General features: G+C 39.2%; 1 protein-coding gene across 2 annotated transcripts; it reads left to right on the forward strand.

The window, feature by feature from the left end:
* The first annotated feature begins 64,550 nt into the window (after positions 1–64,550).
* On the forward strand, positions 64,551–121,415 carry KIAA0319 (KIAA0319 ortholog). 2 transcript variants are annotated; one of them, XM_030943836.1, is made up of 21 exons: positions 64,551–64,673; positions 76,469–76,633; positions 85,321–86,090; positions 93,750–93,933; positions 96,090–96,188; positions 96,861–96,958; positions 97,339–97,426; positions 97,986–98,078; positions 98,693–98,825; positions 100,498–100,726; positions 103,059–103,182; positions 104,559–104,691; positions 105,618–105,766; positions 107,627–107,778; positions 108,831–108,969; positions 110,145–110,304; positions 111,589–111,731; positions 112,722–112,844; positions 113,815–113,905; positions 115,437–115,528; positions 116,383–121,415. In XM_030943836.1, the coding sequence occupies exons 2-21, from the start codon at positions 76,585–76,587 to the stop codon at positions 116,559–116,561; spliced, it is 3,228 nt and encodes a 1,075-aa protein (XP_030799696.1). In that variant the 5' UTR covers positions 64,551–64,673; positions 76,469–76,584; the 3' UTR covers positions 116,562–121,415. The 2 variants fall into 2 exon arrangements, with proteins under 2 accessions (XP_030799696.1, XP_030799697.1); XM_030943837.1 differs by lacking the exon at positions 64,551–64,673 and adding an exon at positions 64,863–64,941.
* The last annotated feature ends 481 nt before the right edge of the window (positions 121,416–121,896 follow it).

A 121,896-nucleotide genomic window follows, 5' to 3' on the forward strand; every position in this document is an offset into this window, starting at 1 on the left:
ATTCTGAGCCCGAGTTCTCTCTCTTCTCACCCCTATCCATCTCATTCAGTCCCTGCTGTTTTTAAGAGTCAGAATTGTTGCCGTAACACATGGAAGAATGACACCAAATTTTGTGTAGAATTATGAGCCAGCCAAAGACAAAAGACATTACACTATTGTCATGAAAAACAGGTGGAAGCACAGGCGTCTGGCAGAGCCCATATCTGAACTGGTGTTTCAATTTTAATGTGATTGTTAGTGAACTGTCCATATTAGTGGTGTCTGTAGCTGACTGCAGTACCTTTAAGGCTCTTTATGCCTTCTTAAGTCAGCTTTTGGATGATAGATATGAAACACTAATAGGAAAAGCAAAAGCAGCTTAACATGCCCTATGACCATAACAACACACATTTGAACCATCGCGCAGTGGAAGATTATAGTAACCTTAAAAGACACCAAAACTCAAATCCAAAGAAAATTCTGGAATTTAATTTTTTTTAAATTTACATCACAAAAATTCTAGAAATGTTAAAAACAATACAAGAAACTCCAACGTGCCAACCTCTAACTTGATTTAAAACTGAAGTACCTGGAACCTCATTGTAAGAATAAAGGAAGATCCAGACAGTGAATGGCACTTCCTACAGAGTAAATCCTGCTGTGTATTATCTTCAGGTGATTATCAATGACAATTCAAGGAATATTTTTCTTAACCACAATGCAGATCTCCTTAGAGGTATTTCCCACGTGACTTAATATCTACCACCCAAAACTTTCAATCACTTAATCAACAGTAATTAATACTAGAATAGCTATTAAAGAGGTATTTTAGAGTTCTGATGCTCAATTACCTTCTGACCTGTTTTAAAATTGAAATTATTTTCTGGAAAAGTATGGTAAATGATCAGTTCTGAATACTATTCATACATGGTATTTTTCTCTCATGTCAAAGAGGTCTTTCCAAGCATTTCAAATATTAGGAATTAATTTTAAGTCCTATGGGTAAACAGTAAGAAAGCTCATACACAGTGAGCTTGTTCTAATTTAGGCACAGAGCCACAGCAAATTTAAACTCAGGCACTTCTTGCTCTTGTTGCCATGTTCTAGACAATAATCTAATTTCCCATCTGTTTAGCATGAGGAATGCCAATGAAACTGATAAGTCATTTAGGACTAGAATGATTTTAAATTGCATATTTAGTGGGAATCTCCTAGGATTAATCCAAAAACAGATATCTAAAAAGTAGTGTCTCTTTACCTTGTTAAAACACCAAATCTCTACCCCCTTTCCTACAGTTGCTGCTTATACATGAGTCTGGTATTTATTTATTTATTTATTTACCAACATTATCCAGCTTAGACTGACCACATGAAAGTGAAAAGCAATTCTGCGACTGAATCATCAAGAAGGAACCTCTGGCTAATTCACACTTCAGTGCATGACTTATACAAGAGAGATGTAAGTTGATATAATTCAAGAATTAGTTGCTCTGGTATTATCTTCTCCTCTCCTGATTTATTATTTCTCTTTACAAAATACAGCATGAAGTGCAATGGGACAGGACACAATTCATTGGTTTTTTAAAAAATCCTAATCCCAAAGAAGTACCTTGGTGCTACTATATTTTTTGGTTAAAAACTTAGTAATTTGACACGATTGTTAAGGTTAACATTTGGTTTATGGCATTGGTTAAATGCATGAAAAATGCATAAAAGCTTAAATGCAGCACGACCTACTGGTTTCAAGGAACACTTTTTTCAAAATTATATGTGTGTGGCATGCTTTCGTTGGCCCTTATTAAAAAAATTTAAAGTTATTTTTATACATAATTTAACTACTCATGGGCTTCCCAGAATATAAAAACATTTGTCGGTAAACATGAGAGTCCCCTCCCTGTGTCTCCAACCCAAAATTTCTTTAAATCTGAAAAACAATGAAACACTTCCAATGCAAGTCCTGTAGCATGCGCTTCTTTCCCCTTTTCCCAAACAAATCCCATACAATTTCTCAGAAAGTACATTCCTCTGTAATTCCAATAAATTTTAATTTGCATATACTTCCACAGATTAATTGTAAAATTCATGAGAAGTCACTTTATGTGCTGTATAATTTCAGATTATTCCCTGTAGAGCCCTGTTCAGTGCAGCCCTACAAAGCTTTCTGTGCATTTAAGACACAAGTAGGGGAGAGCATGAGCTGCAGAGCTGATACCAAGGAATCCTCCTCCTGCTTCCACTTCCTCAGCTCCAGAGTCCCCCTCATCGAGTGGCAGGGATGTCACATATGTGCATATTGCTGAAACTAAGGGATAGAAGAATTCAAATAACAAATTCATTGTTTCAATCCTTCATTTTTCCTAGCAAGCTCAGGGTTGCTTTTACACTGCCCTCTCTCCAAAGAAAGGCAGTGCATGTAGAAGTCATTGCTGAGTGGATTTGAAAAATACTTTCACGCTCTCTTCAGTGAACTGAGATTTAATCCAGTTTGAGAGGGAAGGAGGAATTTTTACAGCATTTACCAGCTTATGAATTTTAAGAATAGTGTAAGTGAATAAACTGGAATATTCAATATTAATTTTATGGTATTTTACCCCTTACAAGAAAACAGCATTAAAACCTGAATTTTTAAAGAAGCTATTGCTTGCCACACTAACAGGTGCCAAAGGTTAACAGTACTGTCTGCTCCTTAAAACACCTTGGAGATGTCAGAAAAACTGAAGCCCTTGAACATTTCAGACGCTTCCATTTGAAAGTCTATCCAAATAGTGATTAATTACTCGTTATTTCAACAGCGGAAAAAATCTGTCTGTCACTTTATAAATGCCTGTTATTGAAATACATGTATTAGCAGTAATATTCTGAGCTCGTAATTCCTTTATACCATGTTCACTTTATCATTATAATTACTAGGCAAAATATTTTTCATTAAATTATCAACTTTGTCTCAGTAGTAAACCCCCACTGTATTCATAGCATGTCAAATATTTTCATTTCTTTCTATTATTCTCCATTGCATGGAAGAATTCAGTGTTAAATCTGTTTGCACTATTTGCAGATTGTAGGAACTCTTTCTCGGCTGTTGAGCTTCGTGAGGTTTTTTTTTAATTTTATGATAAGAAAAAATTGAGAGAATTCCCTTTTGAGCAGCTCTGCTCCTCTAGGTCGATACAATGCTGCCATCACATGGCACACGTTTGGCACAGCACGTGGGAGAGGGGGAGGTTTCCATCCTAGCGCAGCTCTACATTCCAATTCCAACCAAGCGCTCGTACAGACCCTGACTACGCACACAGACACTTGGCAGCTGGTGACTATTATAAATCTAATAAGACCCAGTGTTTTTTCAGTCAGTTTCTGATAGGTGAGAATGCTGGATTTCATATTTTGTAAATTTAGAATGATTTCTCTCTAACAGCTGCTAAAGGGAACTAGCTAATGTTATGAAATTCACATCCCAGCTACTGAAACTGGAACACGGAGGAAAAAGAAATTAAATAAAAACAAACAAAGAAAATCAGAACAAAAAGGGGTATTTTAAACTTATATTCTGTAACTTCATGCTGACAGAGACACAGGGTTAATAAAGTCAGAGAGTCACAGACATGATAACAGGAACACTCCCAATACTAAACACTTATATGATTATACTTGGCATGAATATTTTCAAATATATCCTATTTTAAATGAACACCTCAGTTAATTTTCCTCAGCATGACCACTTATGTCTTACTTTAAGTTGCATGTCAGATTTTCTTTATTCACCCCAAAAAAAGGGAGAGATGGAATCAAACTAACCACAACTTTGTAAACCAATACTAAGTGCTGTAAATATTAATAACCTTGAACTGACAGGAAGATTCCAGCCATATGAAACTAACAGTGTACCTGTTTGAAGCAATGATCCCAAATCCCTCTAAAACCATTCACAAGACCACACTCAACTACCTGAGGATGCATGCTAAAGAACATTTATCCAAAAAGAAAAATGAAGAGTAAAGAAACTGTAGACAGTCCACTCAAGTACCAGAAATGAGTATTGAATCAAATGTATCCCATCCCCTATCTTTACACTAAATTAATTACAAGCACATAAGGAGATACCGAAACCTTCCCAGCTGGTGCTTCATCTCTGATACTTTCCTTGCTAACACACCTACCACAAAAGAATTTGTGCTCTTATAACAATTCAAGTGAGGAAACACTGATGCAAGTAGGAAAAGTTGGTGTTTGATAATGGATAAGTAAATTTGATACATTAATTGCTAAGTGTGATTTACAGAGTGGTATTTTCTCAGTTACTCAGGGAAAATTGTCTGATGTAAGCCAGCTCAGAAACAGAAGCTTAAAGTATTTTTAATGTTAAAACAAAATATCATTGCTTCTATGAGCAAGGTTCTCAAAATATTTTTTCTTCTTTTGTGAATGGTTTTGTGATTTCTTCCAAAAGGACTGTAGTATTACCACAATAATGTCGCTTTTCAAGTTTTCCAGCAAGATATACGACTGTGTGTTCCAAAATAGTTTTATCCTTCCAGGACATACAGCACCTATTTGAAATTAGACAACAGTTAAGGGCTTGGTTAAAAGACACATTTTTCCCTGTGACCATTGTTGCAGCAAAGCATAGAAATGCGAAGATGTTTCAAACAGTTGTTTTTTATTTTGAAGTTGAAAGAAATATAGCCATTTGGCTATTCAGTTATTTTGGAGGTACCAATTAAGCTGCAATAGGAATATCTGAAGAGGGAAAAGGGAGTTCTGTACCAAAATCAAATGGTTTGTACTTTAGCAGTGCACTATCATTTGCTCTCGGTATCAACAATGTTAACTTTCACACACATCAGTCTGTCTAGGAGTTAATGGAAAATGAAAATTGCCCTGCAGACCTATTGGAAACTGCAGCCACAAACTCTGTAATTGAAGGTCAAGCCACAAAGCTAACTAAAATTTCACTCCCTTTTTCTAATCTGTCCCAAGACTTGCATCACTTTCTGAAACATCTGAGTGATCCTATGCCACAAGCAGCAGTGACCTGATCAAGAAGACATTTTCTGATATTGGGAGCTGCTTTGTGTAATTTTGCACCTGTGCAGTTTTCAAGTTTTTCACAGGTGATTGTGAAAACAGGAGAGATATGCTACTGAATGACCACTGTTTCTACTTTCTTCAGATTTTTCTAATTTCTCCTTAAAATGTTCTGAGTTTTCACAGTCTTAATTGTTTATAATCTGCGCTTACAAAGCACTGTAATGCAATTGTAAAGCTTGCATTACAATAAAGTATTTTTTTTCTTTACTGTAAATGCAAGCTATAAAAAGATACCACAAATAAGCAGAAAAAAAATCATCATGGATTTCATTACTGTTAAACACATAACTGAGTAGAAAGCAGATACTGAGACTATGTGAGAACTTGTTCCAGGGCTCATGAATAAGGAAGAGACATGTTATTCCCAGTTCATTCCCTCCATTTTTTAAAAATTGGATAACTTATTATGTCTATTCCCACCTCAAACAGAAGAGTGAAAATAACATTTTCTTATGTAAACAGACTGTCTGATTACAGGAATCTTGCTAAATATTGATTTTGTGAAGGCAGAAGTTCAAGGCAGTTCTTTGAATTGTATTATATAGTGACTTACATATTGATTTCAAAAAGTGCAAGTGTAATGGTATGCATCACAATATGCTTCATATCATAATTATTATGACTGGAGCTGGATTACATTTCTGAGGGCAGGTGAAACATATCTTTGAGAGGAAAAATGGGTGATATTCTTCCCTAAAACACTCCTTAAACAAGCATTACCCTGTATTTCCTTTTCTAGAGTTAGCGTTACCTATACCAATCATATCAGTAAATCCAAAGATCATCACATACAGCATATTTTAGGTAATTAGGTGGCCCCCAGAATCCAGACACATTCAGGTTTTCCCCATAGTTTGGTGCTTCATCTTTGGGTCATATGGACCTGTATACCAAACATCCTATACTGGGGCCTTGGCCTTGTGTGGGGAGAAAGAGAATAAATAGTCTGCTTTAGTCTTTCAGTGACTGTTCTTCTTTTATCAGATAAGCTCAGCCAGCAGGTGCATTGATAAGTGGCCTGAGCCAAGCTCCATTCCTGCCTTCCTACTGTGAGGGGAGATAATAGATCCATTTTATTGTACTTATCCTGCACAGCCTGGCTTTAATTGGCCAAAAGAAGTATAGAGGATCTTATTCTTTCCTCTTCTTCCCTCTGTCTCTCTTTGATCTGATCCTGTCTTGTCTTAAAAAAGTCACCTAAGTTCTTAGCTTCCTGTAATAACAGCTTTGTCATAAATATAATGTTTTAATCCACAAAATACTAGCTCATGATCAACATGATTTTAGTACATTTAGAGTAATGTAATTTTATCGTGGGGGACAGTGAATCTGCTTGCATCTACTTGTAAATTAATTTTCCTGACTGGAAAACAGTACATGAAACCCCTCTTTTTGGAAAAAGAATTGTGAAAACATATTTAGTTTTTCTTTGGTTTTATGACAAAAGGAAAAGCATACAGAAAAATCATTAATGTAAATTTTCAGAACTATTGTAACTACCCATCTTTGTAAGTGTTGCAGTTAATGCAGTTTTCATGAAAGCTGTTCTCTCCATAACACTACTTAAAAGAGCTGGGTTTCTTGCATGTGTTCTCATCTTTATTCTGTCTGATATTGGATTTTTGTAGATTTAGATCAAGTCATAACATTAAAACTGTTAAGCAATGTTTGGATAGGAGGTTTAATACATGCCCCCATCAGGTAAATGTACTTTCTATGTTTCAATTCAGTAGGTTATAATGACTTTTAAAAAATGTATATATATAATTTGGAATATGAAGAAATCATCATCAATCTTCATGTGTCTTCACCACTTCTATTTTCCCTCAAAGAATTATTTCAGATGGGTCAGGATACTTGTAATATTTGAAGACAAAGGAGACTTCAGTATTGAAATTCTCCAGCTCCATTTAGCACTGTACATACAGGTTACACCATTTTCATTTTGGTACTCCAAGACATCCAGACTTAAATGATTGCTTTAAATAAACAAACCTCCAAGAAAAGTCTGTGAGTTCTGACTTGGACTAAACCAGATTGTAAGTCTTTGTGTGCTGTCTGTGATTTAACAAAATGCACTACAACGAGGGCAGACCACCAGCCTTTGACAAATCTTAAGATATCTCTGAAATAATAACTGATGGAAAACTGGAAAGTGGTGAGTTCTGCCTTGAATTGAAAGCTATACATAGTGCTGAAGAGCTCTGTATAAAACCACTGTTGTCTGTACAGAACCAAAGTGTGTTCTTCTTCCCCTGGAAATATTCTGAATGTTAGGCCTGTGATGAATGAAAAACTGAGAATAGGAAACTTAGCAGAAGCCTTGCCATAGGTGTAATTGAGAGGAACTCAATCCTGGAAACTTTCCATATGTCCAAGAATTTTCAGGAAGACATTACTAAGTAAATGCTGTGTTATTTTCACTCATAATAATGTAGAACAAATTCTCTTGTTCTAGGTCATAATCTTTAAGGAAGAATCTTGTGTGAATATCATGTGCTTCCATCTGTTCCAGGCATTCAACGTTTAAGGTATTGCTTTTCTGTTCTTGACTTCCAGACATTGTCCTACAGGAATCAGATGTGAGGACACTGGTAACATGCTCTTGCTGAGTTTATAAGATATTTAGAAAAACTGTTTGAATTGTAGCAGTTTGAAAGCCTTGACTGCTACTATTAAGTACCACTCTGACTTAATCTGATAACACTTTTTCAAAATAAGTATTTTGAGAAGGTTCTATAATAGAGCATGTTGTCCAAATTTATGCAACAGTGAGGCAGCCATTTTAATTGATAGTGATTAGTGAATTTTCTAAATCTGTTGAATTTAGCAGACTTAAAATTCCAGTAAATACTAGGGTCTATTTTTACACCACAGCTTTCTTCTAAAAGAAAAGCAAATACATCAGCCTGCAACTGCTGATGCTACAAACAACCCCCAAAAAAGGGCTTTTATTCCACTTACCATGCAGCAGGAGTGTCTACACACATCATTGCATGTGTATTAAAACTCAGGCTTTTTTGTCTGGCCTCTTCCAACCAGAAAGAGAAAACTAAGGCTTTGGGAGTTTTTTTGTTTGGTGGTTTTGGGGTTTTTTTAATTATTTTTTTTTAATCAGAGCATTATCTAGAGATCAAATATTTATCTCTGGCTAAAATCTTGACACCAACTGTTTTTAAAGATCAATGATCTAATCGGACAAGAAGTGAGGGAGAGTGAGAAGCAAGTTTTATCTCGCTTTTCATTTCACTGTGGGATTATGATCACTGCCTGATTTGTTTCTAACTGTGATTAAACACTGCTTGTGCAAGGTAAAACAACTTCGCCAGTTTTTTAGCACAAGTTCTGGAAAATTATGTCCAAAAATATTAGTGATGCTGTTATGCTCTCAGCTGGAGCCTACTTGCTAGGCTATGTATAAATGCACTGGAGCACACACACACACACAGAGCCCCAAGCACTGGTAGTGTGAACAAAGAAGTCAGCGGACAAACAGGTACATTGATGCAAAAGGCAGCTGGATTAGAGATTTTTGGTTCAAGTACTTCCTTATCCTGTCCATATCCTTGTCTTTTTAAACCTGTCCCATACCACAATTTGTGAGCAAATTTACGTCATCAGCCAGAGGAGCAAAGGTCCTCTTCAGAGCTGGATCAGGCTGCTCAGTCTCCAGCAGCTGTTTTAAATGGGATGGAGCTCTCAGTCCCCTTGGGCAAATAGTCCCAGTGCATAACTACTCCTAACACAGAGACATCTGAGGTTAAATACAGATTAAACTTCTCCAGCTGTAGCTTGTGTCTACTGCTTGTCCACTGAGCACCTCAGGCTCCACCTTCTCTACAACCATCCAAAAGTTTGTATAAGTATCACTAATCTCCTTTCTTGGCACCCTTGCTTCAGCCTGGAGAAATTCCATTTTCCCAGCTTCTGGTAGTATGTTCTGTGCTCCAGCTCTCTGACCAACTCAGTGTCCCAGTCCTGCAGCTTGAGATGGGGCTGGAGGGTGTCCCCAAAGCCTGTACTATACTTCAAATGCAGACCTCATAAGTGCTAAATTCATGGGTACCATCACTTTTCTCAACCTATCAACCACTTGAGTCCGCATGGTAACCCAAATTATTTTTTAAAATACTGATTTCCAGCTGGTCAGACACAGTTTCTACTGCTGCAAGAGATTATTCCACCCCAGATACAAACTTCTGCCTTTCTGAGGTTGCTGATAGCTCATTCTTCCAGGCAATAACAGATAATTTTATGCTAAAATTTTATTTGCTTCCATCCTCTGCTCCAAATTATAAATAAATAAGCACAAGTAAATAACATTTTCATATTTCAAGTAAATAACATTTTCATTTTCATCATATATTTCATTTCATTTCACATATCATCCAGACTTCTCTGTGAATTTGAATTGCTTGGCAATACCAGCCATAGTAACAATGAAGATTAGCAGAGATATCATTCATATCGGCAGCATTTACGGATTTAAATGAAACTATAGAGCATGAAGCCAAAACAAGGACCTCCTTAATACAGTTTGAGTTTTAGGATACTTTCGTATTAGTCAGAAACTTCTTTACCTTAAAAAAAATTGCTAGAACATGGATTTTATCCATGCCAGTGGCAGAAGCTGGACAGTTCTACAATATTTTCTATTTTTTCCCTATGTACCTTTTGGTTGGATATTCAGAAAAGGGCTTCTATATACAAATAATAATGCCTGTAGCCATACTGACTGATACTTATGTATTTCACATTAAAAAACTCCATAGTAAATGCAGATGAATCTCCTGTTCCACTTGTGATCTTCAGATGTTTCCACAGAAATCACAGAGATGAGTAAATAAGAGAACCTCACCAAAACACCACTGTGCAGAGTGAGCACTGAGTAGATGCAGTGGACATTCTATCTTGCCTGACTGACTCCAGGTTTCATGTCTTGAAGAGTTCATCTTTTGCAGGCACAGCTACTCTTAGCAGGAACAGCTGACTCCTCAAGAAAATTGCAAGTCCTAAAAAAGAGTATACAAAATTCTTTAAAATCTAACTCAAATTACTGAGGTAATTATTTCTTACAAAGCAGAAACTGAGACGGCAGTCTTAAAATTGGCAAAAGGATATCCTGGGAACACATTTTCACTTGAGAAGTGGAATTCTGTAAAGCAATATTCAGGACAGGACCTGTGATAAGCTGAAGGAACAGACTATGTATGTTCAGAGCTGCATTACAAGAAGTTGCCTAACAAAAGTAGAAAGCAGGTGAAAAAAATCTAGCAATGGCAAGAATAAACTCTTATCAGAGAGTGCTGCAAAAGAATTGAAAAGAATTGTTGAGTATCTCAGGTTAAGTCCAGTCAGACTGAAAAAGGAAAAATTTTCAAGAATAAAGCTGGAATCAACAAGTACAACAAAAACTTGCTTAGCTTTGCATAAATCATCAGGAACTGCTGGTGAAAACTGACAAGGGGGCAGTGAGCAAAACAGAGAAAATGTTGCAGGATGGTTGGCTTCTCCAAAGCCTAGAAAAAGCTTAAGAATGTTGAGTTAAGCATTAGGAAAGAGAAAATGTGTGTGTAAACCTTTCTTGCTTGTCTTTCCCTTTGTACACTATGCACCTTTGGGTGGAAGAATAGGTGATGGTTTGTTTTGAATAAACTGCTTTTGACTCATTCGAACCAGCCTCTGTCACAATTCCCTGAACCAAAAGGGCTTAGAAGTGAATGATGGAGCTGAGCCTATCCCTTAATGCTGCTTGGAAATCAAACCCCAGTAGGACAAGGATATCAGGCGAATGGCTCACAGGGGTGGGTCCCCAAATCAGGATTAAAGGATCCCAAAGCACTTCTCACCCCTCAGCTTACCATTGTGCCCTTGGATCCTATAGTCTTGCCTTTAGAAGTAGACACACACCTTTTTGAAGAAGTTTTCACTCATTATCTTTAGACAGAGCGTTATCTACAGAGGTTAATGAGCAAAAGCAAATGGCATTTGCCAGCCAAAATCCTGCTTCACCAGGAAAGCTGAACCACTCAGTGTCATGGGCATAGCATTGTCACTGAAAATATAAAATTCAAGCAGGACTGTAATCTGAGTTTCCACTGCTGGGTGCATTGCACAATTTCCATAAAGCCCGGTACATAAAACTGGTTGCTTAGGTAGTACTACAGAAACAACAGCCATAGGAAGCTGGTTTTGGCAAGGAATCCAGCTGTTGGGTTAAAAATAATCTCAATAAAAGATAAAGAAAAAGTAGCAGGTTCCAAAGGAAGAAATCTGATAAAATTAAAGTGTAATAGACACTTCAAACTGTGTGATCTGACCTAATAAGTTATTAATAGGGAACCATTACTCTTCATACATTTTTTATGAGGAAGGCATTGCCTTTTTGTCAAGATTAGTGGATTATAAAATATTTGTGCTACACAATATAAATGACCCTATCTATTAATAAGTCTCTGGAAAGATATGCTTAAATTGAATTACATTAAGGAGAAAAGTGCCAACAGAAAATTAGGCATAATTAATGGGAACACATAAATAAACCAGAGATAGAGGGAAAAGGACATTCTTTCCATTGATCATTTTAAGGATTAATTGCTGATATGCTCTAATGACATACCAGCTATTACTGTTTTTATAAGGACCATTTCACAGAAGATGAAATCCATGTAACTATGAATATGTATTGCAATTTATTGCCAGAAGATAATTACACTGATCACATACATCTAATTAGTCAGTACAGTATTGAAAGCTAAAAGATACAGCTTAAAATTTAATATACAATAAAGGTTCATTACACTCTTCCAATAAAGTGGATTTATTTCATTTTTTTCTTTTGCTGATATTGAAATACTTAGCCTTTTCTGCATGTTTTCAGGACAAACAGTGCTGAAAGTCAGGACATGAGCAACACTGTGGTTATCTTCCAGACCGTTTCAGAACAGCAATACCTGGGAGATGCAGGAAATTATTTTTCACATCACATTCACATAAGGGACAAAGTGAATAGAGTTACACAGTGTATGAGCACCCCAGTCTTTTCTATTTGCCAGGGTACATAAGGTTTCCTTGGATATCACAGCTCTGCTTCCAGTGTGTGCAGCCACATTCTGGCTTTCACAGACTCATAGCAACTTTTGAAAGCTTTCATTATTAATCAGGAATGTAAATATGAAGCTTTATTGCTCAATGTTTTAAAAATATTTTAGAAATTAAAAATAGGATAATTATTTTGCTGACAATGTCCTCAAAACAGAATATATTTTTCAAAAAGTTAAATAAGGTCCTTTTTCCTAGGCAGAAGAAAGAGGACCCATTCATTAGAAATAATCCACCTGAAACAAAACACCTTACACTAATCCCCTAAAAACCTTATCTACTCCTTGACACTGTTGTAACAAACACTTCCAAAGTACTGTGCCAACATTGCTCATGTGTTCAGTGGATTTTAATTAGAGCTCTGAAAGCTTGGGAAAACTGTCCGAGCCAGCAAGCTGCTCTTTTCAAACGGCAGCACAACTGTCCTTTTACCCGTGTCCCAATCAGAGCATATGTTTAATTAAAACCAGTGCAAATAATGGAGACAGAAGAGAAAAATCTCCTTCCCACAAATTAGTGAGGAGAATATCATTAAGAAGGTGCACAGCAAGACGAAGAAAGCAACCAGTGTTGTTCTTTGGTTGTACTCTGAACTGGATGTCTATGCATAGGTCTTGGGGAACAATCGTTTGTGAATGGTGTGAATGGCTTCATATACAAGATTCTTTATATGCTTTAGAGAGAACAAGAGGTATTTAAGGATGAATAGAAAGAGGAAAACTAGAGCAAATAATGGCACAGAAAGAGGTGGAGAGAGAATTCTGACTTGTTCAGCTGTTGCAGTAGTAATCACCTCAAATATTTGTCAGATAATATTTATTTTTCTAATTCACCTTGAGAGAATGCCTGTCCATCTGTCACCTTTACAACAGCAAGCCAATTCCACAGTCCACCTCACCAAGTCGGTGAGGGGATAACTCCTACTCCTCCTACAGCATCAATCTCCCTGCCTAGTGAACACTTTCACTTTGTTCTGCTCTGGAATCCACCATAGACTGTGAAAGAATGAAACCCACAACCACTAGGGGAGGACAGAAGGGGTCCAGTGGTAAGAAAATGATGCAGCTGCCAAGGAGGAAAACCTTGGGCCCGTTGTGCTGTGATCACTCCAGCCAGGAAATTCAAGCTCTTTACAGAGAGATATAAGATGAAGACCAAATGGACCACAGTACAGAAAACACATCACTGAGTAGAAAGAATACATGATAAAAATGAAGATTAAAAGGAAAGGGATGGCTGTGTGAAGTGCTTGTGTAAGAAGAAAAAGTTAAGCACAAAACCAAGAAGGACGACAGTCACAAGAGTAACCATAAATCAGTCACATATTACAGGTTACTGTGATGCCTAGTTATTGAAACAAGATTGAATATGAAAAATGTCAATAAAAGATGGGACTTCCTCTTGCAGTCTTTCATCAGAACTTGAACCTGCACAAGAAAGCTAAAAATACTGAGACTAAAGTTTTTGTAAAAGTTGCCAATGCTGAGCCTAAGCCTGTTGTTTTGCTCTTGAAAATAAAAATATAGAAAGGCTGGTATTTCAGGGATAACAACCACATTCATTTGTATATATAAGTATTCCTATAATTACAAAAATAGGCACTCTAGAGAAAAGAATTAATCAAAAATATCAAAATAAATGTAAAGAGATGTAAACAGCATGTGAAATGCTTCTAGAGGATCTTTAATTAGCATTTCCCAAGTATTTTTTCCTACTAAATCAGTATACAAACAATCTCTACCTAAGAGCTGGGGTCAGGAGGGGTAGTCCTGAGCATTTCCAAATGCTCAAAATGTTAAACAAATACTGAACATCAGTGCTAAATATGAAATAATTTTGTGATTAGCTACTTTGCAAATGAAGAGCAAATTCAAGATCAATAATGATTTTTTTTAAAATATATGGTGAAAAGTGAGGATGAGGTCTCATTGAGACACAAAGTGAAATAACAAGGATAGAGGTTCAGGAGTTCTCATAATAGTATTTTTTAAATCGATGGCAAGGTACATCTGGACTTCTCTGTTTGGGTAGTCATAATTCTTTGATCTTTCAACTACATTTACCAGATTGAAAAGACAGTAAAATGGAATTTGAGACATGATATTGATGTTTAGTAGCAGTCATTAAAAAGTACAACTCTTCAGGATGAGGAAAGAGTAGAAGTCTCTCCTGACTTTAAGGAGTAGCATATTATAATGAAGATTTTCCCCACAATTTAAAGATTTCTCTGTTCTGCAGGGTCCACTGTAACCTTTTGGGGAAAAAAAAAAGGAAAAAAAAAGAAAAAGAGGGGTTGTTTTAAATCTTGAGAAGAAAGCTGCCACCTGCAGTTTTTATACCTATGAGACTGTAACAACCAGCATAGGAAGCAAATGTTTAATCATCAAGCCATTGGTAGAATTAGCAGGTGAAAGACGTTGTTGAAGTGCCTGAAGAGTTCAAAGTCATGTTCTCAAGAGCTGTGTTTATTGAGCTGCAGAAGCTTTACATGTTATCACTGGATAAACAGGTGTCGAGGTTTTAAGCCCAGCTGGAGATGAAATACAGGCAGATGCTTGCACAGACCCCCCCTATTTTTCCCCCTCTCCAGTGGAATGTGGAGTGGAATTAAAGTAAAATTTGTATGTTGATATAGGAACAATTTAATAACTGAAAATAAAGTTCAGTATGCTGAAAATGGTAAATAATAATAATGATGATAATAAAAGGAAGCAAAACCAAAACAAGTGATGCACAACACAATTGCTCACTACCCACTGACCAATGCCAGACTCCTCTTCCCAAACCCAGATCATCCATCCTTCTGGTAATTTCCCCAGTTTATACACCAGGCATGATGTTCCATGGTGTGAGGTGTCCATTTGGTCAATTCAGGACATGTGCCCCAGCTATGCTCCTCCCAGTCTGGATTTTTTGCATTCCTCCTTACTAGCACAGCGCTGTAACTGCTACTGAGAAGTTAAATCCACCCTAGCTGAAGTCAGGACATCAGGAATTAAAAACTATTTGCTAACCATTTTCTGAAAATTAATTGCAAATTTTTTCAACTGTTTTTCAGGTTTCTCTTGAAAGCAGGATGGCTGCAGGGAGGTGGTAGTTACAACACATACACCTTAGAGGCAGGTATAAAAGAAAATTCACGTCCCTAGGAGAGATTACTCTCAAATTAGTGCCAACTGCACTTGAAGTCATAATCATCTATATATGTAATTCAGTGTGTACAAAACATATTACTGATTTCTCAGCTTGCAGTCTTATAGATACTACTTTACTTTTTTGGATTTCAATACTCATCAAATTGAAGGATTTCTTCCCCCCTAATACTGCATCCAAGGTATTTATGTGTTTTTGGCTCTCCATAGCCTAGGGCAAATTAATGAAACCTGAAGCTTTGAGATGCTTCAAGGACTGCTTATACCTAAAGCACTGCTGTTCCTAGAATGCCCACTTTAAGAGACTGTGTTGATGAATTGTGATTTGCATATGAATGCGGCTACAATTTGAAGGGGAAGCTAGTGACAGGGAAAAAACCATGAAGAAGCAGTAATCAGTAATGACACGGCCTCCATTTAACTGTCCGGAGTACAAAAAAGTTGTGAGCAGAACTCAGATTATTATGTTTCTGTAGCCTCACAGAATTTGAGTGTGGTAGAAGAGTTTCCAAAAGTTTGAGAATTTTCTACTTCAAGCCTTAAATTGTCCTGGCTTTAAGATTAAATGACTGCTGGCTATTTTGCAGATAGAAATTGGTTTAAAGTTGTATGTTTCAAACACAAATAAGAAGCTGTGTCTTTAAAAATCCTATAAAAATTGTAGAGAAAACACATTTTATAAGAAGCATGAGATATCCAGTGTGACAATACTCAATAGGCTGTTTTGGTTCTCTGATTTGTGAAAGGTACTGTTCCTTGCAGCTCTCACTCTGTATGACAAAGTTTTGGGATGCAGCTAACTAATGTTCTCTTCTATCCCTACTCCTTCAAGAATAATTACCAGTGTAATAATTACCAATGTTAGGAGATTGGGTTGTTTATCATAGAGACTTTTTTAAACCCACTTCATTATCCTCTCATGTTGTTCTACAGCTCCCAAGTCCTGAATTGCATTAGTGCTCACTGATGATAAATCATAGTGTCTGTCACAAGCAGCTCTTTTGAAGAAGAGGAGACACAAAAAGATTAGGAAAGAAAGAAGGGAACTACAGATAGAAAACTTAATTTTACTGAAAATTATCAGCAAACGATTACCTGATTTACCTGACGTGGTGCCACCATCTGCATATCTAGCAGGAAGGTGGAATATCATTAAACCAGTCATTTCCAATACCATTAACAAGCAATGCTACTGACAATTTCAAACACAGGAAGGACCCACTGGATATCAGTCCTAACTAATTCCAATTTTCTCTGGGTTAATCCTGTATATATCTGGCTTTTTCTGACTCCTTTCAGTTTATTTGATTACATATAAAAGTTCCTCACTTATGTAACAGGGTTTGGGATATTTCTTAAAATTTTAAAAGCATCTGCCAATAATTCTGCTTTTTTTTTGCACATCTCGCTCCCATCAAGGACTGCAAGCCACAGAGCTGCAAGTGCTGTCATCCAGAAGAAACAGCATAAGGAAGGAGGATTACCCTAGAATACATTGTCCTCTTAAACCACATGATGTATTCAGAGAATTAAATTTTCAAGAAGTCATTTACTGATAGCCACTCTGCCACCAGCTTAAGTTTCTTGTGGTTCCAGAGGCGTTTATAGGACATGCCTTTGTTATGGAAAAATGCTATGTGGAAGCATTTCTGTTTGTCTTTCTGTCAAAATTTGTTCTCACTAAACCAGGTCAGAGTTAAATAAAATGACACACACACACACACACACCAAATCCATTTAATAACTTTGCTTTTCAGTTTTCATAGCAATTATGAAATGGCAACAGCCCTCATCACAGGGGAGAGATGATTAACTGAAGTGCATTCACTATTGATGGGCTGCAAGTGTAAATGAAACTGCAGCAGCTCAGTGCTGCAGGATTTTAGAGCAAGTCTCTCACTGCCCAGCTTTTTTGAGATGGTTATCATTTCTCTGAAGTGAATACTCTTTGGTGGAACATTTCTTGCAAAGGAATTTATTTACCATGCATGTGTAACAAGGTGGTGTATGTTCCACCAGGAGGTAATATCATTAGCATTTTCCTTTCCGGAGATATCAGGTTTTCCTTTTTTTTTTTTTTTTTTTTTTTTTTTTTTTTTCCTTTCTTCTTCTTCTGGAGGGCAGGAGGAATTGTAAATAGTCACTAAAAGAACAGAGGTCCCAGCTAATTCCAGGCATTATATCATTGCAGTTTTAGCTCAAACTATGCACTTGCTCTGACAGAGCTAAAATACTTTTCATCTTTTCTCAGCTTTACTCTAGTACAAATCACATATTTTCATCTAGGCCCTTCTTTCAGCAGTAACTGTGTATTTAATACCTATAATGCAGCAAATACATATATATATGCATTCACACACTTTTTAAAATCTTCCTTAATCTTCAGGCTTTCTGTTTCAAAGGGGTTTAAATGGTACTTTGTGAAACTTGGTGCAGTCTCAGGGTTCTAGTAATATGAAACAAGGAAATGATCTTTTGTGTTGAAAATGAATCCCTATTTTTTTTTGTTTCTGAGACTCCCAGCAAAATAATGCAGAACCAGCAGTACAGGCTCTGTGGCAAGAAACATTTTACCTAGATCTTAAGGAGCCTTCATTTGCCTTATTAAAGATCATCTTCTCACTCTGAATTATGTTATTTTCCTTTGCACCTTCTGAGCTGGGGTCTCTTCTAGAAAATCTTTGATGTTAGTTTCAAGATTATTCAGGGAGTTGAACCAGGATCTTTTGCAGAAGCCTGCTCTAGAGCCCAGTGTTAACATTTTTCTTTTCAGTTTTTATTTCCTATCCCTTTTTATTGGTTTGGTAACCTGAATAACCTGAGGAATCAGACAAGTCAGCAGGAGTTAAGAAATTTATGGAAACTACCAAGCAGAGTGGCATTGACATGTTGTAAAAAGAGACATTAGGGGAGGGATAAAAAGGAAAACATAAGAAGACTTCATTTGGATTACAGGATGTAATTAAAAGCAAGCAGATTAAATCACCTCACACCACCAGCTGAGTGTAAGAATTTGCTAAGTGTCAGTAATTTAAGTTACATAGCACTGAGACCCATGGAATAATCTTGAGGTTCATGAAATTAAGTATATCAGGTAGAGTTTGTCAGGAAGCAATTCTTGCTGCAAGAAGTTGCTCTGTTGTGTCATTCTGGATCAGGACAGAAATTTGCGCTGTTTATTTCCATGAACTCTAAGTGGTGTGGAGGAGGTATTTAGCTTTGGGGAGAGGGGAAATGGAAAATATTTGTTTTATATTAAAAGTGGTTCATGTAACCAATCTGGTACAGCACCATTCCAGTAGTTGAGATTTGCATCAAAGGTTTCATTGATTCCCCATTCTCCCCATCTCATCCTGTGACTGAACTGATGAAGTGTTTGTGATGAATATTAGTCACATCATTTAAGATGTCATTACAAAAACATTCAGATGACAATAAAAGAAGCAGAAGAGTGGAGAATAATAGAAAGATTCTGCCCTGGATAGAGTCTGTGGGTAGTCTACAAGCCACAGGACACTATTAACCAGAAGTGTGCTAACAAGACAAGCATGGATTTGGAGTCACTGAGTTCCTTGATCCCTTTCCTATTATTTCCAATGGTCCTCCTTTATGGCTGAAAAGTCTGCCAAGTGACAATTACATTCTGAATTGCTGTCTTGTGAAGTGAGAACTGAGCAAGCTTTATGTCATCTATAAAACAGGCCATGCAGTCCTCTTGGTGAAATTTCCCTTTGCTTACACAAGGTCAGGTGCAAAAGGTGCCATTTGATAACCCTGCTCCTGCCGTGCGAGACATCCACGGTGAATGGAGAGGAAACTGCTGCAGCGCTACCAATTATTAAGCACTAATAAAGAGGTCACTTGATTAGAAGTAAAACTCTTTCATTGCACATAAACCATTCCAGTTTACAGAGGGGCTTTTTAGTTCCATCTTTCAACCTGATTTTTCTAATGGTATAAGACAAATGAGAACTCTGACTGCTCCATGACAGTTACCTTCTTTCCCAATCACCTCCCTGGCCTGACCTTGACCTATAGATAGACTTTAGCATTTAATGATAATGTGGTTTGTGGCAGCAGTAACCGCAGAACAGGATCTTCCCAGTGGCTTCAAGCCAGAGTGTTACTCAGTAGCTAATGGTTGGAATGGAATGATAACAGATATGGGTGCAAAAAAACTGAGATTTTGCATTTCTGTTAGTTTGAAATAAGAAGAAAAATCTACACTAGAAGCGTCTTTAATCTTGAGGGGTGTTTTTTATTCTGCAAGGTGTTCCTTTGAGAACTTACAATAAAATGTATTCAAATGCTTCACCCATGGATCTCATCATTAATGGTTCAGTTGAGTAAATATGGAAAAAAATCTACCTCGAAAAGACTCTGTCATAAGTTCTAACCTTTTCCTAACACCATTTTATCACAAGAAACCCTTTATGCCAAGTGAGGAGTCAAATTTTTCTTAGGAACAAAAATCTGCTACAGTAAATTGGGTCATGGAAGCAAAAAACTAAGAACAAACTTCGACTTCTCCGTAAAAGAGTCTATTTCTAGAAAGCCAATAAACAAAATAGGTACTCATTTATCATCAAAATATACCCTTTAGTCATCATATGAGATTCCACAATTTCCCAGGTAGGAGATATCATAAGGTTCACCTACACTGGATCACTTTGACCATGCAAGCATTCATTGTTGATATAGTTGTGACACCTGATACTTCTGGTGAAAGAATGTAGCAATCCTATTTCCACAGTTAAATTTATGATATGTTCACCATTCTCTGATAATATATTTTCATTATTATTATTATTATTATGTAGTACATACAGATGATCCCAGCCTAGACCTCAGTGAGGCAAATTTAGCCCATCAGTTCTTTAATACACCGAAATCATTGGTGTCAATATTAGACAAATGCTTATAACAATTGTCTCCATTCTCATGGTCCTGCAAATTTTATGGTTCTTAAACTCATATTGCCCCTTGCAACAAAACTCAAAATGCTCAGTCCAGCACATGGTGGCATCATCATTTTACAGTAGGGTTGCCCAGTGTGAAGCTTCCCATTTCATGACTGGTGTACTAGTTCCAAACAAGATTAATTCCCCTTAATGATATATAACTACACTAATTTTTAACTTTAAAATATTTTGAATTTATTTGTTAAGTACTGACATAATGGTGAAAAGTTAAATTACCTCCAGGACATGAAAAAAGACTTTGATTAAATATTTTTGAAGGATTTTAATATGCTATAAAGTTGTTCTTAGGCATTTTCTTTACCCATTATGCAAATATGTCAACTCATTAATAATTCAAAATAGGCAATACATTAATAATTAGGATCCCCCATTACAAATCTGACCTTTAATTGAATTCTATAGAAAGAGACTGTGAAAAATGAGCCTCTTGATTTATGCTACGAATAAAGGTTAAAAAGCGTTTTCCTAGTAGATCTAATTTTTATCATTATTGCCTAAGCAGAAACATTGAGATAAGTATTTTTTTCCCAGTTGAAACTGGTTTTTTGGAAAGACTACTTCTAGGAAAAAAATATTAAAAGGTATTTACTTCTGCAGAGGTTAGTAAGATGTGTCACTGGACAAGTGACATAGCAATCATAGGAACTTCGACAGCTTGAAGTCAACCTTTTCCCTTCACTTCTCTATGCCACATGACCCATGGACTTCATGATTACATAATTCTTCACACTTAACTAATTCTTCTTCATAATTCTTCTTGTTAACTTCGTCATAATGTTTAAAGGTAAAACAATTAACTGACCGTATAAAAGAGTGATTACTTCCAGTATTAGGGAAACTGACAAGTAGACATACTGTTGCAATGCTGCAAGGACACCACTGCTCTGATTATTTTGCTTTCCATTCTCAGTCCTTCCTAAAAATTCATGTCTGCAGTGTAATGGCAGCTATGCAGACACATTTTCTTGTAAATTTTGAGCAAAAACATGATTGAGAATTATTAGATTGCCATTAAGGAAATGGAAGAAGGATAAGGAAAATGCCTAGGAACACATCAGAGAATGTCCCAGTGGGACTAAAAGAACATTTTATCTATTTAAGAGAGTAATAATAAGCTTGAAAAAAATCTTTTCTACATCCCTGTTGCAGACAAAGTACATCAAGTCTAAATGCATATAGAGGGCTTTTGCCTGAAAGCTGTCATATATTGCAAGTTTGGACTCCCTATTTTATTTCATAGAGATCTGAGGTCCAATAACGACTTGAATGTCCCAGCAGAAAAGGTTTCACATTGGCTGGTAAATCAAGAGCACTCTTTGGTGCTGTAGTGCACAGCCAAATCAATTATTGTTGTACAAGGTATAATGTCCTTTTAAAAATGCTAATTTGCAGAAATTATAAATTTATCAAATGAATAGACATCATCAATTTGAACAGTTAAAGCAGCATTGTCGCAGACATGTGCTTTGAATACAATTAAAAGACCGCAGCCCCACTATTCCTAAAAGGGATAAGAAGCACCAAATACCCTGTTAACTCCCACTTATGGTACACACAGCCAGAATTGGAAACCATTTAGCTTTTAACTAACTATAAACCCTTGTCAATATCCACTCTTTATTTTTTTAAGTCCTTGATCTGGGTACACAACAAACTACCCCAGCCATGATCGTGCTGAGCAGTAGCTTCAAAGACCTTTTGTTAGTTTCACATACAAAGTGTGAGGGAGTCACACATGTCTGCGATTTCCTAGAGAGAAGTCAAAGCCAACAGGGACACCACAGTGGTCAGTCCAACCTAGAAGTAGTTACATTCAGCAATAACATTAATACCACTAGAATTTATCAGGTTCCAGAAAAGGGCTGGCACTCCTGGACTCACCTGCAGCCAAATGCTGCTGTGAGGGCTAATTCTGGGCTTGCCTGAAGGGCTGCTATGTTCATTCTTGCAGTAAAATATACATTATATGGACTTAAACTGTCCATTGCCTAAGTACCATTACAGCCAGAAGAGTTTCAATTATGGTGAAACTGAGCTACAACTAATGTTATGAAAGGGACCAGCAGCTGCTTCATTAATGAACACAGCATGAAACTTCCTACAGAGGATTTAACAACATCACACTCCCAACCACACCAGAAGAGTTGAAAAGGCTGTTGCATATGCAATGGTCAACTTGTTCTGAAGTTTTGCCACACACATTGCAGCTTAGCCTGGTTTGGGTACATCGGTCTCTCTATGGTTGTAGAATGTGATTGGACCTTGTACTTAAACCAAGGGCACGTGTGCTGTGTTCTTAACAACCACCATGTTTGTTGTGATTTTTTTTTTATTTCCCTAAGTGGAACAAATGGCAAAACAGCATCACAATGTTTTTCCCCTTCAAATTCTTCCTTTTATTGGCTAACTATCTGCTTAGCCTTAGGATAAAGTTTGTAGGTGGGGCTCCTCCATCACTCAGCCTGGAGCACTTTCACTTCCCAGTGAAACCCCAAATGAGACACCCGAGTGCCAGGATTCACATCAGGGTCTTCCCTCCTGCAGCCAAATTCTGCAACAATGAACTCAAGGAATTAGCAAAAAGCACTTCAGCACAAATTAAAAAGTTTTCTTTCCACTACCTCTTTTCTTCACCATCATTAAGAAAATTTTTATGCATATATATGTTTAAATAAATTGAGAAAAGACTCTGTTCCAGCCTAGAAACTGAAAAGTGCATGTGTACAAGTACGTTATCACTTCCTGGCAATATTCCTAAAGCTTTTGGTCTGCTACCATGGGAATATACAGTCACCAGCACACAATATTTTCAAGGGTAAATTCCTGAAATTGTAGCATGACATCGAACATTTCACTGCATTCCAAGACATCAGACCAAGACTTTTTTTGACCATAACAAAACTTATTCTTATTTTTTCAGGTCTCTGCTGCCACATAAATTGTAGCAGAACGACAATGTATCCCACTCCCCACAAGTGCAAGAAGTTCTTTGGGATGTCAGGGGAAAGACAGCATTAGAGTAATTGATTTATTTCATGGATTAGAAGAGTTTTTTCGATATATTTTGATTTTTCTCTAGCAATTCACCCTTTCTACTTGATTGTACCTGTACCAGTTACAAGTGGCAAACACCACTTAAAAAGAAAAGGAGGAGGTGTGGGGGAGGGCCGTAATTGTCATTATTCTGCTCTGTTGCCATCTGCTCCATCTATGGAAGAAAAAACCCTTTTATTTCATTATAAAAAAGGTTGCAGAAGTGCAATTGATTTTGTTAAGAAGTAAGGACTCATTAATGTTCCAAAGACTGGAATTGTGCTCATTCCCTCAGACTGCCTAGATAACAAAGAAATAAAATTTTACCCAGCAATTCCTCCACCAGCAAAATTACTTGTAACTAAAGTAGATCATCCTTTATAAAGACGTCAAACTGAGTTGAAGTGCTTACCCAATGAAGATTTTTCTATGACTCCTGGAAAACTTAACCCATTGCTTATTTACATTTTTTAAAGAAATATTTTACTACCATTAAGCAATATCTATATTTATATTTCTTCAATAGGTACAATTACCATATTAAATATTTGTTTGTATTTTCCAAATGAGAAATGGGAAATTAAGTATGTCATCAAAATTTCATAAGCAACATGAAAAAATGAAGTGTTAAAATGCTATCAATATAATTGTATTGGGTCTCTATTGAAGTACAGAATATGATTTTAGCAGGATTAGAGGTCCAGCCATTCCCACATTACTGCCTCCACTATGTAAAAGTGGGGTGGCAAGGTTTTTTGGTGGGGTTTTGGTTTGGTTTGTTTGTTTTATTTGCAGATACTTGCACTTGGACAAGATGACCCACTGTGGTCCTTTCCCAACCTTACCCACTTCGTGGTTCTGTGATTCTGTTTTAAGGTTTAAAATTTTCCCTCAAGATATTTGGCCAATAAATAAAATAAGTCTTTCTCCCACAAAACAAAAAAACACTTAAATTGTTTTAGCCTGTGAATACAGTACTTCATTGTTCTTAAGTGTATCAGTCTTTGGAACAGAACAATTTTCACTATGTACCATAACACTCACAGCCTTTCTCCACTATTTAAAATAATGCATTTGAAATTTTAGAACTGCAAACAGTTTCTGGGCTGTCTGTGGCCTGTGGAGAAGGTAAGGAGGAGAGGTGCAAGTAAGGAGGGAAGGAGAGGTGAATGGGCAGAAAGAAGATGCCTCAGGCCCTGCAGCATTTGAGCACTCACTCAGGGAGCTATAATGCTCCCTGTGTTACTGACCAGCCTGGGAATTGTAACTACAGCCAACTGGGAGCTTCTAGATCCAGATTTTAGACAGGTGATGTGACATCATACACACTGAAAGCAGGGACTGAAGTGTGAACAAATCCCGGGACATGAAGGGTCAACATAATTAACTGAAATGAGAAACACAATCAGAAAATAAAAGCTGTATTTGAAATCTTTGCACTGATACTCAGTGCAGCATTTCATTTCAAGTCTTCTACAGTCAGAATACTTTGCACCTTTCTGAGAATGTTTACCCTCACTTTGTAAAATGCTGTCATATCTCAAGATCAAACTAAGGAAATAGGTCATACAACAACACTAACAATTCTTGTGGTGCATTTTCCAGTGCTACTGTTGCTTGTTTTCAGATGGCTGTCTGTTCAGAGCTCTTGCACTGTAGAGATGACATTTTGTAAAACTGCTTCATAATCCTGTTAAATACAAGCAAGCAGACGCCCAGAAAATTAACTGGTCAATTTAGAATGGGTGATTCAAATGCATAAAACAGAGCAAAGATTAAAATGAAAACTAACTAAAGCAATTTTCAGTACTTCAACAACACTGAGACAGAGAGGAAACTTCTGTTAATGTGACTCAAATAAATCATAGAAATAGCTTTATTTTTAGCCAGCAAATGTGGCTGATCACAAAAGCATGTATTAATGGAATGTCTTCTAGACATAGGACAATCTGCTTTGAGAACCAAACTGAGAAAACTAGCACTGATGAAGCTGAAAAGGGTCTTTCAGAAAACAGTTCACAATGCTTCTGTCTCTCTGCAACCATGACACTGCAGTTCCAGGCAGAGAAAAACACAGCCTTGACAATCTTTAGTGACAGATATGACATGACATAGGTCAGATGCAGAGCCACTGTCCCTTGCACCAGAAGATCCCAGCAGATGCCTCCAGTTTCTCTTGCACATCTGGAAAAGGGGCCAGTTGTCTCTGAAGGGACAATGTGTCTGTCACTTATTTCTTCCTGTGCCTTCTTGGGATGCATGTCATTGATACTAAAATAATAGAGTAGGATGAACACAAGAGAGATATTTAATCTCCAGCATGGTGCTCTAGGCAGAAAACTGAATTTTTATGTATTGTCAACTATTTCTAATATCCTTTCACAAAATAATTTGAACCTATGACTAGTGAACACTAATGCTTCACTATATCTATTCTTCAAAAAAAAAACCCAAATAGGTTATTTTTCTCATCACTTTGTGTGGGTTATTTTTCCTATTGTGCTTTGTGTTGATTATCTGAAACACAATTGAAAGTCTTTTTAGGGGAAAAAATTTTGTTCTGGTAACAAACTTTGTTCTAAAACATGAAGAGGAGTTTGAGGGAAACCTTCAGCTAAGGAGCATTAGAACCATTACAGAAACATCTAAGAACTTTGCAGGTATAGAAAAAAGCAGAGATACTAGGGACCACACTAGGACCATGGCAGCTGTGTGATTAATCACTCATAAAGGCTGAAAAGGCAGGAGTGGCTGAAGACTACAACTGAGACAGAAGAAGCTAAAATACTCAAACCTGGTGGGGAAGCGAATAACACAATTCTGCATGAAGTTACACTTATGCCTCACTGCGCTCAGCGCTCAATTTCAGCACTGCTGGGGTTTTTATTGTTGTAGGTTTTATTCCCCACTCTAATTATAATGAATAAGGTAATGATTAATACTGCAAAGCAGAGTGATATTCAGTTCTGACACATCAGCATGTGGGTCCCTAAATCTGTCAGTGAGGGGCATAGTAAAATACAAGAGATCGAATAGACTGAAATAACAAGGATAAATTAAAACTTTAGAAATTGAATCAGAAGCAAAACCTATGATACTACACAGATTTATTACACTGTGCTTTTGAACTGCTAACTTGTAAGGCCTTCTCATGGCTGATCTCAGGTTTAGAGGAGGTTAATCAAAATGACTGGGGACATTTCCATGCATGCTGCGGGCTCTACGTTTCATTGCATGCATTTCATAGGATATTGCTAAGTAACAGTTCAGGAACTACTAGTCTGGAGTAAGAATAGAGGTTATATAAGGCCAGACTTTGCAGACCAAGACTTAATACCCAAAAGATGCGAGTCCCATCGCAAAAATACTAATTACTTTTACTAACATCTTTATGATTCTTAAATTAATTTTATCTCTCTTCCCTAAATTTACACAGACTTCTCATTTTTCCTTTTCCCATTCCTTCCAAGAACATTGGCCTGGATGCTAATGAGCAACTCTATCCCTTCATTCTTGCGTTACTAGAGTGGTCTTTGAATAAAAGACTCCTTCTGGTTGGGCAATTCTGTTTTATTTAAAAAAACATCCAAAACATCAAAAAAACCCATCTATTTCCATCTCTTCAGAGTATGTCTCAACCTAAATTAAAGAAAAATATCGTACCTGTTGCAGACAGCTATGAGCTATGAAGATGTATGTTAGGAAAACTAATGAGGCTACATGTAGTGGTCTGAAATTCACGTCTCAGCAAGCATCTGTAAAATCTTGCCCTAAAGATAGATAATTATATGGCTCTTCACTACCATAATAAAACCTCTGTGCTATGATTATTGAAAAAAAAGTTTGAAAAGCTTTGAAAATACCAGTAAATCCTCAGAAAATAGGAACAACCTCACCTATGAACCCATGCCCCAGTATTTCAGACTGGGCTTCGCACGTCTGTCTTTTGTTGAAATAGTTTTTTTCAGAGATACCATGGGGAGAGTAAAGAAGTGACTCTTGAAAATGAGGAAGCACTCTCAAAATGCTTTGCTCACTTTGTCATGTACCCCACTTATTTTAATGTCTTTAAACATGCTGTGAAATGCAGTCTCTCACATGTCATGTAAAAGTCTCAAACAAAATCCAACACCCCTGTTTGTCCAGTGACCCTGAACAACAGCCCTCAGTACCAGTGCTACAGAAATAGCAAAAGCCTTTTAAAATATCACTCTTTCTCCAGGTCCAGGGTATCCTTCAACTTCTCAAGCCATACATTTCCACAACCAGCATGTCCTGCAGCTATTACTTTGGTATTCTTTTATGTCAACAGCATTTAAAAGTATTTTTGAGTAATGCAGCAGTTTTTAAGACGTGTATGTAATTCCAATGATTTGTGGCAAGGGATTCAGGAACCATTGTAAGTCCTGGGAAAAACAATATGGATATTCCGCTCCACTGCCTTCCATCACACTCACATTCCATCCCACCCTCTAGACCCTTCAGCCACCAACCCAGGCACAAAGCAGACTGGCTGGATCTCACCAGGGAAAGTGCCTGAGCCACTGTGGCAACAGGAGACCCTGCAGATCACTCTTTCCTGCTGGCTATGGATTCTGATCCTCTTCTAGGTGGATCTTCTATGGATGACTATCCATACAACACCCTTGGGAAAAATAAACCAAAAGCCCGGCTTACAGCGCATTAAACACCAGCAAAGGCTCCCTGCATTTCCTCAGCAGCAAAGAACAGCTGGGCCACTGGCCACACAACACTTAAGCAAGAAATTTTCATGAGGGTTTATGCATCTGTGATCAAAAAGCGCCATAAAACAGGTGCATGGGGTAACCAAAATGTTACTAGTGAAATAATCAGAGTTAGACATTCAGGCAGTCTGCGATTTTATAAGTTACCAGCAAGGGGCTTGTCCTGCTTCTGCACCATGTGCAGTGATAAGAAGTTCCTCTGCAGTCCTTAATAGTCCAATACGTGGGCAATAGAACACGTTTCATAACTGCAGAGCTCTTCTGACCTGCCCTGAGGTAGTTTTTCAGGAATAGGTCATTTGTGACTTCATGAGCTGGCACTGGCCATCTGTTATCGCTGTACATGATTCTAGGTCTCCTCTTTTAAACACGGTATCATCAGCTTGTTAACTGAGGAGAAGAAATTTTGTGAGAGGAGGACATCTAGTGATGTGATATATATTTACATGCTTAGCTGTTTTCATGCACAGCTGAGCTGGAGCACCAGCGAGTTACAGAAGATTCTAAGAGTTTGAAGTGTGCAAGTGTGCAGCTGACAGTGCTAGAAAATAGTAGACCTGGGAATTTAACAGGACAGCATCCAAAACAACAAAACATCCAAAACAATAGTGGCAGAAATTCAACCACATCATTCTGAAATCAACCTATGTGAAATTAAATGTTGCAAAGACTTAGTGATATTGCCATATTTCCCACCATTAATGATCTCATCTCCAAGTCTGGATTTATACTGGCACTAATCACAACACACTCATGCAGAATGACCCTTACAATAATGATCCTCTTAGCAACAAAGGCTTCCCATTGCACTTCAAAGATGCTCAGCAACAACTCTGAAATATAATGATGGTTCTCCTTTTAACTTCTTTTCTTAAATGCTTTTTTAAATTCTCTCAAAAGCAATAACTATAACATCTCAAACTGATAAAAATCAAAACTGTTATTCTGCATTGTAGCTTGCTTCAACTAAGTTTCATCAGCGAAGCACAAGAAATTCAAACCTATAGACAGACAAATACAATAACAATCATAATAGTCATCTCTAGTATCTGCTATTAAATTTAATATTACTTGGGGAAAAATGCTGTATATCACCAATATAAAACAAGTATCCATATCAAATGCATGTAACACCATTCATATCTGCATTTATCCATTTTCCAAACACAATACCAAAACATCCCTTTTTACATTTTTCAGAAAAAAACAAAGTCATTATGGTAAAATAATAGAAAATTAAGTAAAAGAGACAGCTAATGATTTTCAAGGAAAAATATGTTATCAAATATGTTTGTTAAATAAGGACCAATATATTTTTAAAGTCATGGAAAAACTTGAGAAGGACAGACGTTTGCTTTTTGTTGTTGCTGTTGTTTGTTGTTATCTTGTTTTTTCAGACCTGAAACTAGTTGCACCAGTAAATTTAGAGATACATATTAAACAGGCTGGTTTTCCTACTGTACTGTAATGGTATGACTAGCATGTCCCATAAAATTCACTTTCATACACAAGGATACAGAAAGATTGTCTTTGAAAGATATTGCCAAAAATGAACTTGCATTTTGAAGAAAAACAGAGTTGTTTGTAGAGATTGCTCCCTTTAGTGGGATGTATAACAAATAAAACCCCCACAGATGAGATGGCTTCTGATTTCAATTCTTGTACATATATACGTGGAAAAATTCCTCCATAACTCATATTGTGAACATTCCAGAGATAAATTATGTCACAGGGTACACCCAGAAGGATTAAAACATTTGTGCAAATCATATTCATTAATCATATCCCTTTGGACTGTAATCCAACAGTTTGTACTAGTATTTGAAATTGGCTTTTTGTAAGAATAGTTTATATTGGCAAGCCCTATGCAGTACAAACACTATAAAAAAAGATATTGATGGAATTTATCAGAAGTAATAAAAAGTGGCATCAAGACAAGAATTTACCTGCTATTTACTTTGATAGTTAGCTGATTATTGCTATAGCTACAGACATCCATGAAAGATAATTCTCAGTATTTCAGTGCCAACTTAACCCTACTGAGAAGTAAGACATGCTGGGAGCACTGCTTCAGTCCTCTTCATAAGAGCCATAAGCTAGTGGAATGTTCCTCAGGTGTTTTCCACAACCTCTTAGAAAATCTAAGTGTATTAATCACAGTACTGAAATTACTGTGGTTTTTGTGCAAATAATTCTATATTGCCTGGATGGAGCTGTGGAAAGCTCTTTTATTTATCAAACTAGGAAAAACAAACCCCAAACACACAAACAAACTTTATTCATTTCACTTATATACCTTGCTTCCTCTATTTCAATTATTTACACAATTCAGATATCTTTAAGGATCTGAAGGTGCTGAGCCAGAACTGGGAACAGAGGATTTGAGGGAAGGCAAGTCCTAGCAGGGCTGAGCTGGTTGGGTCGAGCAGGGCAGGACACAGAAGAGCACAAACCTGATGCTGTACAGCATTGTCAGCATTGTCAGTAGTGCCATTGATTATGACAATATGGTAGTGCTCATGACTGAATTTCTGGATCAGCTTGTATTGCAACAGAGTGCATAAATACAAAGCTGTTCATTTTTCAACATGTTATTTATTATATTTTTGCTGGTTTTAATTACTGTCTTCATATTCAGAGTGTCTACTACTTACAATAGCAAAAAATTTAACTGGAAGATAAATGTTTGTTGTACTTTATTTCAAGTCATGCCCTGAAAGAATAAGGAAATTTATCTTCAGTAGAAATTAGGTCAGGAAAAAAAATCAAACATCACCTTCTTTCATCACATTGCAGAGCCCAAATAATGTATTTTTCTCAATTTATGCTTCTGGAATTTATAAACCTGGAGACTGTCTGAAGATATTCTTTAGGAAATCAATTTAATTCTCTACTATTGCCTATTGTTGCATTTCCTCACTAATTAACATTGGAATACAAAGTATGTAACAGTTTTATATAGAGAGAAAATTCCTCTAAATTTAATCTTAACAACTAAAATTCCTTCATTTCAGCTGCTATAGTCCACTGGAGTTGTCAGCATCCAGAATACTGAGCAACTTTTTAAGGAAAAGTAATGCTAGGTGCCTTGCAGTCTTATTATCCTAAATGACTCTTATACTCCATTGATTATTAAAATAACACCCTGTTTCCCTTACACATTGACAACTCCTTTCAGGAAGAAGGAAAGTTTCTCTGTCATGCAGAAAATTTTCATTCCAAAGTTTTCTAAACAAAATTGGCATTGACATTGCTGTGATTATTACAGTCAAGCTTCTGATTTTTTAATATTTTCAACCTGACAGATTTATTTCTTCTCAAATAAAAAAAAATCCTTCTTAGAATAAAAATATATAGCTTCCTTATATTTTCTGATTCTGAAAATTACTAGGTGCCAAGCTGTGAACATAAGGAAATTGAAGACCCTTGAGGGTGACCTTAAGAACCACAAAGGTGGGGAATTGTGATATAGTGGTTTAGGCAATTTCATTGCAGCTGCTTGGTTCTCGAAAAATGAGAAATGGGTTTTCTATTACTAAATATAATGAATTCCCTTTCTGTGCTGTCACAAATTGTCAAACATCATTAATGAGAAGAAAAATGTGGCACATACATATATAAAAAGTAATATGAATATACATATTTAAAATGAAGAAATGCTGCATATTGCTACAGGAGGATTCTAACTCTGCATCAGATATTGCATAAATCTTTGTAAATAAGATATTTCAAAATTAGCCAACATTGCAATATAATGCCACTTCAATACCTTCAGAGCAATTTGCTGTTATTTTCAAAAGAAATGCCTACATCTTTTTCAGGTGCATAGATGCATCTCAGTGGCTGTATTTCAGGATAATACTTAAATCACATTTACCTTTAAAGCTGTGAGTATCCAATGGAACAAGACACCTTCTTTTCTATTTTAGTTTAAATATTTTGCTGAATGGGGGTGTAAAATATACCATCATTTAATAAAATTATTTGCACTTTTGTCTTTTCCACTGCATTAAATTAATTGTGGCACATTTTGAATTTGAGGTCAGTAGTTCTGTCCTTTAAGGACAGTAATAGCTGACTTTTATTCTCCTATACAATATATGAATGAATGTGCTGTCAGTAGGAAATGCTCAGATTTTGCTTGATAATCACTGTAAAATACTTACCATTTAATTTGGAGTTACAGCAATAATAAAATGGAAGGAATCCACTTCTTGCAAATTTCCATTTATCCCCAGCCTTAAGCCTGGCCTTTGGTAGTTAGACTGCTCTGGGAATGAAGGGGATGACTGGAATCATGCAAGGTCCCCACATCCACATACAGCTCAATGAACCCAGTGGATACCCTCAAGGACAAAATCAGATCTCTTATTTTATAGACAAGATGAGATACCCTGTGACCCACAATCCTTTGTGGCACAGGTCCAAACTTATATTTCTCCACTCTTTTGAGACTTAATTATATCTAAACTTTCCAGAATGTAGAAGTAGTATTTTGTCAATTAGTAGTAGCAAGATTTCTACAACTACAGAAATGTGTCATACACTTCTATGATCCTTGTTGACACATAAAATACAGATTTCCTCTATACAAAACTGTACCTGAAAAGAGGAAAACAAGAAAAAGATGCCGAAAGTCATTGAGTAACTTGAACCTGTCTAATGTCATAGCAGAAAAAAAATGCTGCACAGTAATTCAAAATATCGTGCTGATAGGAAACCTGAAACTGCAAGCTGTGAACCAGAGGCAGCAGAGAAGTCTGACCATCTGTAAAAGAGTTTTCTCTTTGCTGGAGTAGACTAACACAGCTTATTTGCAATATGTGCTCCAAAACCCTGCAGTCCCAGGTCTTGTGTCACTGTATTCTGGTCACGTCCTCTACTCCGATAGACCCTGCTCGCAGAGCACCAGCTCTTGAGGCTCGCTCAAAGTATCTGAAAGTGAGGACTTGTTTCTTTCCAAGCTGTTCTGCAATCACAGACTCCACAGGAGGTTGTGTCCCTGTATCTAACCTCTTTACTCACTACCCAAATCCTCCACAACATTAATTAGATTGATGTTGTATTAGAAAGGATTTTTCTTCTTGCCTTCTCTGCAGTTGCCTCAGAAGTGTCAAATCTACATCAAACCTGATCACTGGATGTGCCCCATGGCCTCCCTCAGGGCTCCTGAGGTCCATCTGTCCTCAGCCTACACATCCAACCCTCCTTCCAGTGGAAACCAAGGCAGAACAGGCACAGCAGGGAGTTGTTCAAATGCACCCAGCTGTTAGTTGTGTGCAAAGTCAGCGCAGCAGCCTTACCATTTAAACATAGCCAAAGGGTCTTTGCAAATTACTTATCCCTGAGAAATTTTGCTCTGCTACTTCTCCCTCTGTTGTGTGCTTAGAGTATTACTCTGTCCCATTTATGCAGGGCATGCTCATTTCTGCTGCTTACTTAGCAAGCTTGAATTTGAGACAGCTTAGAAAATCTGGTAAAGTTTTCATTTCTGGAAATTAAAACTGAAACAGAATATTTGCATGTAGTAATAAACAGGAAATCCAAATTTCAGTTCTGAAGAGAAAGATTATTCCATCTTCCCAAAGTATGCAGCAGTCTACTGTTACCTGTGCCCATACTCAACCTTACAATGCTTTTTTAAACAAAGCAGGCTTTATCTAAATAAATGTGAATTTTGGTAGTGTGTTTGATGTCAGTTATTTTTCACAGATGGCTAGCCATATTGGAGACATCACACAAACAAATGCAATTACAGAGATCTGAGAAAGGGAAGAACCAATAAATCCAGTTCAAGTCACTAGTAACTCTGCTAAAATTAAAAGAATTAAAAAGTAGTGATTTCACGATGTATTAGGAGTAAAGGATTTTTTCTTTGGGTGAATATCCTTATGAAACCAAAGATTACTCACCATTAATTTTTAAGACTCTCTATTGTTTTGTCCTTCTGGTTTTCTTGTACTTATAAAACTTGAATTAGTCCTTTTAACTGAAGACATCAGCTGAGAGCCTCACATGGTGCAATATCAAAGAAGACAATCAGTCAAACATTACCATCTGTCAATATTGGGGGAATTGAATCTACTTACATTATGATTATAAAGTGTCTGTACAGCGTCTGTCTTGCAAGCAGTTATCTGCACAGAAACAGCGACATCGGCAGCCCTGTCAGTGGCAAAAAGATTTTCAGGTTTCTCAGCGTTATCTGCAGAGACCTCTAGTGGGAAAGAGCAGCAAGGTTTCCATTTCTTCCCAGACCACAAAATCCCGCACCATTTTTATAACTATCCTGCTCATCCATCTGTGGTCTGAACAAACCACTGCTTTTTGGCATAACAAATTCAAAGACGAGTGAAAAAGAAGCACCAGGCGATGAGCAGAAGCTGACAGCTTGCACTTAGCAGAAGAGAGATCACTTTCTGATACATAGGTGAATCTCCCCAGCTGAGACTCTCCTAGTAGCCCATCCCACCGTGGTCTCACCTTCAGAGGCACCCACAGATCCCAAGCCATTTTAGCTACTCCCTTTCAGGTCACACTTGACCTGTGGTAATGCACATGCATTTATTTGCACACCTGGTGCTCAGTCCAGCCACTGGCACCAAGGGCATACACCCCTGTGCCCATGGTCCTATTCCAGGGGCTGGCACTGGTTCTCAGTCACTCTGGTACCTCCAGTGGCTGGCACAAAGACACAGGGGCAATCCTGACCCATGATGTGACTCCAGTCACTGCCATCCAGACCCTCCCAAACCCCACTCCCTCATACCAAACAGAGAATCCCTGGTCCAGGAAAAGGGTTAGAAAGGCTTTTAGTAAGAAGACAGAGTGATGAGGAGCAGGTCACGGGCAGAGAAGCACACATGCAACCAGACCTCTTATTCTCTCCTGCTTTCCCCACTCTCACCCCTCCCCAAATCATCTAAATCTCTCCCTTTCCTCACCTTTGGTTTGTCCCCTAAGCATCCCATAATAAGTCCTGTGCAGTCCCAAAATGCACTGCCTTGTTTCCCATAATGTGCCCTGTTTTCCCAGGTAACAGCTCAAAAGGTGCTCCAGAAGTGACTCACCACAATGAGTGTCATCCTAGCACAGTGGGGTTGAGGCTTTCCTGGGGCTGCCCAGGGAGGGACCAGGCACGGTGTCCCCTATTCTGAATCCGCAGTTTGGATTCCTGACTGCCTTTGAGTATCCATGTGCTCCTCTGGGCTTGCGGACACTGGCCCTTGATGGGCTGATGGCTCCTGTGAGGACCTGGGAGCAACCTGACAGGGTAATTTTTGGAGTCCTCTCCACCCACCTCTTTCTGCTCCTTTGTGGGTAAGGACAAGGAGTTTCTATCAGGTAGCCTAAAGAACAATACATTTAAGATTTTATTATGTTTATAATGACTTGTAAATTGTTATGCTCTACACACCCATGAACAGCTCAAAGGTCATCTCTAAATGATTTTATATACTCTACATCTTCCACTTGGCAACCAAAGTACAGTGGGAAATAACATTACTTTTCTCTTTTTACTGTAAAGAGAAGAGAACATGTTGTGACAGCCTGAAGCAATAAATTCCCTTGCTCTACATAAAAACAATTGTGCCAGCAAAGTTATAACTGGTAAAAACATTAGCAAAAACATTAACATGAGAATGTATAGAGTAGCTTTGCATAAGATTCCAAGATAATAAGTCAATAAATAAATAAATAAATTACACTGCTGTACTTATTTAAATTGTATTTCATGTTGCCTAGGGGCATGGACATAACCTGAATAACACTGACTGACAGATGACAGATTGTCTCCATGGAATTATGAAAACAATCTTCTACAAAATACTGTTCACTACAGTAAAAGTAGCGCTTGAGCTAAAAGCAGATGGTCACTTCTTTTTGTCAAATTTCTCAGGTTTAACAATCCCAGTCAAACAGCTAAAAATGAAGCAACTAGTGTGAATGCAGAATTATAAATATGAAATAAAATTTTTATCAAGTAGTATACTAAAAGTACAGAAGACTGACCCTGTTTTCTGTGGATTTCCATGGCAATGAAAGAAAAAAAATAAGCTATTTTTGTCAAAGTATAACAAAAGCTTGGGGTTGTTGGGAAGGGTAAAATTTTGACAAGAAAGTCTCACAGATATGTATGTTTAGCAGAAGGATTTTTAAATGTAGAGTCTGATGAAGAATAGAGATAGAAGCAAGTTTTGATATAGAAGAAAAGAATTGCTGAGTCAGTCTTACTGGATAACCAAGGAGGCAAAGGATATGTTAGTTAGAAAGGTTAGAGCAAAGGATAAACCCACCTCAAACAAGGTGTTTTTACCAAGCAGAAAGATACCACAGGCAAACAAGCCAGCAAAGTTGCAAGTAGAAAAAAGGTCCCAGACTTTTCCATTGCAAGAAAACCGCATAACAACTTCTAGCTTAAGCTGTAATGTACTAACTTTTAGTGATTGGAGAATAGTAACATGAATATGGTAATTATAGTAGTTATGATAGGCTATAGATAAAAGTTAAGATATAGATTGGTTCTACTGCATTAAGATGCTCAACAAAGAAAAGTCTATAATGCATTGTAACCAAAAGGTTACAGTTGTAACCAAAAGGTTACAAAACCAAAGGGTCTCCAGGTCTGCCTGCGGCTGCAGCTGACAGCTGTAGGCACAGGCTCTGTTGCCCACGACCCTGGACTGCTGTAACCTCTTGGATGGAATAAACTGCATTTTGGAGAGTCACCTGGAGTCCCGCACCCCTCATTTTGGCTCTTACATGGGGTATCATGAATAAGAGTTCTATACAATATAAACTGCAGTGTACAACCAATAAACTACCTCAGAACTACCAAGCTGTGTTTTAGCTGTTATGATAAGGAGATGTGTAGGCACAGGGTTTGTAGTGATTAGGAATGGGGTTGAGGCTCAGCCTCAGCCCCAGTGGGCTACAGCTGTGCAGGACAGGGGACCAGCATGGAAGATAATGAGCTATAGAGTGCCCAGGTGCACTGACCAATGACAAAGGGGTACAGAGGCCACACAGGTGTAAGGCATGTAAGATGAAGAGTATTAAAGGTTGTACTGAAGAGCAATAAAATACTGATGCTTGAAGCAGTTGGGTATCAGTTGTGCCTCCACCTCTGTTATCTGGTGACCCTGATGTCATCCCAAAGTGATTTCAGTAGATGGCTGTGGAACGAAGAGCAGTAAGATGGTGGGGCCCAGCAGAACTGAGCCAGGCAAGAGCCTGAGGAACTGAGTGGGCAACTTTCAAACAAGTGCACCACACCTAGCTGAGCAGCTGGGAGCTTAGAAAAGGGGGCTCAGCTACTGGCAGAGTCCATCTTGGATGTTCTGCTGCAAATTCTACAGAGGAAAGGAAAAAAGTGCAAGGAATGGGCACTGCCCATTTTGTTTGTTTAGCGTGAATGAAATGGCAGAAGTGTGAACACACAGACTGCCTTCTTTATTGGAACATGGGCAGAAGCAGAGCATGAACTGTGGCATGCAGTTACGTTGTGGGATGAGACAGCTGCAGGGTTGCTTACATCTGGTGTGCAGTTGAGGATAACTTATTACCAAAAAGGATGATAGAGAAGCGGCAGTTGCCGCTGTTGCTCCTCCAGCTCCAGTCAGCTGCCCTTCCAGCAGCTGACTCTACTGCTGCAGCCATGTCCCCTTTGTCTCCTCCTCTCTCCATGACTGCTCCTTCTGTGCAGAGTCCTATCCTGATGATATCACCTGGGAATTACCCTCCTCCCCCAGATGCTGGTGAAAAAATTCCAAGGTCTCAGGAAGTGGCGCTGGTCCAGCCTGGTCATGGTGGAGCTGCTGTGACCCCACTACCTGCACAAGTGCAGTGGCCCACAGAGGTTTGGGGTGGTGGCCAGGAGCCCCTGCAGGCTGCCAGCTGCTGTGGCTCCCCTTGGCAAGCAGCCACCTCTGCCGCTGCACAAGTGGTGCAGAGATAACCAGGAGTTGCTGCCATGTGCTGCTGCCGCAGACAGAGGGGACTGCCAAGCCCCAAGGAGACTTAGTGGGGCTGTACCAGCCACATCAAATGGCTCCTGTCTGTGTTCTACACCCAGTGAACTGCTGTGGTAAAGGCTGTGCTGGGGCTGCAGATGGGCAAGCACACTCCCTGCTGGCAAAAGCCAATGGTGCATCCTGTTCACAACTAGAGCATGTTCTGATGGATTCATCGGAGTCAGCAGAGTTAAAGGAAGCAAGATGTCTGCCAACCGCCCCTCCGCTGCAGGAAATACCTGCGCCAGAACCAGCGACAGTTCTGGTAAGAGGGGCAGATCCAAAAAGATTTTGAGAAAAATTGTATGAACAAGCACAGGAGGTGGGGGAGCTAGACTTGGCAAATCAGATTCTAGCCCTCCTGTGATCTGAAATAATGGCAACAGCCTGGGTGAGTGGGAGTGTGATCAAAGACTTAAAGAAACATGGTGATGTAGCCTGGGTTTACTTCTCATTTCTGTCAGTCTATGCTGCAATGTATCTTTACAAATGAGTTAACCCCCTTTGATTGCTGGCAGATAGCACAGATTTGCTTCTCCCCAAATCAGATGTTGGTTTTTGAGTCATGGTGGAGGCAGTTAGCGAATGAGGTTGCCTTCAGTAATCTAAAACACTCTGAGGATGACCCTCTCTTTGGACAGCTCATGGGAGACCATCTGAATAAGACCCCACAGCTCCAAGCCAGGTTGCACTCCTTAGTGCTACAGCAAGGAAAAGAGCTCATGTTTCTTGTTATGCAGTGTGCGCCAGCTATGGGGGCTCCTTGCCAGTCATGGACAATGATTAAACAGAAGCCTAGTGAGCCATATATCACATTTAGGTGATTTTATAGATCACCTTAGAAAGGCGATTGAGAAACAAGTTCATAACACAGCAGCCCAAGAGATTTTGCTTTTATAACTGGTTAAGGACAATGCAGAGCATACGCAAGCCTTACTGCTGCTGCAGAATCCTACTCTGGTGGATATTATTGAGGCTTGCAGCAAAATCAAGACAACAAAATATCAAATGGAGCAGGTTACAAAACAGGTTACTGCAGCTGTGCAAATCTCCAGAAGTTGTTTTCAATGTGGTCAAAGAGGGCATTTCAAGAGAAATTGCCCTAATCAGCCTGGTGGTTTTTCAGTGCCAGGGAACAAGAGGGCACACCCTGTCTGGCTGTGTGTATGCTGTGGCAGATGGGGACACTATGCCAAACAGTGCTATCCTAAGTTTGATAGCAAGGGACAAGCGCTGCCCCCCCAGAGGGCTGCCAGGGTTTTGGGAATAGGTGCAGCTACCCCTTCCAAGCTTATGTGGCGTACTCAGCGCCAGAACCAAGGGAAGTGCTGGACTGGATGTCATCACACCTGCCACAGTCACCATAGGCAACAGCAAGGTACACGAAGTACTGTTGGATGCTTTTGGACCTTCGGGATATGGGTTAAGTACATTACTGGTTATTGATGTGGACTATCTTGGGCAGATTTGTGTCATGGTGTGGACGCTCATATTGTTCAGCTGCTGTGTATACGTATATGTCTATATAGACACATAATTTGACAGGTGAATAATATAAGGAAGGAAACGAGCCACAGGATATTCCTATTTTCTTTTTCATTACATTGTTCTTCTAAAATGTTTAATTACAAAAGGAGGTTTACACTTATGCACTGATCCAAAGCATCTTGAATAAAACCCTGGATCTCAGTTAAAGGCAAAAGGAATCGGGAATTTGAGTCACTACAATGCATTTGTAAAGATCTGGTGTTGGCAAGAGGTGGAATTAGATTAGCTGGTCTCTCAAAAATGGACAGAAGTAGGTCATTGGAGGAAACAGGAAAACAAGGAAAAGTATGAAGGATACTAAGAAAGCTGTGGTGTCTCAATATGAAGTCCCTCTTGCCGATACCTTTTGCAACCCAGGTACCTAGTGCAGAATCTCTTGAAAGAGAAGCTGGATGGTTCAGATCTACAGGCTCTCCCAAGGTCTTTGGACCTAAATTGTTACTGACTCTAGATCTAATAGGAAGTGTTGTTTAAAACTCTCGCAAGGTTTCACCCTTGCCCTTCCCCCCCAAGTGAATATTGCTGGTAGACTTAACACAGGAGCTGATGTCACTATTATTTCAAAGACATAGTGGCCTTTTACTTGGCCCACAGTAATTTCTGTAGCAGTGGCAGGAGTTGGGGAAACAACTGGCAGTTGCCAAGGTCCAGTGCTGTGGAAGGGGCTGACATTTCCATTGTTTTAATTAAGGCACTCATACCTAGTAGTTGAACCAGTGCCAAAATAAGAGGATCCCACTTTGCCTGTAAATCTGGGTTAGGAAAATGTCCATTGCCTAACAGGGCATCAACTCCTACAGTATGACAAGGGTCCTGTTGAATTAATTGCATGTAATTCAAAGCTATTCGTATGGTTAATTGTCTGCAGATATTTTGAAATACACTAGATTGTACTGGCTGAAACAAAATTGTGGCAAGATACATGATATCATAGGGAACAAGCACATCAGCATTAATAACATGAATTAATTGCATTACTTCTGGAGAATTAACATCACATTTAGCCACCTTTGTTTGGAGGTCTTGCACAACCTTCCATGCAAAAATTTGATGACTATAATTTTTTCCTGAATTAGGAATCACTTTGAAAACAGGAAAAGCCATAGGCTCATTACAAGCAACATTCACACTGACACTCTGCATTTCCGACATTTTTGGTGGACTTATTTTTTCTGATAAATCCCAATCCCCCACTTCAGCTACCTTCTTTTTAATGTGCTCCCAAAATTGTAAAGGGTGTCAGGCAGTTACAGTCACTTGATAGGGGAGTAAAGTCCAGGGAGCAGCAGGCTTAGATCTTTTACAGGGTTTGCAACAGACAGATTCATGCATTGGTTCAAGTTTCCTTGTCACTGGCATTTCATCATCCTCACTATCAGGTAAGGGAGGATATGGTGTTGATGGTATCATTTGTTTGTGCAGATTGGGGGAAGGCAGAGGGGCAGAAAGTTCAGTTTGCTGCTCTTTTAAAGTCATGTCAGCTAACTGCTTTGCAGGAGTAGCATATTTTGACTTAGCACTTAATTCAGCTAACTGCTGCACGGGGGAGGGATACACAGGCTTAACAATGATTTTTTTTTTCACTCCAATTCTCCTCCCACTACCTGCTCTCTCCTGTCCTGCTCCATTCTTTCAAAATCTCATAGAGCAGTCTCCAGGTGGTAGCCAGCTCAGCAGCCATCTTGTCCTCCTTTGCCAGTGCATCCCAAAGTCTCTCCCCAACTTCCTTCTGCACTCTCACACTAAAAGCTGTACTTATATCAGTTTCAAAATCTTGCAACCTGGTCGACAGTAGCATAGTATGAAGAGCCTAATCAGTAGGCCCAATATCTTTTCTCTTCAACAAAGCCTTCCAAGTAGATAAAACAGTCTATCTTCAATAGATAGGTGAAGAATATGGGAAATAGTTTATTTCCCATAATGTCCCCAGTGGCTTACCGGTATCCCAGGTGTCAAAATCAGTCTGGTCTGGACTGGCAGTGTCCCTGCTGCTGCTCTAAAGCTATGCTGGGCCCCATCTCCAGCTGTGGACCCCACAGCTCAATTGCATTTATGTCGGGATCATCAGATGTCACTGTTGAGATGGTAATGACACACAGAACACCATGCTTTTAGAAGGCTTCTCTGTTTATTTTAACAGCATGCTTTCTTTTATACCTTTCCAGAAAGTTTATACACACAGTGCTTGTTGGCGGTCTCCAGAGAGGTCTCCACCACTATTTTCAGCTAATGTCCAACTGCAGGTCCCCCTTGCTTATCTTCTCTACTTCTTGGTTTCCATGTCGATGACCTTGGTAGAACTCCTTTCAGGGATAAACACAACTCTTACCAGCTTCTTGTCCAACCAACTCTTCCTAGCTCACAGACCAGCTGTCAGCCCCTTCCACACAGTACCTCTGAGTCTTGTTAATCCTGATGGGCAGGTAGCTACGATCTGTCCTTATGTAATCTCAGTACCATTAGATTTGAGGGCATGTGGTTTTTTGACTCAAGGGTGTACAGCTACACACTCCCTGGAAGTCTTTGGGAACGGAAATCTTAGACCAAAGTGTTGAACCGCAGATGGTGACTATTCTGCAATTTATACAAACATTGACTGACTTGCAAAAATTGCAAAGTACAATTAATTGGATCAGGCCATTATTGGAATTACTGAATGTGCTGTTGGCACCACTTTTTGATGTATTTAAGGTGATCCCTCCTTATTAGCTTCCAGGAGTTTATCCCCAGTAGTGCTTGATGCATTAGAGCAGGTAGAATTAGCAATGCAAGAGAGACAGCAGAAACGTGTGGGTGATGGGACCATATAGATTCTATCTTATCCTTGCATGTTACTTTATGAAGTTGTATAGTGATTGATGTGATTAAAGTTGTATAGCTATTGATAGAACTGTATAGCTATTGATTTTGTTACTATCCCAATATATGGCCTTTAGCTTATTCTTGTGTGTTTTATAAAGTTGTACAATGATTGACTTTGTCAATAGTCTATAAGTACAGAGATTTTGATAGAGGGTGGGAGAAGGTAACAGCTTTCCTCAGCAGTCCCACCTCAGCATAGGAGACTTCTTCAAGACCTGGGTTATTTCAGCTGGCCCAACAGATAGATACTCTTGGCTGCACCAAGAGTGCAATTTCATTTTATACAAGGTAGAGGTAGTGAGAGGGCAGAAGTAGCTTCTTATAGGAACAGTCAGGTGCTGGAGAAACAAGACTGATGGCAAGTATTAACAGTAAAGATAAACCCAAGGCAAGGTGCCAAGCATTACACAATTTGCATTTTGGTAGCCCTGTCCCAAAGGCCATCCCAATTCTCATATATCCTGCTGTGCTGGGGCTAGTCACATGCAGTTTTCCTCTCACCACACACACGCAGTGGGTAGAGTTTTGACCAGGTAATATTTTATGTTTGTTTGCATGTGTTGTCAAAAAAAAAATTCCCAGGAGGCAATCAAAACTTTTGGTTGGAAAGCTTCTAAACTGAAGTAGAGATAAAAAATGCTAAAAACTGGAAAATTGATGAAAACATTCCAGGTTTATCTATGCCTCAGGCTAATACTTAAGAGAGCAGGCATAAATGTTGACACCCTTCAAGACCAGGTATGCGTATTAAACAGCTTATTCTAGTAGGTGGCTGTGCAGGATCTTTAGTTTGCTTTTAAAAGTGGGTTTTATACCTTTCGAGAAGAATGAAGGGTTCTTACTGCATTTATTTTTGAGGTCCTGAAATATTACCTGTCTCTAATAACCCTGGTGTTATGCAACTTCTTTATACTTGCCTCCTGATAATGAATCATTCTCACCTGAGGAGACAGAAAACAATTCTTTGTTGTTCATAACAAGATCAGTCATACTTTTCTTGCTGGTTGTCAAATTCATACGTTATCTCTTTGCAACTGATTTACAGGATAAACAAGCACATGGAATACACAGCAAATATAAAAGAAAATGAGCAAATGAATCATCCTGTCACTCTATTCAGAGTGGAGCCCTTCACAAAACAGAAAAAGGCTGAAGTGTGCAGTAAAGCTATTACAACATGCATCACACATACACATCTACTGAATTATATGTTTGTATTATCACAGTACTTCAGTAAGCCCTAGCCATGAACCATGAGAAGCCACTTCAATCAGAGTGATATAAATGAAAAAAAATTACTCTTCTCCGAGGCAATTACTCTGAGAAACATCTCAGATGAAGAGTGCAACAAGTGCTTACAAGCAGCTTCCCCACAGCTTAAATTACAGGAGTACAATTTTGCTGTACTTACAGAATGATGTTAACCCACTGTTTAGAAGTCAATTATGAGAATGGTGAGGAATTGGATTATGGTGTTGACAGAAAGCCATGTGTCACTGAGCCAACCTGCAATAATTTCTGATCATTCTATATCTAAAAAGCTAACTCTCTTCTGGTCTTGCAAGTCAAATTATTTAATTGCATTGAAGTAGCATGTCTTTGTTTCATATCCCAGAAGATGGCAGCAGTCCCACAGTATTTTATTTATTTAGAGATGCAGTTGCTCTCAAGACTTTCTTACAGTTTTCTCTATTTAACCACTAAAGAAGTAAATATTCCTAATCATCATTTTGCTGTTAATGTGGAGATTGTACCTTGCAATTTACCACCTATTCATGGTAGGGGGTTAAAAATTCTTTTAAATGAGACTAAAATGAAACTGAACTCGCTTGTATTAAAACACCTTATTAACAAGCTTCTACAAAGACACGTGTAAGGGCTTAAAGAGCACATTACCTGCCTCAAACACTGTTAAAGCTACAGAAAGACTTTGCCAAGAGATAAGTGACTGTAGGGCACTAACCCCAGTCCTGGAGGAGGTAGGAGATCTGGCTAATGCATCCAGGCAGAAATTCCCACTGCAAATAAGTGTGCAAAGAGGTGCTCATATGCATATAACCAGTCAGAAAAAGATCTGTGGGACGGATGGCATCTGTGACCCCTGAAGCCTCTCCCCAAATTTGCCTTTGTGGATACATGGAACTTGGTCTTCAAGTTAAGTCACCGTGATGGGATAAGAGATCTTTGAGATAAGATAAAGGTGGTCCAGATGTCATCTCTGACCTATTGGAGGAGTAGGTCAGAAAAGCTGGGGGAGATACACAAAGCTAGGGAAGCAGAATGTATCACTGAAAATGGATGCAGAGAATCCAGAATTTATGGGCCACAAGAAAAGGCAACCCAGAAACTGTGCTGGAATCAGCTCAGACTGGGTAAAGTGCAGTTCTGGCAGAGTGCAAACACTGACTCAACAACCCACCAACTCAAAAAAGCCACCAACCCAAAAGAAAAGAAAGACTTAGCATTGGACTAATCTGCATTAGAAGTGAGGGGCTCATTGAACCAATACAATAAGAGAACTGTGTAGTCAAGGAGCATTAAATCCTTTTTTTGCTAAACTGTGTAAATAGCGAAAAGCTTTTAACAACCTGTGGACCCCCACCACTGAGAAGGCAAGGAGAGGAAGGACCAATGGGATGCAGTTGGATCCATGGGTGATGACTATCTTCTGCTTGATCAATCTTTCTCTCTCTCTCTCTCTCTCCCTCTCCCCTTCCTGTCTTTTCTATTTCTTTCTATCTCTCTACCTCACACTTACTTTTAAATAAAATCTGTATTATTGGCTTGGACACATGGTCTTGTCTGAACCTTCATTCAGGCAGATACATCTCTCACTAACTGATCATAACAACATGCAACACTATTTATTTAGTGTTTATTGACACTGAGGAGATATTAAAAAATACTAAAAAATCTGTGTTTATCTTCAATATTACAGTCTGTTTCTCTAGCTCTTCCATAGAGGTTTAACAGAAGCCTTAAAGAATTTTGAACAGCTAATTTTAAAAAACAAACAAATAAACCCACAAGATATTTTCTCAGATTTGCAGTGAAAGTTTGTCAATTCATTCAACAAAGCTGGTTGTTTATTTTTGTTTAAAAAGGAGTAATTTAGACAATAGCTATACTGAAGCACTTTTCATTAATTCAATTAACACTTTTCATTCCAGAAAGAAAAAAAAAATATGTTCATACCATATATAACCTGAATTTCATCAGTGCTAAATGACACACTCTCAATGCTACAGAAGGAAAGTGAGATCTCAAGACAGTCTTGAGTCCTGAAATATCTTGCTAACAGGCCAGACTGGCAACAGAAACTGATGAAGCCCAGGACTACAAATGCATTTATTGTTAGAGACTAGAACTGCAACTGCTAACTTCATATTCTTTTCATCAAAATTAGGCCTATATTCTAGGATCTCTTTGAAAATCTTTTATAAGGAATCCTCAGAACCTCTTGGAATTTTCAAGGCACAAATACTATACTGAAAAAGACTCCTAGCCTACTCTGAAAATTATCTGTAAGAACTAAATAAAACTGAAAAAGTGAAGAAAAAGGTGGAAACTGACAACCTAAATTACTGAAAACTCAGTCCTTACTAACTACCAACTATTAAAAAGTTAGATAGTAATACTTGCCATTTTAAGTGTGCAAAAATGGTTTCTTGCAATGTTTCCCTTATAGAAACCAAATATTTTAGAGCTTAGATTTACAGGTTTCAAATATATTTCAGTTATTTAAGGAAACTCCTGGTCTAAATAAGTGTAGAGAAATGTTTCAAAAACATGTGCCAGAAATAGTTTTAGAAAACGGTCCAAGAAAATCTCTGTAATGTTCTGGCATGACCGAATTTTTAGGCAACTTGTTACATTAGGTACTCACTGGCAGTTTTGAAAAGCTTCAACTTGGAAATGAATGAAACAATCTGAATTATTTTTTAGGACTGAATCTGTAACTATGAGTTTTATGGTATTTATCTCAGTCTCCCTTGACTTTTCTTAATTTTGAGAATTTGAATTGCCTACAAAACAACCATCAGAATCTAACACACCTTAATGATTGCTTCCAGTTTCTCCCTTCATTTCATAACTTCCCAGAACACTTTCTAGCACACCTTTTGGAATCCTGGTTCCTAAAATCTTACTTTTAATTTTTTAATGCATTTCATATTAATTTTAATAATTTTCCTTTCACCCCTAATCACTGCTGAATTACTAAGGCAAATGCAAAAGATGAGTGAGAAGAAGAAAAGGAGGAGATAATCTCCTATTAATTGCTGAGATGGATACAACTATATTAATAGAAGTTATTAATGTTCATTGGGAAAATACATGACAGCTATCTTCAAGTTGTTTCATGCAAAATATATAAATATTTTGATACTTTGCAATCAAACAGAAAATTTTCTGAACCTCTCTGTGAAATCACCTAGCATTAGAGAAATATCATTCTCAAGACAAATATTTGGCAGTCAGACCATAGCAATCTTCCTCATCCCTTAGAAATGTTGACATCCTGTTACAATAAAGTTTTACTTCACTATTTGGGATGATTAAAATATCATAATAAGGAGGCTTAATATGAAATATCTCTATGAGCTAAATTAACCATGTATTATCAAACTAAAAGTCACACAAAAGGACTTATTCTGTCCTAATTACTCTAACATTAATTCCATAATAAGGGTACCTTGCAAGTGATTTATCTACAAGATAATAGGATAATGCTTCTACTTTGAATTGTAGAGAAATTATAGGGATGAAGATCAATTTTAATAGTTAAAATGTTAAATTTAACACATGAAGGTCATTATACTATAAACAATCACAGGTGTTATGAGACTAATGGGCAGAACATGTTTAAAATTGTGAAAGCACATAGAACTGTGTTTTTATAATGTTACCCTTGGTAGCAAAGCCAGCATATGCAGTTCCTTCTCCTCAGTCCTTTCAGCCCTGTCTCTTCTGACTCCTTCATAAACTCTTATCTACCAGATGTGCTGGTACAACTTTTATGGAGCACTTCATCATTGCAAAGATCTCCATTAAAATAGTCAGTCCTCACAAGCAAAAGTGTTACTTTAAGCTGGTAAATTTAATTGGTCTTCTATATTAAAAAATAGGAAAACTGGTGTAAGTGAGGGAGAACAAGAGACAGCAAACAAATAGGTAGCACAGAAAAATTAGGTGACTCTAAGAAATGGCTATGCTGCAAAGAAAAGCATACCATGTGGCTCTATCTAATACGTCATATTACCTTAGCAGTGGGAAACGAAAACAGCTTTCATCCTCTCTTTTCTCCGGGAATATCCCTTCATCTCAAATGAAGCCAACATCGTTGAACTGGTGTGAAAATGGAGCTATTTAAAAATCATGTAATAATAACTGTACAAAGGCAAAACCTGGTCCTCTGAGAGATGTACAAGCATATTCTGGCCCTGTATGCCTGTGGCTCAACAGGACAGGTTCTGCCACCCACTGATGCCACCCAGAACAGCTGCACAGCTGCAAAAAGGGGTGCAGTCGTGATCATTCTCCAAGAAGTAGGTTTCTAGATACTGTAGGCACCTCTATACCTTGCTAGGACCCCATGAAGGACTGGGTTGGCAGATACCTCTGTAGTGTCCTATTCCACTCACACTCCAGACTGAATGCATGATCCTGACTTTGCTTTCAAGTGCAAGTCAAGTTAGTACTGCATGCACCTATTCCAGCCTTTATTCCCACACGTAAATAAAAGATTTTAAACCATCCTGGATTGGCATAGAACAACCCACTGCCCCACCTTATTTCAGTTGTTAATAGGCTGCATTCTGTGGCACACGCAGAAATAGAGAACTGTTCTGAATACATGGTCTCTTCGTAACCTAAATCACCCAAAATGAAACAGTTCATATTTCAGCATAACTGCAAGGTTCATCACTTATGTTAGACTTTTTTTCCCAAACACTGATAAAATCTTTAAGCAGCAGAAGTCAGGAAACTGATCTCTGCAGGGTGTCACAAGAAACTCAGTAATTTCTTATTTATAATTACTATTGGGAATTGTCACTTAATCAACCCTAAATTCGTTAGTGCCAAGTTGATTATCCTGCTGGATAATCGATCAAGATGCCATGCAGCACTAAGTTAAATGCCTCACAAGAAAAGGTCTGCTACATCAAAAATATCACCTTTATCAACCAAACTTGCAGCCTCATCAAGAAGTGGCTCCACAAGCATCCATTCTACCACTTTGCCCAGGACCAATATCACAGCTGATGGATTAATCACTTTTTGTATTATCTTATTCACTCTTATTGACTCTGGTGCAGTGCTAGCTTCCTGCCAGCTCAGGGAGCTTCTTGGCCAGGTGCTGGATGAAGCTCTTCTGGACTGCTGGCTTAAACCCCCTGTCTTTATTCATCTCCTTATTCTGAACAGCAGCTTAGTTACAACATGTTTACTTGTCATTCTTCAAAAGAAATATATCTTCTGTTTGCTTTTTCCTAACTGCAGAACATAAACATAAACCTATGGAAAATCCAAACTTTTGAATTGTTCCTGTAAACACAATACCTACCTAAAAATGAGCCAATACTACTGGTACATCACACTCTTCTTTATCCTTAAACATTTCTTTGCATTGTCCGTAGTACTTCTTAAATGTGGGGTTTTTTTGCCTATTGGTGCATTTTGAGGCAAGGGGAACTGTTACTTAGTCTGCACTCCAATTTGCCACGAAGGTTTGTGCCACACAAATGCCAAACCTGATGGCAATGTCTGGAGATGAACCAAGGGTACATCATGGCTGTGCCAGTGTAGAAAAGCAGCTGAATGTCTGCTCTGCTCACACCAGGTACATGACACTTAATGTGTGTGCATACAATGAATACACATGTACCTAAGGGCTGAACTGTCCTGGCTTCTGTGCATTGAATTTTAGATAACTTTGTTCTGGAAACTGTACATATTTGCAGAAATTAGTTCTGAAATGCTGACCCCAGGACAGCAGCATTTCTCCAGACTGTTAATTCCTTATTTACGTCAATGGTTTTAGTGTTGATTTAATCTTTAATTTCTTAATCCATTCGCCCTCCCCAATTTTTTTAGTTTAAGCACTAAAGAAAGTCCTAAAAGGCTAAGAAGAAAATAAATACTTCCTTACTGGCAGCAGTATTCTTTATGGGAACACAGTGAATCTGCTTGCAGAATGTGTTTCAGGCAAGCAAAACCCTCTTCCATGGGGGCTCTTGAGAAAAATGGCAAGCAGTCAGTGATGACTGAGGAGCAGAGCTTGGACACAAAGTCTAGAATTGCTAGTGTATATATTCATTCATGCACATGAAGCGCCTCACCCAAATTGGGGCACCCCAAATCTGGACTGACACAGGTTTCTGATAGTTTCTTTACAGTCTTATTGAATTGTTCGGGTGCAACACAATTTTAGTCATCAATAACTCACCTATTATGAATTACTGGTGGCAGTAAACTTTGCAAAGAAACAGCATTTCTGCAGCATTCTTGCTGCCTGTTGACTCAGATGCTCCTGGAGTCAGTCTTGAGACAGACACGTCCTTATGATGCCAGATGACACCAGGAGGGTTTCAGAGATCTGCTAGAGGAGCTAGGATGCTGGTGTTTAGGTCATCCAGGTATGTCTTTTCTCACTCACAGACAGCTTTAAGCTTCTAGGAAGCCAGGTCCTTCTTTCCAGGACTGCCCATTAGCTTTACTTCAGCATAAAAAATATTAAACTCTCAAGTAAAATTCCACTACCTTTTTCCACTACAGGGTATAATGTTATCTAATGGATATGACTAGTGGCAAGGAGGTTTTCAAAAAAGCAAATTTTTTTGACTAATAATGAAAGGTTTGCCATTTCATTTCAGACAAGTGAAAACAATAATCTAATGAATACTGCCCATGAACTGTAAATAAAAAAAGTTCTGCTGTACTGCTTGCATGGCAGACACTCTTTTCAACAGTAATAAACATACAACAGGCTATAAGGCAAAATTATTGAATAATGTGTGCAGTTATCAAAAGAATTTTCCATAGCAGTAATGTTGACATATGTTTTAAAATTCAACTGACCCTCTCTTGAGCTCATTAAAACTTTTGGCCCCACTACATCCCTGACTATATTGCACAATGTAAAACTACTTCCTTAAAAATTGAATAAAGAATAATGGGTGGAAGAAGTGGGGATAAAGAATCTTTTCTTTGCCAATATTCTCAGCTGCTCACCCATTTTTCCTTGGAACTCATGGTTTTTTAGTTTATCTGCCTTAGCCTGTCCTCTTAATTTGTTCATCAGAAGTTTGTAGTTTCCCAGATTAGTAGGTAAATTTATATCTTTGATTTCATAGAGCTTTTCTTATCTTTAAATAGTCTTTAAATTATAGAAATAATTAAATATTGTAACAAATGTATTTTCTTAATTTTGGCATCTAACTATGGAAATATTATTCATCAGATATTTATCCTTTTTAAAATAAAAATTTAAATTATTGCTTAGTAAAAAATATATTAAAGTCACATCATAAAGTAGACTTATGAAACCTCTCCCTGTGATTCTTTTCCAAGCTTCCCAAATCAATCACATAGTATTGTCTTTCACTCCATCTGGTTTGCCAAGCACTCTGTGAATGATAATTCAAACTTTAGGAATTACATATTAAGAAGGGCTTTTTTCTCCACTTCTACCTGAAAGTAAAAAGATGCTTCCATACTCTTTGAGGAAGGAAACACTTTTGAAAAAAGTATTAAAAGAAAGATGCAACAAATTCATATAAATTAAGCTAATAAATGGGCATGGAGGCTTGCATGTACAATCACTTACAAGTGAATGGTGACCAAAGATAGACAAAAGGTTGGACTTGATGATCTTGGAGATTTTTGCAACCTTAATGCTTCCATGATTCTGTGATATCATGGCCAAAGCAAATATGGTCTGTAAAGTGTACAAATAAACAGGCAAGTAGTGTTCAGGTTGCTTTTAAAGAATCTGGAGTTGTAACACAGGGTCCTTCTCATCCCAGAGGCACCTTTATTGCTGGCAATAAAAAGCAGGTTTAGCTAGCATGTACTTCTGCTGCCTTTTTTTTTTCCAGTGCCTACATGTGAACTAGAAGAAAAGGAAAACATGGGGAATTTCATTTCACTAACACCACCACAGCTAAAATAAGTTTGCCATTACACTCTTAAACTAGAGCATCTACCAGAATTCATTTGCACCCCAGAAAGGAACTAAGCTTCCCATTACATTAAACATTAATTCACCGGTGCAGAAATCTCAGGGGTAGCATTTTGCTACTTTGCATGTACAAAATGCTTTTGACACAGTCATCTCAAATCTTATAAATACAGGGAACTTACCTAGGCAAAAATAGAAGAGTCATTCTTGGTTGAAAAGGGAAGCACAGCAGTTTGTCCCGGTTGACAGTGACAACTGATGGATCAGAGCATCTGGGTAGTGATTCTCACTTTGTTACAGGCTTGTTTTGTGCTGAAAGCATGAGAAATTCCTTAAGTATTACATTGAAATTCCCTCAGTATTACATTAGGTAGTCTCGAGCAGGTATTAAATTTGTCAGCATCACAACTCCTTGATCATAAAATTGAAAAAGATGAAGCAATGTTTGGGTAAATCAAATAAAAATTAGAGATGTCATTTAGAATGAGGTAATTAATTTTCAATGTTCATTTAGTTAATAAATAGTGTATTGATCCTGATTTTCAAATAAATTACTAGGTTGCACATAATGCTCTAATAATTTGGATTAGTTATTGCATTCTGTGTACTTTACAAATTATTTCTTTCAATTGTTTGCTGAAAGCAAAGGAGTCCTTTCAGATTTTTTGGAAGGGAAAGTAAAATTAAAATCTAGTTGTTGTTAGAGATTTTTGCTTTTCTGGAAGATAATATTTAGCTATTCTAGTATATCTATATGCTTTTAAGTTCTTAGTGCCACGAAGTACTAAATTAGAAAATCTCTCAAACCACTTCTAATGAAATAGTACTGTTGGATGTTTCACAAAACAACCATTGTTGCAATTTATTATCATGTCTAAATTAATGAAGGCTCCAAGGACAGATGAAACAGCTTATATTTTTTACAATTACAAGGTTACATACAAACCATTATTCCAGAGCAGCCATTGTTAATCACACTTTCCCCAGTAAAGTGTGAGTAGTCTGAGTATCTGCCATAGTCTTACTCACATTAGCTTCACTTAATATTTCCTAAATGGCTTAGAGGCTCAGTTTTCAATCTTTGCTGGAGTAATTATTTTAGATATCCATCCTAGCACTGTTTTTTTTTGTTCTTTCTGCTAACACGAATTGTTTCTTCAGCCAGGCAAAGTAATCATATTTCTCTGCTGAGGTGCATATCCCCCCACCACCCCTTGGGCTGCTTTACAATTTCAGGAATGCTTGTTAGGCCCAAGCCTTGATTAATACCTCTTATGCAGTTAATCTCCCCTTGAGATCATTGGAAACACTGTCTGCTACCAGGAATTTCTGTTGTCTAATGAGATCCTGTTTCCTAACGAAGATCATCCCTGGTCTTCATGTAAACCATTCTAGACTGATTCTAACCTGATTTTACTTTGTGTGCTTTATGCATATAGTAACAGAATGAACCTTATCACTAAGCTTTGTGCTTTTGCAAACTTATATTAAACCTGCTTTTTTTGATATTTTGGTCAGTGTTTCTCTAAGTGACCTAGACCACTCATTCACAATGCTCTCTCTTACTTTTCACTTTTCAGTCATTTCTTTCCATTTGCTATTGACCTTCATTGTTGCTTTCCCATTGTCACCTATTTAATTGAAAGTTTTTTAAGCAGTTAATTTTGCTTTAGATATCTCAGTATCTGATTTCTTGTTGTAAAAGTCCCTGACTGCAATTACCTTTCTGTCCTTTGATTAAAGGAACTTTCATACCCTAAATCAGTGCTGGTGACTTTTCCTGCAATAAGCTCAATGACATCATGTATAATTGTCATTTATTATAACAACTTCTCCTTTCCCTGTAATTACATTCCAAGGTTCTCTTGCTGAGTATCTTCTATTGGCATTCTTTCCTTTTCCCTGATTTAATACATTTGTCAGATACACTCTCTGGGCTGCTTCCTAACAGCCTGAGATGAGCCTGGAACAGTAAGTTAGGATGAATACATCTTCTACTGCTCTTATGCTTCCCTTTTGGATGCAGTAGCTGGGCACTATGAAGCAAAGGCAGTTTCATAGATATAAAGCCTCAGCTGCAAGAGTCATAATTTCACTGAACTACCCTCACTGCCCTCTACTTTGACCCTGCAACCTTCTCCCACCAGGCTCAGCAGTAAGGACTCCATACCCATACAAAAGATGCAGCATGAGAATTCCAGGGGAAAAAAGAAAAGAAAAGAAAGAAAAGAAAGAAAAGAAAGAAAAGAAAGAAAAGAAAGAAAGAAAATATCAAGCTTCCTGCACCGAGTCTTAGATCTCCTCTCCTCCATGTCAGTTTCTTCTCAAAGGATGCTGTGTTGTTCCTAGATAAAAGTACACTATAAAAACTCTTTTTTTTAGCAGGGCTTACACTGACTTGCTTCCGCAGCAGTTCCCTGAGTTCGGCTGAACCCAGTTACAGTTTTCTATTGCAACTCTAGAGAGCAGTCAAGGCCAGACAGATTGAAGTATTTTCACAGTCCTTTCAAACTGTCTTTCCCCATTTCTCAGTCTTGATCTGAACATCTTACTCACAACAGCAACATAGATAGTTTTTCATTATGGAAGTACCTCACATGATTTGACATTTTTTTCTTGAATTACTTGGGAAAATAAATATTTTATATCACAGACAAATCAAGGCTAGATCAGAATTCAGTAATTCCTTGTATGACGTCTAAAACAAATACTGACTAAACAATATCCTCACAGTGTAAGGGTATTTTACTTGACCTACGTGTGACCAGAAAGGAAAAGACTACAGAGAGGTGATCTCATTTTCTTTATCATATGTTTTGCATGTAGCTTTTTGGCTTCATGTGTTGGAAACACAGAATCATAGAATAGCTTGGATTGGAGAGACCTTAAAGAACTAGTTCCAACCCCCAATGATAATGATTACAATGATAAAATATATAACTATAAAAATTATAATTATTATCATGATTATAATGAGAAGACATAACTCATTCTAAATGATTAATTTCAGGCCAGTGTCTCCAGGTATTAAATGTCAATTATTTCCTATTTTGTGTAGGTAGGTAGGTAGGTTAGATTAGGCAATTACCCATAAACATTGTTTTGGTTTCCATGGTTACTCAGGTGATTCTGGCGCCTTTCATCCACACCATTGGTTGCCACGGATACAAGTCAAAAATACAGCAGCTACAAGTCAAGGTTGCATGGGTATAGTCCTCCTGCATGCTGCACACATATGCAATATATCTTGTTTGACACAACATTTGAATCCTGAGGGCATAATCAGTGGAGCTCTTTGAGTTAACCAAATTAATAAATTTGTTATAAAAGGAGAGGATGCTCACCAAACATAAAATGGATATGACATGGCTATGTTGCCTGAAATAAAGCATTTGAGTACCTTCTGGCAAAAGATAGGAATATCCTGATCCTAACTGTATTATAAAATTCCAACCCAGACCAACAGAAACTAAATCAGAGCAGAGTGCAGTCTACAGTTAAGGTCAATATTATCTTATCAACAGTGAAAATGTACAGTAGGTACTTGTGTAAAAAAATCCACAGTATTTTCAAATGTTTGCTGCAACATGCAAACTGACAAAATGAGACCAAACAGCCTTGAAATGTAAAAAGAGATAGAATAGGAAGTGCACCGAACTAGGTTTATGTTTTTCTGCTCACAAAATAGCAAGAAGAGGTTTATGTGGGCATTGGTATGTCTAAGTGTCTAAACTACATGGAAATACACAATAGACACAGTTAACCTGTATTCAAAAACTGAGCCTTTAATAACCTCCATCAGCTAGCATGTAAAAAATAGATGCTCTTTGTAATTTTGCAGCGCACATATATTAAAAAATAAACCCCTGCATTTTCATTAGAACACAGTTCACTAAGATCTAAGCTTTTAAGTTCCTTCAAATGGCAAAAAATAAGAAGATCTGTACTTTTCAGATATAACAAACAGCTTGCTGAAAATTAATAACTTCTGATCTTGTAAAAACTCAAAAATTGTTACAGGGTGATATAGCACAATATATCATCGTAGTTGCAATAATATTTATTTTTTGAAAGACAGTTTAAAGTATATTTTAGAAACCTTTCTGAATTTTATTGCTGTCTGAAACAACAGATCACATTTCTGAAGTAGAATGCAACTGAATAAAAAACATCTTTATCCCCATGAAAGAGAAAGTTTTAGTTTTTTAATAGATGTTCACTCTCTGCTGCAGCTTCTAGAAATCCTGAGAATTAAGTGTCTAAATAAAAGCCTGAATTGTTTTTCCTCTGTCTTGATATTTTTGGGGATCTTTCCTTGTAAATGGATATCTCTCTATTTCCTGGTCTAAGGAACTATGTTTAATTTATAAATAATTTTTTTAAATCTATACAGGAAATTTGTAGTACTTTCTTTCTAGTGTTAACTGTGTATTATTGACAGTAACTTTTTAAAATGTGGGCAAAAATTAGAAATGGCTTTCATTTCTGAAACATATACTATCCTTCTAAATTTGGATAAAGTTAATGGACAGCCTTAGAATTTGCGTAGAAACATAAGAATAAATTCTAGAAACCCAGAGTCTGCTATTTAAAATATTACATTGCAATTTTAGATAGTTGACTATTCTTATACTAAGATATTACAGAATCTATGGCAGGAGTCTGATTAGCTGCAGAGAAAGAAAGCCTGTTTGATTTTTTTTAATATAATTAGTAATTTTTTTTCCTCTGTCGAATTGCCTCCTTTCCTCTCTTTAAAACATATTTTCGCAACTTACATCAAAGTTTGAATTTTGAGTTTGCTGATTAAGAATGCTAGTAGTCAGCTGAGTAACATCTCCATGAAGAGATTTGCAAATTCATCATCATCATCATACTTAATTTAGGACCAAATGAAGTAATGTTAACTGTAGTTGAAGAATGACTTCTTAAGTTACCAGTGTTACAAACCAAAGGCATTAAAATTACATGCAGAATTCACTAGGTTGCTGCAAGTTTATGTGAAAGCTGGCCCTCAAAACACTAATTTGATAATCAAGCAGAAAACATTCTAGTAACACTGTCAAAAATGTTGATGCAAAGTACGAAGCTAAATCTTTAGGCTTGACCTGAACACAAAAATTAAATTGGGATGTTTAGCTCAAACATTAGCAAGCTTTTGAGTCCAGGATTTTCATGAGACTTTCCAGAATTGGCCAAAATCACTTTTCTAGGAAAGTTGCACTCTTAGCCATGGAACATGCTTCTCTGTGTTTGAAAATAGCTGCATGGAAACAGAAAAATATACTGCAGAATTTCAGCGATACTGAAAAAGAAAGTGTAAAGCAAGTATATGATGCACAGTGCCTGTCTGGGGTAGGTTCAGGTTATCAGACTTTTCTGATGCCTGTTCTGAGTCGCTTATTTGACAATTCAACCTCCCTATGCTTTGTTTGAGTTTGTTTGAGGATACCAAGCTGTAGGTGTTTGAAGCCTAGAGCTCTGTAACTTCTTGCCAACAGATGGTATGAAAACTAAGAGCTAACACAAGGTCAAATGGAACTTGGATGGTCATGGACTAGAAATACACAGGAATGCTACAATCAGCTCACAAAGACAAAACTAGCTGGATGCTAGGCAAATGTAAAAGCTACCATGTATATTTTTCCCTAGCTGCCTGATTTTGGCAACAATATAGGATAGGGTACTGCACTGAATGAACATTTGGGTTGACTGTGCTTATGTAAGAAACCCTTGACATGTAATTTTAACAACCAAATCTCCAACATAAAAGACAGCAAGTATGAGCATTACATGAAAGATTCTGCTCAAGATAAAACTACACTGTAAGCTACAAAAACACTGGAAGCTCAGCCTGGATAATTAGAAATAGCCTGGATTTTCTGTTCTGAGCCCTACACATCTCCCTGTAACTATAAACAGTAGAGTGATACGGTTATAAAAATGGACCACAATGACACCATTTCTTTTTTCAAAAGCCTGTATCTGCTTTTATTTCCCTGTTCCAGTCAGCTATTTCTCTTAAGAAGGCTGGTATCCCAGTATGATTTCTGTACCAGTACCTTTGTCACCATGGGCCAAAAAGGCCAGTCATTTTATTCTAATTTGATGTGTGCAACCTATGCCAGTGTGTTTAATTCTTGTGTTGTCTACAGCTTGTAGGGAGATAGAATATAAGAAAATAAAGGTAGTGTAGAAAGTAATCTTACCACTAAGGAATTGCAGCTGGACCAATTATCAAAGATTAGGAACAGGCCTGACTTTAACAGGCCACAGTTGTAACCAGTGAGAAGAAGAGCGCTATAAAAGAGTGGGGTGGCTGGCTGAGAAGGGAATGAGAGTCAGTTGCCTGCTTTGTGAAGAAGAAAGTCAGTGCTCTGAGGAGTTGCCCATGAGAAACACCAAGAAGGTGTGGAACTTTTGCAGTAAGCAGAAAACAGTATGGAATCTCTGTGATAAGATGGCAACAGCTCACTTGTTTATCAGGACTGCTTAATGCTACAGGACCCTGCTACTGCAGGCAACAGTAATAAACTTTCAAAACACAGGGGAAGACAGCTGCAGGGATCAGAGGGGTAAGAGCTCCTGTCTCACCTCCTGTTTCACCACACACCCCTTCCTACCCTCTCATCACTCTGGGACCTGAGGGCTCTCCCTGGGGGCTGCTGGCCTGGCCTTGCTGGGCATTGCCCCCTACCCTCAGCTGGGGCAGGGGGCTCATCCCTACAGGGAATGCTCATGCTCTACAGCCACAGTCATGGCTGTGCCTCTCTGCTGCAGGAGGGCATGGCATGACATGAAATCACTGAGGACATTCAAACTGAGGAGAGAGATAGACAGTGAGAAGTAGCCCTTCCTCTATGATCAGGAGCCCTGGTCTCCTTCTGGCCTCAATGAGCAGCCCAGGTGTAAAGTAAAGTCACATCTGGACACAGCTTTTCATTATTTTTGGCTACATGAAGGTAAACCATGAAGTGACAACTGAAATAAAATTTTCAAGGACCTATTCTTAACATACCCAGAAAGCTTCTCAGGAGTAACTTGACTTAGAACCATCATTGTAAAGTCTCATGACTGCTAAGGCAGAAAACTCAGTATTTGATTTATTCATTTATGTTCACCAATAACTAAAAGCTCATAAAATCCTCAGGTGCATGCTAATTTTTATGGAATAGCTCTCAAACATACCAGCAATAGAGAGTATTTTTTGGTTTTCTGGTTTTTTTTCATTTTGAAAAGCTTTTTGTTTGCTTAGACATTCAAGGAAATTATGATGATAAAGTGCGGTATAAGCTTGTTTGTGGCTTCCCACATTGCCAAACTGTCTCTTATATTTTCCTTTTATACACCTTTAACCTATGTGGGTTTTTTTACAAGGAATGAATCTGATGTTAAATTAAATCACTCCCTCCATCTTAAGTGACTGGAAGCATTTGAGTGCTAAGAACTGGTTTTGTAATTTAAGTGATAACAGTGGTATGAAATTTGGAAGTCTAATTATTAGGGCCATATGATGCAGAAAAAGGCAGTCTTGTTAAGGCTCACAACCTCAGTTCATATTTACTGGAATTTTTAAGGAATTTCTTCTGCACCAGTTGTCCCTCTATATCTGTAACTTTGACAAAGCAAGTGTTCCCTGTTCTCCTACATCTGGTTGTGAGTGACAATGCCAGCACAAGCAAACAGCACTCACAACTTTTGATTTGCTTCACGTTCTCTTCTTCCTCACTAAGAGGAAAGAAAAACCATAAGGTTTGCTCTCATTGTTTATATCTCCTATCCCTCCCTGGGAGTTGCAGCCAAAGGACTCATGGGCAAGGTGAAGACAGAGAGTAGGAATTTAACATTCCTAAGGATCTCTGAGAAAGGGAAAGCACCGTAAACTTGTGCTTTGTCAAAGAAGCACCAGTTTACACACCCTTCTACATTATGACTACTTTTGTTTCTCTGGGTACCTTCAGTACTATTTTGAAAGAAAGGAAAAATGCTATTAATGGCTGATGTTGTAGGACAGGTTTTTAATTTGGAGAAGAAAGAAAATAAAAAAGAGCTTTCAGAACTTTGAGTGACTTTGCATCACACTTAAGCTGCAGCTCCATCTCTAGAGCTAACTGCTCCCTCCTTTGATCAGTAGTGTTTCTTCACCTTTGAAAGAGTGAGTGAGTGGGGATGTAATATTTTTATTAGGTACAAGCAAAATCATAACACTTTGTAAGAGACAATTCATTTTTCTAATTGCAAAGACAGGCAAGAAGAAAATTATATTTGGTGCAATTAAGTCGTTAGTCATTCTTCCAGTATGAGAAAATCTTGCATACAGCTTTTAAAAATCTTTTTGAACTACAATAAAGTAATCATACTAAAAAAAAGGCATAAATGCTAAATGTTTTACTTACTACTGAATATTAACCAAGAACTACATCTTTAATTAAATGCATTTTAAACCACTTAATACATATCAATATCGCTGACAGTCAAGTGACAGAGCACTTATATAAATTTACCTCTTACATTGATGTAAAAGGCAAAATAACTGCTGAATATGGCAACTCAAGTTGGTAAGAAAACCACAAAATATTTAACATTATAAAAACAAAAAAATGTAAAACCTAACAAAATATTTATTAGGCTACAACTTAGAATTTGAATTCTTTTCCTGAATCAGTGATATGATGTTATGGAAACCATGCATCACAAAGGATTTACATGAGCATAGAATGTAAGAAAATGCAGTGATTATCTCCTATTGATGATGAGAAACAACAATGGACATTGATAAAATTCCTTATGATCAGAAGCATTATTTTATTAATATTTTGATTTACACATCAAGAAAAGCAACTTCTTTTCAGAATCCAGGCAAAGCTTTAAACATTTCTACATGAAAATAGACTGAAATTACTAAAACAGAAGAGGCGTAACAAAATAAAGAGATGTTAAACAACTGTGAGGTAAATAATATTTAGATGGATTTAAAAAGAAAAAAGGGGGGAAGCAAAACCACAGTAATAACAGGAAATCATTTTATTATGACTAAAAGTATACATCTAAGGAACATTTATGCTCTCAGCTATTGAAAATAATCTGATTTTAACTATAGAAGAGAATCTGAAACTGTAAATAACAAAATTGTGTTTACAAAGAGGCTGTCATTTCAGTCAGGCTGAGAAAACGGGAGGCTTGAATGGAAGATGCAGTAGGCAGGAATGTTGTTACATTACAATTGAAATGAAAGTAATATTGCATCTGCAACAACCCATGCTAAGACTGTTACTCTGTCATTATTTACAGATTCATTCATACTTGACAATAAATGGACTTTAAAACATACAGAAATATTGTAAAACTACAATTTTGATTAAGGAATGGGGAATTGCCTAAATGAAACATAACATATTTCAACAACAGGACAAAAAAGGATTATACCATGGCACTCTAACCTTTTACACTCTTATTAGATTTCCTGATACTGTCACTGGTGGGACAGAGAAGCCAATAAAAACTTACTCAGACACAATTGGTCAAGGCAGAAGCTTTACCTGGGCTGGCAGTAGAAATGACATGTAGGAACAACTGGACAAATGTGGCCAAGGGGAACTCCCCTCATTCCAGCTTTCAAAAACTTTTACAATTATTGATGAATTAAAAAAAGTCTGTCTCAGGAGCCTTGAAGGTGAATACTACCCTCTTTTTCAGTGTTGGTAGACACTTCCTTGAACCGAAACAGATTAAGTTATTTTACCTATCTAAATGGGAGGTGGGAAAAGGTTATTTTCAGAAAAGTGCAACACAATCTAATAAGAGTTAAGTAATGTGACCGAAGTGCCATATGCCCCAAACCTCTTTCTTTTGAAACAGATGTCACAGGGAAAACTTCCAAGCAGCTGATTTAGCAATCCAGTTGAAAAGGTTAGGAGAGTAGGATGCAGGGTGACTGGAAGGGCTGTGCCAGCCCTCTGTGGTGGGAGGGACCTCCTGTACATCACCATAATGTTGTGCTATGTCTCAGGTCAGGGCTTCCCTGACACAGCAAGAAGATGCTCATAAGGTCCACTTCGCTGTGATGGGAGGTGCATATCAGAGGCAGACTCCAAAATGAATCTGGATATCTGGTGCTGATATTTTTTTTTTGCTGATATAATTGTCCTGGGTGATGACAGCTTCATGAGACTTTTGTCTGATCAAATGAAAGCACTTACTGTGGGAAGGCAGCTGGAGGTAACCAGATCAACATTCACCTAGAAGGCTGTGTTTTGAAGTTGTAATGATTTTGAGATAGCATTATAGCATGCTAAGACTATTATTTTGGGAGGGTTAAGCCTATTAATTTAGCAATTATATGAAAGTCAAGAAAGGCTCAGCAAGAAAATACCTTCTTAGCCTCACCCATCTGCAGCAAGCCTGCCTTCACAAGTGTAGCCATTTCATAGCATTTCTGGAGTTTGCAGACTGGCAGCAGTACAGGCACCAGGTGCTGCTGCTGGGTTTCTCGAACAGGAGCTGTTTGCTCTGATTCCTTTGTGTTTGTGTAGGAGTAGCTGCATCTTGATCACTCAGTGGAGAAGGCAATCTGGAAAGCCAAGGGCACTGGATCAGCTACCCCTGTGCAGGGAAAGCAAATAGGGACAGTTACTGCTTTCATCCTTTTTCGACCTGTTTTAATTAAGTCAGTGGGAAGAACCTCCTGACAGGACATGCAGAAGGCTTGTGTCCCTAAGCTTGTGCTGTGCTACGGAGCCTTTTGCATACCTGCACAGACCCTTCAAAAAGTGCTAACATTGAGTGAATAATCCTTCCTGCAGAAAAAATAATTAAAAATAAAAAGTGCCACTGTATCTGGTGGCAGTCAGTAAAATTAGGATCACACAACTGTATGAAGCATTGGAGGTCAATTTCCTTCTCCCACTGGATGAGTAAATCAAGTCCCACTGCTGGCAGGAAGGCTTCAAGGCATGAGAAATGGGGCTGCCACAAAGAAAAGATATCCAGGCTTCCTCTCCCTGCACACACATCCTCTTCCAAGTCAAGTAGACTAGGTCAACAGTGGAAATAATAAGTAAGTCTTCTCTTCCTTTTGTGTTGTTATTAGGATATGTTTTAGGAATTCACATGATACATTTTTACTTCAAATGAGTAGGCTCGGTCTCCCTAAGCTGGCCAAAACAGCCAACACGCAGAAATCACAGAAACTGTGGAATCAAAATTGGCACAAGAACCTGGCAAAAAAAATTTTTTTTAAGTGCCAACAGATAGCTCCTTTAGGCTCCTTCATATATACTCAAAAGCAATCCACTATTACAGTTTTGGGATATCATTCCTTACTTTACAGAGCAAGCATATGAGTCATGACCTTCCCATACTGAGGAAGACATTAAGTAGCTTCAGGAAATATCGTAAGAGACCATTGTTGAATGCAGTTGGTAAGGTGGGAATCAGACTAGGAGGTAGGTAAAAGCTGTTGTTCACTCAAGAGATGACATTTTTACATCCTTAAAATGCTTTGATTTTTTCATCATCCTGTAGTACCTGCGAAACACTGTTTACCCTGAGTCAAGCAATTCATTAAAGACGGAGCAGAACTTGGCAATACAGTAGCATCACTAACAGATGGAACAGAGGATCTGGGACCTTGATAGGGTGGTGAAAACAGCATGAAACCTTTGCAAGTCTGAAATTCACTGCTTTTTTTGTTTTATTTCACTTAAAAATGAAATAGCTTGTTCTACAATGTTGGTGAGGTGGATATACTTAAATCACTTCTCTATGCTACATGGACTTTGGTGTTGAGTAGAAAAATGCCTCTTTTCAAATCAAACTGGTGTATTATTTTGGAGTGGAGCTGTAAAAATCAAAGAAGCAATCAAACCATTTCTGTATGCTCTGACTGCAAACAGAAAATGGCAATGTGGCAAGAATAGAGCAAAATCAAAGAGAGAGAAATGGTGAATATTTTGTTGAAAAGCTATTCTGAATAAGCTATGGGTTCTCTTGCAGAGGCTTCCAACAGAGATATTTGCCATTAGGATGTGGGACTTTGTCAGACGAGCAGCACTGGCTCCCCAGAAAGCTAAGGATCAGAAGGAAGGTAGAATGAGGTGAACTGGGGAGCATGCCCCAGTGCATCTCATGCCTGACAGGCTGGCTTTCTGCTGCAGCCACTGTGGGAAATCCCTACCAGCAGTAACAGTGTCCCCAAAACGCTGCACGTGGAAACAGAGCAGGTGGCAAAAGTAGGGAGACTCGCACTCAGGGACTGGGTGTGGGATCCACCTTCGAGGCCCTTGGCAGACCAGCAGCAGTTCCGTGGTCGCCTTTCGGACGCTGGCACCCAAAGCGGCGTGAGGCAGAGAGAGAGCTCGGCTGCCTCCCCGCCACAGCTTGGTGGCTCAACACCTTCAGACCTTTGCTGAAGGTCTTCAGACCTGGGAGACCTCTCGCTGCTCTATCTCCAGGTCGCATCCATGGAACAGTAAAAGCCCTGTGGGTGCAATGCCGTGGAAGGTGCCACCACCGTCCCGCCGGGCAGGGAGGACAGCAGCGGCAGCGGAACCCCGTGCTCAGGGGCTGCGCCGCCCGCTCGCCCACTCCTCAAGATGGAGACGCGGCACCTCCTCGCCTTGCTGCCACCAGGAACCCCCTACCCCCAACTCCTTCTTGGGATGGAACTGGACAGACCCCACCTCCCCGCCCAGGCCGCCTCCCAGCCCTCCCTGCCGCGCCCAGGGCTGCCCACAGGTGCGGCCCGCTGCCGCGGCGGCGGGCGGTGCGTGCCCGGCGGGGGCTGTGGGCAGCGATCCTGCGCGGAACGCGGCGGCCGCCCCTCGGCAGCGGGGTGGAGGGACGGCGCCTGCTCCTGAGTCAGCAGCGGCGAGGAGGAGGTGGCGGCACCTCCCGCCCTGCCCGGCCCCACGCCCGCTCCCGGCGCCCATCACCCGCGGAAGGGAGCGAGGAGGGGCGGCGGGGCGGCGCTGGCTCCTGCCCTCCGCTAGGTAGGGTCGCCAGGAGATGGGAGCGCCGCCGCGGCCTGGGCGAGGGTGGGGAAGGGGCGGGAAGCGGAGCCGGTGCTCCGGGCCAGGCGCTGCCCGAGCTGAGCGCTGGGCAGCCGCCCTCGGCTCCCGGCGGGGCGCAGCCCGGGCTCCGCGGGAAGGAGCTGGGAACGCCGGGCTGGAAGGCTGCGGGACAGCGGTAGCGATGAGCCACCCGGTCTTCCAGGGAGTTCTCCTTCACTCCTTGACTCTCTCGTCTGCGTGAAGCAAAGTGTGTATTCTGTGCGACCTGTTAGGCCGGGAGCGTGGGGAGATAGAACAGTGGGCTGCTTTGGGGAAACGTGTGTGCATGTTGCCAGGTAGATGTATTTATTTATGTACATGTAGAAAAATAAATATTTATGTATGAAGGAGCAGTTTTGATGGACGATTTCCGCGGTGTTCATGTGCATTTAGCTATGTCCAATTCGAGATCAGAAATCATAGCTTTATGTTGTTCTCTGTGTGTGTGTATATATTGATATTTATATATCCAAGGAATGTAAGAATATTGCTCTCACTAAGGTGCCCTCCAGTCTTCTGTCAAAGTGTGTTTTTGTTACAGCCCAGACATGTATTTATGTGGCTGGCTGCTGAGAATGGTGCTAATGTGTAGTATATGAAATGCTTTGTTAGGTTGCATTCTGAGCAGTAGAACAGAGCTTAAACAGGAGAAAATGCAATATGTGATTTTTATATCACTGCAGTTTGGGGTGTTATCTGCATTATGGTTGCTATACAGAAACATTTCCATCCTTCTCCTGACCCCCTTCAGGCGCCTATTGCAGAATAGTCAGATAATTGAGGGAACAAAATGAAATGCAAACTGTTTTGCCCTCTGTTCCTCCCTTATCTGTTTATACTGCAGGAACACTCTCATGTTCCTCACACTGACTGCATGACAAGATAGTGGAGTTGATATATCAACTCTTTGGGGTAGGTTCTCTATCTCTTTTTGTCTTTGCAATGTCTTGTAGTTGGAGACTGATCCTCAGCCACACAATTCTGAGAGATGTAAGTATCATGTAAGTATCATGTAAGTATCCTTGTGTTTTAAAAAATTTGACTTTAGCAGTTGATATTTCACAGTTAGACATTGTGTTGAGACAAATTTGAATCTCTAAAAACCAGAGTTAATAAGTAATATACTGTCTATACTCATTTTGGTAGCTTCGATGATGGGAGGTGAGCTGCTCAGCATGTTGTAGGTCTGAGTGGTGCAGATAAGGTGAGGGTGGTGTGTACAAGCTTCTTGGGCTGATGCACAAGGCAGTGGAGAATGCAGTTTAGCCTGGATTTTATATTATTTAAGATAAATGGAATCATGGTCATGGTGGTCTCTTGAGGATGCTTTGCACAGGGATTGCTTGCCCAGTTTAGTCTTTTCCCCACCATTTCCTTTGGAGAATACTGTGATGGAGGGCTGAAGAAGTACTTCTGAAGACTTCAGGTTCCACAGAGAACACATTCAACTATTAATCTGTTTCATCTTCACTACCTGTGTATCAGTGAGCTGTAATTCTGTCGATTTTAACAAACTGCATGGAGTGATGAAGTTTTGGTGACCTGGAGATGCTGTAGTTTGGTTGAGCTTTGCATTGTGTTGACTTCTAACCACTTTGGTTTTGGGTGCTGTCTGAGCAGGCTGCTAATTTCAGTGGCATGGAGATGGAGGAGTTATGTGGACAGGTTTCTGAACCTGCTAGTGAAATCTCCATCAGGAATGCTTTAAAAACAGTTCATTCTCTCTCCTACCCATGTGCAAAGACACAATATCTGTTTCAGGTGGAGTCTTTCTAAACCTTTCCAGATGTACTTTTCTGTAATGTTGGAAAAGGTTTTCTGTGGGCTTCGACACATACCAGTGGTACCGATTGGCTTACAGATCTTTCATTTGAAGTGTATGGTAAAGGTTTATGGTTTATGTATGCTAGTTTTGATATGTTAGTATGTTAGGTACTAAATGTATATCCTTAATGGAAAACCAGTGATTAAAGGTAGAGCTGTGAACAAGTGCTGCATATCCAGCAGTCTCCAATTTCAGGACAGTGGAGAAGGCAAAAACCATTGTAATGGATATTGTACCCATAGGGAGAAATCTTTCCTACTGTCAGGCTGTTAGCTTTCAATTTCTGTCACAAGGTATCTCTCTGTACAAAGTTACAATCTAATTTAACAGCAGATATAGTTGCTTTTCCATTTAAGCATCTAATCTCTTCCTGAATGATGCCAGGGTATGACCACTGAGTATTTTTCAGGATGATGTGATTTTTTACTGAGCAGATTGGAATTGAGTCAGTCCAGTTGGTGATAATATAAATGTTGTAAGGCTAATGCCAGTTTTCAGGCTAGTTAACCTTGATGAAGAGACAGTTCAAAGGTTATTTCCTATCCTGATGTATTTTCTTTGATAAATCTGTTCTCTGTACAGTTTGTTAATTGCTTTGCATATTGCAAGGAGTTCCACTAGTAAAATACAGATAGATTTTAGAGAAGTAAAACGTACTCAGTTATCTGAGATTGGGCTCCAGAAGTTTGCATCTGAGGGGAGTCTGTGTGTGCACATGTGCTTTAGCTGTTTATTACAAGCAAGTGATTTCCTGAACAGCAGAGTTAATTAAAATTTCTGTAGAGTTGTGTATTGAGGTCAAAACCTGATTTTTTCATTGTCTTTCCCTGTACCTCTGCATTTTTTTGCCTCATAGCTTCCTCTTTCCACAGACTGGACTGATTTCATGACACATGGGCTGCCATTTTCAGTTATGGAAACTGGATGGCACATTTTATGAGGTTTGAGCCTAAAGATGTTCAAATTGCAGTTTTGTTTTCTCTGGCCTAGCTTATTTTACAAAAGTCATGAGAATTTAATTACCTTCTGGTAATCAGTTCTTCTCTGGTTGAAATCAATGAATGGCTTAAAGGGTACATAAGTGCAAAAAATCTTTCAGACAAGATTTTTTTGTACCGGACAGCAGACTAACAATGAGCATAAAAACTTGCCTTTGTCATGTGGGTCAAAAGATTTCCCCATGTCTAGAAATGGATTTGCGGGATCCAGCTGCTCTAAAGCTATTTCCTTGAAGGTGATAAAATTGCAAGACAAATGGAGAGAATGTTTGTGTACTTCATCTGGAAGACTGGGGCTTTTCTGGCTATCTGCTGTTGTATCCGTGCCCCTTATGCAAGCTCTTTTTTCTGCAGTGTGTGTTATTTTATCACAGGCAGTCACTGGGTTCAATGCTCTAATTTCAGAAGTGCTCAATTAACTTAGTTGATGTTAATACTTATATTTCTTGATCCAGTCTCTGCTAATCAATCTGTGAAGAGCTTGGAAGGCTTTCATAAGTTAGATGCACCTCTAAGTCTGGTTTTATCACACCATAGCATGATACAAAAAACATTACCTAACATCCTAGTGCATCCATTTGACTTCAAGTGTCAGACTGTCATTTCTTCTATTGCACGGTGCTTTGTTCATTAATGAAGGTAGTATTTATCACCTGAAGGCCATAAATCAGAAAGCTTGAATCTCCTGTAAGGGAAGTAGGTTCAGAGAACTTCTACAGTAAAACTTAAATTTTATTGTAGTAGTTTTGCTTTGTCTTTCTCCATTGTCTCTCTACAGTGTTTGCCTTGTGAATGCTATTAGTGCTAGAGTGTCAAAGTAAAATGTAGTCATTAATTTAAGTGCAACAAATTGCACTGGACAATAACATAGACGTTTTTGCAACTCTTTCTGTAGCTAGTGTTGCTTTGGCTGAGGTTACAAACTTGGTTTTTTTGAGACAACCTCATGTTTTATGTGACAGCTGTCCTCTACATTTCAAAGATAGAAATGTCTGCCATTTCCTTTGAAGTGTGATCATCTCTGTTTTCAGCACTTCTGAGATCAGTGTCTGGGGTTCCTGTATAGTATGTTTGAAAATTTGGTCTCCAGTCTGCAAGTACTAGCTTTGATGCTTAGGTAGAGATCATGTTACAAGGAGAGTAATTTTAATTTTTTTTAAGTATTAGATACTAAATAGCAGTATTAACAATTCCAACAGTTCAAGTTATCATAAAAGAGATCATCTAAATCCTGGCACTGACTTAAATGTGGTCATGACTTTTGTTCCATTAAGTTTTTCTTAAAAAAAAAAAGGGCAATATTTAAAGTCTTGACCAATCTGTGAAAACTATGAATCTTGTGGGTTTAATTTGTGGGATTTTTCTCTTCAATAGAGAGAGATATTTTTTCCCTTCTGAAGGTTGAGACTTTTTCAATAATAATAATTACTGTAGTTCAGGAAATGGCACTTTAAGAAAATTTGTCAAAATCGTAAGAACTGCAATTCAATAATGACATTTTGAATCAATTAATTTTTCCTTTTAATTTGAGGATGTAGAATATAAGTGGAAAAAAATTGCTCTTAGTTGCAGCTCAATGCTATAGCAAAGCTTTTTGTAGTTTTAGTATACTCATTTTTGACCTTGAGCAAGTGCAAAATAAATACATTCTTGTGTTCTTTGCATTTATGTGATCCAGATTAAACTATCCATGTGACAATCTTTCTTGCACCTCTCCTTTTAATTTCCTCAAGTTTCTCCAGAATCATCAACCTGCGCTTGCAAACTGTCCCTGAGCTGCACAGAGATGCCTCAGTACCAAGCTGGAGCCTGCTGTGCAGTGCAGCCTGCTGTGTGTAATTGCTTCCTGCCAGAATGGCACTTGAAGGAGCCAGGGACTGAGACCACACGACTTTGTCACACAGGCCTTCAGTCAGCAGCTGGGCAGTAGCAAATTTGGATTCTGCAAATTGAAGAAGATTTCTGCCACCTTCTCTGCAGTTGTACATGTCTTTTTGCAGGCAGTTTGCTAAATCTGGTTTTGCTTTTTCCATCCAAAGCTCAAAACCAACGTTATGTACACCCATTGGATAGTTTTCTTCTGTCACCTGTTTTCCTGTGGGGAAAAAAGTATTTAAATACTAGAAGATAGATAGATAGATAGATAGATAGATAGATAGATAGATAGATAGATAGATAGATAGATAGACAGATTGATTCTGAACTACCCTGCATGGAAGGCTAATGACAGGCTAGATGAAAATCCAGAGGCTTGTTCGTTCAAGCTCTCCCTTTATGGGTCTCACTTAATTTTCATCGTGGAGTACGTATTCGGAGATTGCTTCACTTATCAGTTCTCTCTGTCCTCTATGTGCTTGTGAAAGTGGAAAGCAAATGGAAACTGAGTATAATGTTTTAAAAGAGCTGTCCAACAGTTTGACTGCCTTCTGAAGAGAGGTATTTTGATGTGTCTGGCCTGTTGTGGGGAGAGAAAGGCTCTCAGGTGTTTACTGATCTCTCTCTGTCCTATTAATTTTCCTAAGGCTTAGTTTTTGATTAGCCTTCCCTCCTTGCTGGGCTGTCTGACCTCAGGGCTATGCAAATGTCTGTATTGAAAATTAAGTAGTAATAATCTTGAAACTTGTCAATCCTGACACTAATTATAGTGTTTTTATACCTTAGCAGAGAGTAGTTCCACCATTCATTGGTGGGTTCAAAATCTTTCCTTCCTTGTCAATAGCTCTTCACCCCCATATACCCCTGCTAACTCTCTCAGCTTTTGGATTTCCACTCTTGTTTGCACTCTTCACCGCAGTTGTAATGAATGAAATCTTGTAGAAGATTTCCTGAGATCTCGTAGGATAAAATTGCTCTTTCTGTGCAGCACTGCTCTTTCCTCTTTATCTGGCTGTTTGGTGTCACTTAGCAGTTGACAGAGCTGTGGTTACCAGTGGAGCTAGTTGAGCACGTATCCAATCCAGCTGAACATGGCAGAACATATTCAGCTATTCAGTTTGTTGTTTTATCACCATTACTTTGCTGTTTGTGCCCTGGACCTGACTGAGGAAATTGATACAGAGTTGGGATGTAATACCAATCTAATGTCAGCCTTCACTAAGACCTGCGGGAGACCCTCTTAATAAAGCAGAGAGACATTTGCAATTATAGTTATATCTTGCAGCTGCAATAACATTCCATCAAAAGTCATGGTTTTATTTTCAAGTATAGGTACGTATTGTTAGCAAATTTTGTGAGAGGAAGGTGACTTTGCACAGGTTATAAGCATTGATGACTCTGCAATACCTTCCACATCTGCTGAAGGGCTTGAAAATTATCTCCTTTATTTAGATGCCTAACTTGGGGCAGTTTTGATGATGTGTGTTCAGACAACAAATGTTATTGTTAGAAGTCCTGGTGGCTGCACGTGTCCTGAGTATTTCTCTCTGTTACTAGGGACAAATGCTACTGGCATGAAGTTTAATTTTCTTTCCTTCTACAGTATTTATGCAACGTTAATGCTCAGCTTTAAGTAACTATCTCAGGTACTAATGCAGGTACCATAACTGATAAAATAACTAATTTGAGTTCTTCATGAGAGGTGCAATTCCTGAAGGATTGTTTTGGACTACACTTAATAGAAATGCTGACAAATATGTGTGTATGTGTGTGTGTTTATGTGTATAGAAACTTTCATTAAGTGTGGTTATATGTTAATTTACTCAGCCAGCTTTATAAAGGAAGTGCTGTCAGTTCAAAAATAGGGATTTGCTTTACTGTGGCATGCGTTTCACATGCTGTTTCAGTATTTCTTTTGGCATGTTCCCTAGCTGTGCTAGTGACCAAAAGCGCAAGCAGGCAAGGATCTCCTGCCTGCCTTTCTCACTGATGTCAGTGTGGTTGGGCCCAGTGTTCAGGCCCCTCATTCTCCTGGAGATTTCTGCTGCCAGGCAGTGCACTCTGACTGCCTTCATGCCACCATTTGTCCCTGTCCCTGATTTTGTTGGCATGCAGGGATTCTGCTACACCTTCTGTGGAGTGCCAGCGTACTACCTTATGCTCTATTTGCAGTTTCACAGCCGAAGGATTTGAATGTGCTCCCAGACACAGGTAATTCAGTCTGTACACGTTCTTACTGCTAATGGCCCTGGCCTAATTATGTGTAGGATGTGGCGATATAGTTCTGCTTGGCTGACCCCTTTCTCTCTCTATGGGAGAAAATTACTTGAGTCTGCATTAAAGCTAAGGTGAACTAAAATGCAGAGTGAGATTTGGTGTGGAGGAGAAGAGGAATATGGAGGTAATTCCTTTCCTTGGAAATCTGTTGTAGTTCATGTGTTATCTAATAAAAGATATTGTGGTCCTAATCAGCGACTGCATATGTTTAAAAGGTCATGGAGTTAAAATGTTTGTATAGAGGGATCAGTTCAGACTTTTTCCTTATCCTGCTGGCTAGAGCACTGCCAAAAGCTGCCAGCTGGAACAGAAAAATACAGTTTTCAGAGTAAGGCTTGTATAATACATACCTGTTGCTCAAGGCTGCCATCCCTCTTCTAGCTAAGAGTGCAGGTCAGACTTGAACTTTTAAGAGCAAAGAAATGCCAAAGTAATTACCAGCAATGCTGTCTGCTTGTGTTGTTATAAAAATAACAGGCTTTGTGTTATATATGAAGGATAGAGATTCAGCTAGCAAATTAATCTCATGGCCTTAGTTATTTTTAATTGTTGGGATCTCAGGGCTGGCCACCTTAAATTTTAATGTGTCTTGTGTTTGTGTGATAAAACTTGCACTTGTGTGGAACAGAAAAGTATCATGGGGAAGATAAGAGGAGCACTGCATGCACACACTGCAGCACTGTTTACTGTTTTAACAGTTTAAGAAGGCACACAGTGTCTGGTAGCTTTGTTCTCATCTGTGGGTCAGAAGCTGTGCACTGAATTGTGACTGGGTGTGCTTTGTGTCTGAGCTTGATCCTAATATCAGGAAGCACAAGCTAGTGTTGCAGTGAATGGGCACTCTTTTATTGTGTCGAAATTAAACATCAATAGATGTGGAGCCACAATGGAGCATGGGAGGACACAGTGCTGCTTTTGTGCATTCTCTGTATCCTCACATGGTGTGTCCCATCAGGATTCAGTGAAGATTGTACATGTGGTCCAAAGTCTAGCATTTTGCAGCTTTGTTAAGTCATGTTTTCTTAATATAAACTAAGAAACAAAAAAAAAAAGCCAAAACAAACCCCAAAAAATCCCTAAAAACACAAACAAACAACAACAACATAAATCAAACCAAACAAAAATCCAAACAAACAAAACACCCAAACCAAAACAAACAGCCAAATCCACGACCCTTTGCTTCAGGAACTTTTGTTTCTGAACCCGGGACAAGTAACATTAGAAAAGTCTGGATCATTTGCACCATCTTTCAGTGTTTTTCTTAATGTTGCTAAAATGTGGACTATCATGTCAGTGTTGCTATCATGTGGAACTGTTCTATGGCAAAAAGATACTGCTACTTGTCTCTTTTTAATGACAGTGAGATTGTAACACTGGCCTTGCAGAGGAAAAGGCCTGTAAAATAAATAAAATATTTTTCCGCCTCTGGTTGTGGTTAATTTTTACCTTGTGATGTTCTGATACCAAGCTTAATGCATTTTTCCTTAGGCTAAAGAACTAAAAGTCTCTCTTAGGCATCTGGTCCATTTGGCTGTTTCTGGGAATGAGTGAAGGTTACAGCAAATGCACAGTATCTCAGAAACCTTTATCTGCATTCTTCTGCAAATCGTGATTTTTTTGTGGCTAACAACTTTTCCAAGTCTAGAAAGATTTCCATAGAAACAAGAAAAAGGCTGTATGTGAAATTGTGATCTTACCATAGTAATCTCTTCTATCCCTCCAGGATGAAGGATTTGGGGTTTGTGCTAATAAGATGGGGATATTTAGTAGGAACATAGCATACTTTTGCTACTCTGTTTTTTTTCTCAAAATCCACAGGAACGTTTCAAAAACCATTGAAAGATGAAGCCTGTAAAAATTGTACGCTCTGTATATCTTTCTGGTTTAGTTTGAGTGTCTGAAATAAAGCACCAAATAAAAATAGTCACTTTGAGTAATTTGTTAGAATAAATGTACATGGGCTAGTGTATGCTGCTGGATTCAGCTTAAGGAAAGGCTTAAGAAGCCATCTCTTTTCAGCTAGAGATCCCTGTCTGCAAAACTGAGCTCTGGATAAATAGACTTTCTCATGGTGAGGGTGACCATATACTGGCAGATTGTCCAGGAAGTTTGTGGAGTCTCCATCTTCGGAGATACTGGATCTGTCTGGACGTGGTCCTTGGGAGCCAGCTCCAGGCTGCCCCACTTGAGCTGGGGGGTGTGGATAAGGTATCTTACAGAAGTCCCTTCTAACCCCAACCATTCTGTGGATGGATTGTGTTAATCTCCATAGTACATTTCAGTGTGAAATTAAGCAATTCCATTCACTTCACCTTTACAGTGAAATCAAAATACAAGGCTCCATGTTGTGGGACCTTCAGGACTGACACTTTCCCTCTTGTGCAGAAGTGCTCATTTCTCTTCAGTTGCCAATGATGCTGTACCCTGACCTTGCTCGGTGGCTATTTCAATGGCTGCATAAGTGGAGCATTTAGAATGACTTGGCTTAAAGAAAAGAACTTTTGATCTTTTTGTCTGCTACAAAACTAAGATTATAATATATGGAATATATTATAGTATATTAATAAGGTTATAGTTGATGGAAGGACAGAAGACCAATTAGGTAATGCAAGACAGAAAAAAATGGCCCTGTTGCTGAAAATTGTGTATCATAGAAGTAGTACCTGGAAGCATCCAGACAACCTTTTACCCTTTCTTAGGTCAAGCCTTACTAAATTTGCTACAGAGGAGCACAGCTCCTCTGCTGGGAATTGCTTTCTGAGAGAACATCTAACTACAGATATTAAAATAGCATCATCTTAGGAGCAGTATAATGTTGTGTGTTTGGTTTTTTGGGGGTTTTTGTTTGTTTGTTTGTTTGTTTGGGTTTTTGTTGTTGTTGTTGTTATTTTGGGTGGGTTTTTTTTGGTGATCAGAGATAATTTTTCTAATTGTGCACCATAGGAATAGGTTGGGGGACCAGCTTACTCTTCACTAAGGCAGCTGCCTTAGGAAGGACATTTTGTTTTATGTTGGATAGAACAAAGGTCACAGAAGTTAAGTATCAGGCTTTTGGAAAGTTAGTAATAGTCTCTCCTAGTTTTACAGGGAGCTTTCCCAAAGCCTTATCTTTTTGCACTTGGGACAGTCCTTGCTCTAGTCATGTTCTGTAGTCATTTTGTTTGTGTTTTGAGCAAAGTTCGTGCTTGTACCATGGGCTTGAGGAGAAATTGTCAGAGTCCAGTATTCTTTGACCAGGCTCATATGTGTAGAGCATGCAATGTCTAATATCAGATTTAATTATTTGGACTTATTGTGACATGGGATTTCTGATTTAGTGAAGCAATACAAAGTATGCTGAAATCACAATGCAAATATCCATTATACCTGGCAAAATGGAGCAGTAGCAATATACAGTTTTATCTGAATACCAATATGATCCCCTTCACTGATTTTAATAATCCCAGCATCACAGCATCCTCTGTCACTGGAATGGGACATGTGGGTTGAAGCTAGCTCAGGCCCATTGCTGTCTATTCAATTTTTTTGTTAGTTGTTTAGTTTTTATGCTCTGTATCAGGTTAAGCCACCTATTCACTTGGCTTGTGCTGGTCTGGCTTCCTCAGGGAGGCAGCCACACTCTTTAATGAACTAACTGGGGGAAATATTTATTCCATCAGTTGATCCACTCAGCTTTTGATAGAACTCCTAACATCTAAAACAAACATCTGGTCCCTTTTGTCATGAGATAAATACATGTCTTGCTTTGCAAAAGCTGTGGTCAGTCACAGAAGTGCAAGTTGTAGATCAGAGTCCAGTTGTTTGTGTGACTTAGAGACATGCCACCTATAAAGGATCCCTTTTCAGAGAGCAAAAGTCCAACTGCTGAGCTGCTAGGGTTTCTACTCTAGATCAGTCAGCTGTGGCTTGTCTAAGTAACTTACTTTTCCTTTTGCAAGGGAAAAAACCTAGGCAGTTTTTCATCATATAAAATTATGTGTGGCAAGGAATCTGCCAAGAGCAGCCAGTTGGCAGCATTTCTATCACATGTAGCTATAGGCAGCTGAAATATGAATGTCATGTAATGAATGTGTGATACTCTGCCTTGAGAAGGGCTGTTCACTGAAAAAAACCACTATCTGTGTTTTCATTTACAGAAGTGTTTCTTGGTCAAGCATCCTTTTAGGATCCTTTATGTGGGGAGAGTTTAGCTAAACTGGTTTTTTTGTTGCATGAGTCTTGCATGAGTAATGTTGCTTTGAACTATTCATTCCTTACATCTATTTGTTGCTCAGGATACCTTGGAGAATTTAGTGTCCTGACAAGGAATGTCTCCCTAGAAATTCTGGAGTATTGTCTGCTTGCATTGCCTTGATAGCTGGGAAAGAATAGCTTGAGCCCTGCCTCAAAAGCTGACTTAACACTGCATGGATTTTAACATGGAGAATGCTGAATGGAGATTCCTTGGTTAAAAGTACCTGCTAGTTTGAAGTCACAGCTAAACCAGGGTCTGGATAACTGCAGACAGAGTATTTGTGGGCTTTGAGGTACTGGAGGCCAAGAGTGCAAATATTTCTGGGGTGTTTCTGTATCTCTAGAGAAAGAAATTTTCAGGTGGGTAATTTGTGCTGTATCTTCAGCATGCCTGATCTACTATGTCATCCATCAAGAAATCGAGAAGTAATGATAAAGCCTGCATGTCACCTGTCTATTGTGTTTAACTGTGACATTTTAATTAATGCTCACATCTGACTTATTTTTTCCTGTGCTGTCTGTTTCAGTGCTTGATGGCCACAGCAGGGCACTAAACAATATTAGAAAAAAAACCTAGCATTAAGGCCTATAATTCCCACACAACTGGCTGGAAAAGTGGTTGTCACTGCCTTCCTGGTGCAGCATGGCATTTGGACCTGGTGTGCTCTGCCTGTTCCTATGGACAATAACAGGTAGGAGTACTTCTCCTGTGTCTGAATCATCCAGATAGTACAAGTGAATTAAATACTCCTGGAATGTGTATACAGCTGTGAAATAAATATGAGTAAGGCAAAAGTTGGGAAATCCTGTGATTCCTCAGTTCAAAAAGCTTTGGTAAGTTACAGCTTCATAAGTCACAATGGAGGAAGGCAGTTGTGAGTAGATGTTTGAAGCCAATTTCAGCCGGCTGTTTTGGGGGAGATGCATGAGGCAAGAGTCGGTGGTGGGAGAGTTCAAAGAGTTTTCCCTCTTTTTCACTTGCAGAAGAGCGATTGAAGAATAATGTGTTGCTTGCATTGTGAGCTACATTTTTATTCTGAATTTTTATATATTAGTAGCATGAGTACACTGGTTCACATCTCTCATCTCATCGTACTCTCTACAAACATATCTATCCTTTCAAAAAACACAGGAAAGTCCTCTAAGTTTCTGCTTCAACCTCAGGAATAGGTAATTTATTTCCATAAGCAGACCGATGAAGAATAATAATTGATACTGCCTCTGTCAGAGAGAGACTTAATCTGGTACAGGTAGTTTTGGTATGGCAACTGAAGAAAAAATATATTAAGTGGGGTTTATTTCCTTAAAAAATATTGTTTGAATTCTATCTGTGGTGGTACTGGTAGTATCCATATTAGCAGAAATTGAGAAAATAATGCACCACTGTCTGGCTCTTACTTCTTGTAGTATAAACAGAATGGGCTGTTTCCTGAGGGAGAGACTTGCTTAACGTGCTGAAGCTTAAAATGACTGCTGAATTTGGAAAAGTTGGATGAAAGGGGATGGATATTAGCCTACAGCTGAGGGGGATAGTCATTACCTATGTCTGAGCTTGTAGGTGGTGTTTGAGGTAGTCATCAAGATCACCATGAGGATCTCATAGTGCCAAGCTTTTTGAAGAGAGCATGGAGCTGAGTTTTTGGTTGCTGTAGTGAAGAAGTGTGCCTTTTGTAAATAAAATTCTCTCCTATGAGATACTGAGTACCTGCTGTAGGGTCTATGCTAGCATCTTAAAAAAAAAATCCACAGCAACTTCAGCAGAAGACAGTAATATGCAGTAAATACTGAAATTTGCCTGTAGAGAATGTCACAGTTTCATGCTTGTGATAATACTGTTAATTGTTAGCAGATTAGAACATCTTCCACATGCATATAGGAAGTTATCTGTTTTTAGATGCAAATTTGCTATGCTTTCTTGGCTTATCAGAGAACAAGACCGTTGCTCTCAAAATGCTGGCTGTATTTCAAGCCTCCACCTGTATCTCAACTACCAGTTCACAGTGTTTAGAGGATAATATAACCTAATAGCTCATATTATTTTAGTAAAAATGTTAGTATTTATTTCCATCTCAGTAATTTGCAGTCTTTTTAATAAAATTAATATTAAATTAATCTGGGAGGTTCCTGCTAATTTCCAGGATGTGTTTCCTACAATGTATCAGTAAATGCTTACCTCTTCTAAATCAAAAGGGCTTCTTTTCAGTGCAGGCTTTAAGGTGAACTCACTGGCACTCAGGAATTTGCTAGATGTTCATTCTGCAGGTTTTTTCTGCACATGAACTTGTGCTTTTAAAGGCTACCTTTTCTTAAAAAAAACTCAGGTTATCTCAACACTTGTTTTAATTTAAGATAAGGAGAAGACTGACTTAATATAGGAAAGAAAGTCCTGATACTCTATCACTGAGAGAAGAGAGAAACAGCCTCACTGATGAATAATGTTCGAAGGATATTGAAAAATATGCTCTGGTTCATTAAAAAAAATTGAGGTGGGCTCCTCTGTCCTGTTTAGGTGATGTTTGTTTAGTTTTATTTTGTGCATGATAGTTTTTGACTAATAGTGTTTTACTGCTTTTAATGAATGTGTGGGTTGACCTTTGCTGGCTGCCGGGTGCACAGCAAGTCACTCTATCACTTCCCTTTCTCAGCAAGATAGGAGAAAAAAATAAGATTAAAAACTCCGTGGACTGAGATTAAGACGAGTCATGTCTCGTTCATGTACCAGTTACAGTCAAGAGGTGGCAAAACTTGACTTAGTGGAATTTATTTAATTTATTGTCATTTAAGCAGAGCAGGATAATGAGAAGTAAGAACTACTATAAAACCACCTTGCCCTCACTTCTCCCATCTTTTTATATTCAACTTTATTCCCAATTATTCTTCTTTCCGTGAGCAGCTCAGTGAGTCAGGGAATGAAGGTTGGAATTACTTCATAATTGCTTCCACTCTGTTGCTTGTTTTACCTCACACCCTTTCCCTACTCCAGTATGAGGTCTTTCCCATAGGCTCGAATTCTTCAAGAACTACACTACCATGGGTTCTTTTCACATGAAAGTCCTTCAGGAACAAGCTGTTCCAGTGTGGATCCCCTGTGGGGTCACAGGTCCTGCTGGAAAATGTGTTTCTCTGCAGACTCCTCTTCATGGGCTTGTGGTTCAGGCCAGGAGCCTGCTGGGTTTTCCAAGGGTTCACAACTTCCTTCAGGGCTTACCTACCTGGTTTGAGGTGGCGTCCTCCATGGGCTTTAGGGGTAGGTGTCTGCTTCAGTGTGAATCTCCATGGACCACAGCAGGACAATGAAGCAGTGAATCACCATTGTTGTTACCACAGCTACAGGGGAATCCCTGCACTGGCACTAGAGCACCTCCTACCCCTTCTTCACTGACCTTGCTGTATACAGGATGGCTTTTCTCACATTTTCTTACTCCTCTCTCCTGCCTGCTGCACTTGTGGCAGACTTTTTGCCTCTTTGTAAAACCTTATCACAGAGGAGCTGCCACCATCCATTTGGGTCAGCCTTGGCCAGTTGTGAGTCAGTCTTGTAACAGGTTCTGTCCTGACATGGGGCATTTTCTGGTGTCTTCTCACAAAGGCATTCTGGCAGTCCATTTCCTCCCACCTCCAGCTACCAAGATGTGCCACATAAACCTAACTGATAGAGATATCCATCACTGACTAATGTGCATGCCTCTCAGGAGGCTTGAGCTGAGTGTAGCAATAGGTATGAGTGGGTACCATGCCTCTGTCGCTCAACATCTCATGCGTTTTGGGTGATTGATTTCCAAAATCTTTGGATACAGCTCCTCATTTATCCGTATACATATACATTTATCCATATCCATATATCCTTAGTGTGTTTATAATGTTGTGTCAGTTTTTTGAATCCATTCATTGATGAGAGCAGCATATATTGAAACACATTTCAATTATTCTGACCATTAATTAATGTTTTTTTTCTGATGTATCAATTTCTTTTTTCTCTATAAGAGAGAAGAGACATTGTTCTCAGCACAGAAAAGTGAGTTTACTTTGCAACTGGGAGTCCAGTATCTTGGAAGCAATTAAGTCTAGCTCTCATCTTGAGCAGGCATATTTAATTTGGCATTTGAAGCAGACCTTGCAAATACTGCTGTTAAAATGCATTTCTGCAAATATTATGAATAGCATTCTCATGGCTGACTCTTGGTTTTGTCATATTGTGTGCGTGTGTTGTGTGCTTTGTTTTGAGATTAGCCGCTCCAACAAAAATATAAACAGCAATTACCAGGTAATTGCAGTCATAGGTGTTGTGTCATCTAGTCGCCTGTTTTCAAATCCACGTAGCCCAGATGTAGATTATATGGCCTCCCATATTCCTTGATAGCCTTCGCCAATGTCCTTTTCTTTACTCTAGCAGAAGGTGTTTCTAAATATATTACAAGCCCTCAATTTTCAACACATTTCATTACTACTGGTCTGGGACTTTGAAAAAGATTAATACCTTTTTCTTCCTACATGTCCGACATGTAAAGCCCAGGCCAGGAGTGTCAAGGAACACTTTATGATGTGGGTGTGCCTTTGGAAAGACAGTGGAGCCACTGCCCTGGGGTCGTGGTGCATTCTTTGTTACTTATACTACCATGCCTAGATGTTCTAGTGTCCTGGTTCATGCAGGTCTTTCCAGAGATACAGGATGGTGTAGTGCTTGATTACAATCTCTGAGATCATAGTGAGTTACACCATATGCCAGGTTAGTTCATGTTGTCCATGCCTTCATTGGAAGTGGTCTGGTATTTCCTTGTGGAGGGATGCAATAGTTGCAGCTGTACATCTACCCTTCTTTATTCTTATTCTTTTTTTCCCCCTTCTTTTTAAATAGCACTTAGTTGGTTTATCAGTGACAAACAGGGATGATGACAATTGAGGGAATGAAAACAATAGTTGGAAAGGATCATCAGACCCACTGAACTAATTATGATGCCTTGACAGATTCTGGACAAAAGAAGCGTGAAGGCTGCTGTAATGACCATAAAGGCTTTGCAGATCATTATTTGCAGATATTTACTAGATGTTTACTGTTGATAGCCTTTGTTGTCGCATATGCATCTGTGTTTAAAGACCTGAGAGACAACCTCAGGGCAGCCTGAAGTAAAAGAATGAAAATGCTTTCATGGTATGCAGAGATGTTAGCTGCTGCTAGAGGAACCAATGCAGTGACAGTTCAGATGTTGAAATGTTCAGATGTCAGTGATACTGCTTTTCTGGTTTTAAGGACAGTACCCTCAGTAGGGCATTACCAAAGCTGATTGAGTATAAGCCTTTTTCATAATTTATGATATGAAGTGTGCTTTGCAGGGGTTTATAGCTCTGCTGTGGAAATTATCTCTAGCTTGAAAATTGGAATTTTAATTTCTCCTCTTAGATAACTGTAACTAAAATGAAAAACTTACTTTAATTTTGCTTCAAGAAACTTATCAAAATTGTTTCAGTGTGTTATAATGGTAGTAGGAAAAAAACAAAACTTAATTTTTACTGGTGCGATGTCTTTCATCTCAAAATTCACCAAATCAGGTAAAAGTTACTTGAATAGATTTAAAAAAAGATCACTAAGCCTAAAACCAGAACAGAACTAGTTTGCTGCTAAAAGAGAGTAGATGGAGCATATGGCAAGAAAAAAGGGACAATCCTACTCTTCCTGTAGCAAACTGATACAGGATCCTCCACGCTCAGGTAGTTGAGAGGCTTTTAGGCTGTGAGAATAATGTGCTATGTAGGCTCTCAATGTTGTGCTGCCAGCAAAAAGGTAGTGGGATTCTGGTCAAATGTGACATTTCTTGGTGCAACATCTGAATCTGAGCTTTTCTCTATTACTGTACATTTCCTCTTGCCACTTCTTTCTGCTTCTTCTTACAGTGCTTGCTGCTGAGGAAAGCAAACAGAGTGGATAGTTCTGCTGGGGTGATGAGCTGTGATGACCTCAGTGTTAGCACACAGTCAATTTTCTACTGACTGACTAAAAAATTCTTGCCGGCAAATCTTTCAAGTGTTCATGGCTGTATGGTTTCCATGTCCACTTGAGGAATGGTCTCCAGCCAGCTGCAACAGGGGGACAATTATATATCAGACACAGAGATGTGTTCCTGATGGGCTCCTGACATCAATGTACTCATGCTCCAAGATGTGAAGGAGCAGAAGTGTGAAGCTCAAAGAAACGTGTGGATGTTCCCTCATTAAAGGAGTGAATCTCTTTAAAATGAAACTGTATTCCACACTGTGACTCTCTTAGGATTTTGGTAGGAGATACAGGTTGGTTTTTTTTTAATGGTAACCATCTTGCCTGACTAGGTCTCTGGATATGTCAGTGTTGTCCTGCTGTAGTATGTAACAGGGTGCAGCTAAGAGGAAGGGAAACACTTTGCTTGCAGAAGTTTTAGGCTTTTGATTCATGTTCCAGAGGGTTTTGGGGGCTTTTAATAAAGGGAATCAGTCTTTCTATTGGTAACTTGAATTAGTTCTTCTGAAACAGAATTGCATGAGGCTGGGTTTTGCCATTAGTGGTTGGAGTAGAACAGAGGTTTAATACCTGAGATCAGTTTACTAAAATAAAATAGTTGTGCTATGATCTCACACAGTGGGTAGTACTGTGGCAGATAAAAATGTTACTAAGTGACCTTTCATATTGCACACTTTCAGTAAATTTTCTGTAAATAAGAGACCTCTCTATCTCTGAGTCCACTGCAGACTAGAGATGAGATGTAGGAGAATATGAAATTAGGGATCAGATCAAGTTCACTCTAAGTAGATCTTACATATTTTTCATGTTAAGTGGACACACCCAGTATAAGGCCAAAAGAGCTGGATAAATTCATCCTTTCTTGCACACCTACTGCTACAATTCAACTCAGGTGTAATGCTAGATAAAGCAAGATGAAACTTCCATTACTTTCAGATTTTTTTTGCTCCTTGTTGGGGTGAAACCAAGGCCTTTTCACATTTGCAAAAGCAGGTAGCCAAGGTTTGTGGCTAGGTTGCGTACTTGGGAAAATCTAGGTTCAAAGTCATGTATCATCTTAGGAATGTGCTGGACAAGTTTCTCTCTATGGTTAAAGAAGCACCATGAATTTTGAGGGATGTTGACTCTGCAGTGTGATAACTGATGTGTCAAACTGAACATGGTGTAGTGAGATTTGAAGTTGATTGAGGACTCCTCAGGTTAGAGCTGTGGAGTGTCCCAGTTGTGTAGGCCTGTCTCTTAAGCAAGAACTATTGGTCATTCTGTTCTGAGCAAATAAATAGCGAAACCTTCAGTTTGTTGTTTTTTAAGCATACTCTTCACTTTCTGTTTCAGGAATAAGTTAAAGATGGGGGGGGGGGGTGATGAAAACAGCCATCAAAGGAGCTTTTTGGCCCACATTAATAGTGCTGTTCCTAAAGTACTCATTGTAATGATTTGTTACTGACCTGATATTACACATTTGCACAGAGTCATGTTTCTGTTTTCCCTTTTTAAAGACCTGCTACTCATCTCTCTACTGATTTATGGGATTAACTAAATGCATTTGTGTTGCAAAAAGACAGAATGGTTGAATGGGATGCCTGACTCTTCATTTTAACTCAGAGTTTTTCTGGCTCCCCTGTTCTAAGTTGTGCAGACAACTTAAATGAAAGACTTGTGATGGCAATTCTGAGTCTCTGCCACTGTCTTATGTTCTTGGAGGTAAAAGGGAATGTAGAGAAAATGTTTATATGCAGTGTAACAGAAAAAAAATGCAGAAATCTTGAGCATCTTCTGGGTACTGATAAGGATACTTGATGTTTGGGCTGTATAAGAATAGGATAGGTTAAGTGCATGTTTCCCTGGATAGATTTTTTTCACTGAAAGTGTAAAGTGGAGCAGTTGACAGCATCCTAGCTCTGCGTGAAGGAGCAGCTGCAGTCAGAAAAACAGTACTTGAAGCTCTTTATCCTTTTTGTCAGCTTCCTACTCAGCTATACTTATTTGCATATCATCAATCTTCTTTAAAATTTGTTTCGTTTCATGTTTTTCCTTACCCCACCCAGCCAGCTCTGCAAAACCATCATACCATCTTGCCCACCCTATCCCTCAGTATATGGTGCAATTTTTTTTGTCTGATTTGTTTGTTTTTTTTTTGCATTGAACTAACCTACTTTGCAAGCTTTACGTTCTTCCCAGACAGTTTGTTTCCACACATATGTTTTGATAGCTATATTCAGACTATGTATTGTGAAGGATGTGCTGCAGTTCAGCCCAGATGAGGTGGTGGGAACTGTAACATGGTGCTGGAGAATCTCTGCATCTCATATTCTGACCTAACCCCTATTGCCAGCCTATTCCTACTCCTTGATTTCATTTTTCCTGTTGTGAATAATGAGGTACAAAGCGAGCAAAGTCAGCTTTGTCTTCCATTCCTGTGTTAGCTCCGCAATGGGGGCATCTTTATTTTTATTCATTGAGATAGCAATTCCAGTTGAAAACCAAAGAGAATAATTTTCTGCCTTTACTCAACTTTCTTGAAACATAATCAGATTTTAGGGAGAAGAATTATGAAGAGCAGTTATAAGCAGGGAAAAAACACCTAGAAAAGATGTTAAAAATGGACTGGAATATGTAATATGTTGATTAATGCTTTTTTTGACCATTTCACACTCAGTCTTTAAGGTGCTGTGAAAATAATTCTGATATCATGGTAAAAAAAATTCAGCTTTACTGGAAATGAAGAAAGGAGCTCCATACTGGGGCAAGCTCTTAGGTTTTCACATGAACTTGTGGGTAAAGCAGCAGAAGTTTGAGAAATTGATCCAGGTTTTATATTAAGACCAGTAAGTATGTTGGGGTGAGGAACTCTTCATGACATTCAGATGAGATGGCAAATCTTTCTCCTATTTAGAGTTTTGCTCCCTTCTCCCTGATTGGTGAAAAAATGACATGCTACAGCATCTTGTTTGAGTTTTGTTTTAGAACATGTTTCTAAAGATCCCAGTAGGAGCATGCTGTGGAAGTAATGGAGGTACCACATGGTTTTGAGTGTTTTTTTGTTTGGTTTCGTTTTCTTGTTGCTGTTTTTTTTTATTCTCTGCTCTTTTCTTGTTTTTAAGTGTTGGCCACTTGCTTTCATCTCTATGTATTTGAATTTGTAGCACAGGAGTAAAGCATACTTCTGCAAAATATGTCAAGGTCCTACACTGGAAAATCCTTCAAAGTACAAATATTACTGGAAAGAGACATGCTTAAAAAAGGTAGTGGTGATGTTAGTGAAAGGAAATGAGCTTTTTTATACAGGATACCACGTGTCTCTATCTTGAAAGCTATTTATGGTCACAGTAAACTATATTATGACTTGGATGTAGTGCTGTGCCTTATGTGTTGGTGGTGTTGTTGCAGGTTCCAGTTGTGAGCAGTGCAGAGAAGGAGCCACCTACTCAGGTGCAGTAATATCTCCCAACTTAGAAACCACTAAAATCATGCGAGTTCCTCACGCTTTGTCCGTGTCCGACTGCATCGCAGCGTGCTGTGACCTCTCCGGTTGTGACTTGTCCTGGATGTTTGAACGGCGCTGTTACATTGTCAATTGCCAACACAAGGACAATTGTGAACCTAAAAAAATTGAAACTGTCAAGTCCTACCTTACCTTTGTGCTGAGGCCTTCTCAGAGGCCAGCCTCACTACTGGGGCTTGGGCAAGTGATCCCAAGCATGGTCCACTCTGTGGGACTCCAGAATGAGCCATCAGAGGAAGTGAGTAGCCTGAAGAAGCTGTCTCTGCTTGGCAAAGATCCCAGCCTTGAGGAGATACCTGAATACATTGATGATTATAAAGAGTTGGAGCAGGACCCCTTTCAGGTGGGCATCAAACATGAGCAGAAGGACAGTATGGATTATGCTGACTGGGGCCTGATAGTGGCAGGTGAAAATGGCTTCAACACTTCCATGGGTGATGATGGAGATAACCAGGAAGATTTTGCTGAAAAGAAAGGGGTGGCTGGGAAGGTGGAAAGCCTTCTGAATAAAAACAGCTCTGAACTGATTTCCATCAATGAACACCCCACAGAGAGGTCGTCCCCGCTGGAGATTACACCACTCCCTGGGAAGACATTTGAAAGGGAAGCAGCTGTTCCACTCCTTGCACAACCTGAGGATGCTTTGCAAAAAGAGGTATGTTTGCCCCTAAGGAAGCAGGCTATGGTGAGGCTACTTGGCAATTATTTTAGTTTCCAAATCTTTGAAAATCTTAGGTTATTGCTTTATAATATTACAACTCTCAAATGACTTACAGTCATGTTACTGTGTAGAAGAGGCTGAAGGGAATAGGATTGTCTTCAGAGGCAGGTGAATCACTAAAGGACTTTTTCTTTTTTTTTTTTTCATCAGATGATAAGGAGTAAAGTTCCCTTTAGGGCACTATGAGGTTTCCTTGAAATTGTATAAATGAGTGAACCTGGACCTGGTGTTATAGTGTTACAGTGGTCTTCCCTTCTGACCCCTGATGACTCACTGGAAGAAGTTAGCAGAGCAGTACTAGTAGACCCTCTGGTATCCAAAGGCCAGGATCAAGAAACATAAGCTCCTCCATCAATAAAATTAGGCCTGCTTCATGGGTTTCATGCTACTAATGCACAGTGGTGTTACAGGTGTAAGTGCTGAGTTAATTTTTATAATGCTTTTAAAACATGAGAGGGGCATGGAACTTAAGGAGGGATGATAGCGGTTTTGGACCATGATATGCAGCAGGATAAAGTGGATAAGGTGTTTCTGTTCTCAGAATCCTTGAGTCTGATAATTAGAAAAATAAGTTAATTACCTAAAATCCAATACGTAAGTCAGTATAAGTAATGTGCACCTGTTCTCTGTTTACGTCAGGTTCACCTGTTCTCTATTTATGCCAACTAGTTTGATCAGTTGAGATTCAAGGGGTCTTGGTTTCTTAATAACAGGGTGGGTTCAGCTGGAAAGTTTAAACAGGCTGTAAATTCAGCATTCCCTGGGTTTGACTCCCCTTGCCAGAGGAAAGAGGAAATTGATCCGTTTTAGCTGACTTGCTCTAAATACCGCAAGGTTTTGTAACTAGCAAGTATCTCTTGCTGTAAAAATGGTAATTTATTGCTCTTACTGTAGGGAAGTAAAATGCAAGCAAATAAGAAAGTTGCATGAAATCTGTGACAACTGCAGTTCTGGGAGGGGATGACTGATGTGTGGAGAGCAGCAAGTCATAAGAAACAGATAAAGACTTCAGGTAACTGGAAGGAACCTCCTATTAACAGCCCTGGTCCTCCTGGTGGATTTAAGACACCCCAATACCTACTGGGAGGGCAAGAGAGCAGGGCAAAAGCTGTGCAGAAAGTTTCTGAAGGTCGTTGATAACTTCAAGAAGGTTATTGGTTTGAGTTGCTTCCAGGAGTTGAGAAGGAGAGACTCTGCTGGACCTCACCCTTGCAGGAAACAAAGGATTGGTTAGGGATGCAGACATGAGGTAGAAGCTTCTAAGAGGGGCAGGAATAAATAAGCGAGGAAGCAGGGTCACAACCATGGGCTGCAGTAGAGCAGTCTCTGGCCTGTTGTGGGATCTGTTTGGAAGAATTACAAGGAAGATTGCCCTGGAGTTAAGTGGGGGCCATGATAGCAGGCTGCTTTTTGAGGACCATCTCCTGTACAGTCAAGGTAGCCTGTGACTTGTATGACTGACTAAGTTGGTCTGGAGTGTATTGGCATAAGTGAGAAGAGATTAGAACTCATTTTCATGTGTATGGAAGAACACTTGACAACAGAACGAGTGCTGTGGCAAGCTGAAAATTAGGTATTGCTTCTGCAAGCAGAACTGATGATGGGAGACTTGTTTTTAAAAGTTCCTTCCATGCACACTTCAAAATGAGCATAATTAACATGGGGGTGTAGGTGAGAAGAGTAGATATTGGTTGTTTTTTTCTTAGTATGCAAAAAGTATGTATATATGTACATATGAAGAGAATTATATCAAAGTAGACTGTCACTGCTAATAAAATTTAGAGTGAAATTCTGTCGTGCACTAGTGGTGCAGTTAGTCCTAACACGGGGCAATAGCTGAGCTAAAATAAAGGACATCCAACCACTGCTATACTAAGGTCATCTCCCATATTTCCTTCCATCTGCAAGGGAAAACTTGCAAGCATCTTTTAGTTGCTGCCTGTGTAGTGTGATGGAAATCAAGCCACACCAAGAACCTGCAGTAGCTCTGTGCTCCACCATATTTGTGCACTTTGGGTGTGCAGTAAGACTTGAAAGTTGTTTCCATTGCATTTTGCTGTCTGATGGGAGACCCATTAGCATGGTGCTAATCTTTAGCCAGTTGTCAGGATCCCTGGTGACTGAACTGCTTATGCCTTGTGCCTTACAGGAGTCATAAAACTTCGAGTTCACCTAAACTATGTGCCAGAGCTGAGCAAGTTTGTTCCCTGTCTCTAAGGGATCATGTGAATACTATTTTATGAAAGCTGAGATTTCACATCCTGCAGCAGTGATAAATATATATGGCCAAACCTACTTTGTAGATCTCTACTTTGATTTTCCCACCCCAGCCAGAATATAAAGATTTTGCTTTATCTTTTTACACTGACTGTAGATGGGAGTTTATTGTAAAGAGAAATGGAGAGAAACCTACTTCTCACTGGGACACAGAGTCATTTTTGTGTGATCTTTATATTATGCTAACATTATGCTAGCACAGCCACTGAAATTCCAATAAAAAGACTGAGGAATGAGATTGCTGCTTTCTGTGCAGAAGGGATGAAATGCCAAACCTGGGTCAGTCTTTAGCCACAGCTGATAATGATGCTGAAGAACTGGTAAGACAAGTGTAGTTAGAAGGTGGTTGGGACGTGCTCTGTGAACAGAGCTGTAGGAAGCATGTTAATGGGATAACATCAAAAGCTGTTCATGACATGTATTGAGAAATGGCTCTAAAGGCTCTCTATTAATGTAAAGATAGAATCTAGGGAAGCAGAAGGCTTTCAGAAACTGCCAAAGTCTAAGTGACCTTTGTTTCCTAGGTGGGAATTCCTTTGAATTTAGACATGAGCGGAGAAATGGAGATGATGAGCAGTTTTAGCAAATAGTTTTCCCTGACCTTCCCTAGAATGAGCTTCAGTCCAGACACATCTCTTGTCCCCTTCCTTGTCTCCACTCCCCTTCCTTTCACTGCAGATTATGCTCGTTTACTTTGATGAGGAAACGGGTGGCACAGGAGGTTGGGGTCAGTGCATGGCAGTCTCCTTTCTGCCACTTGTCATTTCTTTCTCTTTCCTGCCACTGTTCCTTCCTTTTTGTTTCATCTGCACTGGTGTGGCTTCTCTGTGGGCCTCATTTCCCTTGGAGGTGGCATAGAGTGCATGTTTCCACGAGGGTGTCTCCAGCCCTGTGCACAATAATGTTTGCTTCCAGATGTTTCCTGTTGTGCATCCCCCCGCATCTTCCTGTGTTCCCTGCCCACAGTGGCTATTGCCCTTGTTTGACTAGGTTTGAGGCTGTGGTGTTGGTGCATGGTGGCTTGATTCCATCCACTGCCAAACTGACTGGAACCACCAGGGTGGCCCCTGCAGCCAGTCTTCTGCCACCTAGGCCCTGCCAGGTATGCCCAACACAAATTTTCAGCTTGGCTTCAAGTTTTTCTGGTTTGGGAACTTTACTTGTAGCCCTAGTGAAATAGAAGCTGCCTGTGCTGTATTGTGGTGATAGGATTTCCTTCTTATGTGTCTCTTTCTCCAGCAAGCAGATATTTTCATCAAATCTCGTATGGATTGTTTAGCACATATTTGTGTTTCCTTCTGAAAAAAAAAAGTTGCTTTTTGAAAACCAAACTTTGTTATGAAGGAAATAATAAATTTTTACCCTCGATTAAAAATGCTGAGAGGTTTCCAAATAGTTTTTCCATTGGTATATAATCCAAACAACCTCTCAAACTGTAGTGGTTTTGTATAGGTTATGAAAATATGAAGGTCTTAAAATCATGCTTGCTACTAAGTTTAATGAATTGCCCTCTTTATTGCACATTATGCAATGTTTTCCTATCATCCTCTCAGTTCTATATCTCTGTTCCTGGATCTGTGCTGATGCACTCCCTTCTGCAGCTTCCAGACAAAGCTGTTTTGACAAGCCAGACAGAGCAAGGTGGCAAAAATGCAATTCCCTGATTCCCTCCCTTCACAGTAGTCAGCAGGATGTGGTGTCAGGTGCTGTGTTCTTTGAGCAAGGACCTGCACAGAGATTTTAAACTGAGAAACCAACCAAACACAGACCTCTGGAGTCTGTGCCCTTGGACCATCCTTGTCATAAATGCAGTCAAATGCAGGGAATTTCTGTATCTGATTTGGGAGAGAGAATATGGGGTTTGTCACTTAACTGAGTCACCTGACTGTTGGGTTTACATCAGAGTTCAGAGGGATCTTATGGACTGTCAGTCTCTGGCAGCTCAATAACATTCAGGACACTCAGAAACCTGTACAGAGTATATGCCATCCAGCTGCCCAGATCAGAAATCTGCAGTGCTGCCCATCCTTGAAGTGAGATATCTGCAAAAAAAAAAAATCTTTTTAAAATTTCTAGTTAAAATTTCTTTTTAAAATTTCCAGTTAATTTCCAGCTGATCTGCTAAGCCAAGTAAGGTTTTTAAGGTCTTAGCCAGAGTCTAGCTGCTGCTATGTTGATGCTGGAATGTTCCAAACATTTACTCAATAGATAAGGCCTGACTTAATTCTTGTGCTTATTGTATTTGCAGGGATAATGGTGCAGTCAAAATGCATAAATATCTATCTGAGAAGCCTTAAGATGGCTGACAGACTCTATGTGATGGTGAGCCTTTTAGTGTCTGATTGGCTTGCCTTCAGAATTCATATTTAAGACTTAGAATGCAGTTGAATAACATAGATGTTCATCTCTTGTTTTGGCTTTGTTTCAGTTTTGATGCCTGCAGAATCTGAACAGTTTTGTTTGGTTAAAAATACATTGACTTAATCCATAGAGGATGTATAAAACCCCTGAAAGATATTTTGATATTTGGATTTAGCTTTCTTTCTATTTTGAAGACTGTACTTCATGGTATATGGTTGTTCTTATTTTGTGTTGAAATTCTCAAGAGATTTGCACTCAAGTCAAACCCAGGGAACTGGAGGATGTGGGCCCTCACCATTGGTGTGTTTGTATCAAGCAATAGTGGCTGTAAAAAAGGGTAAAAGCAAACAACCCAAAAAGTCCCTACCAGCAGAACTGCCTATCAGACTCACTCCCAGAAGGAATTCTTTTGTTTCCTTTAACTTTCACTTCCCAAGCTGGAATTTAGGTTAATCTTGCCCTCCACATCTGTTCCAGCAAATCTCTCAGTTTCTGTCTGAGAGCTTTATTTCTGATATTGTCCCTGCCCCAGTTGTCTGCTGTCTGCTGACATTTTTAGTTTGTCTTTTTGGCTGTGACACTGCTTCAGACGTGACAGTGCCACAGGGCACCTTTTTTGACTGCAGTGTCTTGCCTAGGCTTGCTGACTGAAGTGATGTTTGGTGCCACTGCAGAAGAGGCACCCTGGAAAGGTACGTTTGAGGTGACTTTGTCTCCATCTGTCCTACAAAGCCATGATGGCTGCTTTTCAGCTGCTGGATTGGCAAAGGATGAGGAGAGGAGAGAAACCAGAGGAAGCTCAGGAAAGTGGACTTCCCTCAAATTCAGAAGGCAAAAGAACACTGTGGTTTGCCCAAGTGTGGGAAGAAAATCTTTTATAAAGATGAAGGGTGGAGTGAGTATGTAAAGGAGACCTATCTGGAGGAAAGACCTTTTGTCAAGATACAAAGCAGGGCTTGAGGTTCTCCCTGTACATGATGCTGTCAAGGGTGAGATTCCTGGAGGCACTGCTTTAGGAGAGCTGCAGTCCCTTGTTGCAGACATCTTTTCATGAAAAATCCTTTCCTTAGGATTTTTCCTCCTGAAAAGCTGAGAGGCCTCAGGAACAAAATGTAAACAATGGTTATCTGCTGCTGTGGAATGCAACAGGTGGATCTGTGATTGGTCTCATAGAGTTGTTTCTAATTAATGGCCAATCACAGTCAGCTGGCTTGGGCTCTCTGTCCGAGACAGAAGCTTTTGTTATTCATTCCTTTCTATTCTTAGCTAGCCTTCTGATGAAATCTTTTCTTCTATTCTATTAGTATAGTTTTAATGTAATATATATCATAAAATAATAAATCAAGCCTTCTGAAACATGGAGTCAGATCCTTGGTCTCTTCCCTCATCCAAGGACCCCTGTGAACACCGTCACAGTCCCTGATCCTGCTCTCAGGGTCCAGCTGCTCAGAGAGTACTGTCTGCATATAGAGCAGAGCTGGACATGTGACCACAAAGGTGCTTGTCTGTGTTATGGACTCACCCAAAAGTGCAGCTCTTGGTGTTGTCCTCAGCATCCTTAAGGGTGGGCAGCCGTAATCCCTGACACTGCACAGGGATTTGTTCTCTGTGTCCATTGTTGAAGGTTGAGATGGAGTTGCAGATGACTTCCATGCTCTGTTTTCTTGTAGGCTGGGAAGGAACAGTTCCTGGCATTGCTTTCACTTTCCCAGCTGCACAAGGAGCTTTTTCTCCTGTCCAGAATGCAGAGCTGCTCTTATTTCCTAAGGAGGCAAACTGCAAAGGGAAAGTAGAGCACCTGAAATGCAAAGAGTAGAGAGTTGGGATTGTTCAGCCTTGAGCAGAGAGGGTTCAGGGGATTTTGCAAATGTGTATAAATAACTCCTACAGGTGTGATGAAGATGGACCCAGGCTCTTCTCAGTGCTGTTCTGTGGCAGGGTAAGATACAATGGACACAAAATGAAATACAGGTAATTTTATTTAAACACTAAACACTGTATTTTTTTCTGTGAGGATGCCCAAACATTGGAAGCTTTCCAGAGAGATGGATTCTTGGAGATACTCATAACCTGACTGAATTTGCTCCTGAGCAGTCTGCTGTACCTGACCCTGCTTTAGGGGTGGGGGCTGAACTGGGCTACCTCTAGGGATCCCTTTCCACCTCAGCTGTTTGTGATGTTAGTGTACACTTTGCCAACCTTCATAATCCTATTTTCAGTTAATAGACAGTGTATAAATAATAGTATTTTGCTGTACCTTCATATGGCAAATACAGTAGCCATAATTAGAAAAATGCTTTTCCCATATCATTAGATCTGAAATAAATCCTGAGAATATTAAGGAAAACTGCTGGCCCATTGAGGATAATGTGTCATTGAAAGGTAAGATTAACCCAGTGCTGAGTTATTTGTGTCACACTTGCCATGTCCTTTGAGGCAGTTCTGGTTTACTAACAAGGTGAGGCATTGCTGCTTGATGCCTGAAGTAGAGACATGTAGGGTGTTTTATTCCTGTTGAGGAGATAAAAAGGCACAAGCAGCTTGTGTGCTGAACAGATGTAGTAAGAAGCAAGGACTCTGTTATGTTTGTGTATGGCACAAAGACAATATACCACATAGACTTTCTGACATTGTCTTTTAAAGGTTTATGACTGTGTTTAGACCTGTTGTACTGATTTTTTTTTAATATTTTGGTAACTGGTAGCATTAGTTGTATTCCCGGTTACCACATGACTGTTCTACATCTGAAACTTGGAAAATTAGCAATTGTTACAAAGCCTGGTTGGAAAAAAACCCAGTCCTTGTTCAATGGGTATTCTGTATGTGTATAAAATCTCCTAGTAACATAAATCACTAGGGTCATCCTACATGCTGTTTAAAAAAGAGCATACCTCTAAATCTAGAAATGTGAAAAATGTCTCACAACAACTCTTTCCCTATAATTCCTTTTTTCAGGCTGCTACACCTTCCTCTTCTTCAGATAAACCAGATTTCTCCCCAGGAGTGTCAGACAAAACCCAGACTCCCATAGTGGCCCCAGAGAATGCTACTGAAGGTGGGATCATGCTACTTCCCACTAATGCTGCACCATCTGAGTCCATGCAGCTGTTCACACCACCTGCTACTGCTGCTAAAGCAGGTAATGGTTCAACAGAGCTGGTGATCTGAGGGGTACCTGCAGGCTGGACAGAGGGTGGGCATGACTTTTCTACTGTCAGGTTTCCAACCTGTTGTTAGTAAGAGCTCATTCTTTATCCGAATGTTACATAATCCCACTTTAAACCTGTAGACCTACAGTAACACTGCAAACTTCAGACCCTGTAGTCACTTAATTCTGAGGCAAAACCCTGACCAAGTCCACCATTGTGGGAAATGACAACTCAAGGAAATACAGCAAAGTAAAAAGCAGAGATTAAGACCTGTTTTAAATGTTTTAGTTTTGGTGGTTTTTTTTTTTTTACTTTGTAAGCAATACCTGAAGCTTTCTGGGGTTTCAGAATAGTCTCATGAAGCCAAATTGTTGTTTTTGGTGTGACTCTTCAGAACACTGCTCCCTCTAAGAAACTCTGCAGTAGAAGCCTATCCGTAGTTGCCAGATACCATGCAGCAACATAGGTGGGACCTATGGAAGCTCAACCCTTAACAGTGGAGAACATGGCCTCCAAATCCTGGGAAAACAAAATTTTGCTCTAATTTCAAAACTGTGGGGGAGCTTATGACACTTATAGCTGCAAAACAATCGGTTTTATTTTGAAAAGGACTTCTAATTACCATATCCTCTGTAGCTGTGTTAAATTCTGTGTGTATCTCCTTGATACATGAACATGTATCATGTTAATGTAACTCCTTTCTCCTGCTGAGTTTCCTGCCTCCCTATGCGCACTGACAAAGGGTTGGAAGGACCACAAGAAGCAGAGAAGCACAGATGTGTGTTTTTCTGCACTCCTAATGTACTGAGGGACGTGGAGAGCTAAGCCCTTTGCTTCCTGGTAGAGAAAGTCTGGTTTGGGAGATTCTTGACACCCTCTTCCAAAATGCAACCTGCCAGCCAGGATAGCAATAGAGGGTGAGAGGAAGAGATAAACCACAAGAGATTCCTCTCCAAGACAATGGATCATCATTACCACTGACTGTTGGCTAGGCAGCTCTTCCTCCTCCTCCTGTGAAGGAGGAGGTTGAAGAGGGCCCAAGAAGGAGTTTGGAAGAAGAAACTGAAGGGAAGGTTGTGATGAATCTCACAGTAGGTACTGCTTTATACAAGGATTGCCTAAAGTTTTTGTGTTCTCAGCCAGACTGTCTAGAAAGTCTCAATGACAGTCCCTACTTCTCTCTTTTGGCCATCACCCTCTTCTAGCCATTTTATTATCATCTCATGTGAAGGTCCAAGTGCAAACCTTCACTCCACAGGTGTCTAGGGCAACTTCCATGGTCAATTGTGAGGCCTTGGGTGAATTTAGGTAGCAGTGACAGAAAGTGTATTGTCAGTGTCTTCATTTCATCATTTTTAGACCCATCAGCTGCCACTGCTGAGTAGCTTCTTTGGCATCTCTTCTGAGTTTGTGAGTTGGACATTTAGACACTAGTGAATGCTGCCTTCACCTTCAGAGAACTCTTGTTCTGTGTTTCCCTAATATTAAAAGGAAGATATTTGAAATACAGGACTAAGTTGTGCTTGGGTATACTTTTTCTGGGGGCTGTTTTTATGTACTTTGGCATTTTTTGAGAGAGAAAAGTTTTCACAGACAAGGACTGGATAGCAAGTGGATTGAATGGGTAGTTCAGATAAGAAATAACCATTTGCCCTGCTATGCAAGTGAATTTTTTAAAAGGAACACAAGATGGACCTTGGAACCTGCCTTGCAAGTGCCACACGAACATAGGAATAGTACTTCTTGGTGAAGGAAAGTGTGATAATAAAGTTCTACTATGATTTTTTTGTCTTCCTGCACTTCCAATTACTGAGAAAAATATATAACTCTTTATGCAGAACATTGTTACCTCTGATATAAAGGAAGAATAAGAATGCTTTTCTCTGAAACAGAAGTAGGGAAGATGAAACATCATAGCTGGAGAAGGAAAAAAACTTTTGTTTGGTAAAAGATTAAGGAATCACAGTCATGATTAAATAGATCATTATTTTATAATGCATTAAGGATTTTTTTAAATTATCGCTGCCTGTTCTCTGTAGAGTACTTGTCAAATTTTACTTAATCCATGGCAAATGATATTTGAAGATACTATATTTATATCAGTTCCATCTGTTATAACAATGTGCTCATCCTGTCTTATATGCAGTTAAAGAACTTACTGTGTCTGCTGGAGATAACGTACAAGTGATGTTACCCAAAAATGAGGTTGAACTGAATGCCTTTGCTGTCCCACCACCATCTACAGGTGAGCTGAATGCCTTGGTATACAAGGAGATGCATACACTACCAACTTGTAAATGCAGACAAGTTCTGAGTTACGTGAACATCTACCACTTCGGATAAAACAATTTTTCTTATTTCTAATACTGCCTCTTTTGTGGCTCTAACTGCAGAGAGATTTCCTCTGTTGGATTTTAAAGGGGACTTTTTTAAAGTGGCTTTTACTTTCAGAACTTGAACTTATTAGCTAGATGGTTCAATAGAAAGCCTGTAATTTCTACCAAAAGATGATAAGGCTAGATTTTAGCATCTTGCTGAAAAGCTCAGGACAGGGGAGGTGGGAAAGTAGGTTTTGAATGCAACATTTGCCTTAAAACTGCCAGCTTCTGAATTGCAGGAGCAAGTATAAGATCTTTCATAAGTAGCTATGTAAAATATGTTGGCTTCACATGAAGCTGTTGTTTTGTGAAGAAGTTGATTATTTGTGAAGCCCATTACATCCTTGCTGCTTTACCAAGTTGGAACACACTGGGAGTTTAACATGTGGCCATACTGCTTCATTTTACAGGCTTAGGCAGTAGCTGCTGATTTCATACTGTAGTGTTTTATCTGATGAGCGGTGAACTTGATTTCTTTGTTTTCTGGGCTTATCTTGAACACAAAACTGATTGTTCTTACACTGTGTTATTGCTCTTAGAAACAGCCTACACCTATGAGTGGAGCTTAATCAGTCACCCTGCTGACTATAGTGGGGAAATGGAGCGCAGGCACAGCCAGACTTTGAAGCTCTCTCATGTAAGTGAGCTGTAAGCTCAGGCTCATTATGTTTGTGTGGTCCTTTCACAGAATTGCAACCTGTGGGGAAGGGCACCTTGATTCAAGGAGCTCAAATGGCTTCAAGCCATCCTGAGTCTCTTCACTTGTTTGTATCACCAAATTTATGCCAGTATCTTAGAGTGCTCCAATAATTTTCTAAGATAAAGTAAACACTCTTTAGTGTTTGCTTCATGTTGCTCACTTTCAGGCAGTGGCTAGTGGCCTTTTATGTATGTGTTTATAAAAGTACTTTGAGAATTCAGACATCCCTATTTACTCTTTTGTGATATGATTGTCAGATTTAAGCATACTTTTGTATAATTCAACATGTAACCCTATTTGTTCTGTATTTGTTTCAGTTATCAGTGGGACTTTATGCCTTCAAAGTGACAGTTTCTGGTGAAAATGCCTTTGGTGAAGGCTTTGTAAATGTCACAGTCAAACCAGGTAAATCAGTTGACTGATACCATAAATCTGTTCTACACAAGTACAGCATACTTATCAAGCAGTCTCTCAGTTACTGTTTGTCAAGAACATCTGTCAGTCCAGTCATGCTGATGTGATTCATATCTTGGTGTCTATAAGGAGTTTTAAGAAAGTAGAGCTAAGGGTCCTGCTCACTGTGTTTAAGTGCTCTCTAGTCTTTCCCCCACCTCAGGCAAAGCCTGAGATATCATCATGCCACCTTTACAGGTCCTTTTCTCAGCTAGGGACAGCAATCATGTGCTGATCTGGCTCTATCTGCAGGTTACAGTGCATGGCTCAGATCTGAATTACACCACGTAGGAGCACTGCAGTGGAACACTGCTGTGTCAGCACACTGCTCATCACTAACCTCTTCTTTGCCTTGTCCAAAAAGGACAGCAGATGCTGCAAAGCTGTGTGTCCTAGATTTAATCACTAGGGACTATTGATCTGTAGACTTAACATAAGTTTTGCCTGGGCTTTCAATAATATTTTTTTTCTCCCCCTTTTTTTCTTCCCCCCCCCCCCATCTTTCTCACAGCAGTCAGAATTAACCAGCCACCTGTTGCTGTTGCTTCACCCAAAGTGCAAGAAGTTTCCTTGCCCACAACTTCTACCTTCATCGATGGCAGTCGTATGTACTGGACCATCCTGTGCTTATATCCTATATTTTTAATATACAGTTACAACATTATTGTTTGTCAATTTCAAGTGAAATTTCTTATTCTCACTCTTCTTAGAAGTTCCCTGAATAATTATTTATTTTGGGAATATGTGTCCAGGTACAAATTATTTTAATAAATTAAAAAATTATAAAACACAACCTTGCACGTGGAGATTGAGATGCAGTGTGTCAGAGACTGCTGCATCCAGACAGCGGCTACTCTTACAGTTTCTTCCTGTCCTGCCCAGAGAGTCTCTGTGCCAGTACAGCTGGGGCCATAGTAGAGATCTGTCAGATAGGGTGTGATGAGCTGTTGTAACTACATTCATAATTACCGAGTGCAGACAAGTCAGAATGTGTAGAATCTAAGACTGACTTTTTTTTTAATTCATATGTGTGAAGAATTGTTTAGATAAATCATACCAAAGGTAACTTGGTACGACTCTGTGGTTAATGAAACTTGTTCAATTATATTTGTAGAGACAATTGTAGAAAACCAGTTAGGGATGAACAAATGAATTACTTAAATATTCATTCCAGCAATTGCTACAAGAAACTGATGTGTTTTTCTTCAATGAATGTAGAAAGCATAGATGACGTGAAGATAGTGAGTTACCACTGGGAGGAAATTAAAGGTCCCCTGAGAGAGCAGAAGGCATCTGCTGACACACCTGTCTTGCACTTGTCTAACCTTGTTCCTGGAAACTACACCTTCAGGTACCTGCATGATTATTTTCTTGGGGGCTTATCTGTGATATAAGCTAAATTTTCATTTTTTTCTGTGCTCACATGTATCTCCTCAAACAGAAGATTTTTTCTTCTACATGCTGTTACTCTTCATTTTGCACAGTGGAGAAACATATGGAGTGGTTTTATCAAAAAATGCTTGCAGTGATCGTTTATAACTTAAAATTACAGAAAGGAAGTTATCATAAATTAATTATGTCCCCACTTCCAGCAATAACAACTGTGACCGACTAATTTTTTTCCTAGCCTAGAAGTTGACTAGTGCCCTGAATGAAACTATGAGTCAGGCTGTGAAAGTCATCCTCTGAAGGGTGGTGGCAAACAGAATAATATTGGCAGACTGGTCCTCACAAGACATTGTTGTGTGCTGATTTTACTAAGAGTCATTCTGTTCTTTATAAAAGCATTTACCTTGCTACTGGTTTTCTCCATTTATGCATTGTTGAAGCTAGGGGCTGCCCAGATAGTGGAAGCAATGTTTGTGGTTCAAGGTGCTTTAGTAAAAGTCACTCCTTTTTCTGAACTGTTTAACTTAAAGCCCAGTCTGCACAGAGGCAGACTTCCCACTGACCTAGCTTGGGTTCTTTGGCTGTCAGTGGGTTGCCTATCAGTCAATATATTGTGTGTCATCAGCAGATTGTTGAAGCCAGCATACATATACATTTACTGTGGCACTTCACATAAGTTCCACCAAAAGTTTTACAGCTTCTATTTCTTAATTCTGTATTTTTATTGGAATTGTTCCATATCAAGCAGTAGCAGAAATTAGTGTTAATTTTTTTCTGTGTTAAAAAGGGCAGAGCCTGGCTTACAAGCAATGCTTCTAAGTGTGTTCCAAACTGTAGGGAATTAAGAAGTCAGTTGTTGCATCTCTGCAACTTTGAGGGAGGCTGACTAACCTGAACAAAAAAGTCCAGTGCCCTTGATACACATGGATGTGCACTTATTGCAAAATGTACAGGTTCCCTACTGTCTGAGGTAATGAGCACTAGTTTTGTTCCTGCTCAGGTTCCCTTCCATGTGGTCAGCTGTATGCAGTTTTCATAACAGAGGTGGATTACAAATTAATTGGTCACCTTTGGAAAGCCTGCAGTAGTCTCATTTTAAGATTATTTTGTGCTTCTGAGAGGCAGTAATGTCTGAGGTTTTTTAAAACCCTGTACATTTTTAGTTTTGTAACTTGACATTGATATTAAGCTCCATTAAAATTAGTAATGATGTGCCACAAAAAAATAAGGAGTTAGGATCTGCTGCTGTTTTATAGGCAGGAGTAGTATTTTTAGATGTTTCTCTGTACTGTTTAACTATAGGTGATGAGTAAAACCCTTGTTTTTTACTGAGTACATTTCTAAAAGATTTTGTAGTGAATGGTGAAATTGCCATTGACAGCAGGTAAAGGGATTCAGAATATCTAGTTTTGTTTTGATTTTTTTTGTGAAAGGTTGAAGGTTGCCTTGTAAAGTTTTCTGGATTTCTTTCTTGCCTTAGTTGAGGGATATGTGTGTCTGAAGCAGAAGTTCATATCATATAATCAGTGGCTTTTGTTTAGGTGGTGTTTGAAAAAGTGCCAGAAGAAGATTAATATTTCCATTTAGAAGTTGGCAGAAGTTCATCTTAACAGATACTGGTTTTCCTGTTATAGACTCACAGTGATTGATTCAGATGGAGCAGCCAACTCCACCATTGCATCTCTGACTGTCAGCAAGCCAGTGGATTACCCACCTATTGCTAATGCAGGACCGAATCAGGCAGTCACTTTGCCCCAGAACTTCATCACACTGAATGGAAACCAGAGCAGTGATGACCATGAAATTGTCAGCTATGAGTGGTCACTTAGTCCCAAAAGCAAAGGCAAGGTTGTAGCAATGCAGGTATGTGTATTTCTCCTTTCATAGGATTGAAAAGCTCTTTTATTTTTGCCTCTAACATGAGCAAACACCTAAATAACTGCTCAGAAGCACTGAAATAGCTAGAGTTATGTTTTGTTTTTTTTTTGTTTTTCTCTCAGATGTGTTCAGCTCTTATTTTATATACTACTTTTAACTCCCTTTCATATTTTTTTTAATTATTTGGGGCCAAACAAACTTACTTGTTCCCTGGTGGTTTGGAAAGACTTCAAGATCACATTGTCTGTCCTTGAACCCTAGAAGCTGTTTCACAGACTCCCATCTTTTGAGGCTCTGGGCAGGCTGAAAACTGGTTGTAGGAGAATGTGGGGATGGTCAGAGTTTTCTTGTAACACTTTCTCCTGGAGAGAGTAGAACTCAAATAGAAACTTCATTTTCTGAGTGAAAGATGACAAGACCTATTGGCGGTGTTTATGCAGCCATGCTCTGTGGTGGATTTTTATCCTCACTAAAACATGGGTTTCCAGTGAGGGCTTACAGAATTTATTATCTTATTTTCATGACTGTTTCTGTTGTTGTTGTTGTTTTGGGTTTTTTTAATCTGAGAAGTTAATAAATATTTTCATTGGACTTGCATTTGTTAAGTTGGAGATTCTTACAGTTCTGTAGGTGGTTGAGATAATTAATGCAATGAATCCAGCTGAAACTCAGGGGCCATTATTCATGAGACTTGATTTCTGCCATGTTGGCAAATGCTTTAGACCTTCAGAACTGAAAAGAGATCACTGTAGATCTATTCAGGAAAGAAGTAATATTATTAATGCAAGACTACAGTGTAGAGGAAATTAAAAATTATGGAAGGACTTACAGCATGATGACTTTTTCTGATCATTCACCAAGACAAAAGCTTTCCAAAAGCACCCAAGCAAACTGAACTTGTAGGTTTTGAGAGCTGTTCAATCTTAGAGCAACCTTTCTGAAGGAAGGAAATGACTTTTTGAGATATCCAATGGATTCACTGGGTATTTAATGTGGAAATGCAAGTGCATGTTACAGTTTCTTTTCAACAGACTAGTAATCCTTTTCATGTGCCTGAAGCTGAGGATCACAGAATCATAGAATGGTTTGGGTTGGAAGGGACATTGAAGATCACCTTGTTCCAACACCTTGCCATGGGCAGGGATGTCACTCACTAGACCAGATTGTTCAGGGCCCCATCTAGTTTGGCCTTAAACAGTTCCAGTGATGGAGTATCCACAGCTTCTCTGGGCAACCTGTGCCAGTGCTTCACCACCTTCTGAGTAAATAATTTCTTCTAATATCTAATCTAAGCCTGCCCTCTTTCACTTTGAAACTATTCCCTCTTGTCTTGTCACTATCTACCCATATGAAAAGTCCCTCTCCCTTCTTTTATAAGCCTCCTTTAGGTACTGTGAGACTGCAATGAGGTCTGTCCAGAGCCTTCTTTTCTCCAGGCTGAACAACCCCAACTTTCTCAGCCTTTTTTTGGTGTACCAGCCCTCTGACCCATCTTCATGGCCCTTCTTTTGACCACGCCAGAGGATGCTGGTCTGTGGTGTATTATATGATATCTACTGTTAGAATGCAATGTAGCAAGTACCTCTCCTGATTGGTTAATCATTTATCAAGTCTCTGTTCTTATTGTCATCTTTATCCAAAAGAAAAAAAGAAAGCCAAACTTATTTGCATTATGATTTGGTATTCCTCATATGAGAGATGCACAAATGTTCATTTTATTAGCAAAAGGACCTATAGCTGGGCCCAGTCATTTTATGACTTCTATAGGTATCAGCAAATGCTGCTGGAAGAGTAAACTCAGAACAGAGTTGTCTTGTTTAATATGGGGGGTTTTTCCATAACCCTATTTGTCTGGGTTCAAGTCAAACTTGGTTTTGCATTTAACAGTTTTTGTAAGTACTAAAGGATGTCATTATGTTTGGTTTTAAAATATCCCTAAGGAAATGGAATAAGCTGTAGGAATTTTCACCAGTGTTTAATTTCCTAATTGAGAATGGTAGTGCTCCATGTGTTTCACAATTATTGTTGTGGAGATGTGATGTATGCAGTGGTTATACCAATGGAAGAAAGTAGGATTTATTGCCTATAGATATTTCTCTGGGTTGGTAGGAAGAGTTGGAATAGTGAACACATTACCTCTGTCTGTGTGCCAAATTTTAAGCCTCCTTTTTATCTGCAAGGTGCATAACTCCTTGCTCAAACACTGTATTTATGACTTTAAGCATTTCTTTTTCCTTACATTTGCTCTGTAAGATCTTTCATTACCCACAAGCATTTCTGTTTTGTCTCGTGCCCTGTCCTTGCCGATGCTGCGAAGGGAGTGCGGACGCCGTACCTGCAGCTCTCTGCAATGCAGGAGGGAGATTACACCTTCCAGCTGACTGTGACAGACTCTGCACGGCAGCGCTCCACGGCTGAGGTGACACTGATCGTGCAGCCTGGTAAGTCAGTGCAGGCATGGCTGGCTGCCTCAGGGCTGGCCCACCCTGCTGCCTTGACTCCAACACCTCGTCTCCTCGCATTGTACCACTGATATGGCGGCCCCAGTGCCTGGTACCCCTGCAACAAGGACTTGTCCACCTCCATTTTCTGTCAAAGCAGGCAGTTAAGTGTAGAATCAAATGTAGAATCAAACAAAATCCAGGTGGTGATCCTGAGGGCTCACACCAGCCTGGTTATGGAAGGCAACAAAGGTCTGTTTGAATCTGCTTCTAAAACCCAAATTGTAACTCTTGAGTTTAATGTCCTACAGAGTCTGTTTTGGAAGCTGCTCAGAGTATCAATCAGTGCTTTGCTCAGTTTTGTTATTGTTTTGCAATTCTCCTGCAAGAGTCCTTGTGTGATTTGAATTCACTTAAACAAATTGCCTTGTGTTTCCAAGGAAGAAGTGTCAACCAAGGACTTTTCGAAAGCTATGTCTTTCACATGTTTATTTAGGTTTGGGAGCCAAATGATGAATAAGCCAAAATGATCTGGGCCTCGTGATTTTTTAATGCCTTTTTTTTCACAGTATGTTTGCCTTTTACATCCCCAGTAGCCTTTTCTGCCCCTGTGCAGGTCTCATATTCCACCATGCAGAAATGTTTTATCTTCCTGTTGCTGCTTAATATGCATCCTTTGTAGTTTATCCCTTCTGGGGCAACTTTACAGCAGTCATTCACTGCAGAAACAAGAACATGAATTGGAAGTGTGGTGTGTGGTGGTGCCTTTTAGAACCCGTTACAGTGTGGAGTTAGAAAGATGCTGTTGCTGAAGTCAGGCTCAAGGGTAAATGAATATACAGAAAAATGATAGCATTGCCAGTTTTACAATGTCACAAAAGAAGAGGCTGAAAACAGAGTAGCAGGTTATGTTTCTTTGCTAAATTCTCAAAGGCTCTCAATTGGCAGTAACTTAGTGGCCTTGAGCAGCAGAGAGAAGGAGTCAGTATCTTCTGTGAGGGCAAAGAATCATATTTGTGTGGGAGGTTTTGAAAGGGGTGGAGTGGTAGAACCAGGAGAATACCCCTCATTTTTTATGACATTTTATATAATGCATTGAGCATGCAGCAAGATTTTTGGGAGTGTGACTGTGCCTTCAGCTAGAACTATGAAAAAGGGAAGTACTTGATGTGGGATTTGTGATCCCACTTGCTGTGGGATTTGGCTTGCTGCAGAGTGGGCCTCCCACCTGCTGGCTTGTGCATGTCATACTTGTGCTTTGTACCTTTTGAGCCAATATATCAAATTTTTATTAAAATACCCAATGTAAAATCTGATTGGCAAGCCTTGCCAGTGACTACCTCAAAAATGTCATACACTAAATACTAATTTTGCAGAAAATAACAGTCCTCCAGTAGCAGTGGCTGGCCCTGACAAGGAGTTGACCTTCCCAGTAGAAAGTACTACACTGGATGGAAGCAAAAGCCAAGATGACCAAGGCATTGTCTTCTATCACTGGGAAAATATCAGGTATCGAAAGACTTTACTAATCCTTAGTAAAACAGAGAACAAAGTGAAAATGGTTGAGTCTAGAGCCTCTTATCCAATCATGTTGAATGATGAATCATGAATTATGTTTGAAACTTGTTTTCAGGACAATCCCACTTGGGTAAGTAATAGTGTAAGAAATAGCAATTTTAAGCTGAACTCGAAAAGCTCAGACACTCTCTGCCTATGTTTTGCAATGTTTCATTCTGAGGCCTACTTTTATAAAATTAAGAGAAAATGACAGGAACTTCTGTGTCTCCTGTTAAAAAGCAAGTAGCAGACTTGGGTTGCATCCTGTAATATACGAAATTTTCCATTTGTGCTCAGAACTAGGGTTTTTCAGTTACTTGTTTATTGAACAGTAAAGTGTCAGTCACTTTGCCCTGAACTTCCAGTAATGGGTGACTAAATCACTCTTGAATGATAATTGAAAATATTTTACAAAATCTTATAACTGTATGTTTATGTGCAAACCTAACTGATCCTTACTAAAAGGGCAAGGTATTTTACTCGTGCAGCTGCTGTTCTTGGTACAAGAAGAGTTATGCTGGCAGACAGTATGGGTTGTGAGTGGCTCTTAGAGCAATTTAATTTGCATGAAGTAGCTGTTAGTTATAGTTCTACTTTCATGCTGTCATGAGCTAGAACCGTGGTGAGGTTGAACTTCTGGGGGGTGTTTTCTACTCTTCTGATAGGTAAGGATATTTGCTTGGGTGCTTTGAATGTCTTGAGAAAAGGTATTAAGGAATTCTCTAAACTAAGCTCATGTCTCAAATGGTTCTTTAGCCATCAGTACTTATAGCAGTAATAGAACTGTAACACACAGAATCAAAAGGCCTGAGCAATGCTGCTGAAGTCACAGTTTGGCTGGCTGGGCACAATTATTTTTGTGAGATGTTTTGTTTCAGTGGGCCAAGCTCTGTACAGATGGAAAACGCTGACAAGGCAATAGCAACTGTGACTGGTCTCCAGGTTGGCACCTATCACTTCAGGCTGACTGTGAAAGACCAGCAGGGCTTGAGCAGTGCATCTGTGCTCTCCATTACTGTGAAGGAAGGTAAGCCTGGCTGCTGCCTCTTAGGGCAAGGCGGGCAACTGGACACTTCATTCAGTTGCTGGTGAAATGTTAAGGAAATCAGAACAGAAAGGTGTAACATATTTGGTGTTATATTTCAAATATGTTTAAGAAAACTGCTCTTTTGTAGTGTAGTAGTAATAATTAATTTCCTTTGAAGAATTAATTTCCTTTGTTGCAAGCTGTTTCAATGTTCAATATATACAAAATTAGTTATAATAAACATGCTCCAAAATAATATTTTTGACAATTGTATGTCTACATCATTAAGAAGATATTTTTTTATTTTGTCTTTGAAATTAAACTTTGAGCAGAAAAGCAGTTTTACAGTGGATTTTAAAGTAACATCCAAGAAGTGACATCTCAGTGAACCAGGTTCCACTTAAAAATTTAATTTTTTTTTTGGTGGTGTGTTCTTGTGATGGGTTTATTTTTGTTGGGGTTGTTTGGTTGGGTTTTTTTTTAATTATTCAGAGAAACAGTTGCTGTAGTGTGGGGTGTTTTACATTTTGTGGGTTTTTTTCCCAACATGCAAGCTGTAGAAGAGGCTTTAGGATAATCACAGTATCATAGAGTGGTTTGGGTTTGGAGGGACCTTGAAAATCATCTTGTTCTAAACCTCCTGCCATAGGCTGGGACACCTTCCACTAGACCAGGTAGCTCAAAGCCCCATCCAGTCTGGCCTTGGACACTTGCAGGGATGTGTTGCCTTCAGCAAGCCCAGGATCCAGTTGGCTTTCTGGACTGCAAGTGCACATTGCTGGGTCGTGCTGAGCTTCTTGTCAGTCAACACCCCAAGTCCTTCTCTTCAAGGATTAGAGGCATTATGCTGACTATTCCCAATCTAGTCTCTGCCCAATTTATACTTGGGATTGGCATTGCTGTGACCCATGTGCATCTTGGAGAAGAAGCTAGAGTTTGTTTTACTCATGTGCAACATTGCTTGACCTGTTTCAGAGTTTCAGTTAGTGTTCAGTTAGAAGTATGTGGCAACAGGTCTGCCCAAATGTGTCCATGGTCTTGTTTGTGCTGTGAAGTGTAGCCACAATAAAGTTCTGTCTACAGGCACGGGTTTAATATTAAAAATACACAGTTTTCCAATAACCTAGTTTAGTCAACTGATTTTACTTGGAAGAGGCACAACCTTGGGCTGTTAACAGACAACACCCTTGAGATCTGCCTGGGATTGATTATTTATGTCCAGCTGTTTGTGTACAGTGAGGTATTTCACTCAGCCCCACAGCTTCCTTGAGCCCTGGCTTACTGGTTGTGTTCTGAAAAAAATCAGTGATGTCTAGTTTCTGAAAAGAGAACATGTTCATCCTTCTTTGGCTTTTTTTCACCATATGCCCAATGCATGCCTTTAGTTCCACTGCTAGTGGTGAGCAAAAAACATTTGGGAATTACTCTTACTCTTGAGTTTCCTGATTGCATTTTGCCCAAATACAGGCATTTTGAAGATACAAGATCTTGCACAAGCTTCTATTGGGTAATAAGTGATTTTCCAGATGAAAAGGTCCCAGCATGGTGATCTCACACTGTGCTGTGTTTCTAAATAGGCAGAAAATCTTTTTGCTTGACAGAGAAGATTGGATGCTTAAGTTATTGTGAGACTGTAAATAGAATATCCCACAATGCTTTTTGAAAAAGATCTTTCTCCTCAACTGCAATATGCTCAGAGCCAGATTTTTTATGCCCACTCATCCTTTCCCTGTAGCTTTGATATGAGGTTCTGTTGTTATTGTCTGTAATTGTCAGGTAAAGAATTGCAGTGTGGGTGTATTGGCAATGGCATGTCACATGTTTTGAAAGCAAATCCTTCTCCACTATTTTTATGGCTAGAAAACAACAGTCCACCCCAGGCACATGCTGGTGGGAAGCATGTTCTAGTGCTTCCAAACAACTCTGTTACCTTGGATGGCTCAGGGTCTGCTGATGACCAGGGGATTGTGTCATATTTGTGGATTCGGGATGGTCAAAGCCCAGCAGCTGGGGTAAGTTTCTTGAAGGTTGTAATGTAATTTGGCTTTTGTTATGCACGTAACTGCAGGAGGGAGAGCGGGTATGGCCCATAAGATGCTGTCAGGTGTGCTGCCTGTTTCTGGTTTGTCTCTCCTGCTCTCTGTAATGCTGTAGTTCAAGAGGCTGGTGATGTTTTCAGTACAGCTAGAGAACATAGTAACTAAGGACTGCAGCAATGCAGAGTAATTGGTGATAGTATGAAACTAATGTGTTTGAGAGAAAAATAAAATCTGAAATCCAGATATTCCAAGGATTCCAAGGAGGAAGGGTCTGAGAGAGCAAGTACCAATAAAGATTAAGGAATCCTGCCTGGTAGCATATGAGGTAAAGTTTAAGGTAAAAATGGTATTACATGTGTAGGCACCTTCCCTGGCAGACGATTAGGGCAGGGAATTCTGCTCTCTGAGTGGGGCAGACAGCAGAAATACCTGAGGATAAACTTCAGTTATGTGTCAGCTAGTAAAACTGGGTTTTTTCCCTATTTGCAAAATGTTTTGTGGACAGCTCTTTGGTCTCAAGGAGATCAGCAAGATCAGTAAATTAGCAAGTACTGGGAGAGGAGAAGAAGCAAAGTCATAAAAAAAAAACTTTTAGAAGCGATTCACATGAGTCTGTAAGAATTGAAAAGGTTTAGCTTAAATATAGCTGGCAGAGTTGATAGTTGAAAATGCATGAACTCCAAGAAGAAGAAATTAGGAGTTAAGGAAGCAGAACTAAGGATACCAGAATAAAATTGAGAAATAATAATGTAACTGTCTTGGATTTTCAAGAAGATGAGTCCTTCAGATTGTCAGCTGTTCTCTCTTTGGGTATTCTTAATGAAAATATCCATAGTGTGCAGACATCCTCATTAAATGTCACTTCCAAATTTCATTACTCTGCTATAAACTGTGGGTAGGTCACATTTGTCCCAAAAGTCAAAGCAAGAGCACACAGCATCATACCAGATAGCTGACTTGATAATGAAAACTGCAAATGAAATCTTTCTCTGAGGGTGTAACTATTCTGGACCTTGTTTTTGCAGGATGTGATCCATGGCTCAGACCACGAGGCAGTACTGCAGCTAACTAACCTTGTGGAAGGAACCTATATTTTCCACTTGAAAGTGACAGATGCTAAGGGAGACTCGGATGTTGATTCAGCAACTGTTGAAGTGCGGCCTGGTATGACAATTAAAAGGTCATCGACATGTTGTGAATACCACATCTTTGTTCTCCTCTTCACTTATTTATTCAGATGTTGATGAGAATCTCTCAAGTTAAAACACAGAGCAAACAGGTCTCTCTCTTTCTGCCTTCTTACTGTTCTGTGACTAGGCCCAAGTGTGTTAAAAGGTGACATAAGGATTCTTAGCTACTACCGTTGCCACAGTTAGGACCATAAATAAATAAAAATTATACCTACTAGTTGATATTTTCATTAGGCTTTTGTTGCTTCTCATTAATCTTTGGGTTTTTTTGTTTCTTTTTCTGGTTGTTAATTAGTTTGGCCAATAGAAAGAGATGGGAGCTGACCATTAAATTTAAGTACAAATGCTGCTGTTTGATGGTTGAAAGTGTGGCTTTGTTTGTTTTTCTCCTTTCATCCTGAAAGACCAAAAAATTCCTCAAAGAATTTCAGGGGGTTGTAAATGCAGGTGAAATAGCTAAGTGATGGAAGTTGAAGTCTCAGGAAAAGAATCTGAAATTTTGGGTCTGTCAGAGATACCTTGTTTATCTGGCTTCTGGGCAATGATAATGGTAGTCATAGTAATTGGATTCTGATTCTCATGAGATATCTGTGAAGTTTGTTTTGTTTGCAAGGCCCTCAAGAAATTCAAGCACCATACAACAGAAACCTCAGTTTGTAAGGGTAGGCAGGGTAAACATACCTGATGTTTCTCAAATTTACCATCCTCATTTAGACTTGTTCACTGTCTTGCATGCTACAATACGAGTCCCTCTTTGGCTCCCTTTTCCTGAATTGTCAGCAGTAGATTACTAGCAGGGAACTTGGTAATTGGACTCATCTAGTTCTTACCTCTGACTTTAAGAAGGCAGCATTTAGGAGAGCAGAAGTTGCTCTTCTGCACAGAAATGTGTAAATGCTGGAAGTGCACCCTGAAGTACTTTATTTTTATTGATAAGATGGGTTACTATCTTAGGACCCACCAGGTGTGTTTCATAGATAATGTGACAAAATAAACTGAGTACTTCTCTAAGAACACAAAAGAGTTGGCTTATCAGTGATGGGGTCTTATGCAGAAAACTATAGTGTTAATAAATACTTTCAAGTCCTGCATGTTGCTACTGAAATACTTGCCAGGCTCTGAAGGAATAGCATGTTCTTCTTCTGTCAGATCCCAAAAGGAATGGTCTGGTGGAGCTGATCCTGCAGGTTGGAGTGGGACAGCTAAGTGAGCAGCAGAAGGACACTCTGGTGAGACAGTTGGCTGTACTGCTAAATGTTCTGGATTCAGATATCAAAGTTCAGAAGATACAAGCCTACTCGGATATAAGGTACAAAGATGTCCTGTTGTGCCAGAAAGACTTGTGATTTACTTTGCCTCTCTCACTGCTCATAATTAGTTGCAAAATAATCTTTCGTAAGATGACAAAAAATGCTATACTTCTCAACAGAATATACTGTAAAAGGTGAATTTCTTGGTAGAAGGTAGAAAATTGATGAAGTAAACTCTGTAGAGGCTCAGAACTGCTGTGTTTTGTTTTAAAAAAATCCCATTTCTTCTGTACAAGTTTTTTCTTTTTCCTTTAAAGAAAGTCTATGCATATTTCAGTGTCTTTGTTCCATACAGTGCTGCTGTTTTTTCCAAATGTTGGATGGAGTGAGATAAACAGACTTTCTCACAGTGAAGCATTTATTGTATTTCAGAATAATGTTCCAGCTCTGTTTAATCAAACCTATTTTATTTCCCCTTTTTTTTCTACTTCTTCTCCATGGTTTTGATATTCTTAATATTTTATAAACATTTTCCCAGGTAACTGGTGATGAAAATCCATTTTTTGGCACAGAAAACTCCACAGTGGATTCTCTTAAATGGGGTATTTTACCGTGAAGAAGAAATACTCCCTCCACTTGGTGTAGAATGCTAGAGATGGCTGTGTATACCCTGAGAAACTTGTCAGCATGATTGGTAGAACCTGTTTACATGAGTTAGCTTTAAATTACTTGTCAACCACTTTGTAATTTAGAACCCATTTTGATGTTTGTTTAGCTTTTGGGGAGCTTCTTAAAATTTAAAAACACAGTGTGGAAAGTCTACAATTTATAGCTATGATATTTTTAATCACAGCTTTTCAAATTAAAATGTTCCCTGAAGTGTCTGATACAGGACGACCCACCCAACTTACAAGTTGTGGATGACAGGGCAGGAGGGCTTCCACATGAAGTTCTCTGCATCCCTTGCGTCTGAGCTTTTTCTTCTATTAAATTCAGTTTCCTAAATTTAGTGAAATTGCTTCAGAGTGTTTTGTGACAGGCTTTATATGACAGTGGAGAAAGCAAATGTATACATACTTAAAGCAAAAGTCAGGAAGACCAAGGAGGAATTATATTTGCTGTTATCCTCCTCTGTCTTCTGTGAAACTGAGAATCCCAAGAACTGCTGGTGTTCCCAGCTCAGAATGAAGATCAGTTGAGTGCTCCACAGACAGAGTTCCCTAATCTTTATCAGTGGTGATGTTGGCTTTCCAGAAGCAAGAAAGACTAAACGCTATATGCCTTTATTGCTGAACAAAAGTGGTCTGTGACAGCAGTCCTGACTTTAGCTGTGCTTTCTGCAGCACCGCAGTTGTGTTCTACGTGCAGAACGGGCATCCTTCCACGGTGATCAAGGCATCAGACGTCTCACGGACTCTGCACGTGCAGCTTTTGAAACAGAAGGCTGACTTCCTGCTTTTTAAAGTCCTGCGAGTTGACACGGCTGGTATGTTCTGGGTTGTGCTTGCCCAGCTCAGAACTTTGCAGACATTTGGCTAACACAGCACCTGGAAACACTGCATGAAGTCTTTCTGTCTGCCATCTGGTGTCTGGGCTTGGTGGGTGTAGCTTTACAAAAGATGATGTTGAGGACAATACTTAAAATGCTTCATGATTTGTGGTAGGTAGACTGGTGTCAGTCACTCTTAAAAGACGTCATCTGTATCAGCAGGCAAAAGCACATCTTAATCTGGTCTGCATCAGGAAGGCCTGTGGAATGAGGATAAAGATACCTTAAAGGTATATTTAAGGATGATGAGATTATGAGGATTAAGATACCTTTTCTTACAAGATATGCAAAACTTAATATAGCCATAAAGTAGATATGTGTCATGTCTATGCTTCCTTCAGGGCTTTTAGTGTCCAGTAAATAGGCTTGTAATCTAACTTCTTGTCTGCCTGTATCAGGCAAAATGGGTGATATCAGTGTTACCACCTAGTCTTCCAAGCTTTGCAATATACACAGGCCACTGGGGTTTCCTATAATGAACTCTTTATTTTGCCCAAAAAGATACTTGAACTTCTAAGCTTATTTTAAGCTTCACTAGTAATGTCAACCCTTTATGATCCTTAGGTATTACAGACACAACTTCTCCATAATTTAAAATCAGGACACAACAATTCAAGTACAAACAAAGTAAGCAAGCTCTGGTGATAAAATAGTCACTGATTGTGCAGTAAATTCTGTCTCTATTTACTGGTTGAGAAGGTTGTTGTTCTATTATAAATATACTCTGATTACATTATTTTTCTGCAGAGCTACCAGTCTGCTAGATTGTAGATCTGTTTGAAACATAACCCCAAAGGAAAGGGAGTTTCAAAACATATCACAGTGTTATGAGCCAGATGGCTTGCCACCAATCTAGTCTAACATTAAGAGAATGGATGACAAGTTGTCCACTTACACAATGGACCCTGTGTTTGGTTCTGTTCTTAGCCTGTCTTTTGAAATGCTCTGGACATGGGCACTGTGACCCCATAACAAAGCGCTGCATTTGCTACCAGCTGTGGATGGAAAACTTGATTCATCGTTATTTCAATGATGGAGAGAGTAATTGTGGTGAGTTTGGGTGTTGTGGGATGTCTTTCAAGAGTAACTTGTTGTCATGTGAGATTGTCGATTATTTGTTCTCAGAATGGGGAATACTTAAGAGGTAGATGCTGAGGGGAGGCTAAAACAGTCTGTGTTTTCCAGCCCAACAATACTTTTCTATAGAAAGATATTTGAATAATTTCTTGAAATGATATCTTGACAGTAGTAGCCTAAATTTTGAAGAGAATCACTATTTGATTAAATAATGTGAAAACTTGGTAGTGGGAGGGAGATTTTGCAACAATTTGGGGCCACTTGGAGGGTTTGTTGAATAACATGGGCATTGCAAAGCTTTTGAGTAGCACTGTTGCAAAGCTGGAAAAGAGGCAACAATTTCAATTTCTCTGAGTGGGTGGTTGATGCTTCTGTGCCAGAATATGATCTGATCTAAGCAAAGAAGACATCAGTCTTCCAGATTGACCAATACTGACCTTTAGAACCTGATAACACTGACAACTGTGAGTATACACATGTTGTAGTTCAAATGATTGCAAATCTCTCTGTATCCTTTCCTATTTACCTGGATTTATAAATATAAATGTGGAACTAGAAGGATCTACATCTAATCAGCTCCTCTTCTGAAGTACTTCTAAAGTGCCAGACCCAGAGCACCTCTTTTTATTTCAGTTAGGGAATGATAACTGAGGTGATAACCATGACCCTTTGCAGGACTGTCAGTTCCACATAGACTTCAGATATCTTGGGATGGTAAAAGGTGTTTGAGAGTATCTAATACCTAATAGTATATCTAATGTGCACTTCTAATCTTAAAGCTTAAAGATTTTTAGGAATTCCTCTAAGAATATGTTGGTGCTGAGTTTTTCTACATTCCTGTTGCCACTCCCCTTTCCTCAGGATTGGTTATTTTAATGGAGTTGTATTAGCAGTTACTCTATTCATATGACCTTACAAAACACTGTTGTGTTTCTTTTTTCAGAGTGGAGTATACTCTATGTGACTGTATCTGTTTTTATTTTGATTGTGGTCATGGTAGGGCTTGCCTGGTTCTGCATCTGCTGCTGTAAAAGGTACATGATTTGTGTTCTTTTTGATGGGGTCTACACAAAAATTGCACACAACTGCCACGTTTTAGTCCAGTCCGTAGCACTAAACCACAGAGCTCATTTTGGACATGTGAGGAGCTTCCTGTAGCTGTCTCTGTAGACACACACTTCTTTTGAAAAAAGAAGGAGCATCCATTTGTGTGTCTGTGCTCTTCTGAATTATGAAAACCAAAAAGTTGATGTTGCAGTATCCTTCATATTAAGTGATAATTGATGTTAAAATGCTGAGAGTATACTGCAGATCTTCAGTCTCCTACTGAGTCCTGCAGGTACTCCCTGCTAAAAAATCAAAAGGCACGTGCTGAAGGTCACTGATGTAGGAATGTTCTAGGCCATGGGAAGGGATCTGCTCCCAGTCTGTTTTATGCTTTGGACAAGAAGGGTGGGTGCCCAGGCTACATGTGGCTTACAGGCAAGGAGTACTCTAGTGATCTCAGTCATGCAGACTTCTTGCTTCCTCTTTCCTTAAACAGGAGCATTCATACTACTGAATGTTTTTTCTCTCCCTGCCTCCCCTCCAGTCTTTCCTAGTGAGCTGATAAGAAATTCTCTTTCAAGTGACAAGCCCCTGCAAGTTCTGTCACTAGAGCAAGTGTTTTTGCTGCAGCTCAAACAGCTCAGCAAATAGATAGCTTGTTCAGGTGTTAGCAAAAAATAAATGCCATCACAATCTTTCTGGGTTTTCATCTTTTTCTAGGGTGTCTTTGCAGTATGTAAAGGATGTGTAGGAGTTGATACCAATTTTATTTTTTATGGTTGAAGGAACAGCGCTGTTAATAGAAAACTTTAAATAGTAAAGTGTGACCCATTCCGCTCCCACAGTGTGGGATGGAGCCTCACAGGCTTGTGCATATTGGATGATTATTTGAGGGATTTTTTTTAAGTTCAGCTGCTTCTGTCCTTTGTCCTCATATGGCTTGTGCCTGAGAGTGAGGGCTCGTTGATACAGATCCATGTGACAAAGAGGAGGGAATTACAGCATGGGACAGAATGTCAAGAGATTCCCTTTGCCTTGTGGAAACCACATGAAAAAGACAGTGTAGACTCAAGATTTGGCTGGAGATTTGGAGTTTTTAAAAACTTTGAGTTGCCAGATGAATTCTACAGAAGATCATGGAGAGGAGGCCCAGGCTGCCTGTTGCTGTAATGCTGGCTGAGCAGTAAGGTAGCTTCTCCACTGTGAACTGTGGGGCACATGAATATTCATCTACCATGTTTGTAGTTACTATGCTGAAATTGAACAAACTGTGGCTTAGGAGAGCAAATCAATCTACCTTTCTTTCTTCATCTTTTTATATCAGTGAAAATTAGCTATACTGTCTTGTCCATATTGTACAACTGCCTTACTCAGGTATAAACTAGCAGTATTTTTAAGTGGAGGTGAGAAAATACAATGACATTCTGTATATTGGTGTATGTATATGAAAAGAAAGTGGGGGGCAGATTTATTTGTGTACATGAGAATTAAATGTCTTTTTGGTTACTATCTTTTTAGCAGGAAGAGGACAAAGATAAGAAAGAAAACAAAATATACCATCCTAGATAACATAGACGAACAGGAGAGGATGGAGCTACGGCCCAAATACGGTAGGTGCTGTATGGCAGTCTGGAAGCTCACCCACCAACTGTGCAGCCAGGGTGTCTGAATTTATACCTGTAGGCAGGAGGAGCCCAGAAGCAGGCCTACAGGTTTGGGAATCGTAGATACAAATAGACAGTGAAGTGGATGTGGGAGAATCAGTTAATTTCTTTAATAAAGCCTTGGGCTCAGCCTCTGCTCTGAGCTTCAGAGTTTATCTTAATTTAGAACATTCAATTGCCCCACTGATTTTCTCCATGTCAGCCTTCCTCCTCAGCACATGCTTTAATTTGGAGCTGGTTTTGTGGCTGCACAGCAGTTCCCTCATGACCCATCAGTGCCCTGTTACACATCAGTAGATTTCAGCTGCTGTTTACATGTCTTTTAATTTACCTGACTTATAGTTTTTAGCCAGGGAAATGTTGGAATCCAAGGAAGCAAAATCATTCTGAGAAACTGCTGTCCTAGAAAGACAGAGATAATATTTCTGTAGAAATCTTGACCTTTCATTGCCACTCATGTTAATAAGGTCATTGAGTGGACAGATTGATTCCAGATTCAAGATATTACTAATATATTGGGTGTGTACTAAGATAATCTAGTTGTTCAACTACATTTAAATTTAAATACTTATATTTACATTTCAGAGTTGTAAACTGATGGGCCTGCAATGAAGTCATAAAAGTATCTGAAATGGTATATGATACTTCTAAAGTCAGTTTTTGTATTGGTGAGTGCTGTTACATTGCACTTCAGGGAATGTTTTCACTTACCTTTCATATCACAGCAGGGGAGAAGATGGTAATATGCTACTAAAAATCCAAGCCTTTCTAATGAGTTTGTTTTGCTTTTCTATTGTCAGGTATAAAACACAGAAGTACAGAACACAACTCCAGTCTGATGGTCTCTGAGTCAGAGTTTGACAGTGATCAGGACACTATCTTCAGCAGAGAAAAGATTGAAAGAGAGAATTCTAGAACACTTATAAATGGGTCTGTCAGAAATGGAGTTTCCTTCAACTACAGCTCCAAAGACAGATAACTGAATGAGGGTAAAAGCACAGAGCACACTGGTGCGACACATCTGAAACGTTGGCCCACTTCTGTTTTTCCAGAACCAAAATCTTCCTAAAATATCAACTAATTGCAGATTAAAGGGTAAATTTTTAGCACAGGTAGGGGAAGGCAGAAGGAGGGAGAAAGGATTAGATGGTCAGCTAACTCCTCTTGTCACCATTATAGGAACAAGAAAAAGCACATCTTATTTCTTGCATATTTTGTGCTGAATGTTTGAACTTCAGAAGGCGTTTTTTCTATATCACTACTACAAAACTAGCCAGGGCTGTTCTGCTATAAACTATGGTAACTAACAACAGCATACAGATTAATATGTGCTCCTAATGCTCTCTTTGAGAAGTGGTGTGATTTACAACAGCAAAAGCCAATATAGATGAAGTTCCTTACAATTATAGAGAGCAATATGTGGCCACAGGTTCCATCTTAATTTTTAGTTTAGGATGGAAACACAAAGGGCATTTTTAGTGCATTGTCTTTATCCATCTGTACTTTGGGACTTCCTTTTCTAGGATAGTGTTCATTGGGTAGGGTAGTATTCATTGGGTGAAAACATTCTTGTTTTCAGAGAAAGTTAAAAACTGGAGCAGTTGCACTGGATCAGCTGTAATGTAACATGGTATATCTGTGTCCTGTAGGATGCAACATTCCCTGTATTCACATAGGAGGTGTGATGTCTGCAGGGAAATCCAGCCTTAGGTTGCTTCTGTAATGATCAAATTGCTTTGGCTCTCCCATGTCCATCCAGGAAACTGTAGCAGGAAGGACTTGGTGTGATGCAACTTAAGAAGCATTTTGAGCATCCCAAACAATCTTTTTAGATCACTTTGAGGAGCTCTGGACCTTTTAAGACTGAATGCTCAGCTGAGGTGAGTTTCATCTGTCAGTATCAAGTGCCCAGTTAAAGGATGTGCTGGGCACTTGTGCAGTGAAATGTTTGTGGCAAATGCCCTGTGTGGAGCAAGAGGTTCATTGTACTTTCATTGTCGTGGTAATTGGTATTGAGCAATGTTTTAGCTTGAACATAAGATTGTTTGACTTTTTTCTCTCTGGCTATTGAGTGACTGGGTGTATTGGCCTAAAGAGATCCTTTTTGGTCTTTGGCAAGGATAGGTGTATTGCAGATCTGACATTCTTGTTCACAGTCTGGGTAATTTCTTCACAGTCTGCTTGTTAGGCTTTGAAATCATGTCCCCAATACTGCTTTTGAAATCCCTAACTGAAGACCTGACTTTTATACACAGGCCTCACTTGTGGGAGCATCTGTATCAAGTGGTACTGTTTAGCCATGACATCAGCTTTTCCTGGGGGTACTCTACTGATGTACTGAAGTCTAGGGCTGAGATAGAGGAAGATGTGTTTTGATGGAGAAAGCATTCCTCTGGGAGCATTTTTGAAGAGGGTTTTTTTTTAATGTTTTGGGGGTTTGTTTTGTTGTTTTGGATTTTTTTAATCCAGTGGTAGAGAACCTGTTATCAGAGGATGGAGCAGTATAGAGATTGAGGGGAGCAGTTTACAAGGATCAGGGAGAGTACATAGCCCATTTCCATCATGAGGAATAATGTAGTTGAGGATTTTGGGGCTTTCTCCATCCTTTCTTTGAAGTCTGACACAACAGAGTAGCTGGGTTGAACACTGTGGCTTCTGTGGTTCTCTTGTTAATGGACTTGGGCAGCACTCAAAACTGTCTAGGCTGGAAGAAATCAGTGGTCAAAAGTTGCAGCAACATAGCATGCTCATAACTTGTTTCATACTTTTGATTATCAAGTGCAGTCAGTAGCAGTCCCTAAGGCTACTAATTCAGCACTGAGGAGTATTTACCCTGTGTCCAGCCCTGCGTTTTTCTGGAGATCTTTATGTGACTGCAGGAGTCATTGTGGTGGGAGAGGCAGTGAAGAGCTAAAAAGGGCTAATACAGGTGTTGTCTGTGCTTTTCCCATAAGCAGTGCAGTATGAATGGTATGATTTGCTTTATTCAGAAACCAAGTTTCAGCTCTGTGTATGGGGGGTTTAGGCTATTTCTTGAAACAAATCTACTTTATCACACTCTCCCTCTTCTTGAGAGTGTGAGTGTGTATGTATATGTATATATTTTTAAATATCTTGATCAACAAAAGCAAGGTCAGCTTCTGATGTCTTTCAGTTCCTGCTCCAGATGTGTTAACATAATAAAAGCAGTGTTCATTTTAAAGCATTCCTGAAAAAATTTAAAGCCCACTCAAAACAGTAATTTATTTCTGTCCTTTGAAATCCAAATGTTTGGCTTAATCCATTGTGAACAACTAAACAGAATGTTCTACCAGGAATTATTCTCTTGAAAACATGCATTTTTAAACAAGGAAATAAGTTGCCTAAATAATTTCAAGTTTGTACGTGCTGTGCTGCCATTGATGCTTCTGCTAAATACTGTCTCCAGTGTGCCTTTATCTATAAGCTTACCTTCTAGGACATGTCAGTGCAGTCTGCAGCATCTGTCAGTTTTGTGAAATTAGTGACTTATGTCTTTTGGGTTTATTTTATGTTTTTAAAGCCAGTGCTGAAACCTAGGATGTTCTTCTTTGAAGGTATTAAAATATCTTTTTTTAAAACAAAAACAAACATTCAAACCCCACCAAAATGAAGAATCATTTCTCTAGTAAAACAACTGCACGAATCATAAACCTGCATTCCTTAATGCTGCAGAATTTCCAGGACTATTCCCCTGCCCATGGATGCACACTGGTGGGCCCAGTTCTTTGGATCTCTGGTAAGTTCATGGGCCATGAGAACATATGCATGATTTGACTAAGTGTTTCTCACTCTAACAAATAAGAAATATTTAGACCAGTTTCTTATTGTATAAGGCCCTAGCAAGTGGAAGTTGCTTGGTAAATTCAGTTCTCTGGTGATACTTTAACATCTTTATTGCTAACAGTATTTTAGCTGTGTTTTCAAAGTTGAATGTAGTTTAAATTTTTCAGCTGCTTCTGATTCTACTTTGATTATTCCACCTGCTTGGAAGAAGTTATTCCTCTTACCATAAGAGCAGGCTTGCTTTTAATATGTGGCACTTGCACAGAAGCTGAAAGCAATAATTTCTGGCTCTGTGAATTTGTGGTATCACGTTTGTGTCACTTGGGCAAGCATGTTTGTGTCAGGAATTTAGGAGGGACTATAGCAAGCCTTGAATCTTGATTCAGTATAATTGTTACTTCTAGAACTACTGCTTTCTTGCAGGATGTCAGTTCATACCTTGAATGAAGGGTCAGAAAACTGGCTGTAATGCAAACACAATGGCAGGATTTGGATTCTAATCCTTTGTTTCAGGTTATTATAGATTCCAAGCAGGTTCTCAGTCCTCACATTTACTTCTGCACACTGTTTTCCTTCACATAGAGAAAGAGTACTGGCAGCTGATTTGTAAAATTCCCAAAAGACTCATCTGCACTGAAAAGCAGAGGAAACCAGATAGAGCTTGTCCTGTGTGGCTCAGAGTCTACTGAAAATAAAGAATAATTCAGTTTGGCACTGCTAAGATACTGCCTCTTGTTGAAGGCAGGCAGTGTAGTGATACTTGCAGTGCCTCATTGCCTTGAAATGTAAGCACTGGATTTTCATTCGTGTCTTGATTTTACACACACAAGGGATTGTCCAGCTATGTAAAAGGACTGCCTTTGTTTGCATTTTAAGGAAGGAGTGTATTTTGGAAAAAAACTTCCCAAGTATTAAACAGGTTCAGTATCCAATTTTAGTATTCAATGCAGCACATACACAACATGAAACTGCCATGGCTGTGAACAGGTCTTGTGGATTTTATTTTCCTAACTTTATTTTTCCGTACTGCAGTATGGAAGAAAGTTTACCTTGGCAAATCTGTTGAGATCCACATCCAAATTCTCTGTCCTGTGGTTCAACCTGTCATATTAAGTAGAAAAAAACAAAGCAAAATGCAATATGTCTAATTACAGACAATTGTTTATTTACATAGGTGAAAAAGGTTATTCTTGTTGTGTGTGTAAGAATAGATTATCAACTCTGTCCTTTTAGTAAACAGTCTTACTTTCCCTCTGTCAGATGCATCAGATAAAAGTGCTGTTCAAGCATCTGTTTTGTGCTGTCAGCTGTTTGCTTATACAGTGTCAATTTTCCTTTCTTTTGTCTCCTTTGGGCAATCAGAAGTTCACACACATGCAAGGAACTTAACAGTGAGACAGTGAGTGCATGCATGTGTTCTCGGTGCTGGTGCAAAATTTCCTCAGATACTCTGATGTTCTTGAAGTAATTGAGTTCCTAGGGAAATGTTCTCTTCCTGCTCACCCCAAGTGAAATTAATTTTGCCCCCTGTATACCGGTAATGGGCAGTAGTCAGGTGGAGCTTCAGGGTGGTGGTAATAAAAGAACACTAAGTATAGTCTTCTGACATTTAGGTGAGATTTGAGAGAGGAAGATGTTCCTCCAGGAGAAGGGAAATGGGATACAGATGAATTAGTTTCTTAATGTCAGTTATTGCTTATCAGGGATCCCTAACTTGAATACTAATCCTATACTTCTGCAGCAAAGAAAAACCCATTTCATGTACCTTTTATATCCTTAACTCCCCAAGGCAAAGGAGGGAAATAGAAAATTTAGAAATAAAATTTTAAGAAGGAGGCAACAAAGGCAAATGATTTTTGTACAGACTATGAATCAGGTGCAGATGAGCTGCACATCTGTATTTTGTCTCTGTATGAAAGCACTTCTCCCTGTGGGTGGATGGGTGAGCTATTACAGAATTTATATTAGGAATCTGTTTCTAGAAAATGTTATTTATTGCAAATGCTATTGTATTGTAACTGGAACCATTTCTGAGCTGAAATTACTACTTTATGTAACTATTAATAAAGTTTTGTCTTTCCTTTTAGAAACTTGTCAAGTACTTTTTTAGGCATGGTATTCTGTATTGGATCCCACAGTCAGGCCAGGTTAATAGATATATGTTGTCTTCCATAGCCTGTCCATACTCAAACATAAAAGCAGTGCAGTAGCTGATTCCTTCCCTCCCTACTGGCAGAAGCATCTTTTACTAGAGAGATGACATAACTCAGCAGATCAGAGAGCAGGAAAAAAATAATTTACTGCACTTCACAATAAATTTTCATGTTGTGCTTGTCCTTACTTGGTTTAATTGGCTGTGTGGAAGTAATCACCAGCTGTCATGCCAAGTGTGGTGGTTTCACAGGTGCTGTGACTTACTCTGTAACAGATTCCATACTTGAGTCAGCTGCTTAGCAGTAATCAGAGATACAGGTGTGCAATATAACCCAAAATACGCTGGTAGGGGTAGG

Source organism: Camarhynchus parvulus, chromosome 2 (genome assembly GCF_901933205.1).
Source record: "Camarhynchus parvulus chromosome 2, STF_HiC, whole genome shotgun sequence".
Taxonomy (NCBI): domain Eukaryota; kingdom Metazoa; phylum Chordata; class Aves; order Passeriformes; family Thraupidae; genus Camarhynchus; species Camarhynchus parvulus.

Excerpts from the sequence above, each read along its gene's own strand:
- KIAA0319 (XM_030943836.1), top strand. The coding sequence starts at position 76,585 with ATGGCATTTGGACCTGGTGTGCTCTGCCTGTTCCTATGGACAATAACA. Across the intron at positions 76,634-85,320 it reads GTTCCTATGGACAATAACAG|GTTCCAGTTGTGAGCAGTGC; the intron begins GTAGGAGTACTT and ends GTGTTGTTGCAG. Across the intron at positions 96,189-96,860 it reads TGTCCCACCACCATCTACAG|AAACAGCCTACACCTATGAG; the intron begins GTGAGCTGAATG and ends TATTGCTCTTAG.